The 141,817-nt window shown below is 38.4% G+C and overlaps 20 protein-coding genes across 20 annotated transcripts; 12 read left to right on the forward strand and 8 right to left on the reverse strand.

Annotated features, from left to right (window-relative positions):
* Window positions 1-1,095, forward strand: GCK72_000001 (uncharacterized protein; the record flags this gene model as incomplete). Its single annotated transcript, XM_053722215.1, has 2 exons — window positions 1-200; window positions 1,085-1,095. Coding segments are annotated over 2 exons (211 nt in total), but the record flags the coding sequence as incomplete, so codon positions are not given.
* Window positions 1,096-1,407: 312 nt separating this feature from the next.
* Window positions 1,408-4,077, forward strand: GCK72_000002 (uncharacterized protein; the record flags this gene model as incomplete). The annotated part of the gene is made up of 6 exons (XM_003100617.2): window positions 1,408-1,558; window positions 2,130-2,309; window positions 2,370-2,605; window positions 3,205-3,312; window positions 3,356-3,539; window positions 3,953-4,077. 6 exons carry the CDS (start codon window positions 1,408-1,410, stop codon window positions 4,075-4,077), a joined length of 984 nt encoding a protein of 327 aa, XP_003100665.2.
* A 2,920-nt stretch (window positions 4,078-6,997) lies between these two features.
* GCK72_000003 (uncharacterized protein) lies at window positions 6,998-18,220 on the forward strand (the record flags this gene model as incomplete). Its single annotated transcript, XM_053722216.1, has 8 exons — window positions 6,998-7,152; window positions 15,191-15,259; window positions 15,303-15,467; window positions 15,934-16,027; window positions 16,237-16,762; window positions 17,067-17,808; window positions 17,876-18,092; window positions 18,143-18,220. 8 exons carry the CDS (start codon window positions 6,998-7,000, stop codon window positions 18,218-18,220), a joined length of 2,046 nt encoding a protein of 681 aa, XP_053590861.1.
* Window positions 18,221-19,098: 878 nt separating this feature from the next.
* On the forward strand, window positions 19,099-21,266 carry GCK72_000004 (uncharacterized protein; the record flags this gene model as incomplete). Its single annotated transcript, XM_053722217.1, has 5 exons — window positions 19,099-19,332; window positions 19,386-19,898; window positions 20,417-20,564; window positions 20,611-20,993; window positions 21,039-21,266. The coding sequence occupies 5 exons, from the start codon at window positions 19,099-19,101 to the stop codon at window positions 21,264-21,266; spliced, it is 1,506 nt and encodes a 501-aa protein (XP_053590862.1).
* A 1,412-nt stretch (window positions 21,267-22,678) lies between these two features.
* On the forward strand, window positions 22,679-32,517 carry GCK72_000005 (uncharacterized protein; the record flags this gene model as incomplete). The annotated part of the gene is made up of 8 exons (XM_053722218.1): window positions 22,679-22,689; window positions 22,734-22,799; window positions 23,019-23,110; window positions 23,842-24,013; window positions 24,168-24,304; window positions 24,514-24,740; window positions 29,545-29,703; window positions 32,425-32,517. 8 exons carry the CDS (start codon window positions 22,679-22,681, stop codon window positions 32,515-32,517), a joined length of 957 nt encoding a protein of 318 aa, XP_053590863.1.
* A 14,166-nt stretch (window positions 32,518-46,683) lies between these two features.
* GCK72_000006 (uncharacterized protein) lies at window positions 46,684-47,743 on the reverse strand (the record flags this gene model as incomplete). The annotated part of the gene is made up of 2 exons (XM_053722219.1): window positions 46,684-47,036; window positions 47,617-47,743. 2 exons carry the CDS (start codon window positions 47,741-47,743, stop codon window positions 46,684-46,686), a joined length of 480 nt encoding a protein of 159 aa, XP_053590864.1.
* Window positions 47,744-49,955: 2,212 nt separating this feature from the next.
* Window positions 49,956-52,665, reverse strand: GCK72_000007 (uncharacterized protein; the record flags this gene model as incomplete). Its single annotated transcript, XM_003100596.2, has 9 exons — window positions 49,956-50,095; window positions 50,684-50,824; window positions 51,075-51,166; window positions 51,236-51,339; window positions 51,383-51,610; window positions 51,687-51,767; window positions 51,843-52,304; window positions 52,431-52,530; window positions 52,580-52,665. 9 exons carry the CDS (start codon window positions 52,663-52,665, stop codon window positions 49,956-49,958), a joined length of 1,434 nt encoding a protein of 477 aa, XP_003100644.2.
* Window positions 52,666-56,084: 3,419 nt separating this feature from the next.
* GCK72_000008 (uncharacterized protein) lies at window positions 56,085-57,471 on the forward strand (the record flags this gene model as incomplete). The annotated part of the gene is made up of 8 exons (XM_003100622.2): window positions 56,085-56,093; window positions 56,203-56,271; window positions 56,584-56,620; window positions 56,700-56,780; window positions 56,828-56,916; window positions 56,967-57,226; window positions 57,271-57,351; window positions 57,399-57,471. 8 exons carry the CDS (start codon window positions 56,085-56,087, stop codon window positions 57,469-57,471), a joined length of 699 nt encoding a protein of 232 aa, XP_003100670.2.
* A 120-nt stretch (window positions 57,472-57,591) lies between these two features.
* On the reverse strand, window positions 57,592-58,881 carry GCK72_000009 (uncharacterized protein; the record flags this gene model as incomplete). Its single annotated transcript, XM_003100632.2, has 6 exons — window positions 57,592-57,756; window positions 57,803-57,915; window positions 57,969-58,208; window positions 58,267-58,620; window positions 58,679-58,794; window positions 58,844-58,881. The coding sequence occupies 6 exons, from the start codon at window positions 58,879-58,881 to the stop codon at window positions 57,592-57,594; spliced, it is 1,026 nt and encodes a 341-aa protein (XP_003100680.2).
* Window positions 58,882-60,458: 1,577 nt separating this feature from the next.
* Window positions 60,459-67,527, forward strand: GCK72_000010 (uncharacterized protein; the record flags this gene model as incomplete). Its single annotated transcript, XM_053722220.1, has 20 exons — window positions 60,459-60,572; window positions 60,711-60,869; window positions 61,502-61,903; window positions 61,955-62,086; window positions 62,135-62,272; window positions 62,348-62,542; window positions 62,591-62,857; window positions 62,909-63,454; window positions 63,505-63,690; window positions 63,790-64,164; window positions 64,209-64,320; window positions 64,365-64,828; window positions 64,956-65,157; window positions 65,251-65,522; window positions 65,567-65,746; window positions 65,836-65,971; window positions 66,041-66,567; window positions 66,866-67,115; window positions 67,164-67,292; window positions 67,367-67,527. 20 exons carry the CDS (start codon window positions 60,459-60,461, stop codon window positions 67,525-67,527), a joined length of 4,947 nt encoding a protein of 1,648 aa, XP_053590865.1.
* Window positions 67,528-68,198: 671 nt separating this feature from the next.
* On the forward strand, window positions 68,199-69,077 carry GCK72_000011 (uncharacterized protein; the record flags this gene model as incomplete). Its single annotated transcript, XM_003100604.2, has 5 exons — window positions 68,199-68,245; window positions 68,289-68,398; window positions 68,453-68,569; window positions 68,688-68,890; window positions 68,940-69,077. 5 exons carry the CDS (start codon window positions 68,199-68,201, stop codon window positions 69,075-69,077), a joined length of 615 nt encoding a protein of 204 aa, XP_003100652.1.
* A 515-nt stretch (window positions 69,078-69,592) lies between these two features.
* GCK72_000012 (uncharacterized protein) lies at window positions 69,593-78,189 on the forward strand (the record flags this gene model as incomplete). The annotated part of the gene is made up of 31 exons (XM_003100634.2): window positions 69,593-69,630; window positions 69,984-70,090; window positions 70,187-70,588; window positions 70,637-70,767; window positions 70,847-71,087; window positions 71,478-71,644; window positions 71,688-71,886; window positions 71,935-71,988; window positions 72,048-72,253; window positions 72,352-72,607; window positions 72,651-72,707; window positions 72,753-72,829; window positions 72,895-73,002; window positions 73,051-73,174; window positions 73,217-73,362; window positions 73,422-73,535; window positions 73,581-73,746; window positions 73,791-73,847; window positions 74,386-74,592; window positions 74,637-74,693; window positions 75,004-75,101; window positions 75,151-75,258; window positions 75,307-75,409; window positions 75,453-75,509; window positions 75,565-75,740; window positions 76,322-76,484; window positions 76,533-76,726; window positions 76,776-76,865; window positions 76,914-77,073; window positions 77,121-77,218; window positions 78,016-78,189. 31 exons carry the CDS (start codon window positions 69,593-69,595, stop codon window positions 78,187-78,189), a joined length of 4,335 nt encoding a protein of 1,444 aa, XP_003100682.2.
* A 541-nt stretch (window positions 78,190-78,730) lies between these two features.
* Window positions 78,731-82,876, reverse strand: GCK72_000013 (uncharacterized protein; the record flags this gene model as incomplete). The annotated part of the gene is made up of 12 exons (XM_003100630.2): window positions 78,731-78,814; window positions 78,860-79,379; window positions 79,450-79,782; window positions 79,826-80,095; window positions 80,139-81,025; window positions 81,069-81,140; window positions 81,238-81,505; window positions 81,553-81,659; window positions 81,745-81,999; window positions 82,102-82,239; window positions 82,338-82,406; window positions 82,802-82,876. The coding sequence occupies 12 exons, from the start codon at window positions 82,874-82,876 to the stop codon at window positions 78,731-78,733; spliced, it is 3,078 nt and encodes a 1,025-aa protein (XP_003100678.2).
* Window positions 82,877-86,309: 3,433 nt separating this feature from the next.
* Window positions 86,310-89,741, forward strand: GCK72_000014 (uncharacterized protein; the record flags this gene model as incomplete). Its single annotated transcript, XM_003100612.2, has 10 exons — window positions 86,310-86,401; window positions 86,447-86,662; window positions 86,706-86,783; window positions 87,182-87,430; window positions 87,481-87,898; window positions 87,942-88,391; window positions 88,555-88,912; window positions 88,964-89,043; window positions 89,103-89,311; window positions 89,621-89,741. The coding sequence occupies 10 exons, from the start codon at window positions 86,310-86,312 to the stop codon at window positions 89,739-89,741; spliced, it is 2,271 nt and encodes a 756-aa protein (XP_003100660.2).
* A 10,055-nt stretch (window positions 89,742-99,796) lies between these two features.
* GCK72_000015 (uncharacterized protein) lies at window positions 99,797-100,128 on the reverse strand (the record flags this gene model as incomplete). Its single annotated transcript, XM_003100621.1, has 2 exons — window positions 99,797-99,969; window positions 100,059-100,128. The coding sequence occupies 2 exons, from the start codon at window positions 100,126-100,128 to the stop codon at window positions 99,797-99,799; spliced, it is 243 nt and encodes an 80-aa protein (XP_003100669.1).
* Window positions 100,129-112,246: 12,118 nt separating this feature from the next.
* Window positions 112,247-118,950, reverse strand: GCK72_000016 (uncharacterized protein; the record flags this gene model as incomplete). The annotated part of the gene is made up of 29 exons (XM_053722221.1): window positions 112,247-112,420; window positions 112,467-112,564; window positions 112,723-112,888; window positions 112,934-113,023; window positions 113,073-113,278; window positions 113,479-113,701; window positions 113,749-113,924; window positions 114,233-114,289; window positions 114,339-114,456; window positions 114,505-114,615; window positions 114,662-114,744; window positions 114,790-114,846; window positions 114,890-115,037; window positions 115,085-115,192; window positions 115,244-115,380; window positions 115,426-115,522; window positions 115,566-115,676; window positions 115,725-115,801; window positions 115,851-115,907; window positions 115,965-116,097; window positions 116,150-116,364; window positions 116,420-116,473; window positions 116,520-116,718; window positions 116,766-116,932; window positions 117,110-117,326; window positions 117,380-117,513; window positions 117,591-118,001; window positions 118,050-118,156; window positions 118,913-118,950. 29 exons carry the CDS (start codon window positions 118,948-118,950, stop codon window positions 112,247-112,249), a joined length of 3,969 nt encoding a protein of 1,322 aa, XP_053590866.1.
* Window positions 118,951-119,877: 927 nt separating this feature from the next.
* GCK72_000017 (uncharacterized protein) lies at window positions 119,878-120,638 on the reverse strand (the record flags this gene model as incomplete). Its single annotated transcript, XM_003100606.1, has 5 exons — window positions 119,878-119,918; window positions 119,967-120,062; window positions 120,109-120,218; window positions 120,293-120,424; window positions 120,484-120,638. 5 exons carry the CDS (start codon window positions 120,636-120,638, stop codon window positions 119,878-119,880), a joined length of 534 nt encoding a protein of 177 aa, XP_003100654.1.
* A 2,891-nt stretch (window positions 120,639-123,529) lies between these two features.
* GCK72_000018 (uncharacterized protein) lies at window positions 123,530-125,018 on the forward strand (the record flags this gene model as incomplete). Its single annotated transcript, XM_053722222.1, has 2 exons — window positions 123,530-123,593; window positions 124,693-125,018. The coding sequence occupies 2 exons, from the start codon at window positions 123,530-123,532 to the stop codon at window positions 125,016-125,018; spliced, it is 390 nt and encodes a 129-aa protein (XP_053590867.1).
* On the reverse strand, window positions 124,147-124,972 carry GCK72_000019 (uncharacterized protein; the record flags this gene model as incomplete). Its single annotated transcript, XM_003100588.2, has 2 exons — window positions 124,147-124,344; window positions 124,652-124,972. 2 exons carry the CDS (start codon window positions 124,970-124,972, stop codon window positions 124,147-124,149), a joined length of 519 nt encoding a protein of 172 aa, XP_003100636.2.
* A 5,650-nt stretch (window positions 125,019-130,668) lies between the features above and the next one.
* GCK72_000020 (uncharacterized protein) lies at window positions 130,669-132,472 on the forward strand (the record flags this gene model as incomplete). Its single annotated transcript, XM_053722223.1, has 7 exons — window positions 130,669-130,802; window positions 130,848-131,121; window positions 131,331-131,492; window positions 131,538-131,722; window positions 131,789-132,029; window positions 132,092-132,234; window positions 132,313-132,472. The coding sequence occupies 7 exons, from the start codon at window positions 130,669-130,671 to the stop codon at window positions 132,470-132,472; spliced, it is 1,299 nt and encodes a 432-aa protein (XP_053590868.1).
* Window positions 132,473-141,817: the final 9,345 nt, after the last annotated feature.

A 141,817-nucleotide genomic window follows, 5' to 3' on the forward strand; every position in this document is an offset into this window, starting at 1 on the left:
TCGTGAGGACGCCGAGTTAGCTCTCCAGAACATCTCAAACACTCGAATGGATGATCGTGTGATTCGTGCCGATTGGGATGCTGGCTTTGTTGAAGGACGTCAGTATGGAAGAGGAAAACACGGTGGACAAGTTCGTGACGAATACCGAAAAGACTATGATCCAGAGAGAGGAGGATACAATCGTGCTATCGCTCAAAAGAGTAAGAATTATTGGGAAAACAGGCGCCGAAGGCACGCCAGTGTTTTGGGCCAGATATCAATACAATCGAGGCAAAGCCATTGTTTTTATTATATCTTTTCAAAACTATAAAGATTGGAGTTTTTTTTGCTAAAGAATAATAAAAATCATGCTTGTCAAGGGCCGGGCCGGGCCGGGCTTTTTTTTCAAAACTTCAGGCCCGGCCCGAAGCCCGGCCCGGCCCGTCAGGACCGTCTTTTTGGAGGGAATTTGTTTTTCAATTTTTTTTTCCAAATTTGATTAAAGGTGTACTAAGATGAACTCAGGTGTTTCTTATAGAACCAGTCGGTTAACGCAGCCTAACGGCTGCTCAACCTCCTTTTCTACACCACCCTTCTAGGTGTTGAAAATTTGAAGAAATGAATTCATTTGAAGAAAGAAAATGTTATATAATTATTTCCCCCGTGAACTCCTATTTCCCTATTTCGGAAACGAAAGCCACTGTAAAGCTTGAAAACCACGTTTTTTCACCTAGTGACCTAGTCGAGACCTATTCTAACTAAAAAAAATAGACGGGCATCATTAAGAGAAAATTTCTGATATTTTGGTCCAACTTTGAAGAAAATCGGTTCAGTAGGAAGGGCGGTAGGATCGGCGACAGACACACAAACATACAGCCGTTTGCGTTTGTTAATAGTAAAGATAATATGAATGTCTATTTGTCTATTTGTCCGAATGAAAAATGAAAAATTGAAAAAAAATTGAAAATTTTTCTCAAAAATCCCATATCCCTGACAAGACGGGCCTGACGGGCCGGGCCCGGGCCGAAGCTTTTCAGGCCCGGCCCGTCATTTGACAAGTATGATAAAAAATGAAATATTTTCAAAAATATCTCTCACATTTCAGGCGAGCGTTAGCAATCTACTCTCCGTCTTCTATCATTTCCACCAAATCGATCTTCATCTTCTCTTCCTCTGCTTCTTTTCTCCCAAATCCTCGTCTCGAGAAGTCAATTCAATATAATTATTCTGTTTTAATGTTATTTTTACACTTTTTTCCAAAAAATTTATCTTAACTCCAAACTATTTTCATGATACACTTTTCATTTAATCCTTTTTTACTCTTCACGAATTACTCAAACATTTGACGGGTTGATTTCTCCTAACCATAATTCTCTAAATTCACTAACTCCCATATACTGCTCAAATTTTCCCCCATTTCAACGTCAGATGACCTCAATTCTCCGTAAAGTCGAATGGGTTCGGGTGGCTGGGAAGTGGACGAAAATGTCCGTAATGGGATCGGATATTTCAGATGAAATGTTGAAGATTCCATCTAAAAATCAAGGCGAGAATCGGGTGGTGATTCTCATGATTCCAGGTGATTTTTCAGAGTTTCAAGAAATTCGAGATGATACTGGCGTGCCTTTGGCGCGCTGCTAACGTTTTCTAGGTTGAATAAGCAGAGTGAAGCAGATTTATTTCAAAATTCCAATTTTCCGAATCAATTTCTTAATTCCCGTCTTACAAGTGCGGCTTACCGCAAACGTGATAGTATCGGCGAGAGACACAGATTAATTTTTCGCGCAGACTCGTATTTTCACCGATCTTGGCCTTTTATCCCTGTTTTTCATAATAAATTTCTATGAAAATGATGAAAATCAGCGAAAATAGGTCAAAAATGATAAAAGGTATGTGTGGGCTCGAAAAATACTCTCTCGTTTGCGACGGGGCGCTGTCCGGGTGAAATTTTTAAAATTTTAAGACCCTGAAAATCATTTCAAGTTTTTTTCTCAATAAATTCACAGTAAGACTACGTAAATTCGTCAATTTACTAGATTCATAGTTCAAAATGTCCCAAAAACTCTCTTTTCAAAAGTTATTGTCGAAAAAAAAAATTTCGGGAAAATAGCTCTTCTCGTCAAAACTTTTCCCAAATCAAATTCTTCTAGGAAACCCAGGAAACGAAGGGTTCTACGCTCATTTCGGACGAGAAGTGCTTCAGAATTTGATGAAACGAGACGAGGAAATCGAGCAGACGAAGAATCGATATTTATTCTATACAGTATCGAGTCTGAATCACGTTCGAATGCCAGACCACTTGAATTCGGACGGCGAACATCGGAATCATGGTGCGTTTCACGGTTGAAATGCTCAATTTCTAAAATTCTGAAATTCCATGCAATTTCCAGACCGAATCTCTCTCGAAGAACAAGTCTCCCACAAGCTTTCATTCGTGAAGGAGCACTTACCACGTGGGAAACAATTGTATATTCTCGGACATAGTATAGGATCGTATATGATGTTACGTATCCTTCCAGATGTTATCAAAGAAGGATTCCACGTGGAAAAAGCCGTCGGACTGTTCCCAACGATTGTCCATATGGCAACATCGCCGAATGGTCAGAAATTGCAGAGAACTTTAGCGGTATGCGCTAGTGAGAAATAAATGCAACAGTAACTTCCGGTAGAAATCATATTTGCAATATAAGACCTCAAAATACCAAAAATCGCTTCTCGTCGTGCAATTTTTCAGTACCCTCGTCTGCTCATGGATGTTCATTTTTCGATTTTATTCTTGAAATTTTTTGACAATATTTCTTTCATGTGCATGACGAGGAGAATTTCTATTAAAATGTACCGAAAAACGTTGAAATTTGGGAGCAGTTGTGTTCGATGGAGCCGGGCCGAGCAGGAGAAATTCTGATTTCGGCCCGGACCAGCCCGTTGCAACTCTGGTATATAAGCTCGCCGCAGTTCTTACAACTGCGCTCCGCCGTAATCCTCTTGAGAAATGTCTCTTTCTCTCTGAGTCTCTCAATTTCGCACACTATTTTCTTCGGTTTCGGTAGAGCGCGGTCGGAAGAAGCGTGGACGCAGAATAATTGAACAAAAATGGTTTTTTTTTGTCAAAAACCCGATTTCTTGAAAAATTCTGATCAGAGAGCGTCGAAATATTTCTTTAAAACGTTTTCTTCCACGACCCCCTTCCCCCCACTCTTTCTTATTCGAATCTCATCTTTCCAGACCCTAAACCATCACGATTGGCTGACAAAATCGATATGTTGGTGGGTAGACTATTTGCCTGCTGCCATCAAAAAGTTCCTCGTCGGTTTGAATCTTCGCCATCCGAATGTAGGATTTCAGACACTGAACAATTAAGAATTATTAATAACAGACTCCTCCGGAAATAGTGGACGCCGCTGTCGAACTGGTTCACATGGACGTTTTCAGGAATATTGTGCATATGTCGAATGATGAGTTGGATATTGTTTTGGATTTAGACGAAAGGCTTCTCAAGAATCAAGAAGTCGTTCACTTTTATTATGGACTCAAAGATGGATGGTGTCCTGTCGAACATGGTTTGTCAATAGAATATATTAACATTTGTAGCATACTTGCAAACCGGGCTGAAACGGCCCGGCGCGTAACTCGCTCAAAAGGCAAATGTTTGCTGAAAAATATACCAAAATGTTGATCTCGGCGAGTGGCTTACTGCGGGCCGGATTTAGGATCGTTAATGTGTCGCGGGCCGGGCTAGAATGGTTTTTTTTTAACCATTTTGGTGTCTATTGACACTCTTTTTCGCGCGTGGCGCATTAACAATCCGCCGTCCAGCCCGTAGTAAGTCACAGGTACAGAATTCGCCGAGATCTACATTTTGGTATGTTTTCCAGCCCATAACATAGCCTTTTGAGCGAGTTACGCGCCGACCCGGTTTGCAACTATGGTTTTGAGTTCAATTCCCCTCTAACACATTATCATTATTTTTCAGGACATTCGATGATAGAGCGACTTGGTGAGGCACAAGTAACTCTTGATGAGCACGATTGTGAGCACGCTTTCGTCATTTCTGAAGGAGACGTTATGGCGAAGAACATCGTTAAATATTTCGATTGAAATCATCCCTCGCCACTGTGATATTTTTTATTAGTTCGGCAATTTTTTTAGTGATAAAATTTCAGAATTTTAATGGCTCTATTTTTAATCTTCAATTTTTTGACCGAGAAAGCTGGTTTACTGTCACAGTCAGTAATCCTATGGCTTTCAAGAGAGACAAAACTTTCAGATATTCCATAAGACATTGACAAATATGGAAACTGTTGTACCTTTCTATCAATTTCCTATACTTTCGTCTGTCTGAAATTAAAAAAGGTTATACATTTCTCCCGCTCAATCATCATCTCATTTCCATTTATTTTTTACACCCCGAACGCGTTTCTCTTCTCTTTTCTATTATTTTCCGACCAATTTTCTCTTCTCCGTTCAAAAATGTCAACAACAACAAACAACTGGGCGGACTACGGACGGACCATTGGTCAAAACATCAAAATGTTGATGGTTGTGGAAGAAGAGAGAAAGAAGATTTTTAATTAGGAATTCCAGAAAGCAGGGAGATGTAATAATGTAGGCCGATATTTTTCAACGACCCGCAAGAGTCGCCGCCGTATGATCTACGACGCGCTCAATTTCTTTGCGCAAGTTCAGGGTACAGTTTAAATTCTAATTACACTGGTTTTGCGGGTAAACATTTTTATAAAGTTCTATTTACCTTTATACCATATTTGATATTTTTAAAGGTGTTTTTCAGTTTTTCATGCGAAAACACCAGTAATTATAATTAAAACTGAGCTTGCGAAATGAAATTGAGCGTAGATCACAAGGAGCGAATTTTGTAGGCCGATGAAAAATGACGGAACTTTTAATTGGTCTAGAAATCGAAGAATTTAGTTTTTTCCGATACTTTTCTGCCTTCTGATACAAAAACCACTGAAAAATGTTAGAAAATCATAATTTTCATACGAAATCCCAATTTTTCTCTTGTATTTTCAATAAGTCCCCGGATCCTTAGTATCAATTTCATCTAGTCTCTTCGTCCTCTTCATTCCTCCCAACTCTCTTGAATTTCGCGGTCCATTATCCTTGCACGAAGTGCAACTATCTTTTTGCTCGATCACTTCATTCTAATTACAAAAAGTGCGCGGAAAAAGAGGAGAATGGTCCAAGTGCACATGTCCTATGTCTCTCCTGAGTAGTGAAAATTCTTCCACTTTTTGGTCTCCCAAAATGGAGAAAAGGACACCAGAAAGCATGAATCACATGGATTTGTATTTAAAGGTGCGGAAATTTTCTGCTTTAGGAATCTGAACTTTTCGTGCTCATTGAATGTTTACTGAACCTATTTTTGGAGACAATTTTTCTTCTAGTCTGACCAGTTCTCCTAAGTAGGTCAAATTTCGGTTGTTTTTCAGTTGGACTCTCTATTCTTCCGTTCATTCCATTATTTTTCCTTGTTGGTCAACAATAAAAAACAGCAGTCGTCGTCGTCGTCGTCGTCGTTGAATAATAAAATGACTCACATTTTTTGCTTATTGTACTTCATTGTTATTTGGAAGAACGATGTTCGTTTCTATTTTAAGAACATTATGGCTGAAATTGTACTTTCTGTGTTTTTGCCGATAGAACTAGTATTTTTCTTTCAAGTAAAGTAGAAGGATAAGTTCAGTTTGGTTCACTTTTAGTGGATCTATATTTCTTCTTCTGTTAGAGCCCTTCTATGGACCAGAGAAGTTATTTTTCCCAGGAATCGATCAATTTCAGTGCCAATTAGTCACAGCCAGTCAACGACTGTAAAACCCTAGAGTGGTCCCTGTATAAAAAAAATAGCAGCTCCAAAAGAGAAGCATACGTTTTGATCTATGCACCCAACAAAATCTGTGACAATCCGTAACGCCAGGACATCCTTTGTCAATTCGTCGATTTCCTAGGCCAACATTAAATGTTCATAATATATCCTTCTCGAAAACACATAAGTCTTCTTTCTGTTTTCAGCTTCTAAACGTAAAAATTGTATAATCACTGTGGAATTTTCGGGTAGTTTTCACAACTTGCTTTTCAAGAACAATTTCTCAGAAGAGTGCTATCATTATAAGAAAAAAAGAATTTTACCGTAATCTTCCTTGTCAGAAATATTCATTGTTTTTCGTTTCGACATTTAGATCTTCCAATATAACAGTTGTACTTAAAGTCTCCTCTCACGTCCCGCCCATTCTCATTGTTCAGCTCTCCTGAGTATTCATGAAATTTCTTCCCAATTGTAAAGCTAATCTGAATAATGTGTATGTACTACTTCGTACAAGATGACCTCTTCAAAAGTGATGATGCTTTCGAACTTACTATTTCTACCATGTTTATGACTCACGTGGCGACTTCTTATCTAACCGATACAGAAAAAATATTTAACCCGCCACTAACATTTTGTCTCAATGTCACAAACAAGAAGTGATTTGATAGAGATAACACTGTCCTCCTTCTCTAACTCTTTGTGTCTCTCAATCTCTTCAATACTATTTCGTTTTCAACTGTCACATGTTGGCCAGTTTTTTGAACAAATTAGATGCGCCTTTAACACCCCCTGATAAGTGTTCTGGAATCGATAATACTGTGAAAGGTGGAATGGGCAGGAATAGTGAATCATTCAGAAACAACCTATGTGCCTTATTTGCTAATTGTTGTTATAGCGCGATATGTGAAAAGCTGCCTCTGTATGCCTATTAGTTGCCTCAAAAATCTTTTCTCATAACCGTCAATATTTCATGCCAGTAGTTCAACTAGTTTCAACCAATTCCGTTTCGATTCCTTGATTATTCCGATAAAAAGTAATGTTCCTGTTCCAGACATGTTTTTTTTTCTTTTGCCCATTCATTCCTATATATTACTCATTCCGGTCCCAAGTACCCCACTACTACTATTCTTTATAGTTTTCCTCACCTCATTCTTTGCCAAGCACTCATTTCCTATAGATTTCAGATCTCTCCAAATGGCATTTGCCGGTTTAGCAGATCTGCGTCTCTTCGACAACGTCTCACAATATATAAACGCGTTGGCCGGAGAGTTTTCACCCGACACCACTCATTTGCACGATCATAATTGCAAGTGTTCAATTGTTGATCGACTCTGGTGCGACTATTTTGGGTTGGTTTTAAGAGAAATGAATGGGGAATAGGGAGCCCGAGGGGATAATGGGTCTAGACTATATAGGGCGTATTGTGAGAGGAAAACAACAACTGTGTCAGCTTTCATTTAGAATTATATACTAACTTCTTTGTTGAAGTCTAGAGTTTTCTATCAATAGTGATAGATCTCAATGTCATCTAGAAGAAGTTTACATATGTACAAAGTTGCACACTTTCTAATTTTTATAATCTTGTCGATGAAAAAACATCAGTTTCCTCTGATCTACCTTTCTATTGTTAAGAAAACCAGACTTGTCAAAAATCGGGCCGGCCCGGGCCGGGCCTCGGGCCGGGCCGAGATTTTTCTTGATTTCAAAAAATGGGAACCCGTTTTTACCAAATTTTGTTTGAAATTTTTCGAAAAAATAGAGTAAAAATGCCTTAATTATCATACATATTCACATTTTTCCTAAAATTTCCAAAAAAAAAAATCAAAAACTCAACATGTTTCAAAAGAGCCTGGCCGGGCCGGGCCGGGCCGAGATTTTTCCTGAGTTTGGCCCGCCGGGCCGGGCCGGGCCAAAATTTTTCCTGATTTCGGCCCGGTCCGGCCCGGCCCGGCCCGTGACAAGTCTGAAGAAAACCGTATGCCAGTGTGGTCCCGCTTCCAAGAATTTCAAAACTTTGAAATAAATCAAAAAAAAACTACTCGAAAAGTCTAGACATTCCCTGTTATGTACTTGAGACTCCACAGAAGACAAAAAACCAAAATAAATCAAGAAGTTGAACTCAACCCATAAAAGTTTTAATCAAAAAAAATGTACAACTTGCTCGATACATCAATCTTGTGGGAGTTTTCATCAGACTTTTGCTCCCTTTTTGAGAAACTTTTTGCTCCCTTTTTTGGTCATAAGGTATAAAAGTAATCAGTTCAGATTTCTAGTCGATTTTTTACGTTTTACTATCATCTATATGGATATGCTTTCTTGTTTTTCAAACCTGTTTTATCATGATCATAACAAATTCTTTGAATTACTCCAAAATATTAGTCGACTCCCCAAAGAGTTGCTGTCTAGACAACACGTCTCGATGCTATAATCGTATGAATATCTTTTTCATTGTGCTCACCAGCTCTTACTTGTCTAATGCTAACTATAGTAATGAGTATAGTCATTGAACAATCGTTAGTCCTACAATGATTTTTCAGTACCGAAAATATTTTCAATTCAATGAAGAGAATATCGGTATACAGCTTGTTCAAGAGCTGTTCCTTCTATCCACTTGTTCTCACGATCTCTCTTGAAACTTCAAAAATTTCAATCAAATAAAAATCCAGCTTTTGTTGTCTCTAACCCGCTGATCTTCTAGTTTTCCCCTCTTTTTGTCAATTCGATTCCCTAACCGAATTTCTTGTCATTCAGAGTTCAAGTCTCAGGTTTTTCTCTCCCCATTATTCCATTCCGCTCATTTCCGCATGCTGCCGTTCACGTATTTGCGTCATATGCGCGGCGGAGAGCGGCGCCCATGTACTCTGTGTTTCGCGTGATTCGATGCTCTCTCGTCGATATATAGATCGACAGAAAACGGAGAAAACGATGAGGAAGAGGAGAAAGGTGTGGGAAAAGAGAGAGGAGACCGGAAAACCGGTCAAATAGAGAAGAGAAGAGAGAGAAGATGAAAGAGGAAGAAGGCTCTGGACAGTGCAGCAACTATGGCATAGACAAGAGGGCTCTCTTGTCAGGTGTAGTTTTTTTGCAATAACTGATCTTTGCAGGTTTTGTACACCGAGAATTTATAATTTTTCAAGTGTCTCACATTTGTTTCTAGAGTTTTCAAATTAACTTTTTCAAAAGTTCGTATCTCTACGATTCCTGATTTTCTACAGTTGCACAATTTTGAACACAGTTCTACTAAGTAACTTATTTATAAGTATTCATATCTCCGCATTCAATGAATCTCTGATTTTTGCTGTGAATTCCATAAATATTAGTATGAAGATGAACATACACTAATGGCCATAATTCTAACAACTTTGGCCATTTTCAGTTGAAAATGTCCAGGTTTGAGAGGGTGAAATGGTATCACTGATCGTCCCACTGTGTAAAATGTTTAATGGATTATACAGATCAAAAGCAGTGCTCCATTTTTGTAGTTGACAACTTTTTTGTACGAGCGCTTCCTAGCAAGTTACGTTTTGACACAGTAATTTCTCTCTCAGATCGACCAATTTCAGTGCGATTTTTGAGCTGTCCTTTTAAAATGACCATAACTCTGTATGGAGTGTACGTACAAAACAGTTGTCAACTACAAAAATGGAGCTCTACTTTTAATCTTCATGATCCATTATAAACTTTCAAGATGGGGCAATCAGCGGAACCGTAACACATTCTCAAAGTTGTAACTACTTAAAAAGGTCAAAGTTGTCAGAATTATGTTCATTACTGTATATTGAAAGGGTGTATAATACATATGTCCGCATATCCATATTGTAGAAATTACCAAAGATTTTCCGAACAATTCCTGTACACAACCGCGCTATACCGAAACGGAAAAGAACTGTGTCTTATTTTACATTGTACATTTCTTATCAAATACATACAAAAATTGAAAAACACGTGCCTGATATGGAACAGTGTTTTTCACAAGACTGTGTGGGTTGGACGAGACTGATTTCGATCAAAAAAGTTGTTCAATTTTTTGACAGCGATCATCCTTTGAAAAATCTAGCTCATTTTTTTCTCAAAAAGCCTTTTCGTTTTCAAAAAAGTCAACATGTGTTTCCTATTCGCTACCATGGTGATCTCTGCAGAAATTCTTTTTGAGCACTCCGTTTTGTCATGTTTTTTTTCTATTTTTGTGTCTTTAGTTGGTAAAATATGGATAAATATAGAAGCAAATGGTTCAGCGGGAAGAAACACCTTGCTCATCCTCTTTTTTTACCAAAAATTTCAATCAAATAAAAATCCAGCTTTTGTTGTCTCTAACCCGCTGATCTTCTAGTTTTCCCCTCTTTTTGTCAATTCGATTCCCTAACCGAATTTCTTGTCATTCAGAGTTCAAGTCTCAGGTTTTTCTCTCCCCATTATTCCATTCCGCTCATTTCCGCATGCTGCCGTTCACGTATTTGCGTCATATGCGCGGCGGAGAGCGGCGCCCATGTACTCTGTGTTTCGCGTGATTCGATGCTCTCTCGTCGATATATAGATCGACAGAAAACGGAGAAAACGATGAGGAAGAGGAGAAAGGTGTGGGAAAAGAGAGAGGAGACCGGAAAACCGGTCAAATAGAGAAGAGAAGAGAGAGAAGATGAAAGAGGAAGAAGGCTCTGGACAGTGCAGCAACTATGGCATAGACAAGAGGGCTCTCTTGTCAGGTGTAGTTTTTTTGCAATAACTGATCTTTGCAGGTTTTGTACACCGAGAATTTATAATTTTTCAAGTGTCTCACATTTGTTTCTAGAGTTTTCAAATTAACTTTTTCAAAAGTTCGTATCTCTACGATTCCTGATTTTCTACAGTTGCACAATTTTGAACACAGTTCTACTAAGTAACTTATTTATAAGTATTCATATCTCCGCATTCAATGAATCTCTGATTTTTGCTGTGAATTCCATAAATATTAGTATGAAGATGAACATACACTAATGGCCATAATTCTAACAACTTTGGCCATTTTCAGTTGAAAATGTCCAGGTTTGAGAGGGTGAAATGGTATCACTGATCGTCCCACTGTGTAAAATGTTTAATGGATTATACAGATCAAAAGCAGTGCTCCATTTTTGTAGTTGACAACTTTTTTGTACGAGCGCTTCCTAGCAAGTTACGTTTTGACACAGTAATTTCTCTCTCAGATCGACCAATTTCAGTGCGATTTTTGAGCTGTCCTTTTAAAATGACCATAACTCTGTATGGAGTGTACGTACAAAACAGTTGTCAACTACAAAAATGGAGCTCTACTTTTAATCTTCATGATCCATTATAAACTTTCAAGATGGGGCAATCAGCGGAACCGTAACACATTCTCAAAGTTGTAACTACTTAAAAAGGTCAAAGTTGTCAGAATTATGTTCATTACTGTATATTGAAAGGGTGTATAATACATATGTCCGCATATCCATATTGTAGAAATTACCAAAGATTTTCCGAACAATTCCTGTACACAACCGCGCTATACCGAAACGGAAAAGAACTGTGTCTTATTTTACATTGTACATTTCTTATCAAATACATACAAAAATTGAAAAACACGTGCCTGATATGGAACAGTGTTTTTCACAAGACTGTGTGGGTTGGACGAGACTGATTTCGATCAAAAAAGTTGTTCAATTTTTTGACAGCGATCATCCTTTGAAAAATCTAGCTCATTTTTTTCTCAAAAAGCCTTTTCGTTTTCAAAAAAGTCAACATGTGTTTCCTATTCGCTACCATGGTGATCTCTGCAGAAATTCTTTTTGAGCACTCCGTTTTGTCATGTTTTTTTTCTATTTTTGTGTCTTTAGTTGGTAAAATATGGATAAATATAGAAGCAAATGGTTCAGCGGGAAGAAACACCTTGCTCATCCTCTTTTTTTACCGTTCTTCTACTATCTCACATTCTCTCTATACATTCTATTTGACCTGCCACACCTAAAATGCAGACTTGCAAGATTCCGGGCCGGGCCGAGAAAGCTCCGGCCCGGCCCGGCCCGGTCGGCCCGGATTTGAATTTTTGAACTTTTTTCACTACAATTTTTTGTCCAAAAATTTATTTTCTGAAAATTTTTCATATTTTTCCTCAAGTATATTTTTCAAAAACCTTCGAAGCCTACAAAAAATTGTTTTTAAAAAATATTTTTCAAAAAAAATCGGGAAATTTTCGAAAAAAAAATTTGAATTTTTTTCAGTACTGAACTTCCGGGCCGACCGGGCCGGGCCGGGCCGGGCCCTGGAAATTTTCATTCCGGCCCGGCCCGGCCCGGCCCGGCCCGGCCCGTTGCAAGTCTGCTAAAATGTGATACATACATATACACACACATGTAGTCTTCTTCTTTCTCGCGCTCTCATATTTGCCATCGATATGTTGTTATTCTCCCTCCTCTCGATATTATTATTGTTATGAAAATAGTTTTGAAAAAGAGCAAACATATTTCCTTTTACTGCAATAACACCGCGGTAGTGAAAGTGGGCGGTGCTTAACATCTGTTAGTTAAAAAAGAGATACGTTGTTTGTCTTTTTGCTAACTTAAGAGTAAGAAATAGGTAAGAACCTATTTGGTTTCAATTTTTGGAGAGGAGTCTCTCTACTGTACAAACCGTAGTTTTGGTTGGACTAGACTCTACAATTATCGATAGGGCGGGTATTGGAATTTGATCTAATTTTAAGATCCTGCTGCGGATCAACTAGATACTAGACTTCCGAAGATTCTGTTAACTACTAGACACTTAAGAGAGAACTTCTGAACTTTTACACCAAGTGGTGATTTCTCGCCAAGAGATCTTTCTCTTTTTCTGTCAACAAGTTCTTCTTCTTCTCCTCATCCTTTTCTCTTCCCCTATCTCTCTAAAACTCTTATCTCTCTTACTCTCTTTTCTAATGACTCTGTTTTGTCAGTTGCACTGCCACATCCTTTCCGACTCCCTTCAGCCGTTTCAAATTGGCACAGATTTCTCTTTTCGCCACTTTGATCACTTTTGAAGGAAAACTTGCTCGCTAATCAAATATAAAGAGAAGGTTTTGGAAACTGTTTACTTGCTCTCATTTTGACCTTTTTGATCCGTTCGTCAAGTCACTTTTAAGTTTAGTTGGCAGTTGATTTTGTAGGTTTTGTAGTGTGGCTTTTTTGTTAAGGTAGTGGAAATTTAGTTCTTCGAATGGTTTATGGGTTACGGTGACGGGAATTTGCACAACTTCGAAGCGACCGCAAACAGTGTTCTTTTGAAATTTTTTGTTCAAAAATACTTAAATTTCCCGTTATTTCAATGTAACAAACCAAAAATTCCACAATTCTCGACTCAAAGAACCCACCACCCTTTTCTTGTCCTAAATTGCTCTCAAAAGTGCTCTTTAAAAGACTAATAGTGGGGGTTTCTCTCCATTTTCTTACCCGAATGAGTCAGCTGTAGAGATTCTAGAATCTTCGTCCTTGAACCTGTTTGTTAGCTTTCTTCTCTTCTCCAACGTCTTCTAACTGTCCAGATGACGTCAGACACTTTTTTCTTCATCTGATTTCATATTACACTATCGTCATCCGCTTCACTACCGGTGTTTGTTCTCGTAGTAATTCTTCCAAAATCTTATAGAAACTTCCGTTTCTTTCGTCGATTTTTTTTTCGTTTGAATTAAATTAATTTATTTAAAAAAAACTTTAGTTTCAAAAAGTGCTTTATTTCTACCGCCAAAACTTTTCTCATCCGTTTTTTATATTCCAATGGCTTCCTTCGTCTCTTTCCTGTTAACCATAAAGAAGAGGCGTCCTTTTCTTTCCCCCTGTCAATCCAATTCATACGGAAAGAGGAAAAGAACGAATAGAAAGTATAATTCACATCTTCTTCTTCTTCTTTTGCATATGTACATTCTATTAGCTGAGAGGACAAACATTCTTGATTTTATATTTTTTTTCCTGTTGTTATAATAGTTTCGGGACAAGTTTCGGACCAAAACATATATTTTAGTTTAAAATCATAGTATTTATCTGAAAGAAACAACAATGTTGTGAAAAGCCCTTTCTAGTCTATCTAATCCTATTAATACGGTTTAAACCGGCTAAAAAAGGAAAAATAATTCCTCATACATCCTATTTGTTGTCCGGTTTTCCTACTTCTTCATGTTTTTTTTCGTCTTCTTCCTCACACCTCCTCTTCATATTCTCTACAAAGAAATAACACTCTCTCTTTTTCCCACACCCTTAGACACTTCTTCTTACTTTTTTTCCGCTTTCTTCTTGTTTTGGTTAGTCAGTAAGAAAAAGTATTGAGACATTTTGCACTCTCTATAAATAGTCAATCAATCGATGTTTGTGTATTATTTATCGGAAAGTGAGGAATCACGTGTGAAATGAAATGTATAGGAGGACAAGGTCAAAATTGCATTTATTATTTATTTTTTGACCAACATTATCTGATTCGGTTGCTCCTTTCAAAGAGAAACCTTTTTCAACATTTTGTCTGATCTGTCTTATTTAAACAGCTGTGTGCTATGTCAGTACACGCTTGAATAACACCAAAGCCGATCATTTCATGACGGATTTCAAGTCAATTTTCTGTTTTTCCTCTCTCCGCTAGGAGTAACCTTGCACTATATAATGAACTTCTACTCATTTTCTATGTCCCCAGTGTCCTCACACAAATTAACTTTGTTAGAAAATTAATTAACTGGAAAGATCGGGGGGATTCCGAGAACACATGAGTAGAAGTCAAAGAAGAAGAGGTTAAGGTTAGTTGAGCGGAATGATTTTTGACTTTTGGATTCGTCTTCTTTGAGAGCAAAAGAAGAAGAAAAAGGGCAATTGTTCATTTTACGTACCGCCCGTCTTTCCCAGTTTTTGTGTGACTCGGGAGGAGCTTCTTAGAAAATTTGAATTTTCTGGTTTCTGTTTAACAGTAGAAAATAACTAGCTCCAGTGAAGTAGAACTTGAAAAATCGCTAAAAAGTGCAATGCACTAAAGCGTTTTGGGCGCGAAAATTTTTTTTGAAAATCCTTGGCCAAACTTTATTTTTTTCACAGTACAATTAAAGTTGTGATTTGCACATTCAAAATTTATAATCAGCGTTTCGCGACCCCCGAGAGATTCAAAAACGATCCTTGCAACATTCTTACTCTCTAATGAATTTTCTACTTATTTTTCTGCAATTTTAGTTACTTTTTTGTCAAAAACCCCTCGAAACTTTTTTTTTCTCAAAAACGCGCCATGGCCGCCATGGCCGAACTCGCCGCCAAAACTCTTCCACCGCAAAAAATTCACAATTTTCGCCTGAAAATAAATATTTTTCTACTGTTTAAAAACATTCCGGCTCTTCGTTTGTTATTTCTATTTCATTAAATAAATTTCTATAATAATTCTTTTATTTATTTATTTCAGAATGGGCACGTGCATCAGCCGTGAGGCACGCGCAAGGAGAAAAGAACGGAAAAGAAATAACAAACGATTGTGAGTAATTCTAAAGCTTCATTTTTCATAAAATATTTTGTAGACGGGAGGCTCGAAACGCATCATCACCACGTGATCATTATAACATATCAAATGGCGGAAGATATGGGCATAGAAGTCGATCAGAAGGTGGAAATGGAGATGTTCGAGACGATATAAAGGAATTGATTATTGAAACATTGGAAGTTATTCGCACGTTAGTCAATAAGTAAGCAATCGACGAGAAAAATCGGGAAAAATTAGAGTTTTTGAACAAAAAAGTTGATAAAATTAGTTGTATTCTATACCAGTTTAGTCTGAATTCCGTGTAATAAAAATAACGAAAATCGTGGGTTTTTCCATTCTTGACAAGGCCCAGATTCGAAAAAGAAACCAATTTCTTTGAAAATGTTTCAATTTTTCATCGAAAATGTGAAAATTTCCGATGATTTTCCAGAATTTCTTCAAGTTTTGAATGATAGTCGAAAATTTGACTTTTTCGCGAAAAAAAAATTCAAAAAATTCGGAAACGGTTGAAATGTTTCTTCGGGCCTTGACAAGTATGCGAAAATCGCGGTTTTTCTGTAATTTTTTGGAGATTTGACGAATGAAATCCGATTTTCTCACCAAAAGCCCTTTCCATCGTTCAAAATTGGTTAAATTTCACATTTCACACAAACATTCCCTATTTTCAGTGAACAAGAGCCGCCGCAATCATTACTCAAACTGAATTTTATTGCCGATGAGGAGAAAGGATGGATGCTGGTTGTGAAAGCGTTGATTTATACAGTAAGTACTCTATATCCAGGGATGTGCGGAACTAACAATTCCGGAACTAGGCAATTTTACGAATTATTCTTTTCGGAAATTCTGAAAATTTCGGAAACTCGGTTTTTCAAAATTTTCATAGTCAAAATCTAGAGTAAATATGGAGTAAAAACTAAAATATTCCTGTCCGTCTCCTCCTCTATTTCTCCGTTCTATATATTCAATTTCAGATCCCCGAAAACGATCCTCTCGGCCCTGCAGTAATATCATTATTCCTCGACGAATGTCCACTCCCCTCCAAAGAATCCGTTCAAACTCTTCTTAACTCTCTGGGTCTCTCAGATGATTTTGTTGAATCGAAGCATCTTCCTCCGTCATGGCACAAAAATATGTGTATTGTACTCGGATCGCTAGCCGAGAAAATGGCCGGAACTGCCGCAGTCACCATATTTAATAACAATATTCGTGGATATCTGATGAAAATGATTAGTTACGGACTGACATATTTCCCGCCGGCGTATGGAAAATCGCTGAAAGAAAAGAACACGCATAGTGTCAGAATGTTCGCTCTGTTGGCGTTGGAGAAGTTTGCTCAAACGAGGGAAAACCAGATAACAATCAGCAAAATGTTTTCGGATAATTCGGGTAGTCATCCACTGTTAAAAATGGAAGAATACTTGAAAAACGAGGATGTCGTGAGATATTGGAATGCGAAACAAGAGGGATTCTGTGCTCAATGGGCATTGGATAATATATGTAAGTTAGAAACGAAAACTGACTAAAACTTTGGAAAATTATTTATTAAAACGAAAAATCGCAGAAATTTGATATTATAACAGCAAAAAGCTTAAAATCTGCAAATTTCTAGATAATGATAACATCTCATTAGCTCAGCACAGTCCATGCAACAACGCTCCACCGAAGAAAAACGTTTCTTTTTTCCAGTGTCTCTCATTTTCGCATTCTTCGATTTCGGTAGAGCGCGGTTGTAAGAAGCGTGGCGTGCTTGAATTAGGGAACATTTCAACAAAAACCCAAAAAATTCTCTAATTCTTTCCAGTCATTCTCCCCAACCGCCCGTACTCTTACGAAACGTGTGAGACTTCTCAAATCAACGCAATGCTCAATCATGAAGACGTCAGTGAATATCTGAAAATCGGGCCAGATGGTCTCGAGGCGCGTTGCGATGTCTCCTCATTCGAATCGGTTCGGTGCACATTCGAAGTGATGGACGGTGTATGGTATTACGAGGCGACGGTCCTGACTTCCGGTGTGATGCAAATCGGTCTCGCCACGAAAAGATCTCGTTTCTTGAATCACGAGGGTTACGGTATTGGAGATGACGCCTCGTCGGTTGCATATGATGGATGTCGTCAACTGGTTTGGTATAATGCAAAAAGCCAGAAACACGAACATGACAACTGGCAACCAGGAGACGTTATAGGAGTTCTTCTCAATATTCCATCCGGAGAAGTGGTTTTCTTCTTGAATGGAATTCCATTGAGAGAACCGAATACCGAGTTTTTGAGTAACCGACAGCCTGCGGAAGGTGTCTTCGCTGCCGCCAGTTTCATGTCATTCCAACAGTGTCGATTCAACTTTGGAGCGAGTCGATTCAAATTCAATCCTGGAAGAACGTTCAGACATTTCAATGAATTCGGTCGACTCACCACTGCTCAGAGAACTATAATTCCGAGACGAGTCAGACTGGAGCAGTTGGAAAAAGAGCATATTCCTGATGATTATTGTACAATTTGTTTTGCGGCACCAGCGAGTACACAGTTGGAACCTTGCAATCATGAGTGAGTTTTGTCAAAAACTGTTTTGAGCGCGACAAGTTTCAATTATGTTAAAAATTATATATTTTAGTGGTTTCTGCTCTGACTGCTGTAACATGATGGATCACTGTCCGCTGTGCCGTACGCCAATTCAAGATCGAATTCAAAAATTCAACAATAACACAAAGTTCGATACTGTCAAATCACCATCGCACTCCTCGATTTCCGCTTTTCAGCGTGTGAACAGTCAGAGAAGAAGTATTCGAGCAACATCGGCGATAACCAATTCAAGTAGTGGAGGGGATACGGTATGGATGAATAAGTTCTCCGGCCGAAGTAACCTCTCCAACATTTTCAGACAATTCGCTCAACTCCGCCGAAAGATTCCAACTCAACATCGTCCTCTGCTATTGCCAGGCGGCATACTCAAGTTTAATATGTTCTCATGTAATATTCCTGCATCATGTTGTTCTATTTGCCCACTCACTGTGATCTACATTCCCTTGTTTAATCATTTTCTGGAACTTTCCCACCCCTCACCCGTGTACATTCTCTGATCCGGAGAGAAGGATATCTATAGTTTTCATTCATTTGTGATTAGAATTGCCAAACATGTTTTGCATATTAAATTGAGGTAAGACTGTCTAATTCAAGTGAAAGTCTAAATTCAAAGATTTCAACCCCATTCCTGACGGGTACAATGCTTCCCCTTTCATTTTCTATGAAAATATATTCAAAAGGTTGATTATTTTTCGCAATTTGTTTATTTTGTCTCTTGCTGTATTTTTGACTTTCTATTTCTCTTTCCCCCACCCCGATGACATTCTTCTTTCTGTTTGAAATTCAAAAATCATCACTTGTACATTTCTATATATTGAAATTTCTTGTTTTCTTTTATATTCTGGTTCTTTTCTGTATATTTTATGACTGAAAGCGCTGGGAATTATATGTAAATGAATGGTTTCTCAATGGTATTTTAAGAAATTCTAGTGAGAAGTTTGGAATTCCATAATTGAGTTGTTTTAGGAGATTTCATAAAAATAATTGCGAAATGTGTCATAATCAGAAAAAAATCGAGAGAGGGAAAAAGTAAATAACATGAACGAATAGATGAAGAATTGGAAATCGATTTACTTTTTTTTTCATATTTAAGTAAAATCGATACAAAGTTTTCATTAACAAAATAAAATATTTTCCGTTTCTAAAGATTTGAAGTGAACGGCAGTGAAGCGCAGTTGTAATACAAATGATCGGCTTTCGATTATATTTTTTCTAACATTTCTAAATAATTTTCAGTGTTTCCGGTGATATATAATGCCGCGTACATTCGAAGAAGAATGCGGATATATCAATCGTTTGACGGATTGCAAATTTCAAATCGTGAAAGGATTCGTTCCAAATATGAATGTTGAAGGACGATTTTATGTGAACAATCGATTGGAACAATTGATGTTCGATGAGTTGAAATTCTCTTGTGACGGACAAGGAATTGGTGGATTCCTTCCGGCTGTACGACAAATTGCCAACGTCGCCTCACTGCCTGGAATCGTTGGACATTCGGTAAGCACAAGAAATCTTTGAAAAAAAATTATTTTCTTCAGATCGGCCTTCCAGACATCCATTCCGGCTATGGTTTCTCCATCGGAAACATCGCCGCATTCGACGTCTCCAACCCAGAATCCGTTATCTCTCCTGGAGGTGTCGGTTTCGATATCAACTGTGGTGTACGTCTTCTACGAACAAACCTAATGGAAGAAGACGTGAAACCAGTAAAAGAGCAATTAACTCAATCATTATTCGATCATATTCCAGTAGGAGTTGGTTCTCGAGGAGCGATTCCAATGATGGCCTCGGATTTAGTGGAATGTTTAGAGATGGGGATGGATTGGACACTGCGAGAAGGGTATTCATGGGCTGAAGATAAAGAACATTGCGAAGAATACGGTCGAATGTTGCAAGCGGACGCGTCGAAGGTGTCTATGCGCGCGAAGAAACGTGGATTACCCCAGTTGGGTACACTTGGTGCTGGTAATCATTATGCAGAAGTACAAGTTGTCGATGAAATTTATGATAAACATGCTGCGAGTACGATGGGTATCGATCAAGAGGGACAGGTACTGTGAGGAGTCTGTCTGTGTTTCTGACAGTGAGGATGTCCATCGGATGGTATAGTAGTGTTAGGTCCAGAGCCTTAGGAGCCAAGGTCTTAGGCCTCGGGATATGGAGACCAGGGATGTGCGGAACTAAAAATTTTGGAAATTTTGGAAATCGGAACTTTTCCGAATCATTCTTTTCGTAAACTCGGTTTTTCAGGTTTTTCATAGTCAAAATCTGTAAAAATGCAGTAAAAATCAGACTTGTCAAAAATTGGGCCGGATTCAATGGTGGGTACCAATTTTTTAACCAAAATTTGTTGATATTTTTCGAAAAAAAAATAGATTAAAAATGCCAAAATTATGGCCCGTGACAAGTCTGGTAAAAACTGAAAATGTTGATAATTTTGACTCAGGTGTGACGTTTCGGCACCGTTTACGTTGGTTTTGGAGCAATTTCTTTTGATAGAAAAAAAAGAAAATAGAAAAATCTCTAGAAGCTTGAAGAAGACCCGTGTGACGCCTGAAAATCCTTCTAGGTGGTCGTAATGCTTCACTGCGGAAGTCGAGGTCTCGGTCACCAAGTCGCTACGGATTCACTTGTAGAAATGGAGAAAGCAATGGCTCGTGATGGTATTATGGTCAATGATAAGCAGTTGGCGTGTGCTAGAATCAATTCGACAGAAGGTTTCTTTTTGAGGATCTCTAAATAAACTCTGACGTTTTTTTTCAGGAAAAAACTATTTCGCTGGAATGGCAGCGGCAGCTAACTTCGCCTGGGTCAATCGGTCATGTATCACATTCTGTGTTCGAAACGCATTCCAGAAGACGTTCGGAATGTCGGCAGATGACATGGACATGCAAGTGATTTATGATGTATCACATAACGTTGCAAAGATGGAGGAGCATATGGTGGACGGGCGACCCAAGAAACTTTGTGTTCATCGGAAAGGAGCCACTCGTGCGTTTCCCGCTCATCACCCATTGATTCCAGTCGACTATCAGTTAATCGGGCAGCCTGTGTTAATTGGTGGAAGTATGGGAACATGTAGTTATGTCTTGACTGGAACTGAACAGGGAATGGTTGAGACTTTTGGCACCACTTGTCATGGAGCGGTGAGAATACCTATGCCGACTAGTATTTCTAATTTTTCTTCATAGGGTCGCGCCCTGTCTCGTGCAAAATCACGCCGCACAATCACTTGGGATTCAGTAATCGATGATCTCAAAAAGAAGGAAATTTCGATTCGAATCGCTTCACCCAAATTAATTATGGAAGAGGCGCCCGAGTCGTACAAGAATGTTACCGACGTTGTTGACACGTGTGATGCAGCTGGTATTAGCAAGAAGGCTGTCAAGCTGAGACCAATCGCAGTCATCAAGGGATAAATCGATAATTATATTCTTTTTCGTAGTTTTCCTTCTTAATTTATTGTGTTCCTGGATCAAATTATTGATCGTGTTCCGACATTTTTGACTGCCCGCGATTACTTTTACCCGCGAAAACCTTAGGCGCGACTTTTTCGTTTGTTTTTCTTTTGTTACCTTTATCATTCTCCCAGTTTTTTTCAATTCTTATTCTACCTGTGTTCCTTTTTCTCAATACTTTTCATCTGCTTTAATTTATGTTGTTGAGACTACAAATCTTGATAAAACTCCAGATAATTCTTCCGTCTCATCTAAAGCCGGATTTATTTGTAAGCTGGTAGACATTGACTGTGTTCCCATATTTTTTAGTTTTTTAAATGTCAAGTTTCGACGAGTTCTCTTTCAAAATCGATATATTTTCACGATTGCTCGAGTTTCCAAGTTTTAAACCCAGATTTCTGAATTTTCTCGCAATTTAAAGCTCTAAAACATGAATATGACTAGTTTTCTAGCTCAAAAATCAGCGAAATGTTATAATTTCTTAACTTTCAGACTCAAAACTCGTGGTAAAACACTGAAAAATTAAGTTTCCCATCGAAAACGCCGCGGAAAAGCGTAAAATCTCCGGAAAATAAACTGTGCGCACTGGCGGGATATCGGAGTGTCGTTGCTAGTTCTTTTTTCTCGATTTTACAGCTTTTTCAATCATTTTTCACGATTTACATCACTTTTTTTATAGTTTTTAGACTATCAGACGAGACTTTAAACGGAAAATGAATAAAATGATAAAAGAACTGGCACAATTCGGAGGTATTTAAGCTTTAAACTTGATTATTTCAGCTTTGTCACTGGTAATTAAACTTGTATAGCTTCTTCTGCAATTTCTGGTTATTTTCTGAAATAATAAAATAAGTTCCGAAAATGCGCCAAGTACTGCCGAAGCCAGGCGTCATTATTGTCGGTCAACTGGTCAAGGCGCATTTCTAGTGCTTGTGTACTTTTTCATCCAATTAAACTTTTCTGACCTCTTGACGACACTTTTCTTTCTTAATTTACCTTCTGAATTTTAAAATCTCACGTGAAATTGCCACGGATGTTTTAAAAATCCACGCTTTTCCGTTTTAAAGTGGATTTTTAGAATATTTTACTCCCATTTTCTCTAGACTCATAGTTAGAAAAAGGTTTCACAACTCAGTGTGAACTGGAATTCTGCAAAACTTCGAATTAGTAAATAATCCAACATATCCGTGAGTGAAATAATCCAAATCCCGCTTCTCGAACCCAATTTTTCCAGAATTAGTCTGAAAAAAGTCAATTTTATGAGCAAAACTCTCGATTGGTTCCATTATCTAGTCGATTTTCATTGTTTCTGGCTTTTATTGGTGGTTTTCATATCGGTTTTCGTGTTTTTCAGCAAGTTTTGGAGTGAGGATATGATACCAAAGTAGTGGAAATGTGTTTAGAAATTTAGAATAAAGACATTTTCAGATTTCGAAAGTTTTTCAAATCGAACAAGACTTGTAATGAAGAAGAAAGATCGAGAATTGAAAATAGGTAAACTGGTGAAAACTGTTTTTTTTCTAAATCACAAAGTATAACTTTCGAAATATTTTTTACGATATTTTTTATTGGATTCAAAAAAGAGCGCCAATCCTTCACCATGCCACTTCATTTGATCGAAACCAGATGCTTCCTTCCCATGTCTTTCTCTTCAATTTTCTTTCTCTCTTTTCAAATTTCAACAGCCAAATAAAATTTAAATGTTTTTTACAGAACCAACCAATATCAATTATCATCAATTATCAATCAGAACGGAGTCGATTGTAGAAGTGGTGCGAGAGGAATGGAGAAACGAAATATAGCTTGTGAGCATCTTTACGAACTCTTCAAACTTGTTGAATAGAACACGAAATACGAAAATCACCAAAATATGTTTTTTCTGCCAAGATAGTGGACGTTTTACTACCGGAATCAAAAAGTTCCGCCATTTTTCCACTGTCCGCAATAGATTTGCCATGATCTACTCTCTTTTCGCAAGTTCAGATCCAATTACAATATTTGAAAATTTCTATTTTTCTATCGAATTTGATATTTTGGTGCTATCTCGAAATAGCGGTTCGCCTAATCAGAAATTTATTAGAACTGACTCGGGAAGGTCGTAGATACAGTTTGGAGTTATTTGGCCTATATCATTGGAAAGCTGAGAAGACGATGATTTCAAATATATATTCAGCTTTTGCCCGCGAGACCTGGTATTCGAGAAAAACAAGGTCAGAGTTTTGAAAAAAGTCAAATTATTACCTTCCTGACTCGGGAAAACCTTTTTGCACTTTCCAGTTTTCGCGTTTTAAAAAGGTAATATCTATTTTACCAAACTTTGACCTTATTTTTCTTGAATACTAGACCTCCAGGGCAAAAATTAAATATATTTTTGAAATCAACGTTTTCTCAGGTTTCCAATAATATATTTAAGTAATATCTCCAAATTGACTGCATGACCTTCCATAGTAAACTTGCTAAAATTATGTGTCACAAAATGCAAAGAAAACAACACATTTTTTGACTAAAAAAATCTAATTCTTCTCATTTCTCTCAGTCAGTGGAATTCAACATGGACACTCGTTTATAGATGATAACGACGATGAACCGCCGCCACTAATGAGGAATTCCGATTCTCGACCAGCACCACATTGGTTGGATGGACCACGTGACAGTGCTGTACTACCGGATATCATTGCATCCACTTACAGTGATTATAGTGATGAAGCGTATGTTTTTGAGAGGAATACGAGAAAAATTGAATTTGAAAAACGGGAAGTAGTGCTGCCCGCTCTAAAAGGAGTTCATGAAATTCAGGATTCCTGATAGAAAGAATTTTTTTTTCTGATGGCAAGAAAGAAAAACAAAAATCCTCTTTTGCAGTGACTACGCAATGAAACAGATGCTTGCCATCCTGGAAACGTTGAATCCAGTCGAGGACAACAATATGGAACTATTTGGGAATTCACTCAAAGCCATCGAATTTCGGTTACCGTTCGATTTGATTCTCAATGAAGACAGTGAGTTGAAGAGATAAGCTTCCCCTATTCTGAATTGTCCAGAATCAAAACTGGAACGAAAAATATCTGTCAAATCTAATAATGATTGGGCAGTTCTGAATCAAGCGGTTCTGTTGATTCGGGCGATTTTTGATTTCTACTAATTTTCCCTAGAGGTTTAGCACCCCAGAAATATATAAATTATCCTCTAATATTCTCCAATTTTCTAGACAATCCTGATTGGCAAGCGATCCGTCAAAAGCTGCTCACCGACAGTATGAAACTGACGACATCATCTGAGTCATCGGATCGTCCTGGATTATCGAATGTTCAGATGTCTGCAGTGTTCGATGCGATTCCATTCCTCTTCGATGCGGTCGCGTGTAATCATGAATTGAAGAATTTTCAAAACACACTTTCGATGATTGTGTTGATTGCAATGACTGGAAATTCAATGGTGAGTGTCTCAGGAGAAACTAGGTTTCAGAGCAGAGAAAATTGAAGTCTAAAGAGCTAAAAGGCCCTTGTAGCAAGGGGAAACGTCGATTTAAAAACCTCGAGTCAAAAGAGTTTCTGGAAAATAAAGGGGTAATCACATGCTTTATCCCTTAAGGAAAACTCAGAATAACTAATGGTTAGCTTCGTAAAGTGAGAGTATGCAGAGACAACAGAGAAAGCTTTTCATAAAGATATAATGGAAATCTTGATGTCTTTCATCCGTATAGAACATGAAAATGACACGAGAAGGCGTGGAATCAGAAGGTGTTTCGTTGTCGTAGCAACGTACTAATGCTAAAGACCCTTGTCCTCCTTGTTCTGATTTGTAAGATTCTCTTTCATTGCTGTATCTAGAAGTGTGTGTTTCGTCAGGAATTTCATTCCACAAGTCCTCGAGTAATCTGGAATTGCTGTCTAGTTCCCTGTTTTCTGATTCATCAAGAATATCGTATTCTGTGTCGTTCCAATTACACTCAAAGTTTTCCTTTAATCATTCTCCATTTTTCTAAATTATCGGTCACACTCGCATTCAATTTCATGGACATGCCATCTCCTTTCATCATGACCCTTATCTTATCGGTTTCGTGTTCTCAACTTTTTTGTTTCTTCTCTTTGAAACGAAACTTTCGATTATTGTGACTTTCGATTTTTCATGTTTCGAAACAATCAAACTATCGTACTTCCCCTTCTTCTTCTTCTCCCTTCCCAATAAAGTGCGTTGAGCGCGCTGTGTCGTGGCGCCGCTCCTTGCCTCCTCCTCCCCACGCAAGTCGTTTTTTTTCATCCATCCATCGTTCTGCCCTCGTCTCTCTTCCTATCGGTTTTTTGTTCCTGCTGCCATCCAACACAACTGCAACAGCAACATCAACAAAAACGGGGCAAAAGAAGAGAAGCGAGAAAAAACTGGGGAACTTTGGTCTCAACTCAGTTTTTCACTCTCTCTCTCTCTCTCTCTGTTTCTCTCCAGTTCTTGTTCCATCCCCATTTCATTGCTTTTTTTGTGAAGCACACACACACATACACAAAGAGAGAAATATAAGTGACTGAAACAGATGGAATCAGTTTTTTTAATCCAAAATGTGAAGTGATCAGAAATCAATGCGGTTGACAAGGAGGTATTTGGGAGACGAGAAGATATGGGTTCGCGGATAAATTTACTCTGATTAATGAAAGAAAATCTGTTGGGGGAATGCTGAAGATGTTGAGAGGGGAGATATGGATTCAGTGGACACCTAGTATCTATAGAGCGGTATTGAAATACGGTAAATGCAGTCTTATCTGAAAGGAGCGTGATGGACCTGACAGTATGTTGTAGTCCAACACATATTTGCTGCAGATTCATAGATTCCAAGATAATCGAACAAGAGCTGTGCGAAGGAGGTACTCTCGACTCTAACAAGCTGGAATACACGATTCAAAAATGTATGTTCAAAAGTAACGTAGGTTCCAAGCGACGTTTAGATCCTTGAGAAACCAGAAACTTCGTGAATATCAGCTGATTGTATTCATCAATTATATTTTGAGTTCATCACGAATTGTGTTTTTGTTACATGATCTATCTTGCAAAGAATAAACAACAACTATGAATACTGTTGATCCTGAACATCACATCAATCTCTTGATTTTCTCTCCCATTTTTGTCTTTCTTCTCTCCGGCCGGAAGATAGTTTACCATCGGTAACCACCGATGATCATGATATCGAATTTCTTCCTTTTTTTCATCCTCTAAAACCAAAGTGAGCCGTCAATTGTTTACGAAACGAGTGTGTATGCGTTTTCGTGTGCCACCCTGGTTTAACTATTGTGTATATACCCTCCCTGAGTTGTTGTGAGTTCTCAGAAAGCGAAACCAGGCCTTATGACTTGGTCAGTAAGGACAACGCATGTCATAAATTCCAATAATTTAATGGAAGCTTCGCATGTTTTTCAATAGAAGTCTCTTCACTCATTAACAAGTAGTCTCGTGTGCTTCTATGCATACTACTAGAATAAAACAATTTATTAGATGGTCCCTGACACCCCCCTTGTTTGCTACTTTTTCATCTAAGAGAGGACGTAGGTGGGCGAGAAGGAGGAGAGCAACGTTCTAGACGCCGTTTTTTAGATAGAGAGTATAGAATAAATGTGTTTGCTTCGCTTTCTATTTATGAATAGGTCAACTATACGAAATTGAAAAATGAAATGGACTGGGAGGAGGAGGGAAGGATGAATTCATAAAGAAAAAAGACATGGAGCATTGAGAGCTGTGGATTACGGTAGGAAGAAAACTCAAACTACACGGAAGATGTGGTGAATGTGTTCCCTAGAAGTCTCAAATAATTATGATATGAGCACACCCATCTTATTCAAGACATTTCATCGTCAAAACTTCCGTTGTCCCTCTTGATTTTCTGGTCAAGTAAAGTATCCAACCGATTATTGGGAACTGTATGATTGCTGGCCTACCGTCCTTGGCGTCTCTTCAACAGTCTTTTTTCATAAAAATCTTTTTAATGGAAAACGTTCTCTGAAGGTCTTTTCTACCAGTCCGATGTCGAAAGACGTCGATTGACGCATCAGAATTGTTGTTTTTGTCATTTGGAGACAGTGAAGACAAAACTTCGCATTCGAAAAGTAAAGGACGACGCCCGAAAATCTTGATAAGAAGTGTACTTTCGAAACTCTCGCCAAGGTTATACACGCATGTGTTACACTGTTCAGACAACAACGTCCCTCCTTTCCAATCAGTGAAAGAATTCTGAATTTCGGCATGAATTGAGATGAACGTCACTGGGGTTTTCAATCCAAGCATAAACAGCAGGTGTAATCAGAATTTATACAAAGAAGGTTACGTATCTCAGAGAGAAGTAGTAGTCTCTTATCAGGATTATTTGTGTCGGCTATGTCACGCGCTGGAGAAGGGAAAGAGAACAATGGAATAGTTTTTTTTCGGAAATGATTTCTGTTTGAAACAGAAATGACGTTGTCTAAAATTGGTGTGTGGTAACGGAAAGACTGATGGATCTGAAATTAATGAGACTCCTTGGCATCGTGCGAACATTTATCAGATAGGAATCTAGCAGATCTTCTGTAGATCCGATACATGCCTACTACGCTAGTGTTTCCATCCAACCAAATCAAAATCAGATCAATATGACTACTGCAAGATTAATCATAAGCCTCGGTAGTCCCGGTCTCAAGGATCTTAATGACTACATCAATGATCTGCTGTTGACAAATACACATACGGTTTCCATATATGTTGTGTCTCAAGACCCCATTTTTTTCAATCTAGTTTTCTCTCTCTCACATTTCGATTTCGGTATTGGTTGCGCAAGTCTTTCGGAAGGAGGCGCCCCCTCTCTGTTTCTCCACGGAACGCGAGGTGATGATATCGGTTTGGTTTGGTATTGGCATGTCGGGGCGATTGCGTAATGTGTGAGACGACTGAGCGCCTCGCGGCGCCCTTCTCCTCTTGCCTCAGCATCATCCACATATACACAAAGAAATAGGAAGAAGGCAGTGCAAAAGTGAATTTTAGTCTAGCTGGTGTGTGTGCTCCGTTGTATAGGAGAACACAGAGCGTCTTGATTGTGGTTGAAAGTGCAAAGTGGGAGGTGAGATGCTCTGATGAAGAAGTGAAAGAGGCAAGCATGCGGAATGTGCGCTATACAATTATGAGTAAAAACTAGCTTTGCTGGAATGATAACCATGTACTGGTAGTATAACGTGCAAAAAGAAAGAAATGGTTTCCGAAAGTGTTTAGGAGAAAATCTATGCCAATCGACTTAGATGTACCTAGCTATCAGACTGATTTCAGCTATATCTTCTCTTTTATTTTCTCCTCATTGTCATCCTTCTGTGAAGCAATAACCCCAAGCCTTTTGCTATTCGACCTCGGACATTTTGAACGACCACCTGCGTCGTTTTTCTCTGTCGATTCTTGCCTTTCCATTCGACCACCGGCGTGGGTCCTCCTATTCACATTTCTCTCATTGTATGGGGTTTCTCACTGTAGTTAGTGTGTCTGTGTATACTGTTTGGTAGAGATCGCGCACACACGGCACACTGAAAAGTGACGGGAAATAGTGTATTGAGCCGCGAGAGTGGCAGAGGCGGCCGAAAGGACACTGACCCCAAAAACTGCGGGCGCCGATGATCGAAGGAGCGGTGAGGCCGCCGGAGGAGACGATGAGAAGAGGAGGGGGAGCGATCGTTTCGTTTTTCTGCCAAGGTTACGGGCGCCCCGCAATGCCACATACACACTCACTCACTCACAGAATAGATAGATAGTTGGGTTTTTGTTGGTTGGTTGGTTGTCTCTACGTCTCTTCGTACTGACTTAGGGCTCTGCTCCCCCTTTAGAAAGAGAACACATACAAACACGTCAGCACAATAAACATCGTGGTTTTTGGGAAGAAGAGAGGAAATGGAAAAAAAGTTAAAATGAGAATAAAGAGAGAGCGGTTTCAGAATGAGTAATGATGTGATGAGAAGGAAACTAGAAAATGTTTGGGAGTTAGAAAATCCATAAGAAAGACGTTGAAAATAATACGATAAGACCTAGGACCACCCGGTAGAATAAGTGATGTCTAGACCTCTTGGAACCTGAGAAATTGCTACTGATAGAGTTGTTGAATTCCATAAGTAGCGTCTCTTGCCACTAGATGTGCGGTTTTGCTAAAAGTCGAAGTGAAAATCTATATGAAAAACTGAAACAGAAAACACATAACTATAAAATGTATACTTTACGAACGCATTCAAAAAATTAAAGTTTTTTGCAGATCCGACGACAGAGCATAAATGCGATTCAAGCGCTTATGGAACGTTCGATGCTCAGCCAGGATTTCATGAGAGATGGCATCGTTCCGGGACTGTTTCATATTTATCAATCGGGTGTCGGCGCCTTCCAATCAAGCGATTTACGGATGGAGTGTGTTCAGGTGGGTCTTGGGATTCTGAATAAAAGCTCTCTTCTTCTCTCTCGTACCGTAGTAGAATAGACACATTAGTTTTTTCTGCCCGGGGACTTCTTCTCCCAATTGTAGATTGTTTTCCTACATTTCCGTTTTCCCTCTTTTCTTTTCATTCGAGGCCTTCTGCCGCACATCTTCTTCATGATATCATCATCTTCCTGACTGATGACGTGGTGGGGGGGGGGCTTCTGGGATGTTGCTATTGATGGTGGAAAATTGAATCAAGAAATGGGCTCAAATGAACTAGAATTCTGAACTTCTGTATGTTTTGATGCTGATTTGGGAGGCTCCCCGAGTTGGGATCACAACAGTTTCACAGAAATTTTGAAAACTTTTTCATCTGATAGTCAACTATCTCTTATAGTATTTGGTTTTTTAGTTCAGATGACGTTATATTTTCTTAGTTCCTTCTTACGATTTACTGAAAAGAATGCAGCTGGTTTTTTATTTCATTCTTCCCTCTGAACTCTCCACAAAACGAATGGAATTCTCCTCACACTATTCGATCGGTTCTCTTTTTTTGTTCACTTTTTTTCGCTCTTTTTTGTGAGTGTTATCTGTGAGTGCGCTTGAGTGTGCGGTGACGCCGACGAAGAAGAAGAGAAGAAAAAGGCTCCGCTGCCTTGCCTGCGCTTCATGACAACGGGCGACGACGACGGTGTCGATGGTGCCTCCGAAGGCAACCGGCGAGCGGCGGCGGCGGCGATGACGACGACGACGACGACGACAACGGCAGATAGATCAGCATAAGAAATAGTGTGGAGCCGACGACGAGGGCACGCGCCACAAAAAATTGGCATTTCGAAATGTGTCTCTCGAAATGCTGTGCTATTTCTTTTTCATCTGGCCTCCGGGGCCCGATGAGAAGCGAAAAGAAAAAGAGACACAAACAAGTAAAGAAGGAGACGAAATTGAAAAGAAAAAGAGAGAATATAACGCGAAAAATTGGCTGTGAGTGGAAAGAGGAACTCTCCGTGATGCACATGCTCTCTAACCATTACTCTCTCTTCCTTCTCTCTTGGGGTACACGTGGCCCCCTCCGCTCAAAATGGGCGGCGCTTGGAAAAGGGGCGCCAGCGCCTCTCCCTCTCTCTCCTGTCGATCGCACCGCTCGCTCGCTTCGCTCTGCTGCCAACCCCTGGAGGGGAGAAACTCCGCCCACTTTTAGTAGTGTTGTGTTGGTTGGCTTGGAATAGAGAGAACAGAGAAGGGGCGAGGACCCCGGCGGCCCCGTCTTCTTCTTCTTTCGTTTCTATTGGTGTGCCTGATGCTGGTGTGTTGTGTTGTGAGTGCATTTTTTGCGTGTGCGTGTATTTGTGTGTGTGCGCGGCGCCCTCCTCGTTGCTCCCCAGCTCTTCTTCTACTTTTTGCCTCGACAGAAGCAATAGAAGCAGTTGAAGCAACATTATGCCTCCGACCTCTACCTACTAGCAACTTGTCATTATTTCTTCGAATTGAGATGGGTTGTCTCCGCCGATGGGTGTGAGGATGCGTTTGGTAGGTCTAAGTAGAAGTAAGATGGCTGATCTCTTCAGAAAACTCATAGCATCATCAAACCATGACTATTCGTCGGTGAAACTGAAGTGATAAGTTCTCGTGACGTAACTATTCTCCGATATCCCTGCGTTGATCGAGTTGGTTTTCTAGTCTCCCCAAATTCTTGGATTGCAGTTGGCATGAACTCCGAGCTATAAGAGAAACGAGGAGACTGTAGCATAATGTTAGGCTTGTTCTGCTTTCCAGAATTACTGAGAGAGAGATTACAGTTATCGCTGATAGATCGATGCGTTGCTTCGTAGATTCACATGAACACAAATTCCGTTCTCAGTTTAGTTAGGTCAAACTATCCACTTGATCTCAAAACTAAATGTTTTGGAATGCACAAAAAATGATCAAAAAACCTTCCAGTTTAGACTATGCCAAAAATTCTCTTTATAGCTGGCGGTAATACTATAGGTTTACTCTCAAATTCTAACGATCGTGTATTTAAGAGCGCCAGAGACTTGTTAACAAATTCAGAATTTGAGGATCTAGACGTTCGCAAGAATAAAATTTTGGGATGAGTTGTGCAAATTTTTTGTCCCGCGGCTACGGTACTTTTTCAAAGTGAAGAACACACGTTTGCTGCTCTTGCTCTTCTCATCCAGAAAAGAGGCTCATTGCACAATTGAAGAAGTGACGAGTCCGAAACATGTCGATTTTGTGGAGAAACACCTCCTCGACGACGAGTTAGATCGACTTTTAGGAGTGTCGTCGTTGCAATTTTCGTCTTCTTTTTTTTTTCTCTCGCTCTCTCCGCCCATTTTTTGCTGCTTCGCAGTTGTGTGTGTGTGTTGCCAGTCGTCGTCTCTTCTCCTCACCCTCTCCGCCCCTCTGCCTCTGCTCCTCCACTTCTCTCTTTCCAATGGCGCCCGTCCGCCGTGCTCTCTGGTGGGCTCCTCTCGTCATTCTCTCGCCTCGCGTCGCGTTTTTTGTGCTTCTCATTTTCTCTTTCTCCCACGGCGCGACCTCCTCGGTTGGCTTGGAGAGTTGCAAAAAAAGGATAAAAACTAGATGCAAATTGAGAGAATGTGTTCTTAATGCGATCGCCAAAAAGCAGCGAGAGCTGTCAGGAGGATAGAAGGAATCTATGACGTAACCATTTTGGTTAGCTGTTTTATCAAATTAGATCATCATTATATCGTCTAGGCAACCACAACATTAGCGTACGCGATGAAGCTGCTGATTAATTGTACTGTGACTAGGGTGATTATGAGTCAAAGAAGTCTGCCTCCATCTTAGAGATCTGATCGTAGTCGAACTTTCTCACAGGTCGACTCCGTTTTTTTCTCCGCCATCATCGAGCGCCTCTTTTAGATCTGAATGTCGCTTTTGTGTGTTACACTTTATTATCAACAGCAGTTATTTTCTACTTGCCTCGTCTTTTCAGTGACATTCTCTTTTTTCTTTATTTTCGGTAATAACTGATAAGAATATTAGGTTCGTCATGTAGTACTGATAAACTTCATAAGCCGCGGCTCTGCACGTCCCGCTATTCCTACGCCATTATATTACTTGAAAAGTCACGCGACTCTCCGCCCATTTACGCCATATTGCTGTTTCCTCAGTCACCACTCACATATCTACCATATTCTACATACATACATATTCCATATTCTACATTATTCAATACAAACTATCTATACTACCCGTGTCTGTACCACCAAACACTCGAACGATGAAAGACATGGGTAGTGAGACGTCGGAGCCTCGTCGTATCACTATTCTGTTTTTCGCCGGTCTTGTGATATACCATGTGTCAGATTTACGAAAGATAAGGTGAGTTTTACACTGGTTTGAAGGTTACGGTGTGGAAAACTCTTGAGCTCCAATTCAAGGGGAAGGAAGGATGAAATTGTCTGAAAATGTTCAGAAAGAGGAATGCTGAACGAAATCTTCGAAAATGTCAGATTTCTACTACGTCGCAGAACTGATTGTAGATTTATCTGTTAAAAAGACATGAATCACCCTAGAGCAATACTACATGACTGCCGAGATAGGTGTTCGAACGCGTCTAGCTAACTATTAAACGATTGTCAACGGAAAAGTATTGAAAAATGCTGGAAACTGAAGTTTTTAAAAATTTAAGCGGAATCTCCATCAGAACATACCATATTCTGTTGAGTGCTACAGTAGGACACCCTGTGACATCATCAGCCTCTTTTGGAAAAAAAAAACTGAAAGAAAAAGGGACGACTGAAATGAAGCAAAGAAAAAAGCATCACTCATGTTGTTTTCTTCTGAATCGGGAAAAAAGGAAAAGCAGAAAGAAAGGGAATAGGGGGAACACTCGTCTTCTCTTTTTCTTTCCGTTTTTCTCGGTTTTCACACAAAATGAAAAAATATTCGTCTTCTTCTCCGTTTCATCAGATTGTCACCATATGCCACCTTTTCCGTTCGAACGAATGAACCTACCAAGATAGAAAAAAAACGAGAAAAGTCATAAACGGTTTTATGGGATCTCGGATCGGTCTGTGTGCTCTCTTCGTTTTTCTCCACAAAAGGTTTTCCTGAAATATATATTTACAACACATGGGATTAATATCAGCAGCTGTCTCAGTTGTTCAACACGTTGGAAAGTTTTATCAACAGTTGAAGACGTCTGGGAAAGCAGTTGAAGAAACGAAATCTAGAAAAACTGTGAAATATCGTCTTAAATCTAGCATTTCGGGAATCTACTGTCTTTTTGGAGTGTCATTGCGCTGACGTTGTCATCTCTATTTTTGTATCCCAACAAGGATATAAGAAAACCTTCTGATCTATGTGAACCTGTGACGTTCTCCTCACGAGGATCTTAAAAGTTGTAGAGTTAATAATATCCACAGCTACAAAAACCGTTTTCTGACATTGCTTCAACCACGAAACGCCCAGATATTCTGATGAAGGACGTCATCCGATCGCCCACACTTCTGGAAGGGAAACAATTGCAACTTGGAATTGTTACAATTTAATTCATCTTTTTTTGCAGAATTTCGTTCTTCCTTACTTCTTGCTCACAACATTCTCCTCTATTTCTTCTTTTGATCTCTTTTTCTCTTTGTTCGGTTATTGACCAATCAGACATTGAGACACCAATCTCTCACCCGATTGGAAGAAAACGAGAGAAACTTTTTTGAAGGAAAAGAGAGACAATTGAAAAAAATTGGAAAGAAAAAAAAACGATGACGCCCTTCTTCCTCTCTCTTTCTCATTTCTTACCGATTCGTCTAATGTTGCTGCCAAAGTGCACGGACAGCAGAAAAAAAATGGATGGGTGAGAGAAGAGTACTGCCATCCATTTTTCACTTGAGGAGTGGAAGAAGAAGACTGTAAAAAGGGGACAAAAGATAGAGAGAGGAGTTGACCAAACAAAGAGAAGTGAGACTTTTGTGATGTGAAAAATTGCAATTAGAACAAGGGAGAATTTGAAACAACACGAATCTGAATCGGCGAAATTTTGTGACAGAGAAAAGTGGGGAGTGGGTGAATTGAACACAGGAAAATTAGGTACACAGAGAATTGACAGCTGAAACTGTTTGGAAACAGACTATAAATCAGACTTAAGTCTCCGAAACGTTCAAAACGGAATTCTCGGTTACAGTCTCACTGAAACTGGCGGAATCTCTGAAAGATACTCTATGTACAATATCTCTGATTGAAAAATATATTGTCGAACCAGCTTTTGCTGATGTGTTTCTGACGCAGACTAATTTCAGTAGGACTTAGACATTTTGTTTGAAAATTGAGAAGATTCTCGTCATCTATCAGACACGAAACACACTCGATTGTGGCATTTCGATTTACGCCGGCTCTCTACCGTACTCTTAAAACGTTTTATGGAAAACTACGGTAGAGAGAGAGATCCATACCTCGCGAACTTTGAGCCAGCGGTCAACCACCGGCGAATTGGTAATATCTATCATCTCAAAACTAGTGTACCGGTCCACGCCACTTCTCGAAACTTGGAAACTAAACTAGCTCGGTGTTCACTCTGAATATCACAGTTCTGTTTTCTACAGTAAATTCCAAATTCCAAAAATTGAAAACGTCATTCTCGACGCTTTCAGATAAACGATTTGAAGATTTGAAAACACGAACAATCGTCATTCTTCCACATTCACGAGTTTCACCCGAGCGGGTTGTCACAGATCGTCAGATCACAAGCCTAGATTGCGTTTCATACCTTCCGGTGATACCGTACATTTTTCATTTTTGTTCAACTGATTTCCGATCTTCGTCACATGTTTCTTGATTTCCGTAACGGAACACTCATATCTTCCTCCTCTTCTTTTTTATTTCATTTATAATCTATCCGGTTCATCTAGATGTGTTTTCTTTTGATAATACTTCTAATTTGTGAATCAGACTTTGGCGATTACGAGACTGGTCTCATGATCAAATTGGAACATTGGTTTACAGTAAGAAGTACGACTTGGAGGTTTAAGAATTGCGGGGATCGGGGAAATTAAAGACTCGAATGATATTCGTGAGATTTGGGATTGTTTTGAAAATAATATATCAACGCATGACTTCTATTTTAATGAGTAACGGATCTCCATCTATCGTTCCGAATGTTGTTGAACAGCCTGACAGGGAAGAACGGGAATTGTGTGAATGAGATTAACGTCTTTCGAGTTTTTCGAAATCGTCAAATTCTATAACAACGGTACAGACCGGCAAGTAAAGCCCCCCGTAAGAATTGTTTTCTCAACGACATTGGGCCAGCTTTTCCAATATTTTATGGTTTGTCTACTGGACTAGCGATGATATGGGAAGACGCTAGAGGTGTTGGTAGACGTGAATCGACGTGTGAAGTTGGATTGCTGTTGTATGCTTAATCAGACTCATGAACAAACCAAAACAATGTTATGCCTTGGTCTTATCGAGTGTTTGAAAGACAAAATGTGAAATTTTGTCCTCTAAAACCACAAAAATAGATTTTTTCTGGTTTCGGATAACTGGCTTTTGAGTCAAAATTGCCATCTCAGAACTAATAGTCTAATCGATTTCTGGGAAATCTTGACACCCAAAGGCAGCTCGGCGAGTATAATGACTGTAATTTGAACATATTAAATGAGTTCAATTTTTTACAGAACACCACGGCTGAAGAACATTTTTCGTTTACAAGGAAACACCTATTGTGGTGCAGTTGAGTTGTCTGCTCCGTCGTTTTGCTTCGATAAACTGAACTACGATGAACCACGTCTAAAAACCGAAAAACTCTAATTCAACACCTATATCCTCAATTTTTTCTTCGCAAGACATGAACTCAAAAACTATAACTCATACGTGTTTTTTTGTGTGGAATTTCAGACTGTTTTAGGTCGAACTTTTCTTTTCGATGAGTTTAGGTCGACAAAAATTTCCCCTGATATTTCTGACCTTTTAATCATGTATTCTTTAACTGTAGATTTCGAATTGTCAGGCTACAGTTCTACGGTTTCTCTCCACTTCTGACAACTGCCCCCTAGATTTACGGACGGATTCTAAGGCTCACTCATCATCCGATTTCAAATTTTATCACATTATCCAATTCCCCCTCTTTTTTTTGAATCCCACATGTGTATCTGATCTATGCCAATCAATTTCTTGTCATTTAATGACTCTAAGTATCTATTAATCTATTAATCTGATTGGGTTGACACTTCATGAGAGCAATTGAACACCAATTGGATTGAGGGAGGATGTACGTTGATGCGAATAAGAGTAAACGTAATTACTGTCGAAAAAATAAAGTTTCGACAAGGATTTTCAAAAAAAATTTCGCGCGCTGAAACGCGCAAGCGCATAAACTTTTGGGCGGAGCTTAAACTGCAAGCTTAAATAAGCGGCGCGGTTCTAATTCTAGTTGTTTTTTTCCAAATTAAGAACCGCGCCGCTTGCAGTTTAAGCTCCGCCCAAAAGTTTATGCGCTTGCGCGTTTCAGCGCGCGAAATTTTTTTTGAAAATCCTTGTCGAAACTTTATTTTTTCGACAGTAGACGAGCAGTTGACAACAACATGACTGTTTTCCATCTCTTCCCACAGCAGGAGTCCCCCAATACTCGTAGTATTAGGAAGAACAAAGAAATGGAATAGGTGACGTATTTCTTTCTTTCTCACCAATGTAAATAGTTTGTTTTAGACGATGTAGTTGTGTCGGAAATGTTGAAAGGGAAACGAATTAGTCGTGGGAATATTCCTTTTCTGCGTTAATGTTGACATTATAAGTTTTCATCTATAAAGGAATTCATAAATTAATTTATCCGAACGTTGTAAGTTCCCACAATACTCCACTGCCGAAGGTCGATTTGTTACTCAGATAACATCTAGAAGATGCGGAACGTTCTGAAAAAGTTGGCACCCCTATGTCGTTCGGTTATTCCAGACAGTTTTGTTTTCCTCACTACAAAAATCTCCATTACTCAACCCCTTTCGATCTGTGTCATAGGTTCGGGTCGTCCGGTCCGTTCTCTTCTCTTAGAGATCCCATTCTGAAATCAGTGACAACTGTCGAAGAGTGTTTGGTCCCTCTGACGTTTACTCCCTTCATCCACTCGTTCGAAAAATTTCGTAATGGTTTGAAAACTGAGAAAAAAAAGAGATATCATCTTTACCTCTTTTCTCCGTTTTCCCTCATTTCCCATCTCTGTAGAGAGAAAGAGAATCTTTTAAGACTTCTCACATTTCCACACAGAAGAGAGGAATTTCGTTGTAGAGGTGCGAAAACGAGACGAAGAAATACCTCAACGGGGGGGGGGGGGGGGGGGGGGGTGTCCGACCTCGAAATGAATGAAAAACGAGGCCCGATTTTTGAATTTTTGGCGCCCTTTCCTTTCCTTTTTTCAACTTAAGCGGTAGATAAAGGAAATAATGAGAGAAAACGGAACAGTCGGACAGGTGCAGAACCAGAAACCCCCTCTTTATTTCTTTCGGTTAGAAGATTTTCTTTTTACGATGACAGAGGATATCCATCCCGTCCGAATCGAGCAGGTGTTCTATACACCGCCCGTCTGCTGCCTGTCGTCGACTGCTCCGTCGTCTCATATAAACGTATCTTACAATCGGCAACGCCAGCAGATGCGGCGATGAAAGAGAAAAGACATCTGTTCCTTGGGATTAGTGAAGGTTTTGTGGACGAGTCGAAGAGGAAAAACGCAGAAAGCAGTGAGACACAATGTTTCTAAGATTGTACACTGTATGATGTAACCAAATAATACACTGATCGTGCAAAAAGTGCATAGATGTGACGGAAGCGAGTTAATGTAGTCCTCAAATCGATAGTTGTCTCGAAAAAATCGTTGCTGGTATAGAATACTTCCAACACGGTTTCCTTTGTAGGCATAGCACTCTGAACATATTATTTTCAAAACGAATTCACAACATTTACCCACATTTGAATTCCCTCTGCTTATTCACATTAGTTGACCTGTTTTCAAAATGAGTATTGTCTCTTTGTATTCTGTTCTCAAATGTCAATGGCTCTTTTCCTTCTTCTCCATTCGGCTCCACATCAAAGAGAGACACGGAAACTCACACGTTTTTCCTCTTTTCTTTCTTCTTCTTCTTCCCCAAATTATTGGATACCTCAGCAAATCTGTGCGATGCTTAATGGAGAGAAAGAGCACACAAATCACGGAGACACCGCAGACGAAATGAGGCATCTGGCGAATATATCGTTGGCAAGTGGCCTCCCGCCAGATGGTGTGATGATAGTAACAAGGAGGGCCGTTTTGTGCTGAGAAGAAAATGAGGAAGAAGGCAACACATGGCGCCTTCGAGGAAGACAAAGAAGATAGTAACAGCTGCTGCTGCTTCTTTGTCCCCTTCTTCCACTTCTACAGCCTAGAGATGTCCTCGATTCTGTCACGATTTGAAAAGTAGTGATTAGTGCAGACGATTTCGATCCTAGTCATCCAGATATCCCATCTCTTGCTCTCAGTTATTGAGTATATTTGCTTCAATCCATGAGAAAAGTGATAAGGATGCGCGAGAAGGCAACAGGAACACGCACTTGAGTGTCCTCTGTCGGAGGGAGGAAAAGGCCGGTTTTAACATAGACAATAGACAGAGAGAGAGAGAAACAAAAAAGATCAAAAAGTAAAGAGAATGTTAATAGTGAATTGCTGAAAAATTACAAAATGTGTAGAATAAATTTCTTTGAGATGGTTACTTTTGGCACATGGCAATTAGTACCAAAAGCTGATTACGGTAGAAACCGACGATTATGGGAAGGTGACGTTTTTGGGATAGCTGGAAATGACAATGGCAACCGTCTCCATTTTAGATTTCAACCTCATACGCGAATTTTTCAAGAACTTATTTCTATATTCTCTATAGTCATCATGGTCTTTCTCCTTGTGAAAATTTATTTTCTACATTGGCCTTTTCGTTCTGATTTCTTTGTCACTCAACCAACTTATGACCCATTCGTTTCTGTCCAACCACCTTTTTTTTGGAAAATATAGAGTGCACACAACACGTTAAGACAAGAACTCATTCGTCGAAACGACACTTGTCCGGAGTTTTATGGACCTTTTCTTTTACATTGGCTGTCCTTTTCCACCCCCAACAAGAAAAAAAATGGGTATTTTATTGCGTCTTCACTCTTGCTCCAGTGAGCTCCCATACTCACAGAAGGAGACTCGTGAAAGACAAATTGCGCGGTCCCCGGATTTATATAGAAGAGGAAGAGAACACGGACCAATAGGACACATTCGCAAGACAAAAAAGAACAGCAGGAGTGGAATTGCTGACGGAGCTGCTGGCAGACGGATGGAATGGAGACAAGCCAAGTGGGGCCAGATGTGCTCTCTGTTCGTGTGTGAAGGGATATACATTAGAGAATCGGTGGTTGAATTCATTGAACGTCGTCGTCTTCGTCAATTGCGGAGAGAAGAGAAATGGTGGATACATAAATGGATAAATTGTTATGTTGGAAGAAGATTTGAAATGTGGTTTTTGCTTCGATTCATAGCCACAAGAAGCCAGTTAGAGTTTGATACATCGATTTTTTGGAGAACGGGCTGAAATTGGATACGAAAATAATGAAATACGATTCTTGGATTTCTAGAATCTTTCGAACGTCTGTAAGTTGTTCTATAAACACAAATCAACAGACAATGAATATTGTTCTCAATGCTGAACTATAGCAGCCTCCGCATGCTCGTAATATAATGATCCCTCTAGACGAGTCCAACTTTTTGGCAAGTTCGTCTGCAGTCTTGAAATTCGATACCCAAATGGAAGAACACGATTTAGAAGGCTAGTACCTTGACCGATGAATAGCCAGACTAAACTTCTCTTGTCTGATTCCATCGTCTTGCTATAACAATCGACACGAGAGACGTGTGATGTCAAGTGTGTGTACAAGACAACGATGATCCTAATTTCGTATCGTTCTAACCCCTTCCACTTTCCCATTGCAGTTCTCCCTTCTATTTTTTCTTCTCTTTTTCTTGTCGTTTTTGGATATTCACTTTGAATAACTCGCAGATAGGAAGGATATTTCATGCATATTTGAAGGGAATTGCGTGTGCGCGTGTGCCAAGCGCCACGGCTTTTTCGGTTAAAAGAAGAGAAAGGACCCTTCCTTTCTTCTCTTCGCTATTTCGGGTCCGAAGAAGAAAATACGCGGCAAAAAAAGAGAAGAGAAGAGACACAGATGATAGAATTGCGTGTCTCTCGGTGCAGCCTTTCCTTTTTTGACCAAGATTGGGCTCCGATGAGTTGTCGTCTCGCTAGTCGTCGCCGTTTTTTTTCAGAAAGAAGTTCGTCTTCTTTTTGCCATCTCCCCATGAATTAGGATCACCCTAGTGTTTGTGTGACTGATCCTCCTCGTTTTAGAATACTCTCTGGAAGTAGGCGGAGCCTAAACTCTGGAGCAATGAACGAGACAGTACAGATCATGAGAGATACTGAGAGAAACCTCCGTAGGGGTGGAGAGAAAGAAAGAAAAGAAGGGGGGTCCTCAAGACTCCGCCCAATTTCTCCATCCGCTCCGTCCGCTCTGTCTCTCTTCTCATACACCACACCCCTCTCCTCACCCGCCGGTCGCCGCCGCCCCGGGGTGGTTTCGTGTGGAGTGCGCCGTGTATTTGTGTATGTGTGTATGTGCCTGCGGAGAGGTCTGAAGGCTTGTCGCTTTTCGCAATGGGACGCATGGATGGAGAGAAGGGTCCCTTCACTCACTCACGTCTAACTTGTATAGGCCAGAGTGGTCCCTCCCTCGTTTCTTTCTCTTTCCCCTGGAACGAGCAGTCACATGCTTCTTCTTCTCCGGAGCAAGAGGGTCCCCTCTCCGTCCCTCTGGCACACACACATACATAGACATTCACTTGGTCCCTTCCATCTCTTCTCAGTCCCCCCACTTCTACCTTCTGCTATATATTTTTTTGGATGAATATTCCATACCATAGTATACGGAAAGCCCGTCAAAGTGGCTCGTGTTATGTTGAATCTTGAAGTAATCATATCACAGCCAGCTTTGATGTGCTTCCTGAAGTACTATCCTTTGTCACTTGTCATTCGAAACAGGTTGGTTTCTTCTTATGCAGAATCAGAGAAGCATTCAAATATTGAACCATTGGCACGAAACCTAGAATTAGCTGTGAAATTGAGACTCGTCTAGGTCGGATTGACTCAATTCCAGATTGATAGATATCAGATGTCGTACTGAAGCCCGGATGGGAGAACGGACGATTTCCAATTATTTCTGTGGCAAAAAGCAACTTCTTAAAGATTCTGAAGTTCAGTGCATTCTGCTATATCGTTACAAGACTACTCACATTCAGTTCAAGTCAACGATGCGTCTCCAGCAAATGCACTTTTAATCCGGAACTGAAGTCTTTGTAACTGGGAAATTGATTCTAATCTTGTGTGGAAAAGGAAGTCGTGAAGCGATGTTACACTCGATGTGTCCTCTTTTACTATATTCTGTCTGTAATTGTAAGACTAATGCATGACAATTCGCTTCACTCAATGCGGAAGGGTCTGAGGTAGATTTTAAGATGATCACTTCACCGAGTGACGCAAAAACTTTTGGATTATATTTTGTTGCCGAAACTTGCACTCTTAAACTACTAGTACACTGAACTAGCGGTGCTTCACGAAAAGAAGAAAATCCTTAAAAATTTCTGTGATAAACGTCGTCTTCGTGTGTTTCTTGATGGGATAAAAAGATTAATCCATTCTTACTGATATGACGGCATTGAGACACAAACGCACCCCTACAACGACGCTAAAAAGATGTTAAAACACGAAATTTTCAGAATATGGGGGGAGAGAAGAACTAAAAAGAAGAGAAAGAAGCCATAAAAGGGTACGAGGAGAGAAAGAGCTTTTTCAGGGTTTCGTCATTCATCATATTCATTGAATCCCCCATCAGAAAAAATTTGTAGATACATGTAGACGTGAAGTGTACTGAAAAAGTGCAGGAAATTGGGTTTTTTTCAGGCTCTCTGTCAAGTCATCTCCTATGATACAATTCATGACCGACGATGGATTTTCGACAATTTTCTGCCGCGGTTCAGTCAAATGCTCAAGGATCCAACAATGCACGTTAGGAAGGTAGGAGAGAGGATATTCAGATTTCAGATGAAAGAGTGAGGTTGGCGAACCGGAAATTCGAATCAATCATGAATTGCGAGGAATCTGAAATCAAAATAGTTAGAGAAGTGTGATGTTATAAGTGCAGTAAATGAGCAAAGAAGGGGAATTCAAATTTCAGAATGTATACGATTTTTAAGACTTTTAATAGCTATGGAAGCATACTTCGACCTGATTACTTGATCTAGAACTCATGACGAAATTTAGACGACGAAAATTGCAGTGGAAATATAACCAAGGCTGACGAGAATTTTAAACAGTTTCCACTAATAAATTCTGCAAAACCCGATTATCTGGAATCTGTTCATACTTTTACATACTTTGAGCTCCTAAACCAATTTCTGGAAATTTTAATCTCTTTATCTTTTGGCTAACAGCTAGATTAACTTTTGAATAAGCGAGAGAGCTAACCAACCGAATAAAATGAACATGAACTTTTTGGATTATTGATGCCTGGAGAAAATTTTCAAAATGTTCGGAAAACTTGTCTATTTCTCATATTTTTCAGTTTTACGGATTATGAAACCCTCAAAAAATACCAGCATTTTTATACTCAGAAACTAATGAAACTCACAAGATTAATACCTCAAAAAGTGCACTCACACCCCAATAATAACTCATTATAATCAGAACGACACTTGCTACTTGTAGGATACGAACTTGTAGGATACGCTTGATGCCAACTAAAAACACTCATTTTACTAACGAATCTCCGCTTTTTTGCAGAACAGAAATTCAAATGCCAATGCTAAATCTGGGGAACTATATATCTTACAGAGCGCACTGCACATTTTCGGAAACTTGGGAAACATGTTTGGACAGAAGTTCACCGAAGTGGTAGGGAGACTCCTTGAGTTCACTCTAAAACTGTTGCTCATTTTCAGTTTCTGGTCCCACATCTGATTACTTTATCTTGCGATATGACATGGGCGGTTCGGAAAGTGGCTTGTGAGGTATAGGTTCACAGAGACAGACCGACGGATATGCATAAATCAAAACTTTCAGATTTTCGTGAAGGTAGCTGAATGCGCGTCGAGTGATGTACGTGCGACAACTCTCTCGCCGCATTTTGTTCGCCTACTTAATGATCCGAATAAATGGGTCTCATTCATTGCCTATCAACAACTCGGTCCCTTCATTTCGCTGTTCGCCAATCCGGATATCACTGGAATTGACTATAAAAATGGACAGATTACTGTTCGCGAGATTTCAACAATTTCTGATGAAACAGAGATCAGTCCTCCGGATGTTCTCAGTGCGACGTTCTCTTCCGACTCGACGAATTCCGATGAGTATGGAGTGCTTCCTGAGAATACATGGCTTCCCGAAGCGGACTACAATGATGAATACGAGTATCAATTGGCGATGAACGAAACGACAGTTCAGAAGGAGACGATGGCAACGACGCCTGCAGCGAAGACAACCCCGAAAAGGGGAGAGAGAGTTATGGATAGGTATGTCTTAGAGTGATTATGTCGCTTATATCAAATGTCAACTCTTCAGCGTTATCTCCGGAATCAACAAAATGTTTGGCCCATTCGAACGTAACGCGCCGAAGACTAAAGATGTAGAGAAGATTGCTGCAACATTTTCAAGTCCCTCAAAACGGTCACCCTTATCGCTGCACAGTGCAGTCAGTTTGATGGATAAGTGGAGTAAGAGGAGTAATCCGAATAACCCACAGTAAGATTTGAACACAATTGTGAGATCACCAAAACTGTGATATTTCCAGACGGTTTCCGGTATTCGACTCTTCCTCATCATCGTCACCCAACTCTTCTTCCGAGCCCTCATCACCCAACAAACCGGATCCCAACATGATGTCTGCTGAGCAAGACAAAAAGGAGAACGGAGGAGGTGGAAGTGGAATTGCGGCAAAGTGCAATTCGACAGATGATTTAACAAAATTGGGATTGGAAGATGATGGTTCGTTTTGCATTTTGTTACTCGTCATTATTGACGACCAACGTAACATCTCTCATCCTAGACCCAATAGACACCCAAATTACCTAAAAACCGACGTGACGTATTTCTGTGAAATGTAGTAATGTTTAGATTCTCTCTTATGTTTGGTGGTGGTCTTGTTGCGTTTCCTTTTCTGATTTTTTCTAAACACATTTCATTCACCTTCCCGTTCAAATATTTCTCGTAAAATCTAGATTTTCCACTATCCTCCCTCTTTCTCTCTCCATCTCTCTTTACCATTAGCACACACATCACAACGGATTCTTTTGATTCAGTATCATCATCTGGAGCTCATGCCGCTGATGCTGATGCTGCTGCTGCTGACGGCGCGACATCATCTTCTGATTTGCCGCGGACGGCTAGCCCTCGTGGTCGTCGAATCGCGACGAACGCCTGGTCGAAATTAGACATCCGGCAGAAGTTGTTCCTCCGTAGACTAGGAGCACTTCCACCGACTTCTGTCACTTCTAAGAAGAAGGTGTTGAGTCCGAGACTATCACCGACCAGGTCATCGCCCAAATCGTTGTCGGCTAGAAAATTGGCGGCGCCATCTAAAGCGCCGACTATTTTTGATTTCGCGCCGCCACGGCAGATTAGTATATCTCCTGTTTCAAGTGTAGAACGATCAGATATGGATATCGACGAAGAAGGAGAGGATCAATTGAATACAATCGAGAGGAAGCAATGTATGTAGTCTCAAATCAACTCTATGTATTCAATGTTGTCAATTTTTGTGGCTTCTTTGTGCGTGTGTGTGTATCTCTTTGTATGCATGTTAGTACTCATTTTAAATGTTATGAGCAAATCCAATCTGAGATGGTGTAGCGCTAAAAATTAGTTTTAAAATGAGCAGAAGTTCACTGGATATTCTGAAAGTTCTGCAGTTAGGTATAACTCAGAGTTATCATTATTTTACAACTCCGACAATTCCTTAAACGTTATGATCCATGAAACCCTTCTCGAAATGTTTTTTTTCACTGATTATTTACCACGAATGACCGTATAGTTGCTTCCACATTCAGTGATTCTCTCTTATGTATATATTATGTGTCTAATTCTAACACTTTCATGTTGTTTGTCCCTGTTGCCTTGTTGATTTTCATTTTTTTGGTTTGCAGACACTAACTCACTAACATTTTGGATTTTCCTTGTATTTCTCATGCATTTCTATATCATTCATCATCTGCTTCAGGGCCAATAACATTTATTTTCCAATTTTCAGACATGGAGAATTCTCATTCCAAATTCCGACGACGTTTTGATGATGACGACGACAATGATTCAGATTCTGATGATGATTTTGATAAATCGTTCGTTGCCAACGAGGATGACGAATACGCAGATGACAACCCGTTGACGATAGAATGTCCAGTCAACACAGAATCTGTCTCAGCTGCTGACTCAACGAAACAAAAAGAGATGGTGTCGAATGAGTTCTCGTTGACGTATTGGTCATCAAACTATGCTATTTCGTACGTTACAAAATTCTCTTTAACAGCTTCGTAATATTTTCTAGTTGTCAAAAGCAATTCCAGAAGTTTGAAATGATTACTAATACACATGCATCTCTTATTAGACCCCTCTATCATCCAGAGAGAGGGACAGGTTTTCTCCCTCTCCTTATGCATTTCTTATTCACTTCGGTCGTCTTCTTGCAGGGCTATCGAGGATGAGCTCAAACCATTCGGATCGTCATCTTCTTTCACCAACTCACCAACTTCTAACAGTTATTTGGAGAGTCGTTTCGATGTGATGAAGTCACAGAGTCTCTCCCCGCGGCCACGTTCGCAATCATTCGGAGTTAATGGGTCACCGATTGCGTTGTCGCCGAGAAGGTATGTTTTTTGATAGTTTTATTTTAGAACAATTCCTCACCATTTTATAGTTCCAGAAAAGCAAACAGCACGTGCGAATCATCTTCCCCTCCAACAACAGCCCTGTTGGATGTGTCGAAAAGTGATGATTCGGTGGTTATGTTAAATACAGAAGAGAAAGAGCAACTCGGAATTCTTGATATTGACGAAATGAACATGTCGATCTCATCGAATTCATCGATACACGGGGAAGCCGCAATGACGGAAGACTCGGATATCAGTTTGACGTCACTCGAACAAGCAGCATTCCAACATGTTCCATCGGATCTTGTTGATTCATACATGAAAGTGATGGGGCCAATCGGCCATAATTCAAACAATGGCTCTGGTCCTGCTGGCATGGATCCATCCCTTTGTGCTGAAATTTATCGTCATTGTGCATTCAACTTCCCGGCGATCTGTTATACACTCGGACGTGCCGCGTGGCCACGCCTAAAGCTGGTATTCAGAAAGTTGGCGATGGATGAGCAGGCAAGAGTGAGACAGTCTATATCGTACTCGATTCACGCTGTAGCCAATATGTTGGGACAAGAGATTACTGATGAGGATTTGTTGCCAGTGTTCTATGATTTGAGGTAGCTAAACGGAAATTGTTTCAAAGCTAAAATACCTTCCCTGCTTTTCCAGAAACGATCAAAACCAAGATGTACGCAATGGAATATTACTGCATTTATACGAATTCGTGAAGTGTCTCTCAACGGAAAAGCGTGACGAAATGATCCTTTCCCTTCCACAATTCTTCCCGATTGGTGCTCAACCTGGAAATCAGACACATAATGGAGATTGGCGATCGAGATTCGAACTTATCTCGTAAGTTGATATATATTCAATAAAAAAGCCCATCAAGAAAAAGAACTGAATTCCAGACAACTCTCCAAGCTGTGCTCATTGTTCAGCATTCAAGATGTTAATCTCCACATGTCTGGAATTGCTCTCACCCTCGCTGATGATCGAGTTGCTGATGTTCGATGTGAAGCCGTGAAGCTGGTGTCCACCATTGTCGGCGCATTGGTTGCAGCCGAATGGGAAGAGATAAAAGTTAATCGGAATATTGATAGTGGACATATGGATGTGAAGAGTAAAAAGGAGAAGACTCAGAGTTTCTTATCCGAGCAATTCGTAGATGATATTGTTTCGAGTTTTGCGAAAACACAGAAGTGGACACGGAGGCAGACGTGAGTATTGAAACTTGGGACATATTTCAGGCAAATGAGATCGAAGATGATCTGGATACACGATAGAGCGAGAGAGAGAAAATCTATATCTACAGACTTTATTTCACACCAATATGAAAATTTGCAGATTCTGTTTTATCTGCGCGCAAATCCTCCGCGAGAAGCAATGCGATGGCATCCAATTCCGTTTCTTCTTCTCCGTTCCTCTTCAGCAACTCGTCACAGACAGTTTGTTATCTCTAGAACTCTTGCCAGGAATCAACGTCTTACTTCAGAAGTTCCCAATGTTCGTCTAGCCTCTTGTGAAGCGATGAGTGTCTGGCGGAAGACGCTGATTGCTGCAAGATCTCGTCAATCACCCGTCTCATCGCCGTCAGCCGAGTTTACCGCTTCAATCCGTCGTGACATTAATCTCGTTTCTGATATGATGGTGAAGTTGTCGAACGATTCGGACGTTGATTCTGCGTATTTGGCAAAGATATGCCAAGGATTAACTGATGATCAACAGCCGGTGGATGTGGAAGCAAGAACAACACGAATGAGAGAGCGAGAAGAGGCATACTTTGGAGATGTGATTCTAACAGACGCAGCTGGAAATACTGTTCGAATGGTTGGAAGTGTAGTCAAACAATTGGTATGTAATGAGATCTCTGTGCTTTGAAGAGTTTCAGAAGCTTGTTTTCAGATTAAACGTGGCCCAATTATTACACAAGAAGTGATTAATGTTCCAGTCGAAACCGCAAAAGAGGCGCCACTTCAGTCGATGGAGGAGTTTGACGATGAGATTCTGGTAATTCCTAGTCTAGCGCTCTCTCTCTCTAATGAAAGATAGGCGATATTACAGAACCAGGCTGAGAATATATCGACACCTCCAGAAATGTCAGTTGTCGTCGAACGAATCGCCCCGGCATCTGAAGAAAATGATCGAATGGAGGATGATCGAAATGAAGTTGATATGGAAATTGACGAGGAAAATGATGAACATCAAGTGACGGCAGTTGCTGTGGTGGAGGTATTGGAAAACAACAGGGCAGAAACGGAAGAGAAAAAAACGGAAGAAGTGGATGTTCCTATGGATCCAGCACCATCGGCACCAGAGGTACTGTAGCAAGGCAGTATCCTTATTTTTCCTAACTTCATTATACAGAGTCCAAAATCACCAAACGACGTACCATCTCCGTCATCCTCCTTCTCTTCTTCTCCTTCGACTCAATCGCCAACAGAATCAGAAGCCTAATCTCTCCTGTTTCATTGCAGTTTTTGGTGTTTAGTTTAGACAAGAATATTTTCCTCATTTCTTTCAATTTTCTTCCCCCTCACCCCTGTTACTCTCTTTTTCATATCTCCCCCCAAAATATTCCAATTTACCACATGTGGCCTTATCCTCCAACCTCTATTATCCTACATATGCTCACAATTAGACATTTTTCTATTTATTCGGTTCTTTCGATTAATTTTTTAATTAGATTTTCTATTAGGATTTTATGCGCTCATATAGACAAAGTGATCGCTGGTTCGATCAGGTTTTTCGTCTTTTTTCTAGGTTTCTTGTGTAATTTTCCTTTTTTATTTACTTCGCCCTTTTCCGGACGTATTGGACCAAATTAGGCGGTCCATTTCATGATATGTTTTATTAGAGTATCCCTATGTTTCCTTGAGAATTTTTTATTTATTATCCGATTCACCACCATTGAATATTCTTTTTTGTCTCTCTCCAATCACTCGGTTCATTCTTTTTCTGTTCCAAAAATTCACTTTTTTCTTCTAAAATGTGTTCCCTTCCGTCTTCACTCCCCCATTGACTTTTATAGACAACAAGTGCCTAATTTTCTCTTTTCCTCCTCTGATTTTTGTGGTATAATACATGTGAGTTCGTAAGTTCAGAGTATGTGATCCATTTGAATCAATGTTTTCAATTGATTTATTCATTCTTGTTACCAAGAGTGATTCCAAACTAATGAAAGTGTTTCAGGGTGGAAGAAATTGGCAAAAAGGGAAAGTGAAACAAAAAATATATTAGAAGTCGATAGATTTGGTGAAGTGTGCGATCATTTTATGTATCTGAAAATGGATTACTGTGGTTTCCCGTTTTCTCTCCCAACTCACTTAGACGCCCAATCGACTCGACCCGTATTCGTCAACTTGTTTGGTGACGTGGAATGATGATTATTCGTGTTGTTGGCACTGTATGAGTGATTATTGGCAGGCACCGTCTGTCTTGCTCCGAAGTTTGGGATGTAACCTGGAAGAAATGAAGAAGTTCGACGGAAATACTGATAGAGACGGAGAGAATGAGGAAAATGTGTAGAGAGACGAGAGGCGCAGAGGGTTTTCTCGCGCATACAAAAACGGTTAAAATATATCTCGGCGCGAAAAAACACTCTGTGTCTCTCGTCGATACTCTCTCGTTTACGATGGGGGTGCAGTTGTAAGAGGGGATGGACTGATCAATATTTTTATTCAGTTTTAGCTATTTATTTGGTTTGCATATCTATTTCATGTTTAAGGTGTTTTAAGGCGTTTTTAAGTCATCGGACTACTGTAATAGGGCTTGATTAATTTTCAAAAAGTCTCACGTATTCCCAATGGAACATATATTTTGTCGGATATCAGGGAAAAGTGAAAATCCTCTTGGAGGTGGGTCCAAAAATTAGGTTAAAGTTAATTACGTTAATTAGGATAAATCTGTTTGTTGCAGACTTTACGCCTTTTGCCCCTTTAATCATTGGATATTTAAAAACATGCCGCTCAAACAATAGGAACAGAACGAGAGTGAAAAATAGGAAAAAAGGGGGGAAAGAGTTTTAGAAGAGGGAACAAAACGACGAACCGTACGCATACTCGAACCTTGTCTGAACTGCCGTTCGACCCTCTTTCTTCGCACTGAATGATGTTGTTTTGGTTGTTCCGGTCAGTCCATTGTTGGTCATTATTTGATTCTGATGGGCAGATGTGTCTTTTGATACTTGACCTGAAAAATGAACGGAAATGAAAAAGAAATGGATAGAGCAGGTAGCAGATAGTGGTCAAAAAACGTTGCCCAAGACAAGCAGACGAATAAAGTCAAAAATAGAAACCATCAGGCTGAATTTATTTCTTCACTTTTACAATTTCACATCAAAATTACAGTAAGATAGCTGCAAACGTGCGTCCACACAATTTCAATCACTTTTTACCCAACATTTGCTTCAAACATTTTTTAGCTTTCAGTTTAACAGTACCGGGGACATATTTGCTTTTTGAGAGATAAATTTCCTTAGCTGTCGGTTTCGCTTCGTTGGTTTTCGCAGGAGCCAGTGGTTTAGTGTCGGATCTGGAAATTTATAGTTTAGGTACAAAACAATACTATTTCCTCGGTTTTTGAGTCTTAATATCAACTTACTTTTCAAATAGTGTATCCTTCAGTGGTAGATTCCGGTTTGCATGACGTTCGATGATTTTAGTTGGTTGTTGAGGGGACACATTTTCAGAACCAACGTATTCTTTCTGAAATAATTTTTCTCAATGAATTCACTTCAAAAAGACGTACCTTTGCCGCTTTTGCCGTCATCGCCTTTGTATCACTCTTGACAGACGCAGCACTCGTCTTTCTGATACTTCCAGGCGCCGGTTGACTCACAACCGGTGCTCCCAATTTCTCAGCAACTTGGAAATATTTGTAACGAAGACTTTGATTAGCGTTTGGTCGTTTCTCTGGGTTCCATAACATCATATCCATCATTAATTTCATTCCTTCTTTACTTATCGTGTTGACAACCTGCAAGGCAACATGGAATTACAGTTAATATTGATTTTTAGTTTTCAAAAAAACTGATAACTCGGACAATGCTCACCTGTTCCATAGGAGTAGCGACGACTTGTTGGAAACGGAAGTTCATAGCAGAGGCTAGTTGGTAACCTTCCGTCCACTCGTCCTAAAAACAGTTATATTAGGATTCTGTGTATTTTATCTTAAATCAATCACATCACTTTTTTTTAAATTTGCTCACCTTATTCGGCGTGCCTAGTATCGAAATAATCTTGAACAACTGATCCATTTCTGATGTACCCGGGAAAAGCGGTCGAAGCATATACAACTCTGCCATAATACATCCCAACGCCCAAATATCGATTGGTGAATTATAAGAAGTCGATCTGAGAAGAATTTCCGGCGCCCGGTACCATCTTGTCGACACGTAATCGGTATACGGAGGTTTTGAACGAATCTCTCTGGCTAGCCCGAAATCCGCAATTTTGACGAGCTCAGTTCCGTTGCACATTATATTCTCTGGTTTCATGTCTCGATGGAAGAATCCATTTTTGTGCATGAATGACAGTCCTTGCAGAACTTGATAGATTATGTTACGGATTACTGATTCAGGAAAATATCGGTCACGATCTTTCATCAGTTCGTACAGGTTTTCTTGCATAAACTCGAAAACGAAATAGAGAATGTCGTTTTCACGGATCACCTGAAAACGTTTTTTGTTACTTTTCCCAACTTTTTTTTTCAAAAATCCAACTTTTCCACTATACTAATAGTTATAATATTAAATTGAAACACAAGTCCAACCTAATCAAATCCAATTGTACCTTACCTCTCTTAACTTAATAATATTTGGATGATTGAGTTTTTTCAATGACTTCACTTCTCGTAGACTCATAGCCTCCTCCCAACTGTAGAACTTCTTTTTCATTCTGAAGATATCTTGATATTACGATACTAAATAATCTATGTCAGACTAACCTTTTAATTGCAACTCTGTCTCCCGTATCAATTTTTTTGGCCAACATTACTTCTCCAAACGTTCCATCACCTAACCGTTTTGTCATCAGATATCTGTAAAAAATAACATATTTTCTAGTCCAGCATCCACAATAATAACAATCATCTTATCACGTGAGCTGCTATGTATGAGTGTTCCCGGAAATGAGAAAAAAAACGAATGTATGTCTAGATATTGCGGAATATTCGGAGAACTATAGTAGAGGATGTGGGGGAATGTATAGATTGAAAAAATTAAAGTTTAGGTTTGGTCTCTCATTTTTGTCGACAAATTATCCTACAGAAAATCGAATTGAGGTTGCACTATAAAGACCAGGAACCATTTTATACACTTTTCACCTGGCGTGTACTAAGTGGATCAAACTTTCACCTGGGAATCAGTACATAGATAACTAGTAACTAAAAAACCATATACAGACAAAACATATTAAGAACTTACCGATCAGCAAGTTTCACGGCTGATGACATCTCTTCTTTCTCGAATTTCTTGGTATTCTAATTTTGGAGACCCGTTTTCAGCTGAAAAAACACCGAATAAATTTCAGGAGGAAACCCGGGAAAAATAAGGAAAAAACAGGAGATATTTCTAAAGAACCAGGAACAGTTATTGAACGGATAGAGGCATTGAGGAGGAAAATGTGGTGGTCGGAATAGAAAAAGAGAGAAGAGAAGCTGAACGAGTAGAAGTGGAGAAGCGAGGAGTTGTCGATGGAGAAGAAGAAGAAGAGGCGACGAGTCTTTCGTGTCTATGGTAACCAAGCAGGCGGGAAAGAGGGAGGGGGCTCCGCTAGAAATGAAGGGAAGAATGATGAAGCAGTTGGAGAGAGAGAAGGAGAATGTAGTGGTAAGTAGATTTGACTTTGAAACGAGGGAATGAAGAGGTAATTAGGAAGAAGGTGGTCAGAAGTATTTTAAGGCTTTGTTGCAATTACCCGGATCCCTCAGAATCAAAGTTAATTTTTAAATTTATGTCTTTTTATTTGGATTAAATAAAACCGGTATGTTACAGTAAGATGTCAGGAAACCTTCAAACAGTTTAAATGCAGAAAACGAGCTTGTTTTCAACGTACTCGTTCCTCTCTCTATCTCTTCCTCGCTCCAAAAATAAAGCTCAGATTGAGCCCCACAGGTGAGCACATGTCCAAGTTGGTGCCCTTTCACGGAGTAATTAAAAGTAAGAGAGACTAAGGATACGAGGGGAAAAAGAGAAGATGAAGGTGAGTTGAGAGGAAGAAGTAAGAGAAAAAAGGATGACAGGTTGTCTCTTTTACTTGTTTTCGATATTCACATATGTGAGAGGGAGAAAAAGAGGAACAGCTTCGAGATATGAATGGAATTGTAGGCGACGAAAACACTATGAGTAATCCAATCGGAAAATAGTAATGTGGGTGGTCAATTAGTCAAGCTTTAAAAATAACTTGTGATTTTCCTGAAAGTATTATATTTTCTTTAAAAGGGATGTAAAAAAAAAGAAAATCTGCGTTCGGGGGGAATCGAACCCCCGTCGAATGCTTGGAAGGCATCCATGCTGACCATTACACCACGAACGCGACGGGGAAGAAATAAGAAGAAGAAAGAAACATGATTTCTTTTATGATTTCCTTATATCGCTTCTCCGTCCACTATGTCGTACAGAAGACAATGCATAAATTCGTTTATGTGTTATAACTATGCGAAAAATCGGGAGGCGTCCCTCTATTCTCTCTCACTTCTTCCATGCAGATTTGCCGCGTTCGTGGTGTCACAGGTGAACCGCGATGGATCCTATATGTGAAAGTGTGCATATAGCGTCCTATATGTGTCCCCAAATGAAACGTGGACCGCGCGTGTGGCGTATATGTGCTGTCGTCTTTTCCTTGTACTGGCCGCGCGTGCATCCATATAGTATCCATATACGTTCCATATATGGTCCATATTTGAGCCTAGCGGCCGGCCGCCGCAACGACGCTCCGGAATTACACGTGGGCGTGTTGTTTACCGTAAATCTACGCGACATTATTTTTTATAAGTCCGGGCCCATTTTCTCCGTTTCTCGAAGTTTTTCAGCGAATTTCTTAATTGTTTTTGCTGAAAACAGATAATGGCAAACTTCAAAAGTAAAAATAAAAAATTTAAATTTGCGGAAATTTATTTTTTCAATAGAAAACTTGTCGTTTTCTCAAGTAACTTTGGGATATACTTTATGTTGAGAAGTTCGATACTTGTGTTTTTCTTTACTTCGGTATGATAAGAAATCATATTTTTCAGGTGGATTTAAAGGTAAGAAAATAAGCAGTTGTCATACCGAAGTAAAGTCAAAATACAAGACTTCGAATTTCATCGGCGGGTTTTTTTTTCAGAGTTCAAAGAAAAGCTTGAGCATAAATGACTGTTTATAACCGCCAATCTAATTTTTTATTTTTATATGAAATCCTGTGTGGTTTTCAATTTTTCACGAAATATTGCTATTATCTGTTAAAAAATGAAGAACTTTGAGAAAAAACGGAGAAAATGTACAAGTCCGAGAAATGGAAAGTGAACAAGTTGGAAAAAGGAAAAGTAAAACAACATTATAGCATTACATAACAATCACAACAATGAATTAGGCCTTTCTAGTGTTTCATACAGAATAATCAACCAAATACGGTTGGTAGAATTAATGCTGATGTGCTATCCATATACGATCCATATGCGCCACACGCTTTTCGGCCGACCGCGCGTGGATCCATATGGACACATATAGGACACAACCCTGATTCTTTCTAGCTGCATATACGCCACCGCGCGATCACATATAGGATCCATCGCGGTTCACCTGTGGTAATGGTCAGCATGGATGCCTTCCAAGCATTCGACGGGGGTTCGATTCCCCCCGAACGCAGATTGACTTTTGTCTTTTGGAAATTTCAAAGTAAACTGGGTTTCTCCAATCAATTTTATTCATCAATTTTGAAGACCATTCTTATATAGAAAACGCGTGTGGGCGCTGTCTGTGGATTTGTCTGTCCCTCTTTCAGGATGGCCGCAGTTTATTTTTATTACCAAAAATACAAATTATCATCAAAAATGTTATCACGTGAACTCGAGTGGTGTAGCCGCGAGAAAATGCGCCGAAGGCGCGTCAGCCCAACCAGGTAAATTCAGTTTCTATCTCTTGCTTTCCGTGGAAACAGTTGGTCAGTCTCACCGAATATCAGAAATCTTCCAAAATTAATATTTATTGGTTTTTTACAACGAAAAAGTACAAGTTCAGTCATCAAATCTTTGTGTTCACATCTTTCATCTTGTTTCACTTCCGCATTACATGTCCTCTAAACAACTGACATCTGACCAAGATGTCTCTCGTGAAGTTTCATCTTGACATTTCTTGTTTCTCAATCTTCTTTTCTGTCATTTTTTAAAACTTTTCTTTTTTTGTGACATGTTTTAATTAATTATTTTATCTTTTTCAGAGTCTTCCAAGAAGACTAGCCAACAGTTGTTCAAAATGATGGGAGTAAGTTTCCTATTCCAATCGAAAATAATGATTTTGGAAAACTATTCAAAAAGTTTGCTGTTTGCAAAAAAAAACTTTTAGTTTCATAAATTAGTGTCAAATTTTAAAGGTGAATGTAACTGGAGAAATCGGAGACATGTTGACTATGTGCACACCGGAGAACGATATGGTCATGACGGTGAGTACTCCACCAGACAATGATGCGAGGGGTATGCAAAAACGCTCCATGGTCAAACAAACAAATATTTTCATTCACGTTGAATATGGGAAACGCGAAAATTTTGTGGAAATTGAAAATGTTCCCAATCCAAAAACAGAACTTGTTGTTTATCATTCTGTTCTACGAAGAATTTTTCAAAAACCGGCTCTCATCGTTATTTGCAGATTTTCTTTGCCCCCTAAACCTCTTTTCTGGACAAACACCGTCAGTTCGGCTTGTGCTGTTTTTATTTCTGAATCTCATTTTTATTTCTATTTTTTCTTTTTTCAGTACACGCCAATGACAAAAAAGAACGTGGTTGTTACGGGTAAGTAAATTTCCATTTGTTTTCTTTTTAAAACCTTTTTTGGAAAAGTGAAAATACTACACAGGGTTTACTTATACAGGTTTTGGTCCATTTCGTGGTTTCGAAGAAGAGAACCCATCATCTTTAATTATAGATGAACTGAAAGCAACTGGAATTGATGGTAATATTTTTTAAAATTTCTTATTTTAAAAGCTCATTCGTTTTCAGGTGTCAACCTCGAACTTCATAAAATCACAGTAGCCTATGAAGACGTTAGCAAGCGGGTTCCGGAACTTTGGAATGAGCACAATCCTGATGTACGTGTGAGACGTCTTAGCAACCCCCACTCAAATCATATTTTCTCTAGCTAGTAATCCATCTCGGAGCTCATCCTGTCCCAAAAACCATCAAGTACGAACAACAAGCGTTTTCTGACGGTTACTGTAGTAACGACGTGAATGGATGCACTCCAGAAGGCAACCGTACCACTTGTGCCAGTCAGGATCAAATTTTGAAATCTTGTATCAATTGTGATGAGCTCGCCAGGAATGTTACCGAGATTTGTGGTTTGGATGGAGAGACAAAGCATGGAGGATTATGTGTGAAGAAGTCGGAAGACCCGGGGAGGTAAGGGAACTTGAAATAATGAGAGACTATCAGATATATTTAAGATACCTCTGTGGCTTTTCCTACTTCTTGTCTCTCCACCAGGATTGCTCAAAGTCCCTCTTCATTCACGTGCCCGCTTTTGAGTGAGTTCAATAAAATGACAACTTTTTGACACATTTGACAAATTCAGAGGAGAATGTACGAAAGAAGCTGTTGCCGAAGTAATCCGCGAGACCATCAAGTCAATTTTGGGAATTTTCTAGAATAATTGAAAACCAGTATGTGATAAGTAATTTTGGGTATTAAAAATTTTCAAAATATTATTTTAGTAACAACCTAATACGGTTTTATTAAATAACCCAAATCAACAACAATAAATTCTTCTAATGCTTCTTCTGGTTGCATTTGTCAAAATGCTGGGTCCAAAACTCGAATGCCTTTCTTGGCATCTCATAGTTTGCCATTTCTCTGATGTGTTGCTTGCGGAATAAGTGGTGAATGGCGTGTGATGGACAGGCCGGGAGAATGTTACATATATGGCAGCGGATCTGATTAGATATGTGTAGGGATAAAGAGATCAAAATGAAAGAGTACCTTTTTGGAGTCAGTTTGTTTCAGAAAATCGAAGTGTTCGTCATCCGATGCCTTCCAATCTTTCATAGGGAATGCTGATTTTAGCTTTTTCATCTCATCGACGACGTCGTCACCTAAGGAAAACAATATTTTCAAATGATGAGATAGACAATCATTCTATACAAACCGGTAATCATATCCCCCTTCTTTGATTTTTTCTTTGGAACGTAGAACAAAGGGAATTTTGGTTCGGATTGTTCTGACTCAGTATCCGACGTTTGTTTGATTCTGTCCAATTTATTTGGATAAGTGACTCGATTCCAAATTGACGATTTCTGTGCTACTGGAATCGATTTAGCCAATCTATCTAACCGTTGTTTCCAGAGTGCTGATTTTAGCTTTTTCATCTCATCGACGACGTCGTCACCTAAGAAAAAATGTTTTCAAATTATGAGATAGACAGTGATATAGTATTCTATACTAACCGGTAATCATATCCCCCTTCTTTGATTTGTTTGGAACGCACAACTTTGGTTCGAATTGTTCTGCCTCCGTATCCGACGTTTGTTCGACGTCTGACGTCCGACGGACTTTGTCCGATTGATTTGGATAAGTGACTTGATTCCGAATCGATGATTTCTTTGATACTGGAATCGTTTTAGCTGGTCTATGGTAAACTTGAATCCGTTGTTCAGTCTTTTTGTCATTTGGGAGAGCTGAGTTTTGGCTGCTGGCAAAAGACGTTTTGGGTGTGCTGTTTTCCTTGTTCTCCACAGAGGAGAAGAAACGTGGGACTCTTCTGAATGGGTATTCCTCCTCATACGTTTTGACCAAGGTACCTGAAACAAGAGGATTGTATTGGAGTGAAATTTAGTACATAATTAGATCGAAACTCACCAACTGTATACGTCTCACACGATCCGTTTCCTCCAATTTCGAAAATCCGAATTTTGTCATCTGACTCGACTAGTCCACGCGCATACCAAGATTCCAGATCATCTAGGAGAATGTATCTGAAATTTAGTTTTGTTTCAAATATTGATCAAACTTGGCTGAGCTCACCCATCATTGTGTTTGTAGATAGCCTTGCCTGAAACCATCGCTGCTAGTTGTTGTGAAATCTGAAAACAGGAATATTCGCTGATTTTTTTAGGATGCCAGTAGAAAGACAAACTGAAATCAAACGGATCAAATAGAAAATAAAAGAGATAAAACTTATCAAAAGGGAAAATATATATGTATAACAAAAAGGAAAGGAAGGTATAATTCAAAAACAAAAAGAGGAAGAGGCAAATCAAAAAGCGACGATAAAAGAGTAGTAGCAACAAAATCAAGAAAAAATTGACCTGTTTGTTTAGACACAAAAATCTCTGTTCCTTCGCGGTAAGTAATACTCGAAAAAAGAACAAAACACAAATTTTGATCTACCCTCACAAAAATACAATTTGAAGAAAGGTCAACAATTTTGAAGGGAGGCGCGAAAACCATATTACTCCTCAAATAAGAATATTCCGCGAGAAGTCGACATTTTTCTCGATTTTCCAAAGATGGGCCCATTTTGGGGGCCATGAGTTAGTTGCAGATACGGCAGTGTGTCTTATCTTATCATTTGGGCTCTCCTTAACACAAATGTTCAACAAATGGAGCTTATCATAAACTATTTAGATGTAATGAATTTGTCGTTTCCAATTCAGCCGTTGAAGGACGCGGCTGCTTTTGAAAATTGTGACGTTCACGGCCAACTTCTCCTAGAGTTCTGTCAACCGTGGTTTTTCAATCTATCAGAATTAATTGTTTTTTCAGTAAAAAATTGTTCCATGTCACGGTTTCCCATTTTCTAAAATAGACAACTGCAGGTCTAAAACTTTATTTCTTTAACTTTTAGCCTAAAGCCATAGGTCGGGAATTTTTCGAATTATTCTGAGTGTATTGTCTACCAATTCAATGCAAAAAATCCTGGTTTCAGAAGTATTTCAAGTCAAAATGGCAATTTCATTTTTGATATCATAAATATCTATAATTTTTTAATTTCTCCATATTTTCGTTTTGACCTCAAATAATGTCTGAAACCAGTATTTTTACAAAAGAAATGCAGTTGTAAACCTGCAATTTTCTCAAAATTTTTGTTTTATGTGAGTAGATCAAAAATTTCCTTGCAGTTCTTTTGGACAGCGTGAATGTCTAATGAGTTTTGATGATTCGTGGTGTATTTTCTCGATCAATAACCCCAGTGTTCTGTTCTCTTTGGACACCATTTTTTGCTTAACATCTGCCAACATCATCTACCTTCTTCCCCTTCTTCTGTTCTTTTTCCCTCCGTCCTCTTCTTCTGCGGCCCCAACGTGTAATGGTGCTAATGGCCCTACCTCCCTTTCTCTTGCCAGCACAGCACAGGACACCGCGTGTTTTATTTCATGCATCTGCGTCTCTTCATATTGTTTTGCGTAAAGTCTACTCTCTATCTATTTCCTTTCTGCCGATAAAAACGTTCTGTTGAATATTTGACACTCACTCGTTGGCTTTTTCTTTGATAGGAGTGAGCAAGTGAGTCAATTGATTTTAACGAATTCGCAGCTATTTTTCTTTTCTAATTTTACACATTCATAGCTTTTTCTTCTTCCGTTTTTCTTCTTACCAACGGTCATCATTTCGTTTTCTTTTCAGGCACACCCAAACAATGTCGGTGTCACAACTTCGTCATGGATACCTCAAGTTTGAGTTTCCTGAATCGATGAAAACTCAAAAAGATATGGAGGAAATCATTGAGACAATAATAGAACAATTTGAGCCGGTAAGTATTTTTAAAAATGAAAAAAAAACACTCCAAAATTTCCTGTCATGTCGTACATCTATGCTTAATTTCGAATTTAAATGTTCTGAAAATTGTAGAAAGCATACTACTAAAATTAATTTAATTGCATGTTTTCAGTCACTCGAAGACTCGAACATCCGAATCCTGAAGCGACATCCGACACAGATCGTTGAGGAACAGGACTGCGATTGCTTTTTTGAAGTGAATTTTGAAGTTGTTAGTGAGCAGTTCGACTTCAAGCTCATTGATGCAATGAATGAATTTATGAAAAAATTGGTAAGGTCTTATTGCATTTGAGCATTAAAAAAGTGACATGACTTTTTATGAATAGTTAATTTTGAGTGTTATATCGCGTGGGCACCCCGTGTCCGTCGTATTGATTCTTTATGAAAACATATACAGTGCCAAAAAAAAATATGTCATACTTTATCTCTTTCAGTTGAAAATGACCAACTTTGAGAGTGTGTCATGGTAAAGCTAACTGTCCCACAAAATAAATTTTTATGAAATGAAACAGACCAAGAGTAAATTTTCATTTTTGTAGTTGGCAATTTTTTATAAGGGCACATCCTAAGAAGTAATCAATTGTCAAAGCAATTTTTTGCAATCAATAGTTCCCATTTTTCAATGCGAGATTTTTGAGATGTTTACAATGACTGCCATAAACTTCTTAGGATGCTTCCGTTCAAAAAAGTTGCCAACTACAAAAATGAAGCTCTACTTGTAATCTATACATTCTAGAATTAATCGATATTGTGATACCATTAGTGAGACCATCACACACTCTTAAAGAAGAACATTTTCAACTGAAAACAACAAGTGCCGCATTCTTTATGGCCAATACTGTATTCAGTACATTCTAGTGGCACACTAACTCTGATTAAATTTTAGATTTTTTCTTCTTTCAGACTCCAGTAGCAGCTTATAAACGTCCAACGATCGTCGCCCACAGCTCTGATTTCTGGATATCTGACCTGAGGTTATCAGCGAAAGATATTCCATTGAATGCGATTCATTTTGGAAATATCCAAGGAAACAGATTCCTCAACCATTATGAAGTGTCGTTCTGGAATGAAACAAAACGGTTTAAAAACGGTCCAGCTGGTGATCCATTATACAAGATTTTCGCAAACTTTGAGTTTGATAAGAATGATATTCTAATGGTTCAATTTCAATGCACACAAATGGAAGAGGATCGGACAACGAGTGGAAGTGATTCAAGTGACAAGGAGAATAAGAATAAATGCAATAAGAATGAGAACAAAAACCAGAAAAAAAAGATAGAGAGAACGGTCAACTATCAAGTTACGGTAAGTACAATACGTTTTATACATTTCAAACATTCGGTCGATTGTTTTCAGGTTCGTCGAGATTCCATTCGTCGTATTATAGTGGACCCGTATGCAAAAGATGATTACGGCGAACGTGTTCGGATTCATTTCGATGTAAACTGCCCTCCTCTGATAAGAAAAGCAATACTAGATAAGAAGATGGTAAGAACTTGTGCTTCACAAGAAATAAACCTCATTTTTTTAATTTAGTACAACCAAAATCCCCACTACGTACCATTCTATAAGCGATGGAAGACAATCAAACATGTATGGGAAGATCATGGGTATGCGGAAGAAGCAGCAATATCGGATAGTCCAGTTTTTAGTCTGGATTTCAAGCATCCTCAGGTAACCAAACAGTTTGGAATCTGAGAATTATCTTTTGTGTGTCTTAATGTAATTATATTAGATTTTACTTTGCAGTTTGCCGAAATCTACAGTGTCCTCGCACGTCTTCGTGCTCGTACCAAAGTATCCATTGAATTTGCAAGTCTTCCATCAGTCAATGTCCCTATATGCCGTCGAGAAATGTATCATAGATGGACGATATCCGGATACGGAATAATTCGATCGCCGACCGACCCAACAGTACCAATTTTCAGAGACTTTTGTGCGGAGGTGAGTATCTATCATTTTCCAAAACCAAACACAATCAATATATTTCAGATTTTCCCGGTGAAATACCAAATCGTCGATAATCGAGAAATTGATATAAACGAGGAACGTAAATTTGCTATCACTTATTTAATTGAATGTCTAATATCCCGCGGTGCAGTTGTCAAAGACCAAATACTTTTGGATGAGGGACAGTGGAGTAATTTCCTAGAAATCATCATCCACTACTATAAGATTGATGATAAGTTGTGTGAAGCTGCGTTAGAAGATTTGATTCATATGGTTGATGGAAGGAAGAGAATCGGATCAATTTTGAAGGTAAACAAGCGAATCTACCTGAGGCACCTTCAACTGTTATAATTTTTGCAGTGCTTCGATAAAATCTGCCAAAAACGTCAGCAAATGAATCTGGTGAATGGACTAACCGAAAACGAGATTCGCGACGGCTTTCAACGCGTCCGAAAGATAGTGTTCACTCCAACTCGTGTCATTTACATTGCTCCAGAAACCATCATGGGTAATCGAGTGCTGCGGAGATTTGACAAAGACGGCACTCGAGTGATTCGTGTTACTTTCCGTGATGATTCCAATGGTCGATTGAGAGCAAGCACAACCGGAGAGGAATTAATCGATAAAACTGCAATGAAATTCTTCAGCGAGGGAGTGAAAGTTGCTAATCGAGATTATGGTTTCCTGGGGTGCTCGAATTCACAGATGAGAGACAATGGCGCATATTTTATGGAGAAATCAACGTTCGGTCAACGACAGCGATTATTGAAGAATAATCCAAATGCAAATCTTATTGGTTTTCAGCCAAAGATTTTAGAGGTCCGGAGACATCTAGGGAGGTTTGAGACAATCGAAAATGTTCCAAAGATGATGGCCAGATTGGGACAATGCTTTACACAAAGTAGAGTGAGTTTTGCTAGGAAAACTAGTAACAACAAACAAAACCCCGTTTTCAGCTCACCGGAGTTGAACTTGAACGATCGGATTACTGTACAACATTTGACTACGAAGGCGCCAAAACCAAACCGATAGTCGGTAAATGTTACACATATTCGGATGGTGTTGGGATTATGAGTTACGGTTTTGCTCAACGTCTTGCAAGATCCATGAATTTTGGGATCTCGGTGCCCAGCTGTCTTCAGGTAAGTTCTAGACACGTTTTTGCGGTTTTGCAGGTTTTGTAAAGTTAAAAAATTTCGAAGAAAATTTCAAAAAAGAATAATACACCTAGACAATTTCAGATCCGCTTTCGTGGAATGAAAGGAGTCATCGCCATCGACCCCTTCTATGACGAAGTTAGTGAATGGGCTCAAGCCAACGGAATCCAATCATATGATGTTCCAAACCTAGATTTGAAATGTCAATTCCGCCCATCTCAAATCAAGTTCCCAGCTAAATCAATCCCAGGTGATCAAATCGAGATGGTCAAATTCTCGTCGCCAGTTCTAGTCGCACTCAACAAACCATTTATCAACATATTGGACCAAGTCTCTGAAATGCAATCGATCGAATGTCATCGAAGAGTTACTGGTAGAATTGAGGAATTGATGGATCGGCAGATTGTCTCGTTTGCTAAACAGATGAATGATGAATTGTATTGCAGAAATAAGTTGAAAGTAAGTCACTGTTAAGTTGGAACACTAAACATACCTTATTTCAGGAATTCCCACGCCGTATCGATATTGACTTCTTGAAGAGAATGTGGGGATTCACTTTATGCAATGAACCATTCTTCCGATCCCTCATCAAAGCTTCCATAAAATTTTCTATTAGTGAGTATCATCTTTGACATCTTTTCCTAATTTTGAATTTTCAGCCAAACAGTTACGCAAGGAGCAAATCCAAATTCCCAAAGAGCTCGGTCGTTCGATGCTCGGTATTGTCGACGAAACAGGACGCCTTCAATACGGTCAAATATTTGTACAATACACCAGAAACTCGAATGAAAAACTCCCGCCAAGATCCAATATGCAACACATGAAAGTGCAGGGATCTCAAGTAGTTACGGGTACCGTACTCCTCACCAAAAATCCATGTATCGTCACTGGAGACGTCCGAATATTTGAAGCCGTTGATATACCGGAACTTCATCATTTGTGTGATGTAGTGGTGTTCCCACAACACGGACCACGTCCACACCCGGATGAAATGGCTGGATCGGATTTGGATGGAGACGAATATTCGGTGATTTGGGACCAACAACTGCTTCTTGATAAAAATGAAGCACCATTTGATTTCACTGTAGAGAAGAAGGAGATGCCGTATGATAGGGAAATGATTGTGAGTTTTTCGATATTCAAAGAATTGTGAAATCTCGAATTTATGATGATAATAATGACAAATTTCTTAAATTGAAAAGAGAGAAACCTACAAAGATTGCAAAAAATACAATTTTCCTAATTTTCAGGATCAACTAATGCACGAGTTCTACGTCAAATATCTGAAACTAGATTCCGTTGGAACCATCTCAAACAACCATCTCCACAACTCGGATCAATACGGACTGAATTCTCGAGTTTGTATGGATTTGGCAAAGAAGAATTGCCAAGCTGTGGACTTCACTAAGTCTGGAGAACCGCCAGCACCATTGACAAAGAAATGGGCAAGAGGTGAGTCGCTTGTGTAAGGGCATTTTACCAATCACGGAAAACTATTGACTACACATGTTTGGTGGTTTTCAGTTCCAAAGTATACATTTTCAGACCCAGAAACTGGCGAAGCGGTGCCTCCTGAACTTGCAGAGAGAGTTCCAGACTATCACGTTGGAAACGACAATGCTCCAGTGTACGTTACCCCCAGACTATGTGGACGTCTATTCCGTGAATTCCAAGCAATCGATGACGTCATCAGAATTTCCGAGGAGAGGGAAGAACAATACGAGATTGAAATTGACGAGAGCATCAAAATGGAAGGGTACGAGAATTATTTGACATGTGCAGAGAAGGAGTTGGCTAATTATAATGGACAATTAAGAGTGAGTGTAGAAACTGTTTCAAACAAACGGAAATCTGTTTACAGTCTATCATGGAAACTTATGGTATTCAATCGGAAGGAGAAATTATGTCCGGGTGTATTCTTGAGATGAGAAATCGAATCTCGGATAAGGATCAAGATGACATGTCATTTTTCAACACAAACCAAATGATTGAGACACGGATGACAAGTTTGGTGTGCGAATTTAGAAAGAGGTTCTTTGAGGTGAGAAAAACATACCAGAAAGCTTAAAAATGATATATGTTATTTAAAATCGGTTACAGTATCCGCATAAAACTTATTATTCGTTTCAGGAATTCGGTGGCTATCTTGCGGTGTGTACCCAATTGCCCAACACCTTCGACGCAAACAATTCGTTGACTTATAGATGTGAAATGCCATCTGAGTTGATGATGCAAAAGGCTACTGCGTGGTACAGAGCTTGTTACAGTAAGTTTCATTTTTCTACCATCTTGTTTATTTTTGGCACTAGACAAAAACAAGATTTCCAATTTTCAGAATTTGCCCAAAAGTCACGTGAAACTCGCAAGCTCTCGTTTGGCTGGATTGCCTATGATGTGCTCGCTAAGGTTAAAGAGCATCATTTGCTGAAAAGCGAAGAAGTCCACATTAACAGTTCGAATCCAATGCTCAAATTTTTGGAGCAACACCGAAAACAATATCTTATCGATAACCATGAGGAGTTTGAAGCATTTAGATCAATGGATCAATTTGTGCAAGATGAGAATTCAGGAAAAGCGATTAGAATAGTCACAATGTATACGACACGATTGCCTGGATTGGATACCGTTCTATTCATGTTGATGAAATGGGGAGAATCGCTGAAGTTGTTTGAGGATCAACCATTCAAGAGACATCATTTCTTTTTACTCTTCATTCTATTTCTGACCAGACAATTGAAATCGGCTGATGGGTTCACAAAGGAATCGTTTTTCGAGAAAATCGATGTGAATTCAGAGGAATCAGATGACTCAGAGGAGGAAGATGAGCAGAATGTATTGACAGAAGAGAGGAAATCGCATTTGGTGAGTTTTTCATTTCTAAATTACAGACTTGCAACGGGACGGTCGGCCCGGAAGTTTAGTACTGAAACAAGCTTTTCTTTTCGAAAAATTTCTGGTTTCTTTTTGGAAAAAAACTTCTTAAGGCGGATTTTTTGTAGGTTTCAAATATTTTAAAGAAATATACTTGAGAAAAATTATGAGCATTTTCAAAAAAAATTTAGTTTAAAAACATTGTAGTTTAAAAATTCAAATTCGGACCGAATCAGAATTTTCAAGTCCTAAATTATAACTCTAAATCCATATCATGATTATTTTCTAGATGATAAAATTCCTGGAATACTTGGCATCACGAAACTTCCGAAAACTTCCGAATCTCTCCTTCCGATCACTTGACTTCTCGGCGATTTTCATGCGAGGCGAATGGCAACCATTCCACGCAGCGGCCATCAAAACTTACTACAATATACTGTTCACTCTGAGATTTGAAGAACTCCCAATCTCTACTGATCCAGAAATCACGTTTCAATCGATGATTCGTGAGTGTGACCCGTATGTGATTGAGTTGCCAGGTAAGAAGATTCAAGACCCAACCATTCGGACTAAACTCCATTTTTCAGATCTGCCAGATAGGTTAGAAGATATCACTGCTATGATGGCAACGAATTCTGGTTGTGACACGGTTAGCATGAGACGACAATCGAATAAAGGCAAAAAGGAAGACAAAGACGATATGACAGACGGCCGCAGTAAGTGTATTTCTGTTGTTATATGAGATTTGAGAAGTTTTTTCAATTGATGTCATCAAATTTCATGTTTCCAGTTCGCTACCTAGTCACCGCTCGCGGAACTCTTGAAAATCTCCAACGACTGAAAAAACTCGTCTCTGTCACAATTCCCCTCAAATCTCATCTCGGTGGAGCAGACGTTGCAAAGCAGATGGCCTATCTCTGTTTCCGGCAGATTATGGTTGGCTTCGAATAAGTATTTTGTTGGTGTTGTTTTTTCCAATAACTATAATTTTGCCAAGAAAAATACGGGAGATTATTCTTGTCAACATTTTTCTCCAAACTTTTTTTTTCTTTTCAAATGTAAAAAAAATTCATGTACTTTAAAAATCTTGTATTTTAATAATGAATCTTGTTCACAACAGTATAATTTTATAGTACAATGCAAACAAAAATCGTAGGGTTTAGGAACCAGTAGACTGAGGTTGGAAATATCATAGCGTTAATTAGCTCAGGGTCGTTTCTGATTGAGAATACTTCTAGAAGAGCCGTCTCCACATAAAAGCAGATGTGTATTTGGGATGAGAGATAGCGATCTATGTATTAGGAGCAGTGGGCGGAGGGGTCACTAGATGCTTGACTTGCACTTTCCAATAGAAGGGTGGGCAGGTGACTTGATGAGGCTATATACATATGGATTACAGACCCCAACTAATTTGTCTGCGTCTCGTTCTCTCGCTTCCCAGGGGGAATATTCAAATGATCAGACTCGGTGCGATACGCGTTGCCTCGCAACGCAAGTATTTCGAAAAATTAATTTATCAAAGAGCGTTTTTCTTTTTGAAGTAATGTTCCTCTTAGAATAAGATTTCTCATTTTCTTCTTTAATACAAAAGTGTATAATAATATTTCAAAACTTTCAGAAAAATGGAAAAGCAGATCACCGCAGATGCCACTTTCAAGTATAAAGATGGGTCAGTTTCAAAATTGATAATTTCATTATCAATTTTATTACAGATATATCCTTCCAGAAGACTTGGAATCTTGGTTTACACATGGTTTCATTCATCCGGAGGATGAAGTTCACATCTTTGAAAAAGACAAATCATGTGTGATTTTCACAGTTCGTGAGTTTTGACATACCCAAATCAATACATTCAAAAAATCATCAATCGTTACAGAACAACTGCTCCAACAACTAAAAAACTCATCTTCAAGGAATAACGCTTCCAATTTTCAACAAATCCCACTTCTTCCTGACTGCTATGAAGATCAATTCTCGGAGGATGTGACTACAGGTAAGGTTTAATGTATATCAAGGTAAGCAGATGCTCATTTTCTTCAGTTCACACAGACAAACGTTCAGCATAAAAAAACTAAATGAAATTTAAAAAAAAGTAAATTTTTTGTTTTCAGACGAGCACGAACTGGACAAAATGTTATCAGAACTTTATAGTCTCGTGAAGTCAATCGATAAAAGTTTCATGAATAATGAAAGCAAATTCCAATCAGTTTTCAATAAAACCTGTTTTGGATGCTCATCACCTAAAAGTCAAGTTATCTTAACAACTAAATTGGATGTTTTCCAGCATATCTTTAGTGAAGATCACCTTGACTTTGTAAGTTTTGTTAATTGTTAAGATATACTGATTAGATAATAAATTGCAGCTCTCGGGGTTCGGCTTCTCTAAGGCTGACTTCGACCAATGGAAGATTACACTAGAGGAACTAAAAAAAGGAAACCAGGAGATATTTGACTTATTTATGCTTCAAATCACTGGTGCACCACCACCAATGACACCCTAAACATTTTCAACGGAGTCTTCTCAATTACTGAATACTGTATTTTTCTTGAATTCACATGGTAACTGCTATTCCAAAGTTACAACATCTCTTTAAATTTCTATCTCTTTATCAGTTGTAATCATTTTAAATTTTGCTTATTTATTTCAAATTCATAAGTGGTGTGAGTCCTCCTTCAAATAAATAAATCAATTAATGACCAGTCTATGTTATGTTGTTTACTCTCTCTCTCTTTCTCTCTCTTTCTCTCTCCTTCTCTCTCTCTCCCCGAAGAGAATTAGACAGTCAGAACCCAGCCGCACGCCGACCGCTTTGCTTCCGTAGGAACTTAAGACTGAGGAATGAGTGTTTTTCAATCATAAGATACGACACGTGGAACTGATTTAACCGGATTCATTATTCTAGAATACATTGAGTTTTTTCGTTGTTTTTTTAAACAAGTGAAAAGCTTGTTGCACTCGTTAATTTTTTATTGCAAATGAAAGAAACAAGTATAATTTCAGGAAAACTTGGGAAAGATGTCATCGGAACAGTGCTTATTCAAATATAAAGATGGGTGGGTTTCTTGTGATTGATTTCTGAAATAAAAATAAATTTTTTCTAAAAAAAGGTTTGAATATAAACCTTCGATTTCATACAAAAAATAGGGCGTCAATTTTTGAGAAATTTTATGCCAATTTTTGAATAACGTTTGTAATATATGTTTTATAACATGCATCTGTCCGGAAAAAGAATAAATTTCTTACCTTCGAACTGTAAAATTATAAGTTAGATGCAAAACTGCTCCACCGGAAAACATACCGAAAAAAATGTTGACCTTATTTCATAATCAGAAACAGGAAAATTATCTGGAGACCAACAAATGTTATAAATAGAGCGCTTATTGGAAGAAACAAGTAGTATTTCTAGGTACATTCTTCTCGAAGACTTGGAGTCTTGGTATGGACAGGGATTTATCACACCAGAGGACAGGATTCAGATTTTTGAAGGATCCACATCTGTTAACTATAAAATCAGTGAGTAAAATTGATCAAGACCACAAAAAATAATGGTTAAAAACAACCTTCAAAATCACAAGTTTATGAATTATCGATTTATAACCATGAATTTAGGTGCTCTGGTAGAGCTATACGGTAAACGGTCACCATTCCGGAGAATACCAAAAAGGATGGAGCATGATCCCTTGGCTGAATATTCTTCTTCTGAGGATGAACAAGATGATCAAGATTATCCTAACGATTACGATTGCACGCACATAGAAGGATCGTCTACCCCGCCTCCTGCACCGCAAGATCCGTCACCACAAAAAAAAATGGGCGGGGCGTTTGGAGCTAAACGGATCGCGTGCCAAGAACAGTCTCCGATCAATAAGGAAAATCCAGTTGATCTAATTGTAGAGGCTGATAGACCTTCAATGTCAGTTCAAACCAGAATAATGGAAAATTCAAAATTTATTTTTCGAGATTACGCGCTGTACAATGTGGATATCGAAAATGAGGGGGATAAGATTACAGGTATCATACATATCTAGACAATTTGACCATAAAATTAGATTGGTTCAGGCCACGAGGTGATAACTGAAATGCGAAGGCTAAAAAGCATGATTGATTTGAGTAAATGGACCATTTCTAAGATTTGTTTTTTCAAGTTCCTTCATCGGAAAAATAATAGGAACAACAGGAAGCCAAGTGTGGTGAGTATTTTTTTGGAATAACTATTGAGAGAGGGGAAATAAAAAAAGACTTTTATTTTAAACAATGAACATCTTTCAGCCGATATGTCGCCTCTGCAATTATACGCCCTTTAGTGGTCTCCTTTTTTTGAGTCACATGTTTCGAGAAGATCATATCCAAATGTTGTCTCAGCATATGGTACCAAAAGAATCGTTCCAGTACTGGGAATCACTTTTTGAAAAGTGTCAGAAACAATGCGTTCTGGATGAACCTTTCGATTTCAATGAGGAAAAGAAAGAAGAGGAGATTCTAGATCAAGAAAAGATTGGACCTTGTAAAAGTGAGTTTATGTAAGAGGAAAAAGATAAAAGAAAATAAAACCGACACTAAGAGAAACCTCGAGGAAGAGAGAGATACTTTTATAAAAAATGAGTTACTTTATTTTTGTAGTTGACATATTTTTGATAGCTGTCCAGGGTTTTGAGATATGGAGGTCCAAGTTTTTTGCGCTGGTCGAGGAGGAGAGAGAGAGAAAGTGTTTTCAGTTTTTAAAGCGCTTATCCTTATATCATGAGAAGCTATCAAAACATTTTCAACGGCAATGAATAAGATCTAAACCTGATCTGTCTACATTTTTAACAATTTTAATAAGGGGTAAAGCGTAGGCACAGTCAGAACCTTCACCGAACGTAATTTTCGTAATTTTAAAAGTCTACAGATAACTTTTCAGCTGTTTCCCTCTACACCACCATCCCATTATTCTCTTCCAACACAAGCACCGATTTACCAAAACTAGATTCTTCTACTATATCCATACTTCTCTACCTAACATCTCAATGGCAATGGCGGGAAGAAAATAACTTCTTGGCAAAGTTGTACAAGTCAGTGAATATCCCGGTCAGTTTTCCATTATATACATTCCCTAATTGGTTCCGTTCAGCAATATTGCAAAGTGTGTGAAGAAGATCTGGAATGGCACGAAACAAGGTTCACAAGACATATCATGTCCGAGAATCATCTCAGTGGGCTAACAGGAATATCACAGAAAGAACTGAACTTTTGGGTCAATATTTTGACCTTGGAAGTTGTGCTAAAAGGTTTCAATAACAGACATAAAACAAGGATTCTGGAGTACAGAAGTGAGCCAAAAATGTAAAAAAAAATTTTATAGCAATATCTGTATTCAGATCAACGCCCAATTCCTCTTTTTGATTTCAAAGTGGAAACAACCATTCTAGAAGGTAAGGAATATGAAACAACTTCTCCAAACAACTTCTCCATTCTCAATTTTCATTTTCAGAAAACCTTCGTTCCACTAAAATGGTAGAGCTAAGAACTCTCTTCGATTCTATAAACAAGAAGCTATTGGTTGACCCAGAACCTGGTATACGTAGCTGGCCGATTCATCAAGGAGTTGCATGTTTTGCATGTGATCTACCAAAAAGTTTCTTCAAAACCGAGTTGGACTTAGTGCTGCACCTTTTCACTGAGAAACATTTGAATTATGTGAGTTAAAAAAAGGTTCTCAGTAAACTTCGAGATACTGATTTCAAATTTCTCTTTAAACTAATAAATTTTGATGGAGGTGATCCCAAAAATTGCAGCTACTAAAATTCGGTTTCTCCGAGAAGGCGTTTCTTTGGTGGAAAAAATTCTTCGACAATATTCTGAGTAGCCCTGGCGGAAGAGATCCCATTTACTCTTTTGTACGACGCACGTCATCTCTGCAGATGTCGGATAGTCCTCTACAAGATTTCGTCGCGGTACCAACGGTTTTACCATTGGCTGTACCACCGGCTGTACCATCGCCTTTACAAACTGCAGAACAGTCTATAACGCAAGAACAGAATGTATTCGATAGTGAGTCGATTTGAAATTTTTTTCCATGAAATCTTTTTTATAGGTTTGCCACGAATTCCATTACTTAGTTTTCCACCGAAGGAAGCTCTGAAAGCAAATCGTAAGTCTGAGATGTGATGCTGAATGATTGAACTACAAGTTTCAGAACAAACTTTCATAATGAGCATGAGAGAAATAGTGTCGGCTTTGACGATGTATGGAAAAGAAGTGGCTGACAGGAATGTAAGTTAATCTTTAAAAAACTCAAGCGCTTTATCCTACCAAAGTTGATCTGCGAACCTTTTCAGTTTGTAAACTGGAAGTGTGCGTACTGTAGCTCAGAAGAGCAACGTGTGATACTGTCATCAGAACTAGAAGCGTTCAACCATATCGCTTCACAGAAACATCTCGAAAAGGTAATCATAAAGATTCTTCAACAAGATCCGTATCAGTATTTTTCTCAGATGAAATTTACTGCTTCCATCGATGACTTGCAACACTGGAAGGAATGGGCTATTGCGACCAATCCAGTGATTAAAATAGAAGCTCAAGCACCAGATTCGGAAGAAGCATCAGGCCCTCTTCCAAGTGAGCATTTTGCCTACTATTAAAACTACAAAACTGTTCCAGATGTTCCACGTGTACCCATGCTAGATAAAGTCCCACCAGGTGCGGAATGTGTGACAGAAAAAAGACAGTTCTACGGTTATCTCATGAAATACAAGGGCAAATTCCAATATTGTGACGCTAAAGTATTGGAAAAGGGTAGAGCAATGGTAATATAATTTAAACATTGTTGTTAAAAATTTCGTTCAAAATGACTTTAAAATTTCAGCAAGTCAACTGGAAATGCACGTTTTGTACAATCCGTCACTCCACACTTCATATTCAGTTCTCAGATATGATGTCCGCTTTTCTTCATATTGTTACATCTAAACACTGGAGGAAGGTGAGAAATACAGACACTCGGATATAAATACAATCAGTTATTCAGATGGGCTGCAAAGCATCTATTAAAGATCTGAACTATTGGGTAAATTGGGCGGTATCCGTTCTCAAGCGTAATGAAACAATATCAACTGTTTCTTTAAATAAGTCTTTAAACGAGTCTTTTAATACAACTGGAAAAGAAGAGAGCAACGTTGCATGCCCAGGAAAAAGTGAGTTCTCGACCTACAAGTGGTTATGAACGAAAGTTTTTCAGATAGTCCACGTGTCGCAATGATAGATGAAATGCCAGAAAATGAAGATGTTGTTTCAAGTAAGTATATACTAACAGTTCAGGTACCCATTAATCGCCAAATACTTACAGTACCGGCCAAAAATATATAATATTTTGCCTTTTTCAGTTGAAAAAATTAAAACAATTTCACACACAAAGTAAATTTTTATTGGACCATAGAAGTCAAAAGTAGAGCTCCGTTTTTGTAGTTATCAATTTTTGTACGGGCACTTCCTGGACAGTGATAGCAATTTCAAGCGGACAGCTCAAAAATGTTTTTGCACTGAAATGGGTCGATTTAAGGGAGGAATAACTTTTCAAGATATACCTTGCTAGGGGGCGTCCGTACAAAAAAGTTGGCAACTACAAAAATGGAGTTTTATTCTTGGTCTGTTTGATCCATAAAAAGTTATTTTGTGAGACTGTTAGTTTTACTATGACACACTCTCAAAGTTGAGCATTTTCCCCTGAAAAGGCTAAACATGATATATTTTTGGCCGATACTGTATTACTATCTAAACTGTTACAGAAAATTAAAAAGACTTCTCGAGAAGCTTTTGACTATAAGATGATTTAGGTAATCTGACTGACAATGCAATTGTGGAATGTGTGACAGAAAACAGAATGTTCTACGGTTGTCTACCATCTATTGAAGATCAGAATTATTGGAAGAATTGGAAGGAATCCGTTCTCAAGCGGAATGAAACAACAACAACTGCGTCTTTAAATAACCCTCTAAATAAAACTGAAAAAGAAGAGAGCAACGTTGCATGCCCAGGAAAAAGTGAGTTCTCGACCTACAAGTGGTTATGAACGAAGGTTTTCCAGATAGCCCACGTGTTGCAATGATAGATAAAATGCCAGAAAATGAAGATGCTGTTTCAAGTAAGTAGATACTAACAGTTCAGGTACCTAAAAATGACCGAACACCTATTACTATCTTAACTGATTTAGAAAATAAAAAAAGGTTGTCAAGAAGCTTTTGGTAACAAGATGATTTAGGTAATCTGGATGACAATGCAATTTTGTTTCAAAAATATTCCAATATCGCTTAAACAATTAAAGGCAATATTTTGACTGCTTTATCACTCAATATCGTATTAATTAACTGTTACTTGGAACAATCGGTGCTCTACTATCTTTCATTAGTACTCTACTACCAGTTAACTAACCAAGGAATAATCTTATTTTTCAGAAGAAACGTTCAATAGAATTCTCGATGAAGCTCGAAAAAAATTCAAAAAAGGAGGAAAGCAAAAAAATAGAGCAGTTTCAAGAAATAAAAAAAACTACGTAATTCTTATTTCAATGTTTTTTTTAAAGTTTTATAAAATAATTTCAGGCCACCCACTGGGTCTGTTCATTTTGCTGTACACCTTCGAAAACTGTGACACTGGGTAATGAAATGGATGCATTCCTTCATATTGCCAAAGGAGTGCATCGGGAGAACGTAACTCAAATTCTAGATAACTAAGAAACACACTTTTCTTAAATTCAGATGCAATACACAGCATGCCTATCAGATCTACTGTACTGGAAGACATGGGTAGACGAATTGCATGTCAAACTGGAAAAGGAAACACCGTTGCCAATTAAACTCGGTTAGTTACTTTCATAGTGTTTTATGGGAATCTCAAGTTTCAGATCCTCCACGGGTACCACTTCTAGATAAACCGTTAGATACTGATTCGAAATTGTCAGGTAAGTCAACAACTTCTATATTTCATTTCGATTAAAACTAGGTAACCAGTTTCAGAAAGTGACTTCCTGACTCGATACAATGCAATCAGACTTCGAATTCCCCACTTGAAATCTTGCATAGTTACTGAGCAAAAAGTGAATTATACCTGTAAACATTGTCCAGGCACTAACGAAATTACCACTATTCATGAACTCATAGAACACGTATTCGACGGAAGACATCATTCATACGTGAGTTGAAACTTAAAGGAGGACTGAAGATATTTTTCAGATTATGATACAGATTATGATAGAATCATTAAAATTCGCGGAGAACGTATTGGGCGTGTTTTTAGGGACCAAAATTTGAGTGTCTGGGGCGTCATTGACGTGTTTGTAAATCTGAAGTTTTAAAAAAATCCTAACCTGGCGCATCTTTGGCGCAATTTTTAGAAATGAAATTGAATAAATTTATGAGTCTGGCGCACCTTTGACGCGAAATGCTTATTTTTGACGCTAAAAAATCGTAAAAATCGTTCTAAACGCTACGATTCCCGTTCTCCTGACTCAAAATAAGCCTAGGAAAATTTGTTAGAAAAAGTGAAAAGACGAGGAAAATTGAAGCAAAAAAAAACTTGTCCGAGAGGACTGCAGACTCAAAATGAGCCAGTGCATGCACTGGCTCATTTTGAGTCAGAAGAACGATGGTTGAAGCGATTTTTAGCATATGCGTCAATGATGAAAGTTTCTTAAAATTATCGGAATCTGCTATAAGAAATATGACTTCACTCCTCCTTCAAGTCTTCATCGAAATTTCACTGAACTTATTTCAGATTCAATTCTCAGCTACACTTTCGGACTTTACATTCTACGAAAATCTTATCGAAATTGCAAATCCGAATGTAAGCGAGGCACAAGGTAAGGAATGTTTAATTGCTCAAAAGCCTGTCGCACCACCATCAACAGTACCTTCAATAGGAACAGTGAAAACAACTCGTAAGTTATTACAGTAGCCAGTAACAAAATCTCAACTGATTTCTGCAGCCATCTCAGTGGTGAACCCAGTGCGCACTACCACCGTAATTCCCGACTGCGAGTTACCGCTATTCTGTCCGTTACCTTCAACTAGAAAGCCATCTGATTCTACATGTCCGGGACCTACAAACCGGCAGATTGAGTTTGTCAGCAAAACTAAACTCAGGGAGTTCATTCCACATATTCCATTTTTTACGGAACCGGTATGATTGATTCAGACTAGAGAATCCTACGTTCAAAATACTTATTTAGACACGATGTGGTCTCTGCGATGTGAATATGTCACAGTGGGCATTACTGCATGTCACTAGTCACGTATTTTCAGTTGGACATTTGAATAAGGTTTGTCATCCAATGGAGTAGACTCATTATCAGAATACTATTTTCAAGTTTAAAAGCAATGGCGTTATATTCTATCAAGAAGATTTCGAGTGGTGGATTACAAAGTTAAACTCGGCGACAGTGTTGCGTGTCCCATCGAGTCCCTCTCAATTGACTAATTATTATTTGGGTGGACTGAAACAAATCAGTACTCTCGCTACAGCACAAGGTGAGGAGATAGATAATTTGAGCTAACTAACATATGAAGATTTTCAGACTTCTCATGTTTGACATCGGCGGAAATAGAACTGTTTGCTAATATTGACAAAACAAAACTAACAGTTCCAAAGACGACGGCTAGCATAATGATTAAGGTAATCTAAAAAAGGAAAACTGCTAGTTTTTTATCAAAAATATGCCGAAACTCCGTTTAGGGAAGAAATGTGAATTGATAGCTACCGACAGCCTAAAATCTCAACTGAAAAGGTTAAGAAGATTACAGTAATCCTCATCTAAGTTAGAAAAGAAATTTTCAACAAAGGAAAAAAATCAAACTCGGGGAAACGCGCACCGCCGCACAACGGCACGGCCTCCAGCGGAGGCCCTCTCAATGCACTGTGCACAGTACTTTGAAAGGGCCTCTGCAGGAGGCCGTTGCAACGGTTGGCAAAAAAGACGTGGATTGGCTGAGTGGCAAGGATGTTAATTTGTCGTATCAATCAATAAAAAACCGCAACGCGACTCGATAAAATTCAAATCTGTCTATTTCTGACCTTTCGCCATGCACTGCTGTGTATTAGCACTCCTAATCCCTCTTCCCACCGCAAACGAGAGAGACACAGAGTGTTTTTTTCGAGCCAAGAAACGAGAATTTTCAGTTTTTGATCTACAAAATGTTAATTTAGAAAATAGCAAGAATAGATCAAAAACTTTAAAAAATGAATTGCAAAAGTGGGAGGAGCCTCTAACTTATTCAGTTTCTAAAATAAACTCCAAATTCATTAGAAGGGTTACAAAAGTCATGCAAAAAAGAACTACACTTTTCAGGGTAGTAATAAACAGGATGAATGAGGCAAAACCGTGGCGTTGTATGTCCAATGAGCTGATGATAATTAGTTTTCGCTAAAAACTCTCTTATTAAAACTAAACTAATTTCTTATCTTGATTTCAGTTCGGTTGCTGCGTCTACTGCAATATTTGGTTCCTAAAACCAACAGATGCCATTCATCATTTCATTTCTGACTACCATTTCGCTAATGTCAAAAAGCATCATTCGGTGAAGCGAACAGAAGTGGATGAGATTCTGGAGATCGTGAAAACTTGTCAAAAGGATTCATTGAAGTGAGTTCTTCGATGCATCCCTTTGATTCCAGATTCTTGTTTTCAGGTGCATCATCATGTAGACGTCGGGTGTTCGTCAGAATGTCTTCATTAATTTCTTCCTATTGGGTGATTCGGTTGGCCAGTGGATTCCCGGAACTGTCCCATTATATTCATTTTCTTTCTGAATATCCACCTACTACCTTCCGTTAACTACTGAAAATGCTGAAAAAGTTATTAACACAAAAAATGACTCAGCAATTTCCAGGAATCTACATTATTAGATGTTTACTTGAATTGTCGTTACAGCAAAATTAAAAAATAAATACTCACTCAGACTGGGAAATTGAACAGAGAAATGTTCCAAGTGTGCTCTAGTGATAACTATCAATAGAGCACAATTGAACCATATTAGGGAGGGTTGGAGTAGAGAGTAGAGACACGATGGAGACAGGAAGAAAACGGAGAGAGAGAGACAGATCGATAGAAGATAGATCAATATAAATTAGACAACATGATTGAATTAAGGAGGTTAAGGAAGAGGGTTAAATTATCAGGAAAAGTAACTAAAATTCGTCAGCTGCGAGAGTGAATTGATCGGCGAGCTCAGTCGGCTTCGTTTGCCATTTTCCCCATCCAGCGGATTCGAGCTGAAACAAATTCAATTATAGCGCGAAAGGAGTAAAAACCGTTACCTTTTGATATAAGACTTTCTTCTCATACTGATACGAGCTCGCGTGCTCCTTCGCTTTCGAGTAGTCCACAATCGATTTATCAGGAATCGGAAGTTGTCGATAAGCCTCGAAGATAGCCGCTTTACACACCTTCGATGGTGATCCTTTCTGCGTTCTTCCCGTATTCATATCCAATGCTTCGATATCCATGAATCCGCGAGCCCAAACATGTGCAACTGATTGTTGACATCTGATGTCAACTGGAATGCTCTCCACAGCAATGTCTCTATCGTTCTCTTGTGGTCCCAAACGATTGTAGAGCGCGAATTTGAGAGACTCGTCGTTAGTTGAATAAGACGATCCGAAAAAGATATCAGTGATGAAGACAGGTTCCATTATATTCGAAAGGAGAGCGCCCTGAACTCCGAGTGTGTTCCATTTGAAAATCTTATCCGCAGTGCATTGGATACGGAGCGTTTTGGTGGCTCTGATCTCATCGAGAGATAAAAGTTCTGGTGGACTGGCAGCAAGACTCATTGGTCTGAAATTAATGAATTGTATGATTTTCCATAAAAAATGTTCCAGTTTCAAACTGAAACCAATTAACTTACGTGAGAATAGCAAGGGACTTCACAGCTGCGTCATCGGTTGAATGGAAGCAATTTGGTGAATAGTTACAATACAAAGCCAATTTCATATTCGATCTCATGGCGAAACGTCCATCTTCTCGTCTTTCGAATATCGCAGATTCTGATCCTTCTGTCATTGCAGCCAGCTCATAGAGGAAATTACGACAAAGTGCACGACGAGCGAGAACAATTGGATCCAAATGAAGTATCGACGTTCCATTCGCACCATTCAGAGTATCCGGCTCAACAACAAATTTCGGAGATGAGCCAATAGCCAAGAGACGCTTCGCTTCCAAATGATTATATATTATGAAGCTGAAAAATAGGTGTAAAGGTTTGTTTCTAAACAGATTGTTACCAAGCAGTCTGAGTACTGGGGGTTATTGAGTACTCATTGCACATCTTATGATATTCTCTTTTGAAAAACTCGGCAATCGTCTTGCAAAATGGTGAGACTTTCGATTCGGCTATCGCACGATTGCTGAGAGCCAACGGATAGCAGGCATTTGGGTCGAAGTCGATATTGAATTTCTTTTTTAGCGCCATCATTGCAGCTGCATTCTTGGCGATCTTCTTCGAACGGCCACTTCCGGTGTAACGATCATTTTCGTCAATGACACAGTCGCAGCTGAAAATAATGAGATAGATTTTTTTTAAACACCTCGACTTACTAAAAGTCCTGAGCAGAACTTCCAGCAACCTGTGGCACATTTTCCTTGAACTCATACGCAATTTTAGTTCTCTGCTTGGTCTGCTTATTAAGCATCGCATGAAGAACTGCACAGGGCCCCTGCGCATTGACATTTTCACTCTTGCAACAAGTATTTGGATCGATTTCGAAGTAATTTCTGAGCATCTCACTTGCAGCATGCTCCTTGGCAAGTGGTTTCGATTGGACTGAATCTGATTTGGTTTGGAATGTTTGTCCGCCTTCACTGTGATCAACAATCGAGCATTTCCCCATAAAATACATACGTCCATCTCCGATTGGACGATCTTCGGCCGGCTCACACTCTACTGTAACAGTACAATTGAGAACGGAGCATATGGTATAAAGACATTGAAGAATATTCATATCAGATCCGAGACGATTCGTTGCGTGACGGCGTGCAACTGTGGTTATATCCTTGTGCGAGACTCCGAAAAGATCTTGAAGAGCCTCCCGAATGACCATATCCTTCACAACTGCACGATTCACACCAGTCTTCGTGTACTCTTTTCCTTGCTCCACAAATTTCAGCGTTACTTTCTGCTGGACATCGGGCTTGCGAACCTTCTTCTCAGCCACTGGCTTCTTCTCGGTAGCTGGCTGATTAGCATCTGATTGTTCAGCTTCCACAGCTGGCTGGTTCTCCGTAACCTCCTCAGTCGGCTCCGCCTTTACCACCTCAGTCTCCATTGGCTCATGTTTGACTTCTGGAGCTTTTGGCTCCTCCTCCTCTTGGGATCTTGGGGGCTCGAAGGAATATTCAAATACGGGAGTGTAGGTTTCCTTTGACTCGCCAATCATTTTTTGCAAGAAGTCGAGCAGTGAGAGAGCTGATTCTACTGGGGAAAGCTGAAAAATATTCGATTGGATAAGGTTATTTCGATATAATTACCTTCGGCTTCTTTGCAGCAGCTGAATTTCCAGATCCCTTCTTTTGCGCTGGTTGATTCATCATCTCGTCGGCCTGAAGTGACTATTATGGGATATTTGATGAATGTTGAGATAATAAAAAGTTATTTCCTCACAAAACATTGTCCAAATCTTCCTAAAACTCCACCTACATTTCTCTTATTCGGTGTTCCATTCCCTCCAGAAGCGACCGGACCGGCAGCACCGCCAGCGTTCTGCGGCTTAACCGGAACCGCTTTGGCAGTGACACCCTCCTCGAATGGAGTCACGTGGAGATCCGGACGGAGCTCACGAACAACGATTTCAGCACACTTCTGCTTCGCCGCTTTCTTGTTGGCCGACTCCATCTGGAATTGACGTCCATCGACTGTTAGAGTGCAACGGTAACGCTTTGGAACAGCGTTCTCCACTTCGGTGAACCTGGAAATAGAGAAGTTTGAGTGAAGTTAATTGTCACGATTACTCACTCCTCGCTAACACTCTTGAACACCTCGTGGAGTACCATCGCCGGTGTCTTTCCAGTCGTGTCGAATTTCTTGGGACCCAACGAGTTCTTTTGTTGTTGCTTGTTTTGCTGTAAATGAGGAATTTATTCTAGAGGAAGAAGACGAAAAGGGGGGAAGAAACAACTGGACTTTTAAAGAAAAATGAATGCGCACCCTCCAGTTTGGTTTATTATTTTGATTGAATGAGCCGCCCTTCGATGGAAATGTGCGGAGAACGGGGTTGACACCCATCATGTTTTGTGATGACATCGGTTGTACCCATTCTTGCGATAGAAAACTTCCACTTCCAGCCGCTGGACCGCCACGACCACCTCCCACGCTTCCACTATTGAATGCACCAAAATGAGGAGTGTTGCGATGCGCTCCTACTGGTTTTGGGGCATTACCGTTTCCGCCTTGGCCGTACTTCTGCAGAGACAATGGTTTTAATGGGTTAGGGCAGCTCTATTTTGCAAGCAGTTTTATGGAGGGAATTTTCGAGAAGTTTCGCAAATACTTGTATATATATACCTTTTGCTGCTGAAACTGTGGCTTCTGTTGTTGTTGCATGAAAGTCGACAACGGATTCAAAGCGGCATACGTTTGTTGGGCCTGTTGTTGAGCCTGTTGCTGTTGTTGCTGTTGTGGGCTTACGTATTGTGGATACTGCTGAAACTATGGGACGATTTAAAAGAAAATTTCTTTTGAATATTGATGTTTCTTCGTTCGAATACACGCGATCCTCCAGGATTTTCTTGAAAACTTACTCCACTAGTCGCCTGAGATGCCGCCGACGCCGGTTGAGACCATTGACTCGCCCATCCATAGTGGTTGGTCTGAAATGAGAGAAATTTATCAAAATCCTCAATAGAAACTAAGTCGGAGAGTAATTTTTGGGGGTTAGTTTCATTGAAAGCTCGTTTTACAAAAGTTTTACAAAAAGATTCAGTCCTGGATGACTTTTTGACGAAAAACAAAACTTTTTGCATATAATTCCAGGAATGGACCTCCAGGAGTACAATCAATCGAGATAATGGATATTTCTGAAGTTCGAACAAGCTCAATTGATGCTTTTAATCAGTTTTTGTGCTTATTCGTACTGGATTTTCATAAATACAAAAAATCAAAGCACACGATTAATACGAAAACGCGAAAAACTCCTTGGGGTTCTTTCTTTCGTAATTTTTCTTGTTTCGAGTACCCTCAAAAAGTTTTTGTGACGTTAACGTACTGGATCGTTGGTTGGATCGGCGCCAGAGCCATAGCTATCACCATAATTGAAGTTGTAGTTTAGATGTGGATCCATTTTTCGGGGGATTTTTCAATTTTACCTGCAGAACAAAAAGTGAGGATTAGCAATTGTGTAAAGAGAATATCAGAGAAATTAGGTGGCACTCGTAATCATTTTTCATTGAAATTTCTTCAAAAATCGATAAAAATTATACGAAAACGATGAAAACAACGAGCCCCACCCAATGGTTCGTTCACACAATCAATAATCTGGAAATCATTATTCGATGCGGCATTCTAGAGATTTCGAACCAGATAATGACGAGTAACACGGAAAAATAAAAACAAGAATCGATAAAAGCAACTGGGAATTTCTCAATCGATTTTATTCAGGCAAATCAAGGAAATAGGAGCAAATAGGGGGTAGAAATAGATTCGATACATTCTAATCTTCAGAAAATCTGAAAAACACAAAGAAAACCAGGTGAAAATCACGAAAATCTCTTCCAAAAAACTTTAGCCCAAAATCATCGGATTTTCTCCATTTTATCAAGATTTTCTGAGAGATTTATAGGTTTTCGGGGGTGAAAATGACAAAAATCGATTCGAGAAGTATTCTAAACCACGGAAATCATCCAAAAAGCACGAATTTCTGATGAGAATGAGCAGATGAACGCGTCCGAAATTGAAAAGTCGATGCGAACGCCGTGCGTTCGGTGGAGCGCGTTTGCATTGTTTTGAAGATATTCAATTTCCGTTCCACGTTGCCATGACTTCTGGAGCGAAATTCTTCACTATTTCGTGAATTCTGGTGATTTTCATTATAAAATTCATATTTTTCAACAATAAATGAGCAAGAAAACACCAAGAACTTGTTAGTAATGTGGAAAAACCACATTTTTACAATGAAATTTAGTTTTCATTTTTTTTAACTTGCTTGTTTTAAAAGTTCAAATACCTATTTAACAGCTTTGGCTTATTTAAAAAGACAAAGTGCTGGATAATTCAAATTCTGCAGCGAAAAATAATGTCAATTTGTGTCCAATTCAACTTAAATTGATAATTATATCTTATTTTGGTTCAACGTTTGCTTTAAAAACAAAAAAAAAACATCGAACTTATCAAAAAATTGATCAAGGGTTGAGTTTCTCACTGTAAAAATGTGAAAAAGTGCAGTTGCTGTCATTTTTTGATAAGAAACGAATAAATGTTTGATAATTGGTCAAAAGATTAATCAGTTCAAAATAAGATTCTTTCGTTAAACATTGTAATATTTATCTCAATTTTTATTTTGTGCTCTATAAATCTTCTCTCCAAATTTTCAGTATTATCCCCATCAAAGCAACCTTTCCATACAACAAACACCGCTTCAGTTCCCTCCAACATTTCTGTTTTTATTTACGTTCCGCAGTGTTACACAAATATTGCGAAATTTATGAAAAGAAATATATGTCCACGTTGCCTTGGTCCCTCCCTCTCTATTTATTGAGAATACATTTTCATTACTTGACTGTTCAATGCCATTTTGTTGTTGCTCGATAGAGCCGGTAAGAAAAGTGATTCCACCACGAATTTCAGTCATTTTTCGCTAATATTTTTTATTTCAATGTGTATTTTTCTCCGATTCTTCTCTTCCTGTAGATTTTAAACTATTTTTTTAATTTTCAGGGTTCATCTCAAATGTCTTGGTTTCGGAAGCCAGCTTCAAACGACTTCAGTTCACATAATGGTCTCGTTTCGTTTCTTTTGTTGCGAAAACTATTAAAATTGAAATACAGCATGGCTTTAATTACTAACATTACTATTATAACATGAACACGATTTCGGACAAAAAGTAAAATTTGAAGAATTTTTGCTAACTAGAAGTGAGATTAGTTGTTCGTCTTGATTTTCGATCATTCTCCCAGAAATTCGCTAAAGTTTTTGAATTTCACAGCTTAATCCGCTCTTTGTGATCTACTACGCGCCCATTTTCTTTTCGCATCTATTTCAGTTCTCATTAAAGTTTTTCGCGGGAAAAAACCTGTTTTTGATCATTGAAAGTATAATTTTCAAATTTTTTACCCGCGAAAAATTCTCACTTTAAAAAAAATTCGCTCCAAACTCCATAAAAGTTCACACATCACGACATAAAAGCTTTTTTTCTAAACTCTCCTCTGCTATTCCCATCTTCCATCATCATCATTTTCATCTCCGTTTTCCTCTTTTCAAACCGCTTCGCTTCTTTTTTTAGGTCTCTCCCTCCGTACTCCATCCCAAAACTCTTCTATTTTTCTTCCGTGCCCAAACGTTGTGTATTTGCATCGATTCTCCCCGTCTGCTCCATCTTTTTTCCCTTCAGAATAGGGAAAAGCCTTTGCTCCGAAGAAGAAGAAGAAGTAGAAGACGTCCAACGTCTTCGTCTTTTTTGTCTTCTTCTTCTTCGTGCATGTATGTATATGTTAGCATCTTCCTCCCCTCTTCACGGCGTCTTCTTTTTTTCTTCACTTTTCCCATTTCCGTTTCTCTTTTTTGCTGCCAATGCTGTTTACTTTTTCCCGTTTCCCACGAAGAACGGAAACTAATCAGGCCAAGGAGTAATCGGATTAATCAAGGATTAAGCTGGATAACAACACATTATTTAGTTCAGCAGCATGGAGAGCATGATTTCTTCAAAAAAAGCTAGATTTTCGCTCTGTTGTTATCAGATTAAACGCCTCAACACCCGTATATATTCCCATGAAAGCACACACATAAGCCAATGTTCTTTTCTTTCACCGAGCTAGCTTTTCCTTCAACTTTCGTCAAAAGTTGTCCTATTTATTAGTTTTTGTGAAAATTTCCGCATTGAAAATTCCGGCTTTTTTTCAAATTTTCAAAAGACATTAATCTAGTTTTCCCTCGCTGTGTTCTTCAATTCTTCATTTTTTCGAATATCGCGCACTTCAAAATGCATGCTAGTAATCGGATCTTTTTTCTCTTCTCGCTCCAAAAACGGCCTCCTAACAACTCTCCTTCAATTCTTCAGTCCTTTCTCCCGCAACCACTTCCATCTATCGTTTTTCTGCCTGCTCGACTCGACCCAGTCCAATTTCAGTGTGTTATAGGGTGTGTGTGTGGACATGTCCCCCCAATTGAATTTCCTTGTCGGTCGGGGCTTTGGTTGTGTCCCCGTCCAATCAGTCAGTGAAAAGTTGGAAATGGAGCGCAGAAATTATAGGGGGAGGATAGGAGAGATAGATGAGGATACTTGCGTGATTCACTTCTTGGAATGAAGTGCATTTGCGAACTTTTTAATTGAAAAGCAAGCTTTTTCGGTCCGTCATCACGGTGCCGTTGTCCTAAAACCTGCAACTAGCCTATCATTTCCTCCCCCCCCACTGTTAAATAACCCTTCCCATCCAAATCTTTCCCCCGTCGTTCTCATTTCCAACTCTCTTCAATTTTCAGACCCCCCAACAGTTCCACCACGAGAAGTGAGAGCACCACTTCCATCAGCCTCATCACCCTATATTGCTGTCTCCGAGAAAATGTTTCGTGTTCGAAAGGCGCCGTCCGAGGAGCACACATTGGCAAATTACGCATACGTGAATCGATCGGATTTCGATGCAACACATATAAAGTGAGTCTCGATTGTCTTAAATTGTCATTTCTCATAAATTTTCAGACATGTTTGCGTCAACACAGGCCCCGCACGTCACTACATTTTCTCTATCAAAAATGATCCGACAATCAAGCCTGGAGAAATCGCATTCGGTGTACCGCACAGAAGATGGGCGGTTCTATCGTTGGACCAAGAGATTCGTGTCACCCCGTTCAGTTTTCCAACATCCGACTACATTGGATCGATTGTTCTCTCTGCTGATTTCAACAATAAGAAAAAGTTGGCTTTGTTTGACTGAAATCGTTGAAAATCCTAATTTCAGCGTCACATCCGAGCCACTGAATGCTGATTTGATGGCCAGAGAGTTCTCGATGCAATTCAGTGGACAAGCATTCACGAAGTAAGGGCTTGGCAAACATCTCAGACTCATAATGCCAAAAAAGCGAATTTGCGAAACAAAATTCCATAGTTGTCAAGGCCCGGCCCGAAGGTCCGGGTAAATTGGAGTCAAAGTTAAAAATTCAAATTTTGGGGCCCAGGCCTTGACAAGTATGCAGAATTCCGAAAATCTAGAATTCAACATGAAAAATCATAATAGAATTTGCCTCTTATCATCGAAATTCACAAAATTTGACTTTCTGGAAACAAACAAACAAATCTCTTCGATTTCTGGAGCATTTTCTGTATAAAAGCTGTAACATTAGTGAAAATAGCTGAAAATTCAGTCAGATTTTCGGATATCGGGAAGAACAGACACATATAAACCACCACAGATTATTAACTAATGCTTTCTTACAGAGATATGCAGATGGCGTTCCGTTTCGAGGACAAAGAGAAGAATAAGACTCACACGTTGTCGTTAGTTGTGAAAACAATCGAACAACTCGATTTGATGAAAGCAGCGGCGGCATCAAACGGAGAAGGAGCGCCAGCTGATAGTTCGGCGAAACCGAAGCATATTGATGCTGGACAACTTATGGCGAATTCGGTGATTGTGTTTGATAAGGAGGAGGGATCGATGCTCAGTTTGATTGGAAAGAGCAAAGGGTACAGAAAGCAGAGAAAGAGGTAAAAACTAATACAATTTTCATTTCCAGAAAGTCCGCCTACCGATCGATTATCAATCCGAACTGGAACTTCGCTGAAATGGGTATCGGAGGTCTCGACAAAGAGTTCTCCAACATCTTCCGTCGTGCGTTCGCTTCTCGTGTCTTCCCACCAGAATTCATCGAACAATTGGGAATGAAACACGTTCGTGGTATCCTTCTCTACGGACCACCGGGTACCGGAAAGACTCTAATGGCGAGACAAATCGGAAAGATGCTGAATGCTCGTGAACCGAAAATTGTGAATGGACCGCAGATTTTGGATAAATATGTCGGAGAGTCCGAGTCAAACGTCCGCAAACTGTTCGCAGACGCTGAAGAGGAGTGGAGACGGTGTGGTGCGAATTCTGGACTTCATATTATCATTTTCGATGAGATTGATGCGATTTGCAAGCAGAGAGGATCTATGGTACGGTTTCGTTTTTAGATAACTAATTTTCCTCGATATTCAGGCGGGAAGTTCATCAGTCCATGACACCGTCGTCAACCAACTTCTTTCCAAGATGGATGGTGTTGAACAACTCAACAACATTCTTGTAATCGGAATGACCAATCGTCGTGACATGATCGACGAGGCTCTCCTTCGACCAGGTCGTCTTGAAGTGCAGATGGAAGTCTCACTCCCTGATGAGTTTGGACGTCTTCAAATCCTTCGAATCCACACCGCCCGTATGCGTGAATACAACAAAATGGACCCGAAAGTCGACTTGGAGGATTTGTCGAAGCGAACGAAGAACTTCTCGGGAGCTGAGTTGGAAGGATTGGTTCGTGCCGCCCAATCGAGTGCAATGAATCGATTGGTGAAGGCTGGTGGGAAAGCTCAAGCCGATCCAGACGCAATCGAGAAGCTCGTCATTAATGGCGGAGATTTTGATTATGCACTCGAGAACGACGTTAAACCGGTAATTTTTGAGAATTTCAGACATTGAGATGAGACGAAATTGCAAGCTGATATTAAAAATCGAGTCCCGGAGCTAAAATTGTAGAATAAGGTGTCTATATCACTACAATGTCTGAAACTCTGTTAGACTCACTATAAAATATGTGAATTTTGATTAATTTCAGGCATTCGGACGCTCTGATGAATCCCTTAACCGTTTCCTGACTCGTGGAATGATTGTGTGGGGACCAGAAGTCACTCGAATCATCGACGAGGGAAGTCTTCTCGCCGATACCGTCAAAAATCCAGAGAACAGTGGATTCCGATCGGCCGTCCTCGCTGGAGCCCCAAAAACAGGAAAAACGTCGCTTGCTGCTCAAATTGCAAAGAGCTCTGATTTCCCGTTCGTCAAAGTGATATCTCCGGAGGACACTGTCGGATTCTCGGAGTCTGCTAAATGTATGTCGTTGAAGAAGGCGTTCGAGGATGCGAAGAGATCGAAACTCAGTGTTTTATTGATTGATAACTTGGAGAGATTGATTGGTACGTGATTTTTTGAGAGGAAGGAATTGAAATGGATATGATTCATTTCAGATTACCACCCGGTCGGTCCAAGATACTCGAATCTGGTTATCCAGGCTCTTCTCGTTCTTCTCAATGCTCACCCCCCGCCGGTTAGTAGATTTTTCAAAATTTTAATTATTTTCACACCTGAAACCTCTTCTATTTATAGGGTCACCGCCTGCTTGTTATCGCCACCTCATCGGATCGCTCCTTCCTTCGTGATATGGGACTGATGGATGTGTTCGGCGCAGTCATCGACATTCCAAAACTCTCAACAGCGGACCAAATGATGAATGTGATTCAAGAAAGCAATATTTATACGGACGATCAACTTCCTCAAATTGAGCACAAGTTGCGACAATTGGTGGAGGGAAGAAAGTGAGTTTTTATCTCATTTTTTAATGGGAAATGTGTTAACAACTAGTTTAGTGCTAATCTAAAAAAGTAAAGATACCTGTTCCTCACTCAATCGCTCATTTGTTCAGTGCAAAAATAACAGCTTTTCCTTCCCGAAACCATTCTTTGAATTATTTGATCCCCCTATCTTATCCAAACTTATTCCAATCGCTTTGATTGGTTCCGTTTTCACCTCAAATTCCTCCTGATCTTTACCTTCACTTCTTTATTAAATAAGTTGGTAGAGATAATCCTCTAGAAAATACCAAAAATATTCACTCCTTTTTGCAGATTCGGTGTCGGTATCAAGCATCTACTGGAACTAATCGAATCGGCTCGTCAATGTGAAGCCGATTATCGTGTGTCGACACTTCTCTCAATGATTGAGAACATTGCTCTAAATCTTTTCTAAATTAGACAATTTTCCCTCCCTCGATTACCCCATTTTTGTGTGATAATCAATGGATCTCTCTCTTTCTCTCTCCGTATTTATTTATTTATTCATTCAAATCACCTTTCTCTCCTGGAACTTTAACTTTTGTCCTTTTTGTCCCCGTTTACCAGTCTCTTCATATTCGCTTATGTAATTTAAGTTAATTTATTCTTTTCCCCCATTGAATCAAAAGCTAGAATTATGTTATATAATATCCCAATCTAGCCCCCTGTTCCTATTTGTGTGTAGCAATAAATGTGGATGTGTTTTACTACGCCACAAGCTCCACTCTACTACTATCCCTCCTTAGATAAGCTTTAGGAGGGATTTGAGAAAGCGGATCAGATCAAAATGATCCGCTTTTCACATTTTGCAGGGCACCACCGGGTGCAACGACTTCTGCTCTTCATTTTTCATCCCCCGGTGTTCGCTCCCTTCTCTCTATGATTCCCTTTAACAAATCTGCACACCATCTCCTCATACACCCTCTTACGTCACATTAATTGTACTTTTTAACCTGGCACCCCCACGTACACACACTGTTGTGACGTCACGGTCCCTCCACCATCCAAAGGGCAAACGGGCGGGTCGCGCACATATGGCCATGAACAAATGGACCGATAGAGAGAGGGGGAAGGACGATTGTGCGCCAATTTTTCGAAACGATACGAAACTAATGGCTGGTGTCACCAACCTTCTGGCGCGGTGCCAATGAGGGTACCTCTTTTTTGCAAAAAAGAATGAGTCATGTCTAGGAGACAAAGGACAAAAAAAGTGCAAACGACCTACTAGTTAGTGGTGAATGGGAAACAGATGGAGCATGACGCAATTTGAGAGCTATTTGACTGTCGTTTTTTGAAGGCCGCAGATACACTTGGGTTACGGTAGTTTTGCACTTTGACAGGGGCGGGGAGTTTTGATTCGATGGAACGTTGGGGTGACTTCTCGGAGATTGATGAAGTCAGGATACTGTAGCTCTTCGATTGAAGGGACATCTGGACACACAGAAACACAGGAGTAAAGACTGTAAGGCACAAAATCTCTGGGTCATGGAAAGCCCATCGTAAAATTAGAGCGAAATTCAAAAAATTGTATTTTTCCTTTTTCAATGATTTTGATTTTGATTTTCTGTGCGAAGTTTCATAGAAAATAGCAAGAAAAATGAAAAAAAGTCAAACGCGATTTAGCTGAGCGAACTCAACTAAATAGCAGCCTTTGGCTTCAAATATGATCCTGTGCGGTCTCCCGAAAGTTCCGGAAAGTTCTGGAATATTTTTTGACATACTTCCACAAAACGAACAAATTTCGAGGAAACAGCAGGTCTACAACTTAGGTTGATAAAAGAGACCTGCAGAATCAAAAATTGTCACTTCGACCTGAAATATTATCTGAAATCAATATTTTGGCGCTCTGAATTGTTTCGATTTGAAAACTGAAATTCGCCCTCATTTCAGTAAAAGTTAAAATATGTAGTTCTCGACCTGCAATTTTTTCAGAATTATTGTTTTGGGAAGGTATATCGATTATTTCTTTGTAGTTCTTACTCGGAGGCTAGGAAAACATGCATTTTTCTTTTTTTTTAGTTGAAAATGTCCAAGAGGGTGTCATGGTATCACTGATTGTCTCTCAAAGTAAAATTTTAATTTTAGAGCTCAGTTTTGTAGTGGCAACTTTATTTTACAATTACTTGATAAAAGATTATAGTTATTTAAAGAGGACAGCTTAAAATTCGAATCGTTCCGTTTGAGACACTTTTTAGTCTATATATAACTTTCTAGGGAGTACCCGTACAGAAAAGTTGTCAACTACAAAAGTTGAGCTCTTCGTTTGATTTATAGAAGTTTTTTAATTGCGGGACAATCATGACACCCTCTAAAAGACAATGTCAAACCAAATTATGTTTTAGCCGGTAATCTATCAATACCTTCATCAGCTACCCAGAAATGACCAAATTGATCTACCCAATCAATATTCGAATGTGAACTTCCTTGGAACTCTCTTCAGGTTTCGTGAGTCTGTTATTTTCTTCCAAGATTCATATCTGGAAATTTGCAAAATTATAAAAAAAGAGAATTTTTGTCTAGATTTTCGCGTTTTCCCTTATTGAAAGTGGATTTTCTCGGTTTTTCCTGGGGAACTAGTTTTGTAGAAAGTATTTGTATATTTGTAAAGTACAATAACTACTTTTTAATATCTCGAAAACCATTCGGTACAGTCTGGACTTTATACACGTATTCTATATAGTTTGGCCAACCCCGTGCAAATCATCTGCACCTGTTTTCTCAAGACAATTTGGTCGCTGGTATTGGACACTTGATCAGCCACCTAATTAATTTGTTTTCCGATATGATTTTTAGTGTCTAGAAAAAATGGGGAGATCAAAAAGTTACTGTATGTGATATCATTCAAAATACATATATTTTCAGTCAAACAAGATCCACCTCCTTGTGCGTGACACTTCTTTTTTCTTAACATATTTTTTCAACCCCTTACAATTTTTTCTTTAAATTTAAATTTTTTCTAACCTTTTTCTCGTTTTTCATATTTTCTAGCTTCTTCCCTTTACTAGACAAACAGCAACTTTAATGAGACTTTTTTTCAAGTTCCGGGTGGACTCACATTATAATGGTTGGTGGTCACAGAGGAAAAAGGGAAAAACAAAAAATAAAAGTGCACTTTTTTGAATAGAAATAAGTGAGTAATGTGAGCATGAGAGATTAAACGTCATTCATTGGTCAGATGGTCCGGAATAGGTTTATTTTTTAATATATTCTTGTGATGTATCTCTTGTTTTTGTTTAGTCATCGTTGTCATATGGTCCGATGTGATTTCTAAAAAAATAGATTTTTGTTGTAACGTAGCAGCTTAGAGTCTGCAGATAACTTTGCATATAGAAAAAGTTATTCTGAGCTTGTAAAGCGCCACAAGTTGAAATAACTGTAATCCCTGGACTCACTAGAAAATATTTGAGTTCTCATAGCTGGCTTCACAGAAATTGAAAACTTTTTTGCACCTCTGGTTGTAATGGGTTATGTACCCTAGATTTTGTGCAGACGGTTGATAAACAAAGATTTAATTAGGACCTTGCTTCAGTTCATACAAAGACACTCGTTTTCTTATTTCAAAAGACTATCTTTTCCAAAATTACTGGAAATTACTTGATTAGAATAAAGGGTACACCTGTAATCCGAAACATTTGTATTTAGTTTGAATCTGAGCCCTCACAAATCTTTCCAAATGTATAGTTCCGAGCCAAGTCAATTTCTCTGAAATTTCTGCAAATTGCACTCACTTTCCCATCCCCTATTTATTTCAATTTTCTTTTTGCATCCCTCCAACCTGTTCCTCATGTTCCCACCGTTTGCCTATATTTTTTAAAACCAGTTTCCCATCTCTTTCTCGAAATGATGACTCACTCATGTCATGACAATTCGGCGATTGAAAAAGAAGAGACATAGTTAGTAGTATTACCACTTCCGTAGCCCCCTTACTCTCAAATAGAAATTTATTTTAAAATTAGTACAAGGTCTCTCTCTCTCCTACTTTTTTATTTCGAAACATTTCAAAAGTTGTGGTACCAAGAGAAATTCTCATCATTCCATTGTTTGATTAACTTTTCTCTAGCATTAAGACATGGGAATCTGTACTATGGAATGTATCTCGAATTTGTGAGAATTTCGTAAGTTTTAGTGATGCTTTCCTAGAGGTTATGGTCTTTCATTTGTTTGAACTTCTTGCGGTTTTGTGTTTGTCTTTTTGATATTTCATGGTCTGGTGGTCAGAACAGTTGGCAAACAAATATGGGTTGGCAGAATTGAGGTTGCGTAACGTCTGGTAAAGTTGAACCAATAAAATAACGGAGAACAGAGGAAAACATTTGGATTTAGTGCCTAACAGACACTGAGGCGTCGTTACCAGCCAATACTTCATCCCTTTCAGTTGAAACTGTCCAACTTTTCAGAACGTATCCGGGAATGTCCGATAACTTCAATTTTTGTGGAGTATACAGATCAGAGGTAAAGCTCAGTTTTTGTAGTTTATAACTTTTCGGTACTGGCAGTCCCCAGCTAAAAATCCCAGTATTTTGTTTTTCAAAACAAACCACATTAACCTGAAAATAAAACAGTTTAGTACAAAGAATACGGTTGACCGTCATGCAATTTGGGACATCTAGTTGAACGACATCTGAATTTCCCTCAATTCTCATTTCTATATTCAAATCTTTTCATTATCTTTCTCCCTTGACTACACCAGCCCATCTAGTTTTCTCAGTCTAAAAACCAAAACCTAAGTCAACAACAATATCTAAAAACAGAACTCTCTAGACGCGCGACTTTTACTCTCGTTTCGTCAAGAACATCCACCGTTTCTTCGATTTTCCGGTCCGACGAATTTGCTTGTTTTTGGTATTAATTAATCGAAGAATTAGAAACCCGAAGCGTGATAATTCAAAAGAAGACAACTGAGAATATTTGCAAAACTATAGAACACGGTTCGATTCATAAATCACTGGACAACGGCAGGACTTGCGAGATACATTACAGAGGCTACAATAATATTTCAGAAATACGGACATCTGGACGAACAAACACACATACATCCTTATTTTTATGTGAACGCTCTTGATCGTTTGATTTTTCATCCCAACCTTGTGCTCCGTTTCGATCCGATTACATCATCATCTTCTAGACTAGACGAACATCAAAAATAGCTGTTTTATCCGGGATTTTTGTCTGAAATCGTATAGTAACCAAAAATTGTGTTTGTAATCTACAATCCGAACGTTTTATATCGTTGAATTTTGAAAAAAAGGATTATTTTTGAATAAAATCACGTCTAGAAGGTTCTTGGAACAAGACACACGGAGTCAGAAGATTGTGGAAGTGAGAAAAGTGCATATATCCGAATGATCTTTCTTTGGTTTCAAAAACCTAGAAACGGAGAACAAATGACGTGATATTCGAAAAAAAAAGACGGAGGAACAGTTAAAACTGTGAAGAACGTTGTATCTTAACACCTTCATATTTTGAAACCAGAAGGGATATTCGAAAGTTTTCTACAAAAATGAAGAATGTCTTCTGTTTTATTGGACCTATGAAAATTCGAAATAATGGTGAACTTACTAGGGAAGATCATGCAGTCAGTTTGAAGTTATGATACGTGGCATATATCATTGGAAAGCTGAGAAAGCACCAATTCCAAATATTTATTTAGTCTGGTATTCGAGAAAAAAACAAGGCTTAAGGTCTGAAAAAAAGCCAAAGTTTTTGAAATTTTACTTGCGATTTTTACGTTTTAAAACGGAAAAAATGCTCTATTTTACCTTGTTTTTCTCAAATACCAGACCTCGAGGGCAAAAACTAATTATATATTTGGAATTCTCAGCTGTCCAATGATTTAGGTTACGCCTCATAACTTTAAACTGACTCCAGGACCTTCCCTTATCTGTAAAAAGCCTTCTAACTCACATTTATCAAGATTTAGCGCAACAACCGCATTGGAATCGAAACTTCATTTTCTTTATTACCTGATAATCATGTGGAGTTAAAAATAGTTTACTTTCACACAACCAGAAAATGACCACTCATACCGAAACCGTTCATTCGACCAAAACACGAATTGCCCAGTTTGAACTATCACTGATAGTCTTTGTCGAACTCATGTCGAATTAACTTAATTTCATACTGTTTACAAATGAAAGTGACGAATTCAGAGTGAAACCCTGGATGGTTTCTTGTCCACCGTATTATTATTCGTCTCAATCATGTGCACGGATCTCTGTATTTTTGAGCTTTTAAAAATCTTATACTCATAGCCTCATTCTTTAATTTTTCGAGAAATTTCCCTTTTTCCTTTTTCTAAATCTTTAGCAGTTTCCTTCTTATCACTTTTATTTAGCGTCTTTTTGAAACAAATTTCATGATAAAAATATTGTTTACTATCGAAAATAGTACCGTTTGAAACACATTCCTTTGTTTCTCCTGAACCACCTCATGATCAGATCAGAAGACCATGTACTTCATGGAATAGTACAACAACGACGTCATTTGTACAAACCCGGAGCTTTCCCTTATCACACAATAGTGCATCTTCTTGCGATGTACTACTACTACGGCGCCACCCTTCAGGAAAACATAAAACGTCTTTGATTTCCTTTCCGAAAAATTACGAAATTTTCTGCATACTAGCAGTCATCTAACATTGCCACCATCTGTGTTAAGTGAAGGTACACTTGTACTTTCTCACTCCCAAAAAACCCATAAATTTTCTCTGTGGGTGGCCATCTTCCATCAAATTCTACCGGAGGAGTATTTCCTGTTTGAACAAAGGAAAAGAGAATTCCCGCTAATATGAAGATGCGCGGGGTCTCTTCCTCCGTTCACGGTGATTTATTATTCGTTCATCCGTTCATTAATTTGAGGGCGGGGAATCGAAAAAACAATTCATCGTTGGGAAAGGAAAGGTAGAGAGAAGGTTACGGTAGCTTGGTTGCTAGGGAAGGTGAGCTCAGCTCTTCGTCACCATGAGTATGAATCTGTGATAGAGTTATGAACCAGTACACGTATATTTCAGACTAGAACAGTTTGAAAGCCCACCCAGACCGCTTATGCCTAAATATGTTTACCAACTAATAAGTGTGATTTCAAGAGATCGAGATTCAGTAGCAGAGGCCAACGCTACCGTATCCCAACAGGAACTTCCGCCCTAACATCTAAAAAACAGGAACCTGTGTCCTCTTCTTCCATTTTCTCCCATTTGACAATTCCCCCTCCTTTCCCACTACTCATTTTCTCAGTTTACATTCCCCTGTCATTTTTTTTAACTTCACGGTCACACGCGCCATTTCCCTCGTTGACTATCTGACAATGTCATCTTTGAGGTTTTTGAACTTTTCATCACTTCCCTTCTTCATTTTTTGTGAAGATTGAGCAGAAATGATGCTTCCGTTCGAAAGGGGCGGGACTTATTGTCTGGAATTTCGGAACCTTCTAGAACCTTCAGATGTAGCCTTAATCCATTAGAATGAGAGCGAAGATTTATTATTAACATATATCAAATCATCTGATCTACCTCATCGTAGTACCAGAGATAATGCTATACGAAACGAACGGAACTGATTAATTTTTTTGATAAGAAGAAGGACTATTGTGTTTGATTTGCATCATCGGGGAGAAGGATAGCGACGAAATGGAAATGTGGACCCCCGTGTGAGGAAATGGGGAGGTCAAATGGAAAACGAATGGGGAACCCGGGAAAGTGAGAGAAGAAAATGGAGCCATGATGCAATTGGAAGAATTAAATGATTCTGAAATCTCTTAAAAGAGTGAATCACTTTAAGAATATTGGTCAAGGATACTTGTTGGACTCATTAAAAGTAGTTCCAATTTATTTAGTACAGCCTCTAGAATCCCAAAAGTGTTTTATCAGGTTTTTGAAACTTCAAAAACAAATCTGTGTCATTTGATAACTCAAGTTGAAGTGATAGCTCGTGGTCTGAATGTAATGCTTCTAGGCTGTTAAAGTTGGAAAAAAATGCAATTGGTTTGTTTGGGCTTTTAGTGCAATGTTCGGAAATGTGTTAAGATGAAGAAACGTTGTAGTTGTTTGAACATCAGAAATAAATGTGACATATCTTAGAAAATCCGACACTGTTAAAGTTTAATATACATCTGTGACCCCAAGATAGCTCTCGCCACGATATATCCCCAGTTGGATCCCTTTCAGCGAGCGTGGGCTTGCAATCAAATAATTTCTGGACCCTTTTCTAGACCCCTTCATTTGTTCGAGTTTCCTCTTCGTTACCCCTAGTTGCCCCCAATTCTGATTTCTCCTCCTCTTTTGTGACATGTTACTCAATTCCTTCCAGAGAAATTGTACTCATTCGACGAGCTCTTCTGATTTGCCAGTATCCGTGACGTCTACATGTCTCCTTCGTTTTTTTCCATTCCAATCGGTGAGAAAAAAACAAAAAGAAGAAACCACCACCACGTGCGCTTTCTTCTTCTTCTACATCTTCACGTCTTCTGGTTTTTTTCGTTTCTCTGAAGACTCTTCGTCTTTCCCCGTATTTCTGATGTTTTTTCCTCACGTGTTCACACTGTACTTGTTTTTCGAAATAATTGAAACCGGTTAAAGACACAAGTTTCAAGTGTGATTGCTTCCTGAATTCAACACATGGTACTACTGTAGAGGGGGAAAGACTTGGCACGAGGCCAGGTAGATCGTTTTTCCGCCCGCCGAACAAAACGAAAACACAAAAACGGAGAGAAAGAGAAAGAAGGGAAGTGAGACACCGTTGATTAAACTCCGGTTGCTGTTCTGGTGTTTTGATTGTTGTGAACCAGTTGTTCGGGGACCCCCATTCAGAAAAATTTCGTCAAGACAGATGATCAGATCATGTATCAAAACGTGATAATTTCTATAACGGTCATACCCTTCTTATCAATTTTAGTTTTGGTTCTCACCCCCTTTTACACTTCAAAAATGAAAAACACAAAAAATTGACGAATTGCAACATTTTACGTTTTCTCTACCGACTGCCTGACCTACTGATAAAGAAACTTTCTGGCAAGATGCCAAGTGGGAAGAAGAAAGACACACTAGGGGGGCATGTGTAGAATGGTGTACAAATATACGTTAAGATGAACAACTTGGGTGGGTTACTGGGTTACGGTAGATAATTTTGAAGGTGAAACACTACAAGAAGTTGAACATGCCATCTCAGTTCACAGATATTTCCTCATCTTGATCCGTGCCTCTTGACCACCTGGTATATCTCTAAATGCTTACGGGAACACCCCGCTGCGATAAACCCCGGAAGATTAGTAGTTTTTATTTTGGAAGCACCGGCTTATTGAGACTAAGAAAGGATTACTGTTCTTTATTGGGTTGCAGGGTATAAAACAGACTATCAAACTTTTCCTAAAAAATCTAAATAGCACTCTAAATTATTGACGAAACGACACCTCAAACTTGGGTAATTAAGCCATTTATTTAGAAGGAAAGAAATATAAAAAAGCTTTTGGAAAACGAACAGCGTCATATTGGATCTCAGAAAGATTATTGTGGGATAACAGAAAGATTGGTTGGGTTTAGAGAAAATGAATGGCTTGGGTTCAATTATTTCCTTTTTAAATTTTTTTTCTCCGTCGAGTTGTCTGAAAATATGAGTGTTCAAAGTCCCAGATCATTCTGATTACCCTGAATCTCAAGCATATCATAGTCACACACCCATGAAGCCTAGTCAATGTCAAAAGCCCCGAGTGTTCAGAACGAAAATTCAACTATAGTCAAAAGACACATCAGATTTTCCCACTGTTCCAAATGACTGCTTTCATAACCTATACGAAAAACAATTCGGAACATTGAAAACAACATGTAGGCTCTTTGCACTTTTATTTCCATTTTCTTCCGCCCCAGAAGAATTGAGTCATTTCCTTCTATTCGGAACCCCCATGAGAAGATGATGTCATGATAAAATCATCTGATCAACATCTCCGGATGAAAACGAAAAACATGATGATTACTATATAGTAGTAGAAGGAGAGGGGATAATTGGCCAAGGTCACTTTTTCCCTCTTCCTTCAAGTCCCTCAATTTTGTGTTGTACTTTTATCATAAAACTTTTTATTAACGAAAAAACAAATTTGATTATGAAAAAATATTAATTTATATAATATAATAGAACTCTGATAAATTTCCGATGGGTGAGCAATAAAGGATAAATATTATTGATGGGTTTTTAAAGTATGGTGGGTTGTGAAGAATGAAAGGATCCAGGGGTAGACAGAGATGACACCGAATTGTAAGCAAGTGGGGGAAGGAGATGAAAAAAGATTATGTCATTTTGGTGGGGAAGGCGAAAGAATTCAGATGAGAAGGAACGGAGGGTGAGATCCTGGAAAACCGCAAGGAAACGAAAGACCGATTGTGGTTGTTTAGAAAAAAGTAAAGAGATAAGGTTGAGAGCAGGCAAATATATGCAGATAATGGAGAGTATCCATAGGCAAAATGATGATGATTAGACGGGATGCTTAGAGAAGGTCGTTCAAGACAGAGAATCTTTTGAGTCGATCCAATCGATTCGTTTTTGACGCCTTCTTGTGATGATGGTGATGGTGATGCTTGGGGAATTCGACAACCTCGTAGACTTTGTCGATGGCAAGAGCATCCGACGATTCCTCATCAAATAGTTTGTAATCGATGTCTGTAAGTAAGGATATTTGTAAAAGGTTACAAAGAGACAACTATAGAGAAATAGAAAACTAGACTAACTTAGTGAGGAGATATACTCACCTTTATAACCCGGCCTGGCCAGACATGAGAGGATGGATACCAAGAAGAGGGCAACGAACAGGAGCTTCATGATTTCTTTGGGAGATGAGGGGATAGGAGTGCTGTTCGGGCTGAAGTCTGAGAGTTCGAATGATGTTGGTGGTGCCAGAAGAGAATGGATCAGAGGTTGAAGCCACGCCCCCCTCCTCGAGGTTCAGCCCCCTTAGGACGATGGCAAGGAGCGGGGAGGCGGGGCCGAACAGAGAACGGGGCGTAAGATTGAGAGAGAGCGAGAGAAACAGAGAATGCGTTCGGAAGAAGAAGAAGATAAAGAGGGGCGGAGGAAGGCTTAAGGGATAGATAGCAAAAGAAACATGATGGGAAAATGATAAGTTTTCGGAAATATTGAAAAATGAAAAACAACGTGATACACTAAAAGAAAAGAAGAGACATCGTCTTGACCTACCTCACGAAAGTAGTAAATGTCGATATCAAAACAAGGAGAGACCAAATACTATCTTTATTTGATAAGATTAACTTACTATCTATCTGCTTATGTGATTTATCGAACTAGAGAAAAATATTATCGGAAAATGTTGCACTTTTCACGACAAGCAAGTGAAAGGGCGATGAAGTGAAAGTGACCGAAAATTCAGGAGAAAAACGTAAAATACGGAGAAAATGATTGGAAAGTGAAAACTTTCTCAATGCCTACTATCACTGATAACAGTTTCAATTTTGCAGGACGATAGGCAATTGGGCGGAGTCGTCCCGGAAAATCGGTTTTTCGCTGACCGTGTTCTCGAATTGTTTACGCATTCCCTCGGGTCTTCCGACTTACTACGTGATACCACTAATTTCACAGATAACAATCTTTTTACACAAAAATAGTGACTACTTGCCAGTTCTTTTCGGAGAAAGGAACTGCGAGCGGTGTTGCGGTTTCTTTCTCCTGGCATTCTTTTTTGATGATTTTTGGAAGCTTGGCTAGTCTTGGAAGTTGGCTAGTCTGTTTGTCAGCATTACCAGAAATAAGAGTGCTTTCTGTAGTAAGTATATCCGTCTGTAGTTCTGTATTTCCAAATGTCCACTTCATTCTAGTTTCAGTGTATCCACTCCAAAAGCCGTCTGGATTTTGAAATATTTTATGTCCTAGAGACTCAAAAAACCATCGTCATTGTTATTGTTCTCATAAAAACAGCAAGGTCAAAAAGCTTATGGCCCCCAGCTCTGATGTTTGGATGTGCTCAGCACAAGAAATAGGCGTAAGCTGTGTGATCACGGAAAAAAGCGAAGAAAACCACGGGTATTCAATGATCAGAATAGAATTGAGCTAGTTGAGCGTGGTTAGATTTGGCTAAAAAGTTAAGGTTATCTTTGACTTATTCCTTGATTTAGAATGGACTTATCTCTTGTAGAATTTGACCAAGATTTGGTTGAATAGTAGAAGAAATCAACAAGGACTACATTAGAAAGGACTACATCTTTTTAATACTGAAAATCTGTATTTTAGGTTATACTGTATCTGTCTAATCCGGATAGGATTAATTTTTCTGTTCACTGTTGTGCATATATGTGTTAATTGAGCGTGTTTTAACTTTCTTGTTCTCTCAATCTCCCCCAACACTCCAAACCCAAACGCCATAATGTGTCCTTAAACCAATTTCCTTAACCCTCTCGCCTTTATTTCCGACCTCCTATACAGTAGGTCATTACTCTCTTTTCTGCCTACATTTCTCAAATCTTCTCGAAATTTCGAAAAGGGTTGAAACGGCCACCCAGGAGAAAAAAACGAAGGGCGAACAAATGAAGAGACAAGGTAATAAAAAGATGTGTAACCTTGCTGGCGCGAAATTTGAGTCATGACTAAGCAGTACAGTTTTTTTTGTTCAATTTCGCGCGCCAGAGGTCTTCTAGTAACACATTTCTCTCTCTCCATTCCACACACCTTCCTTCCCTTTGCCTCATCATTTCAATTCCCTACGCCAAGGGCAACGGTTCGCACCAGGCCGTGGCACGGTGCCAAGGATGAAATCGAAAAGATGAGATGACACGGTCGGTTTTTTGGTAGAGGAGGAGACATTGAGAGAGGGTGCCAAAAAAACGAAAAAAAACAGGTAGCCGGCCAGCACCTCAAAGTACGGCAATGGGTGGGAAAAAAAGGGAAAACTAGAAAAGATGGAGGGCTATTATGTCGGAGATGTTTACAGTTGTAGTAAGGTTTGGTGTAGCCTCCTCCTTTAGCTTTGGAGGACAGGTTGCCATGGGTATTGTAGGTTTTGAGGCCATGTATGGAAAAGACAACGTCCAGAGAGGCTAGATTTGTAAGAGAATGGTATGATAGCTCCACCTAAATACAGAGAGGCTCGATTTCAACTCTATAAACTCTTCAAAATTGAATGTAACCGTTCTTTTGCAAATTTCAAGCCAGATTCGTTAGATCTTTGGTACAAAGTCCAAAATTTGTTGATCCAGTTTGTAACTTTGCTCTTCAAGGAACATAAGATGTGTCAAATCGTATAGTAGAGTCTGCCTGGCTAGATAAGTAAAATAATTCGTTTTTTCTATCCACATGAGAGAAAGTACAAATCAAAAGGTTTCCCCTTGTCTAGCCCACATGTCTAGATGTCATAAATCAGAATTGAATAGAAGAAGTACGACTCAAAAAACATAAAACTATTATTTTCTTTATTAAAAAATTGATAATTTCGAAAAAATTCGGAAATTACGAGAGTAGTATGTAGTATGTCAATATTGACATTTGTTTTCATCCACCAAAGCTTTTATTTGAGTCATTTTCTGATTTCTCAGGTGGTGGTAATGATATATAGGTATTCGGCACGTGGAGTCATTAGAACGATAAGAACGTTTGAGAGATGGCAAAATGAGAGCCTGGGGAAGAATTCCCTTTTAAGAGAGTTCATTGTTTAGCCCGGCATTGAGTTTAAGTGCAACTAAGTCGGTTTTGACTCCACTAGGCCCTTTTGGTTCACTTGTATATGCTTGGCCATTCCGTTAAAAGTCAGATTCGCGGTTTTATTGTGCATCTTCTTAATTAATTAATGTATTTACTTCAAGGGATAAGAGACTATAAGATACAAAGAAGACTTGAAACATATCCCTCACGAGATAGCCTCTTATAGATTTAAACTGAGTAAAAAATTTGGTGCCATGCCTAGTCACCCTGTTTCCTGGCTTTTTCGTTCTGAAAACAGCATATCTTTAATAATCACCTTTGTCAGTTCAAAAATGTACCAGGTGCCTCTACCTTACGTTTAGACGTTGAGGATAAACATATAATCGGCTCAAAACTCTACGTAAATGTTTCTCTTCTAGAATTAGTTCCCCTATTTCCGGTATTTCTTTAACATGTCGAGGAATCGGGAGTTCGTTCTCAAAAATGAGACAAATAGGAAAAAGGATTAGTGGTTTGGGATGTGGAAAGTCGAATCAGTTGACATATTTTATTTATTCTTTTAATGGAAGAGATTTGAAAAAAGAAACTTATGAATAGATTGATGGTTTTATGAATATATCAATAGGAATTGAGATAAACTGAAAGCATAACGTCAAACTGGTATAATTTGAGAGTTGTGAGCAAGATTATGGGGATTGGAAGATGGAAGGCATTAGACTCGCACACGTAAGAAACATTTACATATATTGAAATAGATAAACAAATAGAATAATTATATTTGTAGTCTAATCTTACTGTATTCAAAATAAACTTGATATAAAAGGAACTGCAGGTAACTTCACCAAGAAGTACTAAATTTCCAAAAGAGACAATGTTGCAAAAGCTGCAAAATGTCGTAAAAAGTGAATGCTCAACTAAAAAAACAACCTTTTAAAAAAATGGAATGCCTGCTAACGACACATTGTTGCAAGAAAAGTAGAAGTACTTTTTGTTCCCCACGCAGTTCAAAACGGAAATAATCTACAAAAAGTGACGTTGGCTTTTCTTTTTTCAAAAGGGGGCTTCTTGAACTCTTTTCTCGACACCTCTATTTTAAAGAGACAGCGAAAATAGAATACGAGTTCGTGTTTTTTGGTTTGTGAAGTTTTTTCTTATTTTCGAAATATATTTTTAAGCAGAAAAACAAGATTACTGTAGTATTACGGAGGGTGTGAACCAAGTGAAAAATGCAATCATTATAAGTCATATGTGAGCGGGGGAAACGTACGAATGGGCTGGCTTATTACTTTCAGATAAACTTTTCGAAAGCTTTTTTAAGTTGAGAGCTCTTCTTTTTTCAGTCATTATTTTTTGTTAGGCTGTTAATCCAATAACAACTTCTACAAATTGAAAATGAGACAGTTTTGCATAGAGTCTGCTATTCTAAGTCAGTCAATATGGGGTCGCCAATCCATTTGCCGCCAATTATGAACAGTTTTTCTGCTTTTTTCAGAATAATGTTGTTGAAAATATTTCAATTCCATTGTTTCATTACTAGAACTCTTCAACCACATGGCACACCACATTTCCTTCACGTGTTCCCGATTCATTGGTCCATTCCCTTCCAGGAATTCCCTCCGTTATCACTGTTCACCTCTTCCTTTTGCGGCAATGCTTTATCAGTGACACCCATCTGACCTATGTGTTGTTGATGTAGTAAATACACCACTGAAAAATAAGGGAGGGGGCACTTGCACTTTTATAGATTGCCATGAAAAAAATGTGCATTTTTTGCAGAAGTCGGAATTATTAGTATGCTAATTTTTTTTTGATCAGCAGTTCTGCTCCAGACGGCGTAAACAACATGAGTAATCCGGTTTTTTTGGGAAATGGGAAATGTGGTAAATTGGTCGTTGGAAAAATGACTATAAAATTAGTTAGAAAAAAGGGGTGCTTGCTTTGTGTACATGTGTATCCAGATGTCTGCAATTTAAAATATAGGTCTATGATGCAAGTACTATACCAATTAGGTCGAGTGCCCTGAACATGTAACTTCAGATGTTCCAAAAAAAACAATTTCTTGTTTTTTTATGCGACCTCGGTATACACAAATTGTTTTCAAGTACACACATTTTATAGTTACAAAAAACGACCCAATTTCCGAAACTAAGGTCAGAAGACCAGGGAGGTCGGAAAAATTGCAATGCCAAGACCTTATTACTGAAAAGGTCTAACTCCATCATAAGTTTGTTCCATTAAGACGAGGGACGAGAAAAAAGTGTTCTAGTTCATCATTTGAACTTCCTTAGTGACATCACTAGAAAGATCTATTTCAGAAATTACGAGCGTTTTCGAGTTTCAAACAAATTAAGCCCACAAGACTACGAACTTGAGACGTATGTATTACACAAGTGATAAACACAAATAAACTTTAATCCTGAAGTTTGATTCTTTTCTAAATAAGGGGGAAATTACGAGCCCTAATGGGATATGTTGGAAGACGTCGACATTGACGACGTGTGAAAGAAATTTATTTGTGAACACGTTCTGAGTTCTGGGGGAACAAGAAACTGAATGAAAATCAGAGAAGCATAAGGTTTCAAAAAATAGATTCTGTAATATTTCATGAGCTTTCATCATGGATACACAATGAAGAGCGGAAATCAGGATAAGGATAGACATACCGTAAAACCTCTATTAGACGTGTCTCAGAAAAGCCTATTTAACGCGGTATATATTTTTTCTCAAAGGAGATATCAAAAAGATGCCAACTGACAAAATTTACCTGAATGCTTATAAAATATTTTTTCAGTTGGAAAAATTGATAGCTTTCAGTTGAGATATCTTGCCACTGGGGACACTTTTGTTACTTTCTTGTAAAAGTTAGCATGTGTCCCTTTTGTTAAGTTCATCATGTATGATATTATAAATAAACAAGCTAACAGTATGGTCAGGAAGCTCCAAGGAAGCATTTACAAGTAAATTATAACTACTAATAGTATAAAATGATGATGACATTAAGATGATGAAAGTAGAGACATATCCTTCTTTTTATCCAGAAGCAAGCACATATATAAATTCGACCTTTTCTTCATCAATCTCGTGACGACTCTCGGGTTCTCTCTTCCCAGTACACACACGCGTAATCGGGTTGTTTACTAAACAACTCCCATCTTTCAAAACATACACTTTTTCCTCTATTGGAGGGTTGCACTAGTAGTAGTGCACAATGCCACACACGCACAAAAAACTTAATTAAATTTTTTCGGAGGGTGGCTGGGGGAGCGCTGCTCCAAAAGCTGCAAGTGGAATAAAACGTATAGTCGAGTGGTCTTCCACTACTAAAAGGACACGGAACTACTTGTTTTTCTGGTCTTCTCTTTTTTTGGGAGAGTGAAGTCATTTTTTCATTTTCTTGGTTGGCGACCCACTTTTTCCACACACATTCTCCCATACACACGTGATGGGTGAGGCAATTATGTATAACTGAGTCAAGTATTTTCGGTGAAGCTTTTTTTGGTCAGGAGACGGGGGTGACGTGGCAGATGACGTTCGTGGGTCCCAGACGGCCAAATTGTGAAGTTGCATTGCTTTACATAAAACTGGGGTCTAAGAAATAACAACTTCTAGAGAATACCGTTGTTAGAAATAAATTGAATCGAAACACAGTGCTTTTTTTGCAATTATTTGTCTGTAATAAGAAGAATTCAACAAATTAAGCTGAATTTTGTCTCTAGACAATTTTCAATAGCTCCCACACTCCCGGCTTTCCTGTCTACTCATTTTAATTTCCTTCCTCCCACAAACACTCGGTTCTCTGATTTTCCTAAAATATACATCTACCCTATAGGGCCGTTGACCTTTTAATCAAATTTTCCAATTTCAGCCTTCATTCATGATGACGTGGCATCGCGACTACTAGTTTTAATGAATTAGCTGCAACCACCGCAAGACAAGAGCATATTCGATTAAATGATGGCGATCTTGACGTAGAAATCGGGGGCGTATTATCTTTTATTTTGGGATCCATGGTCGAAGTAGTTAGAACGAGTACAGCCATGTATCCTCAATGAGCATTGACTCAGGGAAGAAAAGAAGACAAACCAATTCTGTTTGGAAACATATAGAAACATCTACTGATTCCTTAAGACCCCTCATGAGGTTGACGATGACGTTAGTTTTGCCTCCAGGATTTTTAGATGGATATACCGGAATCGAAGAAATGAATTGTGATCAATGCGGAGGAATGCATCTCATATAGATCGGATAAAGTTGAGAATGATGACGAGAGATATTGAAACAAACGGGAAAACATTGAAATCCGCTGAAGATTCTGATTTTGGAAAGACAGAAACTAGAGAGAAACATTGGAAAACAGAATGGAAGCTCATTAAACTCAAAACTGTTTGAAAACCCACTGCAGAGGGTTTGATAATCCACCAAGTGTGCAGAGAACAGATCGACTAAGAAAGTAAGTAAGTAAAAAAGGTTTAAAAACTGTTTGTACTCAGTTTCCGTATTCTGTTGAAAAAACGGAAAATAACCAACACAGAACCCACATTCGCAATCCTGGATCACCTGGAAACCTATTCAGACAAGGCGTTTCGTAGACCACCAACAGCATTTTCGTTCTCTGTTTACTTTTTGAAAATCAGAAGCACTCATTTGTATCAGTTGATTTTCAAGGATCACATCACCAATAAGCAGAAAGATATACCAAGTTGTTTGGTTTTTGAGATTTTTCAAATGGAAATGGTAGGTAAGAATAGTTGAAAACAGGATAATAGGGCGAAAATCGTACGCATGAAGCTGTGACGAGTGTGTTGATATCCTTGGGAAAGAAGCTTGATTTTTGGTTTGATTTTAAATATAAAAAATTATAGAAAAAATCAACACTGGCTCAAAGAGTAGGGGCTCACTAGGGAGTGTTCCAGACGTAACTCGGTTTTTTAAATTGACTCATATTGTATTAAGTACTCCTCAACATGCTGATTTCAAATATGTAACCCAGTTTTGTAGAACGCTTCATTAAACCGAGATATATGCATTTTAAGTCATTTCCAGTACAAATGTTGCTTTTTTCGAGTGACTCAAAGTCAATTTTAGACTCAATTTTTTAAAAATTTTCTCTGCAACACGTGTATTTACAAGTTAAAAAAATCCTCATTCTCCTATAGTACCGGTTGTCAGGTAACTATCAAGTTTTCAAACATCACACATATATTACTCCCACTCATTGAGACACTTCGTTTTTATTTCTTTTTCCAGAAATCATAACAAATCATATGTTTCCGTGATGTTTAAAGTCCCAAAACGTAGAAGATTCGACAAAAGTGTGAAAGTATTATAGGACTTTAATGTGGTCTGTTGGCGGGGTTATGACAAGGAATCGGAGACTTTGAAAACAAGCTTAGAATCAGGTGAATAGGTTTTTGGATCAAGGAATTTTCTCATATTGAGTCGTGGTTTCTGATTTTTCCAAATGGAATAAGGAAGAAAAGTGCTCTTAAAAATTTATGAATGAGACTGGAATTCTCGAAAGCATTTGGGTGAACTCATTGAGGAGATTCGATAAAAATAGTGATAAACTACAAAACTGAAATTCATTTTTGACCTACATGCATCACACATTTAAATACTACTGCACGGTTCAGTCCCCGAAAATTGTTTTGATCTACCACCAAAAAACAAAATTTTTGAGAAATACGCAGACTACAACGTAGCTTTAATTATTAATAATCAATACATCGTGACATACTTTCAAAGGTAGTAGTTTTCTCCATCTGAAAATTCCTTAGCAAGAAGAACCTTCAGGGAAAGTCAAAAACAAGCCTATCATTCCCTGTGATAAATGTACTTGCAGAGAAGGGCACGTTAACTAAAAAAACAAAATTTCAAAAAGAACCTTGACCATCCGCTCTGATCATGATATCTTCTTATTACACCAATTCGAAGAAAAGTATAAAAATTGTTTTCAAGTTCTTTCCTCTATCAACTTGTTATGATTCTATCATTTTGGTAGTATGTCTGTCCTTGACATGGATCTTCTTTTAACTGATCAATGACTTTTTTTCGTCTTGTTCTGACTTTTTTTTGAAATATAGTACAGTATTCTTTGATTAATGATGTTTGTGAGTATTTGATCGACTAAATTTTGGTTATGAGTATTGGTGAGTGACCAAGAAAACATGGACTGTTAGGAAATAGGACCCTACGGTTATGAGGGACTTACTATTAGGAAAGAATTTTGCTAATTAACTAATTTTGACAAGGACCGGCAAAACTTTTCACTCGGTCCGACGGCTCGTCAAATGACAAGTATAAGATTTACATCATTGTTTAAATAATAAGTGTTTTATCTGGGTAGCCCACTTTTGAAACTTTAGAAAAGTTGTCATACGATGTGTCTGTATGTTTTCTTTTGATTGAGTTGGTAGCCCACTTTTTGTTTTTGAAAAAACTCCGACGAAACCAAAAATCTTTGAATTCCTCCAAAATTCAACACCCACAGAATCATCACAGTTCTAATATGTATATTTTGTCTGGAAAACGAAAAACAAACACATTTCTAGTGTTTTAGATATTAAAAATGGAACAGAATACATTTGATGTTTCTTTTCTTATCCGTTCCTCCTGATTTCTTATTACTTTTTATTTTTATTTTTTATATTTCCCTCTTTGCGATTATCCAACTTTCTTTTCATCATTTCAACATGTTCCAAGAGGGATCATGGTTTATCATAGATTAGAGAACTCCACAAAGGATTAGCCAGAAAACAGAACAAATAAGAAGTGATAGGAAATTAGAAAAATATAAAAGAAATTAGGTATTTATTTATTTACCAGAAGATTTGGAATTGCGAACGCTTTCAGATTGATTAGATTTGTATCAATTGAAAAAATGTATTTATGGTTTTGGAAGATCATAATTTAAGGAAAATGAGAGTTACAGGGGGTTGAAGTAGAAATTATTGGAGATGCCTAGACAAAGTAACTATTTCTAGAGATTATTTCAATATACAGAAAATAAAGTTGAAAAGTTATAGTCATAATGTGTTTTAACTTGATTTATCACGTCCGTTTTTAATTCATACAACCCAAGTACCCAAATCAACCAAATCATCTCCGATTTCAGTTTTTCCCAAAATTTGTTCAATCCAATAAAGATGTTGCCAATGTCATCATCATTTACAGTGATCAGACTATCATGTCATATTTTCCATCCTTAAGAATCTTCTTGATCACGGACACCCGCATTTATTCCTTATCTTATCTCCTTATCATTCATCCAATTACTTTTTTCATTTACCCCCCCCCCCCCCAAATCCATGCCAGACCAATTCAGCCTTTCCGATGGCACGACCACTTTTTCCAGAAGTTTTCCACTGGATTGTTACGTAACGATTGCGGCATATGTTGAGAGAAAAAGATAGCTTCTTCTTCTTTTTTTCTGAAAAAAGTTTGACGCAGCTGGACGCAACTGGCAGGAGACACATGCTTCTATCTTCCCATCATACATCATCCGTTCACTTTTTTTGAATAGTTTCGCTGAGGAGATTCTTCGAAAACGAAGAAATTTTTCTGATGGATAAGAAGTCATGAGCTTCTTCCTGGATTCTGAGGATTGAGAGGAATGTGAAAACATATAGATAACATAATAGAGGTTTTAAACTGCAAGAAAACATAGAAAAAAGCAAGAGAAAGAGAATGCATCGTTGGGGACAAAGGATATTGGAATGCACTGGGGATCAAAAAAAATGAAAAATCAGGAAATATTTATTTGACTTGAAGAGGGATGTTCCATGTTTCTGATTCTCCGATATTTGTAAATTTTAGCTGTTGGTCTCATCAGTTCATAAAAGAAATCAATAACCCTTTTACGTGAACTCACAAAAAAACAGCGCCAGAGGTGCGACAGCTCTTGATCAAAAGAAAACTATGAAATTTGTAATTGCGAGATTACGATCATTAATCACTAATCAGTTTCACTATTCTTTTTTGTGTCTGTAAGGAAACAATCAGCGAAAGTGAATCGTATTATTCATATTACTACAATCATAGTAATATAGTAAGTGAAAAGCAAAAAACGTGCCTTGTTAAAGACTACACTTGACAACGAGACACAGATATATCCCTTTCATATTAACTAGTTGATACGAGACAATGTCTAGCCTTCTACGTAATAGAAGATCATTTGAAATGTATCATCACGGCGGCAGAAAGGTGGAAGAAGGGGGTGACAAACACATGAATCTCCTAATTTTCCGGATCCCGCACAGGTTGTGAATACAATGGCAATTTGTCAATTAGTGGGTAATTGGGTGTGCGGAGAGAAAAAATCGAGTTTTTTCTTATTCTCGACTTGGCTTTTTATAGTATTAACCCGGTTTTTTGTTCTCGGATCAGTGCGTCTTAGCTTCACAGGTGTTCCATTAAAAGACCGCCATGATAAATTGATAAGCGTTTTTGGAAAGAAGTGATGATGCGAGATGAGATTAGCTAAAGATCATTTGAACAGGAACGATATATAATTGAATGAGACATTTGGGGGACCGTATTGAGTACTGCTAGGATATATAAGTGTTATACGAGAGATGATAAGTTAGAGTTAATTTTTCTACAAAAAAGAAGCTCAGGATCAATTGACAACAATTTGACATTGTCTTGGATAAAATATTTTTTTTATAATACGCAAAGTAATTCTACAAACAAGGAGCATCCAGATATGTTGCTTCAAAGCGTTATAATTTAGTTTTTTTGATGTCAGTCAACATATGAAACTTTAAACTCTTTTGAGTCAACTGGTTTTTTTGATAAATGAATGTACTCACCAATCTCTTGAGCATTTAAACAATTGTTATTTCCTTTCCACTCTTCACATTTTATCATTTTTCTATGCAAATTCACGCATCCGTTTTATTACAAACTCCATCTGTGTGTCCTGTTCTCACCACCTCGAGAATTCCCGTCTTATCATTATCAGATCACATACGACGTCTACAAAATGTTGCCCTTTTAAAGCGAAACCTGTTCAATCGTTCTTGTCTCGAAACTTGTTCATTGTCTTCCCGTCCTCTTTGAACTTTAAAAGAACTTCCCGGAACTTTCTGTCTTGTAAACTTTATTTCTACAAAAACCAATATGAAAAAATGTCAGAAAATATTTCCGAATCCCAGCCAATCCAAACGTTCAGCTCACAACCAAATCAGTTGTGTATTCAAAAAGTGGAAAGCACAGCAGTATGACTGCTCCCTCACATGATAGAGCATCTGGAAATCAACAATTTAGACTAACTTTTTTTTTACAAAATGACTCACTTCTTAGAATCTTTTTGGTTGTTTTTTACAATATCCAAAATGCTATTGACCTGTCTCTGGTCATAAGAGCAGTGGCCCTTTACTTTTGCGAAATGTTGATCGGAGAGAAAGTGATGGATAGCATCCAAAGGTTTTAAGAACCAAAGATTACAGTGGACACAGCAGCCGAACTGAAAAAAAGATGTGATCGCTATTGATATATCAATGACTCGTTACCTTTATCATTATTCCCACCATAGTATTAGGATTTTCTAGTTTACTCTCAGCGACGTTGGCAATCCATGCTTGTTCCGTCTCGGTCAAATGAATTGAATCTGAAAAAATAATTTTCATTATGTATTCAACAAAAGTTTCATTATGTATAAACAGAAAATATGTTTTAAATTTACATTTGACACTTCGAGCACGCTTCAGATATCGAAAGCTTGCCTCACTATAGAAAGCTAACATTGGCATTCCCTCTGAGTCTTACCTCCCAAAGACTGCATAGAATAACGGGTCACTTTCTTCAAACCACCCAAGTAACAATTCGTAGGCTGAGACGGAGTATAAGGAACACGTAGAAAAGTTGTTTGGTTCAATTTATTTATCCACCATTCAAAGTCTTCTGTATAAAACGCAGATCCACTAGATTTCAACTGGAATTAAAAATTGCGAACTATTAAAAGCTTCGTCAATCTAACCTGGTTCAAATGATCCACAGAAAATGCGTGAGTGGCGACTTGTATCAATGACCAGTTAGACATAACCACGTTACAGACACTGCATTTTGTCTGAAAATTATTTGTTTATTGGAATACTTGAAGCGTGATCAAAAAATACCGGTGTCGCAAACATTTGCATGTGTGGTGTGTACTCTCGGACAGTAGTTTTCCTGATAAACTCGATTTGTCGATTTGTGGGTCCAGGACACGTTGAATCCTTAGAGGTTCTATTGAATGGTTTCAAACAAAACAGTGGATATGTGCAGGCACGGATTGCAGATTCTACAGATGTGGTTGCACAAACTGGATTGACTACTGATATTGCTGAAAGATTATAAATATCAGTCATGACTCAAATTATGCCGCCATGCATTAATATTAACTTTTTTTGCTATGAAGTTTTAGCTATATAGTATCAAATTTACTTGGCATGCTAGTAAGAGCATGTTTTTAAATTGTTTTGATGCACTCTATCACAAGCCCAAATTACTAATTTCCCGTACTCGGTTACCAAAATAACTCACGGAGCGTTTTCGTCGACGATACAGGTGGTCTTGCAGTAATTGTTGTTGTCACAGACGGTGCAGGTCTCGGGGATGGTCTGCTAATTTTCGGTGTCGCATCATTTGCAAAACTCATCATACATTGAGCGTGAACCACTTCTACTGGTGGGGTGACATTGCTTGGCATAGTTTTAATCAGATCATCGAAATACTCAAAGTCAGAAGGTAAACCCAAACAGTGAATCTGAAATTTAAAAATATAAGTTGGAAGAATACACCAAGAAAACTTACATATGAGAAATGTCTCCCGTCGAAAACATGTAACATCACTTCATAGATTGTAAACATTTTCGGACCACCTGGGCAATAATAACAAGTACAGTCCACTTTCTGATCAGTGGCTTTGTTGGATTTCAGAGATCGGAGTTTGGTTTGGATTGCATTGTATCGAGTTAAATAGACAGATTCTGAAATTAAAAAAGAATTAATAAAAACAGAATAGATTATATGAGGAACTAAATCTTAAACCTTGGTTGTCTAGGTAAAAAAGCGTAGCTGTAAACAAAATACCCGGAAAGAATACATACAATTTAGGAATTGGATTTCCCAGGTTCCCAAAAAGGTTATAAAGAAAAATGGAACAAAAAGTGTTGACTCCTCTCTTGTTTAACACCACCCATGGCACTGTAACGCTTACTGGGCAAGTTATCGAGACATCTGGACGCATTAAAACACTACAATCAAATAATGCTCATAGTCCATTAAAAAAACATACGTGTCATACTGTAATCTAAGTTGCGTGGTTTATCCAGAAGTGGGATTCGGGGATTATCTGAAAACCGGAATCCAAGTTAAGTGGAGCAGGTCTAGCCTGAACTCACTTGTTTTCACTTCCGTTGGTTTTTGTACCGGAACACTTCCTACTACATGTTTAGCGTATAACTTGTCAACCCATGTCTTCCAGTACTCCAGATCTGATAGACATGCGGTGTATTGCATCTGAAATAAGTTTTTTGGTTTCAAGTACTTTGAATGTTTGTAAAATACCTTTTCCCGGTGACTTTCTTTAACAATATGACAAAATGCGTCCAGTTGATTGCTCAACGAGAATTTTTTTGTGCTCGTACTGCAGAATGAGCAGTTCCAGTGGGTAACTACCTAAAACAATATAAATGCTAGAGTATGTGAATGAACAAGAACTTACTGAAGCCCTATCAATTAACATTGCTTTTCCACCACTTTTGAACTTTCGTTGACACTCGTTGAGCATTTCATTGAATTTTTCTTCTAAAAGTACAAATTTTTTTTGTTTAATTCAGTAATTGAACTTACTTGAAACAGCCACTGCTCCTTTCGGCATGTCATCAATCAATGCCGCACGTGGGTTATCTTAAACTTTTCGAATGCATAGAGATTGAATATAATGACTCACTTTGAAGTAGCAATTGTGCTCCAACTTTTTTGGGAGGTTCTTTGAATGTTGCAGGTATTTTTTGCGGCATTGTATAGCTTGGGGAAAATATTGCTTTCACCCAATCAGTCCAATAGGCCAGATCTTCCTTCGTTGTTTTGCTACCCATCTTAAAATAGAATATTGTTTGTGCTTTCAATTATCCGAATGTCTCACATTTTTCCAATGCTGGGGTAGAAGAATGTGATAGTAGGCGTACAGTTTATATGAGAAAAACGTTGCAACTCCTGGCTCTCTACAAAACGTGCATCTCCAATTGATTTTCTTAAAAATTTAAAAATTAAACACTTGGCAATAAAATAAAAGTTCTGATACCATAGCCTTTGCTCTCTCCAAATATTTTCCTTCGAACTTGTCTCTATATTTCATGAGATGTAATAATAATTCCTTATTTAACGGGATGAATTTCGCGTTTGGCGAAATCCGGTCTAGCATAGGGACTCGTGGCACGTCTGAAATCGGGTCAGTTAGAATCTTCTGCAGAGGAAATAGCTTACTTGACGGAATAACGGTTTTTTCATTTATAACAGAATTAATATCGATAACCTGCTTCTTCCAGTAATTCAAATCGTCCAAAGCACCAACGAATTTCATCTGGAAGCAATTATTAATTGAAGCTTCGGCTTTTTTTTATTACTTTTTCCAAATGCTTCTGTGACACAATATGTTGGAAAGCTTCGAGTTCCGTTCTCAATATTATGCTTGGTTGCTTTTTAGAACAACAGTATGCACATTTCCAGTTGACGATCTAAAATGTTAGAAAAACGATTAGTGAATGTTCTAATTACCCAGTTACTTTATTCGTCGCAATTCCTTTTCCTGAGCTTTTTAGGGAAGATACCATAGTTCGAATGCTCAAAACGAATTCTTGCTCTGAAAACTTTTTAGCTGAATTTAAAGCTCGACTCAACAAAAAACTTACGGGTTGATTTCTTAGCGCCATCGAGTGGAAAATCTAATAGCGGAACACGTGGAATATCTGAATAAATGTGCCGTAATTGCATTGAAAAATTAGAAACTTAAACATTTCACTCACTCCCAGATATATTTTTGGTTGGAGGATCTTGAGCAGCAGTAGGTTGCTGGGATGGAATACTAACGGTTGGGAAAACACTCAAAAATTTCTTCCACCAGAGGAACGCTTTTTCAGAAAAACCAATGACTCGAAGCTAGAATGATTGAAAAATAGAAAGAAAACCAATCTTTCATCTTGCAACTCACATAATTCAAATGTTTCTCCGTAAAGAGGTGATCCACTAAGTGCAACTGTGTTTTGAAGTGGTTTCTCGGTAGATCACATGCAAAACAAGCGATATCTTGATTTAGTGAGTTGCCTGATGCGTCAAGCATTCCAGATACCGACTCGTTCGCTCTTTTTCTATCTATTTTATTAAAAATAGTTTCTAATTCTTTAATTCTAGAAGCTCGCATTCTTTCTGAAATTCAGTTTTTAGCATTCTGAATCAACAGGATCCCACAAGAAATACCAACCTTCTAGAAGAGGCGATTCTAGTTTGAAATCGATTAATGGGATTGGACGGGGATCTGAAAATCAATAAAGTTGAATGCATATTGGTGATTTTTAACATACTTCTAAATTCCAATATTCTCGTTCTATCCGTATGACGGAGCTTGGTTTCTTTACCTTCCAAGGTCAAAATATTTACCCAGAAGTTTAGTTCTTTCCGAGATATTCCTGTTAAGCCACTGAGATGTTTTTCGGATATTATATGTTTTGTGAACCGTGTCTTGTGCCATTCTACCTCTTCTTGACAAACATCACAAAATGTCTGAATGGATGAAGAAAGTTTAAACAAATTCGAGAAAAGGAAGTTACCGGAATCGTTACTGATTTGTAATATTTAGGCAAATAGGTTTGGTCTTCTCGCCATTGCCAGTCAGCTGCTAGGGATAATAGTGTAGACACAATAGATGGATCGAGCTTTGGAATATCAGTGCTCACGTCAGATGAGAATAATGGAATGGTGGGGAAGAAATCCGCAGCTGAAAAAACCAAAAATTGAACAAAAAACGTATTGAAAGTTTCGATCAAGAACTATAAGAATCTAAAAATTCAAGACACTGCTATTTTATAGTAAGTGAAGTTCGTTTTTAGATAAACTAGTGAGTTCCCAAAATATGATAGTTTTGTACAATGTTTAATTTCTCGCACACTCTTACTTGGTTTTCCTTTCATAAATGTTGATTTAGTTTCCGTAGGCTCATAACCCCTGCCGGAAGCTTGTTGTTTATACTGATCAAAGTGATCCTCCCAAAATTGGAATGAACTTTTTGATATCATGTACTTAGACAAAGCTTGAATGTGATCTTCATTGAACAAATGTTTCAGGAACAAATGACCACTGAAGGGTGTGTAATTGCAGAGACGACAGATTGCCTGAAATTTGAAAGCTTCAGTTTTCAGCCTTATCTCAGACAAGGATAACTTACAACAGAAGGTTTCAGGCCGGTTCTCCGGTAGTTTTTACGGTGAAGGAAAACGAAATAGTCAAAATCTCCTTTGGGATACTCATTGAGAGGAGCCAATTCTTTCAGTTTTCTCATTTCATCAATTACATCGTTACCTGCAAAGAAAGGAAATGGTTTCATTGATTAATAAATAATTTACTGTTATAAAAAAATAGCTTATGTAATATCTTACCAGTAATTTTTTGATCATCATCTGGCTCATCGTCCACATTATACAACGGATAGTCTCGGTACTGCCAATTCGAATCTTCCATTATTTTATTCTGAGGCGGTCGTGGGGGTCTATCAATGGCTTCTGAAGAAAATGATGGGTTCCGCTGAGTGACTTCTTTGGGAGCTGAAACAGAATTCGCCCCGTGTTTAGCACCAAATGCACCGCCCAATTTCTTGGGTGGAAATGAATTCTGGATGATAGGGGAAGGTGCCCGAGGTGGCGGCATGAGAGGGCTAGTGGATGGAGAAACATCCTTATCATTTTCTTCTCGCACATCTCCACTAGACGAGCATGCAACCAGTGGGTCTACTCCGTTTTTCGGTATCCTTCGGAATGGGAACCGATCGCCGTAGAGCATCATCAAGGCGCCTAGGAATTGAGTTGTTCAAAAACGAGAGCATGATGTGATGAACTCACTGATTTTATAGTTCACTGATACCGTTCCCTGGAAAATCTGGATTCTATCCTGTGCAGTGACAAAGCCATGGGAGTACCAAGATTCCAAGTCTTCCAAGAGGATATACCTAAAAAAATATTTTAAATGCCTTAGATCTGACGCGCTCTACTGATAAACGCGAGTGTAAAGGTTACGGTAGGCTTTTGGGACAGTGCCAAAGCAAACTTTCGCGCACTCGACGTTCAAATTTTTACAAAAACTTCTCTTTTCTCAGGATCTCTTTTTGTTTACTCATTTACAGGAGGAGAGAACTCAACAAAAAAAATTGGCTCAATGTTCGGTTAGTAATTGCTCTGTGGGCCCCGAACTCATAACCAGACGCGCATGGGTAAAGCCGCAACCGACTGAGCTACCCACCCGAGAGCGCGGCCGCCAGCTAGGCGTTGTAATAAACGAGGGTGCCCTCTCATTAGTCAATCACAATTTCGATCACAATTTTTTTGCGTTTCAACTTTCTTTAATTTAGAATTTTGAGGCTTTTTTACAATTCAAACCATTCCAAATCTTCTTAAAAATTATAACTTTTAAAGTAACTTTTTTGAGATTGTTTTCCGTTTTAACTTGTTTTGTTCAACACTCTCTTTCTAAAATTATTCTCTAACTGATAAAAACGGTCTGTTTGTTTATTCGATAGAAACCTTTTCGTAATACAAAAAATTACAGTTTGAGCTATTTTTCTTGCTGAACAAAAACCTTTATCTGGAAGTCTAAAGACTTATATCTGAAAATCTAAAGTTGTTTTTCTCTCCAAAAAACAAAAATGTATATAGTTTTTATATTAAAACTTTTCATTTCTTTCTCCATAATTCAAAAAAGAACCCACCCATCCTTGTATTTGAATAAACAATCATTCGCTGTCATTCATCCAGTAGACGTTCTACCCAAGTTCCCACTGAAATACGAAATTATTTTTGCAACTGAATTTTCTATTTGTAAATAAAAGATAATAAGTACGAGGCTAATCAAAGAACATTCCAGTCTCCAAAAAAGAACGATCGATTCAACTATTTCCCTATTTCACGTGTATTTATACTGAGCAATATTCACTGCTAGTGGGAATTCTGTGTCGACGAGGGCAACGCGGCCCGCGCGCGTTTCGTTTGTTGTCCTGAGTCTCTCCAATGGTGAGGCAAAAGAGGAAAACTGTTGCCAGAAAAAAAAACACGAACGGAATAGGTTTTTAGAGGGTAAGGTCATCGACACAACCATAATCCGCCTTGAGAGGAGAAACGCAGGAATACCTTCTATAACTGTTGAAACTAGTTTTAAAAATTCACAGTCATAAAGAATTGAGAAAGTGAGGAATTGAGAAATTGAAAACTTATACTGCGAGTGTTTCTAATTTCAAAATGTTTCTGGACACAAAATAAATTTGTAGACATGCAATTTTCTCAAAAATTTCCTTGCAGTTTTTTACGGGTACTAAGAGATCGTGCAATGTGCAATAAGTTAAAATTAATTACAAAAATTTCAAAAATGAACTGTCGAAAAAAGTTCTAGCCGAGAATTACGCGTTCTGCTTACAAACCGTAAATTATAAAATTTCGTCGCAAAAAGTTGGCAAAACTACAGTAAGAGTCGTCTTATAAAGAATTGAAGCGAACAGTATTAAAACGAAAAAGTGTGGCAAATCAGAACAAACACTTCCTACATTGCGATTGACACACTATGGGAACAGTGGGCTTCTTTCACATTTGTACAAGTAAAAAACACTTTTTGTAAAAAATAGGTCTAACCATTTATTTTTCGAGCAAACAAAGGTTTGAGATCATTTTTTGAGTTTATTTATCACTGTATGGCCGCCAAAACAAGTTTTTCCTTATGTACATCTGAAAAAATCTTTGTTTGCTTTTTTTCAAAACTATTTAAAACATTACCAGTGGGAGTTTTTCCTTCTCTTTTCGTTCTAAGGTTTAATGTGAGTGCAACCGGACATTCTCTGGGCGGATTATTTTCATCATGCAAGTCTTTCACTGAAAAACAATTGTCATTGTTAAAAAATGTTAATATCCAGATTACCATGTACTGTAACTGACGATCTAAACATTCCATGGGAAGTGTATGCAACAAGAACGATCAGTAACATTACTATGAGCACAACATAGCATTTAGCCAAATTGAAGATGTATCTGGAAGTGCATTTCTTTTGAACAAATTAGTTTTGATAATATGACATTTCTCAGACTAAAAAAACCACGCTCACCCTTTCGGTTTTACAATAAAAGCAAGAATAGGCCGTAAGTAGTGGGAACGATCAATATCGGTGGTACCGTTTGAATACCGCACTCCAATCACTCGATATTGAATAGGAACGTTGATATGATCTTCTTCTTCGCTGGAATTAAAAAATATATATACATAGACTACAAAATTTCTGAGCGTTGAAAAACTCACTTTTTCGGCACCGTCGCAAAATATTTTTTCATCGTTTGCCACGTGTCCAAACTTGTTACGTTGAAATCTTGTGGCCAATGTTTTTTCGATCTTCTTGTATTGACTGTTGAAAATTGAAAGATGGCGATGAACAACAAGAATGACAATAGATTCATCTTCGTATTTTGTGATGGAAGTGATGAGAAAAGAAAAATGAATATTTTAAAATTTAAAATTTAACTAATGGGTATGGAAAGAACACGTGGAAGTTTTATGTTTCTGGAAATGTTGGGAAAGGTCACGGAATTTACTGGTTTCAAGTTTCTTATTCATTCGAATAGTTACTTTCCAAGCTGTCGCGCTTTAGGCGCGCTCCGAAAACATTCGTCTTCACTCAAAATCCCGTTCATCGGTTTTTCGAACCGCAGATTTCAATTCTTCCCATAAAAACATAAGCATATGCTTCCCTTCTTCACACTTTTTTATTGTCAGAATATGAGTGCAGGTCGGATATAGTCTCAAAATGTGAACCGCAAAGTTAATTATTATGAGATAATAATACCAGAAATTCAAACGAGCGCGCAGAAAAAAACCATTTTGAAGAGTTGAGATTTTCGCTACAAATAAGTTCATGCGATCTCAATAATCCCTTGTGGCAAAACTCATTTGAACCTCACCGCCAATAGTTCCTCCCTGCCTACAAAAGAAATGGTATTAAGTAATCCTGTTTGATGTATGCACCTGCGAGATCTCTTAGGGGTTAGGGGTTTAAACTATATATCCAACAAATATACTTTGGTGAGCAAATATTCAAGTTGGATGAGAACATAAGAATATGAAGTTGTGTACCGTATCGCAATTTTAATTTTTGCTTTTGAAATACTCATATCATTTTTTTGATCTTTTTGTATTTGAAGACTTTTCGATCACAGTTTTCAAAAAAAAATATTTCGTTAAACTTGCAGTAACTGGTTATCACACCCAAACCTTGTGATTCCTTTTCTAATTTCTCACTGGAAAACCTATATCTGCTGTTCTATCTCTTTCTTTTTTCTTCACACCATCGTCCACCGATATAATTACTTATGGTTGTCCTGGACACGCGTAACTTGTCCCCTTTTTTTCGTCTGTCCCGGACATGTTGCCTTATGTCCAATGTCTCAAGAGAGGCGGTGACCCACTGGGACAGGTGCTCAGAGTAATTGAGAAGAGAGAGGGGGCAGACAGAGAGATCAAACACAGGGAGAGATGGCAATTAATCACAATGAATGCATGATGTGAACCAGAAACAGATTGGGTGCTTATTTTAGGAAAGAATAACAGGAAGTCGGATGGTCAATAGGGGACCAGAGAAAATTCAAACGGTTTTTACGAAACGTTCAAAAATATGATAAATTCAAATAAAAATTGTTTATCCTGATTTTCCCATAATGTGAACTTTGTAGAGGGCAATAAAAAACAGGTTTCGGAAATGACAAATTTTTTCAACTTGTGCTCAAATGGTAGGTATTCAGCCACTCTATCAGACTGTAGTTGCAGAAATTGAGAAAAATTCGAAACAAAAACAAAAGAGCAGATAAACAGTGTTTTCAGTGCAAAAAATAAGTTTGCATTTTTATAATTTGCAGATGCGCTCTAATTGGAACACCGTGTAGAGTAGGTAGATCAAATCTTGTGCTTTATTTTTTTAGACACACATTGGGTGATATTAAATGAGCATTAAATTCGTTCGCATTTCCGCGGGATGATCATGTATTAGAATCAGGTCAAATACCATATTTTTGAGATTTGTGGGTCTGAAAAGAACTGTAAACGTATTAGAACAATTTTTTCAGCTGCGTGACAATTTCTAACAGGTGATTTTAGGGATAATTTCCTAGTTTTAGTCAGTTTATCGTCTGTAAAATATTTAACTCAATAAGCTTACAAGCTAGTGTCTAGCATTTTGTCAATATTTTAAATTTCGAAAACAACTTCATATCATATTGCTACAAATCAATTCTGGGTCGTCACTCGGTGACTGATTCAATATTTCCAGATTATCAAAAACCCATCTATAATATTTCCCATGTCTTGGCCTTTCTATTCTCATTGACATCAAAACACGCCGTCACCTTATGCCGTCTCTTTTGCCCCTTATTCCTTCCCTTTTATTTGTTTTTTTTTTCATGGAAAAAAGGTCACATAGGCATGACATTACATCATCCATAGAAACCTACCTCGTCTCGAGGAAAATCGAGAAGAGAAATTGTTTTCTCGTTTTCCTCTAATGATGTAATAATTACACTCTTTTGACATCCTTAAGTGGTTTATTACATCTAATTGGCATTGTTTTGTTTTTTCGGAGAAAAAATTCCAGCGTGATGAACCGGGAGCAGCCAGAGAGAGCGGAAACACAAAAAAAAACAAAAGTTGTCTTGGTATCGAAAAGAGTTCTATGTCATAGAGAGTAGATTCTGTAATTTTAAGATAATTTTTTCTTTTTAAAACTCAAAAGAAATAAATTCGACATCTTGCGATTTGGCATGCTAATTCCATCCCACGTGGCAGATCATAATTCATTCCTCTCTCCTCTCCCCCAACTGACTCCAAAATGACCAATAAAGAATAATAGAGAGGGGCTCTCGTTTTGTTTGCATTTTGCACATCTGTTCTTATACTAGTGCACATAAGAGTGTCTCCTCTGACGAAGGAAATGAATACATTTAAATTTTGGAGAAATATATTTGAATTTGGATCAAATTTGTGTTGTAAAAATCAAACTACATTTCTATTTCGATAGCTGGCGATGCTTCAATAGCGGTGAGCTTTATAATAGCCGTTAATACTTTTGAATTCTTCAAATCAACAATATGGCCGTCATACTCGAAATTTTATCAAAATTCAAAATCAATTTTCTTATCATTGCCTTCACCTCTTAAAATTCCACTTCCTTGGCGTCTTATTTCTCAGACTACAAACTAGACCTTCTGACCGGAGCCCCTTTACACCTTTCGGCATGCCAACTGACTCCTGACACCCCACACAAAAAAATGGGGTCCAAAGTGTATGTGTGTTTCTCGACCCAATGACATCATCGGCCCGTCCAAAATATTACAATGAATTGAGTTCACGTGATTATCAGCATACAGGTGATTAGAATAATAAGGTTTGTTCTCTTTGTCGTCTCGAAGTCTGTAAGGATCGTATTAATTCTGATTTTTTTCAAAAAAAAATCGTGAAGACCGACCGAAAATCTTGAAGGAACGCAGTCAATAAAAAAGCAAAAAGCCTGGAAAAAATCCCATTCCCAAAGATTGATGAATGTTCTTTTTCTCTCCATCGTCAATCAAAAACGAAAAAAAAACCAATTTTTGTTTCCCGATTCTTTTTATTATTTTTTAGTTTAAGAGAATTGAGAGAAGCAGAGAAAAAAAGAAAAAATACATAAGGCAAGTGGCACAGAAATTTTTTTGTGATGATTGATTGATGAAAGAGTTTTCGGGATTTTTTTGTTGCGGGAGATTTTGAGAAGAAGGAAAATACATAATAGAAAAGTGGATAAGTTTGCATGAGAATTTACAGAAAATTTTACATAAAATGGTCTAGGAAGGAGAAGAAATTACAGATCTAGACACACTAAACGAAATATACAAAATAAAGTTTCTCTGTTGAGACCAGCTCAATTGGGGTTGAAGTTTTTTTTTAAGCTTCAGTGAGTTGAAGATCGGAGACTCGGTGAGTTTTACGATCGTTGCTCTTTCCAGAAGACTTCTTCGATCGTTGGGATTGGGTATTGAGGCGGCGAATTGAATTGGATGAGTTCGAGACGCCAGAATGGGTCGAACCATGAGTAGTCTTAGTGGTTCGCACGTCTTTTCCAGATTTTGGATCGGCAAACATCTGGAAAACGAAAAAAATAGTAAAATGACTAAGAGCGGTTTCCATTTTTCACAAATATCTATTGCGTACTCTTCCCTTTAAACTGCAAAATCCAAAAAAGCTATCTAATTGCAAAATCAATCCCAGTCTTGTCTATACCCTATGACGTCATATCTGTCACAATAATCTAATCCGCAAACGAAAACCCCTGGACCAAATATAGAGCTATTGACAGTCGGCTGGATTTGGTACAGTAGTCCGGGATGTGTGAAAAATGGGATAGAAATGAAAAGCTAGTTTCTACTTATTCAACTATTTCTAAACTTACCACTGACTCCAAATGATTCCTAAAAGCGGTCTTTGCTTTAGCCAAATTCAGTTTCTCTCGTCGCTTGATCGCTTCGAGTTCCGGTCGTCCCAACGTGGTCCCCGTCTCGATTTCATCGTCCATCGTCATCTCATCCATCTCCATAATCTCGGGATTCTCGACGATGGCGAAGGTGTCATCCCCGTCTTCTGGATGCGTGAAGTTCACCCATCCATCCTCATCAATGTTCTCGTTTTGTGTTTGTGTGACTGATGGCGCATCTTCTGAATCCTCAGTGGTGGTTGAGGTGAAATTGAAGGCGTCGAAGATTGCACGGAACATGTTTTCGAGTGATGAGGTTGGACAAGCTGAAATAAAAAATAATTGAATACCAAGAAGGCGAGAAAACTAAAATGATAAAAGTAGTCCGAAACATCAAACCAAGTGAATGGCGAAGAAGCACATACACTTCAGAGAACGGACGAAAGGAAAAGTGGGCGTGGTCACTCCCCGCGGGTGACTAGAGAGTATGGAGACGCAGAAACCTTGAGGGAATCATGTGGTCTTAGCCCTCATGACCTACACTCGGTTTCTCTTTTTTTCGAGGAGAGAGATACTGTAGCGGGGGCTAGAGACGCAGAGAGTGAGAGACACAGAGTCTGGTTTGTTTCTTCTTTTCCGAAGCAAAGAGAGGAACAGCCCCGTCTTTGCCCATTATGAACAACCACTATTGTTTGAAGAAACAGAGGAAGCGCGTAACTATCTCCTATATTACCATATTTTGAATGTCCAAATAGAAGAATGAGAATATTTTGTTTTGTTTTGGGGAGAGGAGTCTAGGTGTCTGCTCAGTGAGCCCCTCTGGAGCAGAAGACCAGGCGTCATGACGGGGATAAACAAGACTATAAACCAGAGAGCACGAACGAGTTGTTGAAAAGTAAAGCGATTCAGGACTAGTTGGTGTAAACTGGTGGCTTGGAAGCTAGCTAAATTTTTATCGAGAAACGAGATTTTCGCAGTTTTCTTAAATCAGGTGAAAAACTGCGATAGCTGTAAAAGTATAAAGTTTGCCGTCGAAAGATTTCAAATTTATTTCTTTTTGAACAAAGTATTCTAGAATAACTAACAAATAATTCCTCAAAAAATACAAAAGAAATAAAAAAGCAAGCTCATGGGAAGAAGTTTGAATTCATTTTTTTCAGAACAGGTAATCCGTTTTTACATTCATCGCTTGCTCTCAAAAATCAGCTGCTTCCGGCAGGAACCGAACCAGGGTCTCTCAAATTGATAACCTGCGACACAACCGTTGCGCCACAGAGGACAACGGGGAGAGCGGCTCCTTTGAGGTAAGGTTTCGGATGAGGAGGCGGAGCGGAGAGGTTCGAGGGAAGCAGCTTAAAATTTAATTTCAGCTGTAAAATTTGAAAATGCGTTTCACAATCTTTATCACAGTTTCAGCTTCCTAATCATACTATAGAGAGTTTGAAGAAGAAAGCTGAAAACTCAGTTGTCTTTATCCTCCCGAAAACTAATATCCCTAACAATAGCATTCTGAAAACCAGCTTCCCGCAATCCGAGGGAAAATAAGTGATCAGATCTACTAGAGATCAATTGGTTTGTGTTTTTCGTGCTCGCCGTCCAATCTTTCGAGAAGAAGAGGAGGGGAGAAAAAATCAACAAGGAAAAACAACAGGGAGAAGTAGTGAATGCAGTAATGTAACATATGGTACTTGACAAGGGGAAAAGAAAAAAATGAAAGAGAAGAATGATAGAGAAACTAAAGTATAGGAAACCTCCTATCTTTATTCCGGCAAGAAACATCTAGTCTAGAATTCAGCCTGAATCAGCCATTTCCTATTTCGTTAAGTCACTACCTCATTAGTCTTCTTGGTTTTTCTAGCTAGATTTTCCAAAAACCAAAATCCGTCTCAGTTCCGCCTCTTTAAATTGTTTCTTTAAAAAGACCGGAAACTAAACTATAGGGTGAGTTAGTAGGCTGCGAAACGTTGTACTTGTTCCGATTTAGATGTCTAATGAGACTAACGGGGAAGAAAGTCGTATGACTCTGGATGTGACTTAAATATTCCATATATACTAGTGGAAAAGGAAACAAAGGGTTTGGCAGAAGAAAGAAAGGAAATTGGAAAATTTATTTGGAGTAATGGAGGTTTCCAATCTATTCTAGTACGTTTTATATGAAATTTCGTATTGGAGGGATTTTGAAATATTGCATTCGTTTTTGTAACCAGTCGGTTAACGCAGCCTAACGGCTGCTCAACCTCTTTTTCTACACCACCCGTGTTGAAAATTTGAAGAAATGAATTCATTTGAAGAATGAAAATGTTCTATAATTATTTCCCCCGTGAACTCCTATTTCCCTATTTCGGAAACAAAAGCCACTGAAAGGCTTGAAAACCACTTTTTTTTACCTAGTGACCTAGTCGAGACCTATACTAACTAAAAAAATAGACGGGCATCATTAAGAGAAAATTTCTGATCTTTCGGTCCAAATTTGAAGAAAATCGGTTCAGTAGGAAGGGCGGTAGGATCGGCGACAGACACACAAACATACAGCCGTTTGCGTTTGTTAATAGTAAAGATATGTTTACAAAAAAGGTATTGGTCTGAATGATAAGAAGGAAAATTTGAAAAATAAAAAATAAGCGGATGTATGAACTGTGGACATCCGGATAGGCAGATGTAAAGAAAGAAATTCAATACCGTAAAGAACAGTTCAGCATACACAGATAAGATCTGAGAAAGAAAATTCGACGAGGCAAAACACAGATGGTAAACAGGAAACGTCATTTTGATACAGTTTTGAATTTACAAAAAATTCAAACATCAGAAAATTTGTTGTGATTTTTTGATGAGTTAATGTTTTGAACGAAATTTTGGAACTTTCAGAGTTCTTTTTCCGAAAATGTCTAATTTTTGATTATACTTCAAATTCAATCAAAAGCTAGTTATGCATTTGAAAATTGGTTTTTTTAGTTTGCTATTACAATTGTAAAATAGAGTTTTTTTTTAAATTCATTATCTACATACAAAAATGGGTCTCTCAATTTAATTACCCCGAAAAAGCACATAACAACTGTAACTAATCTAAAATGTGACACCATATTCTCTCATCCACACCTCATTATTACAATGCTCAGGATATTACATCATTTTTCGTCAGTCTCTTGCCAATCTGGTTGTGTACCATGGGAAAATCCGGAACTGCTTTTTTTGTTGGAAATCAAATGCTCACAGTTCCAATGTCAATCTTCAAAAGCAGCTAACGGACCTGCGAAACTCAAATCTCAAAGAAGTGACCACATGAAAAGCATCAGATTGCACCCAAACCCGTTCTCCAATTACTCTTTTCGCCCGTTCGTGTTCTTTTGTCTTTTGCCCTCCAAAAACTCTCTCTATTCCCCCTCTTTTTGTATCCATCCATATCTATTATTATTAGTGTTTGTTTTCTTTCCATCCTCTGTCTTTTTCAATGAAACATTGCTCTCGGGAGGTGCTAAGAACACACAGGCGTTCTTGACCCGTCCATCGTTTTGTCGGGGGTCGTATGACGTCATTCGAACATCTTTTATATCTCGAGTGGTGGAGGGGTGAGGATTACCCAAGAGTCGGAAAGAGGAAGAAGGATTAAATGGATTGAACGGGTTATGACGTGACGTAAGATGGGAGAATCGTGTTGATGAAATATTGTGAGACATCTGGACAAACAGACGTTACTGGGAGACGATATCAAGAAAAACTGCCTGTAATATGACCGAGAGATGGTCGAAAAGAAACAATTCATTTAAGTGATAAAATGATGACTGACCTAAACAGAAGTGACAAAAATACAATGAATCGTCATTATAAGCTACTCATTTTAGTAATTCAGATTCGAACCGATCAGAGAGATAATCATTAAATTTTCCATTTTAAAAGTTCTGAAAAAATAGAAAATAATCCAGGTTTCAGGTATTATTTCAGGTCAAAATGTCAAAATGTCAATTTTCATTTTTATTTCGTAAATGTCTATTGGATTTCTTCATTTTTCAACATTATCAAACAAGGCTATAGACCTGCAATTCTCTCAAAAATGAAGTTTTATGACGGTAGACCAAAAATTCCCTTGCAGTTCTTTCTCGAAGGATGAGAGACCGTGGAGTGGTCCCATGAGATTGAATGGTCTAATTTGTTATAAATTCCGCGGGATGGTCTCATAGTTGATATAGATCAAATACAGTATTTTCGAGCTTGGTCGGTCTGAAAAAACAGAAAACCCTCTTAAAACAATGTTTGATCATTTTGATAGTTTCTGTAAACCCGTTAAAATATAGAAAAATGTGTTCAAGAATTTTCCATCTTGATGATTATCCCTGGTTGAAAGCAATTAATGGAAACTAGCAGGTTTTGACAGCTCAAATATAATTTTAAAGTCCCATTTTGCCAAATTTTGGTGTTTTGAAATCAAAAATATAGAATTTTCAGTTTTGGCAACGTTTTATCAATGTCGCAACCTCTTATGCCTGTAAATATGTGAAAGATAAATTCAAATCAGGCCAATCAAACTCCCACCGGGCCCCCTCTTTCTCTTAACATGGTCCGTTCTTCTTCCCCAACAAAAATAGTAATTTTTACTATACAAATATTACACCTGCCACTCATTTTGCACTACTACTGGTTGTGCAATACCTTCTAACCTATTACGAATAAGTAATGAGCCTAAATAAAATTTTCGAAGAAAAGGTGTATAGTAGAAATGGAATGAAACCAGATATGAGGTGGCTACTCAGGCCTTATCCCTTATTTTAGTCTTGACCGCCACACTCAGAAATTAATTTTGATCAAACAATAGAAATTGTACGAATTGCTAACAATCTCGTTGTACAAGTCTATACGAATCGGTAATTATTGATAGTATAATAGTGTATCCGATTGCCAAGGGGCGTGTTCAAAAACTTGGACCACCAAACACTTACTTTTTTCATTCCGCTTCATTTATTTTGAGTAGCCAGTGTCCAGTGTCTACTCACCCACACTTGTTCCGCATTCCAGAACTTTCTTTCTTAGAGGATCTATTTTGAAAATATTATATTTTCTTCAGTTTGTCAGTCATTATCGCTTTAACACAGTTTTGACAAGTTTGACGCACAACCTTGCCCACGAACATTCTTTAAAAATCCAATCAATCCTATCACCCATGCTTCTGGTATCCTTTACTCCTATCTCAAAACATGGCGCTATGCCAAGTCTCTTTCCTCTTTCTCAAAAAACGCTTACCTTCCTGAATAATGACGGACCTCCTTGTCCTCCTCCCCTATTTCTTCATGAAAGAAATTTCCCTTCAAGGAAGAAGAAGAGAGACGGGTCCAAAATGTTTCTATGGAGACAACCTTACAACCTTTTGAAGAGTCCGTCGCCGCGAAATAGTAGGAGAGACTGAGAGACGCAGCGAGAATGCTTCTGACCCCCCAAGCTTCTAGGTGGGGGTCCGCAATTATTACTTCTTTTGGAAAGTTTCACAACTTTTTGCTTATTTGCTTTTTTGGAAATCTAAATTCTAAATTCTTGAGAAACTACTATGGAATAAGAGGTCCCAATTTCTTAATCCTGTTTAGATTTATATTCTCCCACTTCCACAAGAAATGAAATGCAAACCCATAATTGGAGGGGTTTCCGGCAAATCTAGGCACCTGCTCTCTTGAAAGGAGGCTAAACTATGAGGAGAAAGAAATTTCAATGTCTAAGATGCAGTGTTCCTTTTCTATTTTCTTATACTATTTTCTTTTAAAACTTAGAATTTTTTATGTTAATAATCAAATCTGCAAACGCTCACACGAATGCAAATGTTAGTCTTTAAAACGAGACATTCCAAAAATGTCTACCAAATTTTGAACAATTCTGATATTTTCTGCCGATAGTGTTCAATTAGTGCTCATTATCTTCCTCTGACATTCAGCACGAGTAAATACTGACGCTCTCGTTTTTTCTAACCGTTAATTTACTTTTACCTTTTTCTTTTTACTAAACTTTTAATTTCCAGAATGTTGATCCGCCGTCTGTTCGGTGGACTCTTTTTCCTCTTTCTTCTCTGCTCTTGTATTGCTCTTTTTGTCCTTCACAGTCTATACTTCATATTTCGGACAGCTTCGCAAACTGAGAAGACCGAAACTAAAACGTGAGTTTTCATTTGTAAAACAATTCAATGAGCTTCAATTTCCAGTGTCCACGATGACCAACTATTCATTCCTGCCCTCATCATCTGTAATCGTATGCCGTTTTCCCAAGATGGTCTCAACAATGTTAATGTGAACCTCCGTCAAGATTCCGCACTCCGTTATCTTCTAGAATGGACTAACCCTTCACTCCGAGAAGCAGCGGACTACACAGCCCCAGCTGCAGATTTTATGAATCAAGGACAGAATACTGTACTACAATACATTACCCAATCAACTCGGAATCAAACAATCCAGAATATGCAATATCAGTGTCAATCAGTTATTAACTCTTGTAGTTATCAAGGAATTCAGTTGTCCTCTTTTGATTGTTGTCGGAATTTACTCTCATTGATTCCTAGTACGAATGGGTTGTGCTGGGTTTGGCGAGATTCAACAATGTGGCAAAATTCAACGGGGATAAATAGACAATTTTCTATCACATTCCAGGTATATAATTCATTCATTTCTAATTTATGCTAGCTATGCAGATGACCCGAAACTCCTGGTTCTCCACCTATGTCCCCACTCATCCCGGAGTTGATGTATATCTCCGAGAAGATGGAAGTGATGTCATGAGAATGGCCACCGAATTAGAGAACCCCATAAGACTAATGGACAAGAGAGGTGTCAGACTCCAAATGAAGAAAACGGTAAGTTTTTTGTAAAATTCAAAAACAGGTTCATTTGGTTTTCAGAAAAAAGCAGACATCCGTCGAACATCTTGTGGCTACGCATTAGGAGATGCCCGTAGAAGTGATGAGCACGCTTTTAAGCATAATGACACAAATTATTTGATGTGCAATATGATGCTGGTCATGAGATACTGTACTTGTCACCCATTGATGGCCGAGCTTTTGCATTATGATCCCGCTGCGTATAGGTAAGAATCTTGACGAGATAATTTAACACGAAAAAGAAAAATACAGTAGGATAAATAAAAATTCAGAGACTTCCTTCTCCGTGTCAGTCAAACCAATGTATGCAGCGTAGACGCATATGACAACTGTGCTCGTCGTTACATTGACCTAACTCGTGTTGAAAATTGGGATGAGGATATTCCAAAAGATCTTCCCGGTTATGATGACGCCAAAAAGTGTCGGAATGATAATCATAGAAGTTGTTTGATCACCTCGTACCCCGGAACTATTGAAGGCTATGATCTACCGGAAGAGTATAGAACAACGCAGGTAAGACATTTGTTTGTCAGAGAGTAGGTCTGAGTATCTTCATGTTTATTTTTGCCATTTAGGACTACGTCTCCCGCCTAGTTCTCGAGTACTCCACAATGAGAACCACAGAGATTCTGGTATCAAAGGATCCAAATATTTATGAATTGTTGAGCTTTATTGGATATAATATGGCTTTGTGGTTTACAGTTGGACATATTTTGTGGTAAGTTCATAACTTGGGGTTTTTCAAAAAGTTATCAATTACAAAAATGTAGACTAACACAAACTCCTTTCGTTCTAGGTCCATGTTCTGGTATGCAACTGGACTGTGTTGCCCGAAACGTCATTCCAACCGAATCGTTCCGGAAATTCGTCGAAAGCGTAGCGTTTCTTCACCGGAGCCTATTGTAGTAGAGCATCGGCCAAGTCAATCCGAGGAGCCGGGAGCTGGAGATACATAGGTTGAAAGAACTTGTAAATTGATATTTTTGTATTTTCTGAATTTATTCTATTTAATGTTAGTCAAAAACCCCCTATTTTTAGGAGAGAATTTGAAAGTTTGATCTTGTTGGCTGATAACAGGCAAATAACTTTCTCTAATTACCTTCAAATTATTTTTAATCTACATCTTGACACCTAATTACGCTCGTTCACAGGGTTACCCCTTGTCTTTCATTCCAATTTTCAAGATTCTCAATTCTTCAGCTCATTGTCAATATCCCGTGTTTTCTTCCTGTAACCGATTTTCTAGTAATTTTTTTTGTTTATATCCCTTTATTTTTCTCTAATTTCCGTCTCTTTTACCAACACTCCGGTTTTCTCAGAGTCTTCCCATTACACATAAAAATGAGCAAATAAAAACATCATTTTCCCTCATTTTCATGATCCTCCATGTCGAACGGAGAGCAAACATTGGGTTGGTGGAAATCATGTGAATTTCAACTGAGCATGACGTGGACATTCGGACACACAGACGTGTACGGATTCATAAAATTTTCGGATAACCGAATACATATATGAAATTCCCGTGCAACCTTGATACCCTTCTCATGTGAAATTCTCATGATAGGAAGTGCTTAGGAAGTTGATGTGTGGTGAAGGTAGGTCAAGCAGAGGCGTCCAATAACAAAAATAACAAGAAAAAGGGTTCATGGTCCTCGTCCGCAGCTGCAGAACCGGTTAGGTTGCTGATGTAACATTTGATAAGTGTTTGTGGCAGCTGACAAGAATATAATACAAAAGTTTAGTTATCCTGTTTCTTAGACAGCTTCGTTATTTTTTATGATAAACCAATAAGATGTTGTAAACAAGAGTAGAGATACAACCAAGGCTACACAGAACAAACCAACAAGAATGATTCACCCAATGTACCGAAGTTAAAGAAATCCAAAAAACGTATGCAAACCATATAATCTGACATTGTAACACTAATTTGGGTGTCCGTCCAATCAGACAAACCCAAATAAGATCTGATTCCTCTAGATCAAAAAGCTCTTCTTTTTTTTCTTTTTTCGTTTTAAATCTAATCCAAGGTTATCCTTCTGAAGATTTGCCTAATCCTAAAAATAACAACACATGTTATTTAAGCATATCTATTTCTAGAATCTTTTCACGCTTTAGTAGAATGTGTACTCTTTTTTCTTTCTAGACGCTTCTTTTTTTTTAAGAATGTTGGTATAAACAGATTTATGTGACTTCTAGAAAACTAGTGGCTAGTGACGGCTAAAGTAAAGAAAACAACAAAAAGAGCAGAAGACCTTGGTGAGGAGGAAACATTTATTATATGTCTGTAGCTAGGTCTGTTAACTAGGTGTCCAAGGATTTTGTACCTGTCTAGAATCGTAGTGTTAATTTTTCTTCAATTTCTGTGAAATACCGGAATGTTTGGAACGCCACACTGATATTTCTTAGTTTTTGTTCAGTCATGCCACAAGGTATAGTGTCTGTCTTCAAATTTTTTCGTACCTTTTATTATTTTTAGCATTTTAAACTTCCCCTTCTTTAACTTCCGTCTCTTTCACAGACTACAACTGCCACATTTTGTTCAGAATAACAGCTGAAAACAACAAAACAAAAAGAAAACAATTATGTAGGAGAGAAAACTCGCGTTCTTCAGTTTGTGAGCTGAACAAGAGCAAGCCGTTCACGTGAGTTGACACGAGCAAGTATTTGTGATGAAAATAGAAAAAAGAGCTCAACTTACAAGGGAACCTTTTAAGTGGGACCTAATGCCAGCAAAAACGACCTATACAGGTCGAAAGAGGATGTTTGAAAACCTATAAATCAACTTTCAAAAGTTGCTTACGTGACCTGTAAGTGGCTGAAATCTCGACCTGAAAATTGGCCAATTTTACCATTGATTTGCTGTATCTCCTACCACGTTTGTAAAGACTACGGCGGCAGTATAAAAACATGTTCCAGTGGCGCAGGTGGTTAGAGCCTAGGAGGAGAAAAGTTTTGCCCTGGTTCGACCCCTGCACCATTTTTTCTTTTTTTTGTTGATTTTTACTGCATTTTTTCTGTGATTTTTTGGAATCTATCATATAAGTTTTTTGTACCACCACCAACGTGATTCCCTTCTGAATCCATTTCAATTGATGATTATGAGAAATTTCTGTCAGTTGACAGATGAAAGTGCTGAAATTTATGATTTATGATAGATTCCAAAAAATCACAGAAAAAATGCAGGAAAAATCAACAAAAAAAAGAAAAAATGGTGCAGGGGTCGAACCAGGGCAAAACTTTTCTCCTCCTAGGCTCTAACCACCTGCGCCACTGGAACATGTTTTTATACTGCCGCCGTAGTCTTTACAAACGTGGTAGGAGATACAGCAAATCAATGGTAAAATTGGCCAATTTTCAGGTCGAGATTTCAGCCACTTACAGGTCACGTAAGCAACTTTTGAAAGTTGATTTATAGGTTTTCAAACATCCTCTTTCGACATGTATAGGTCGTTTTTGCTGGCATTAGGTCCCACTTAAAAGGTTCCCTTGTTAGAGAGACGGAAGTGCCGTATCTAGATAAAATAATGTGAACATTCGGAATCTTCCGATGAGGCTTAATTTGAAAATCGTGTACCCCAAACTAGGATATTCGGTTAGAGAAAAATACACAACAATGTTTTAATTTCTGACACAAAAATTGATAAATTAATAGGTTGACCCCTAGAAGGTCAAAAGCTCATTTACCGTAAATACTGTATTATAACGGCATGCCGTTATATTTTTCAACCTGCTCCCAGAGAAATTTTGTGGTTTCAGAAACTTATTAAAATTTACCGGAAAAACTTTTTTGGGAGTTCTATCGGCTGATCAAGAAGTTACTAATCACGCTGCTTCTAATCAGAACCAAAAAAAAAACACCGGGATGATCACATTCATGACTACTAAGCATAGATGGGGTGCCGTTATAATACAGGTGCCGTTCTATTACAGGTGCCGTTATAATACAGTATTTACGGTAACTTTGAGATCATGAAACGAGACTCATGACGTCTCTCCATACATATTCATGAATAGTTGATTATTTATCCATGTTTTTGCAAGAGTTGTTCTTCACATGATGGTTACGCTCTTCTTCATGTTAACAGCAAAGAACTTGTGGAAACTTGATAGCTATATCTTCTTCTCACAATCGAGTTGTTGTTGGCACACAGTTAGTGAGCACAGGGTAATCTTCACTGATTGTTGTCAGAGGGTACGAAAAATGAGGGACAGCGTGGGTTGCTTGGTGCAAAAAGCTGAAAAGTAGGTATTGTTATTGGATATAGATACTAGGGTTCAAATTACTTATCAATTTTCTAAATGTCTAGTTCTTGTGAGTTATTCAGATAAAACCAAATTTTCTGCTTTTTCCTGTCTCCTCACATTAACATCCCTTAGCTTTCAGTGAAGCCCAAACGACTCAAAAAATTTAATAGCTTTGTTGCATCAGCTGTTCATTCAGTGCTGCCCAGTGATTGAATCTGTCCACAGATTGAAAAACGAAGCCAATTTTTGAGGGCAATGTCCAATGTGCAAGGAATGCTCAGACTAGGAACAATTTGTTGTTAAACCTTATCATTGCGTCAATTGTCAGAGAGCACAGGGAACAAAAAGTTACAAAGTTATTTGATGAAATAGGTCGATTGGTAGACCAGATTGTCGGCGTTGAGGGATGCTATTGATAAAATGAATCAATGTGCATAGTTCTCGACCCATGTTGACAAACATAGAGCAAAATGTCCTCAGTACAAAGGAAATCACGAAAAATATAGCACATGTTTGTCTGGAAGTTTATCTAAAAGTATAAATTTGTAGTTTGTCAATCCCTCCAGTTCATTTATATTCAGGTTAACCGATCACAGTTCGAAAATAGATACATAGACATGTTCACATGCGATGACGAATTTAATATATGCTATTTTCCCAGACTGTCTATTATTTGACCCTACACGATCCAGAGTCCCTAAGAAATAAAAAATCAACGTAACATATCATACACCACATGTGTTATTTTATTTCAGTGAACTTTCGGGGCATGTTGACACAGTTTATCAATGGAGCGATGTCAGAAAGAGAGAATAACAAAAAGTGAGGAGAGGTAATCATTGGTTGGTTAATTTTTCTCTGTGTCAGTTTTTTGCAGCAAAGAAAAAATAAGAGTAAAAGACAGAGAAATAGAGAATTAAAAATTGGAGAAGGAAATGATCTTTGAAGATCAAAACGTGAAAAACATGTGTTAATTTTTGAAGAGGAGGTTGAAAAATCGGTGTTTATAGTTCTTGATGTCTTGAAACAATCCGTAATTGACCGTCACCTGACAAATTTTACCGGAAAATGTATTTTTATCAAACTTTCGGTATGTGTGTTCTAATTCTGAATATTTAATGATCTCGGGTATCCAAAATTCCGAATTTCTAGATATATACTTGTAAACTTGCTAGTCCTGGTTGTTTATCTGCCAGTGTTTTCATGTATCCGAATGTTGGAGTCCAGACAGCCAATGTTTTTCTAACTTACAGTATAATTCCTGACTTTTCAAAAATCCTATGGTAAGACAAATTTTAAAGCAAACCAAAAAACTAATATCAGCCGAAAATCGAACATTAAAAAACTGATGATCGGGATTTCCTCGCAGGATCTCATGCAATTTTGTCTGATACAACTGCTCGGACACATTTTGTTTTTATAATTCTAGGTCAGGATGGATTATCGAGCAATATGTTTGAATATCTGAAAATAAATTACTTCCGGAACATATTTTCTTTTCAAAAAGCTTCCCATTCCTTGAGAAGTTCAAAATTTTCAGAGGAACACTTTCGAATGACTCATTTTCCACTAGACTAGCTTATTACTTTCTGTTTTGATTCCTTTTTCTTCCCTTCAATTCATGAATTTGTCAGACGTACACACAATCCGCTGTTCCAAAGATCTTTCATTTGTTCCCTGTCTTCTTCAGGAGACTAATCCCTGATGATGACGTTCATCCAACTTCTTCTATCCCAGAAATCTCATCTTGCTTGCAGAAAAAAAGGAAGATAAATTTTGAGCCCACTCCCTTGAGTGTTCACATGAAAATTGTGCTCCCTTTCATGATTCAGAAGCAGAGAACACAAGAAACTTGAGATATCTTCTAGTTTCGTTTTGTTGCTGAGCAAATGAGTGATCTTTTGATTGTTATTTGTTACGGGAGGCAAGAAAGAGAAAGGTGGGGTGATTTTTGACAAGGTTATGACGGATTGATGATGAGCATTGTTAAACCAGTAAGAAATAGGTTATGAGGAGGAGGAGGACAAATAGACAACTCGATTGACAGATATGATCCGTAGCTAGAATAATTGGAGCTACATATTTACACTAATTAAGAAAGTGTACGGGAGCTCACAGACATTTCAAAAAATTAAAACAAGATTTTTTCAAGGAAGAAATTTTTCGCAATATAGGTTATTGACTCAGAAAATTCTCAGGATTTCCTGTCACTTTCCATCCTCCTCAAAACGCCTCCACAAGCTCAAAGTCTAAACCTGAAGGATGAGAAAAAGAACGATCTAAAGGTCGCTAGACAACAGACTGTTATTTTTGTGCCAATCATAGGAACAATAAGAACAAAATGTTACATATGTATGTAGCATGACTCAAGATGCTCTGGCTGTGAGAGGGCAATGTGCATGGTACAATGTTTGTTGTTGTTGGGTGCATTTTGTCAGCTTTTTGGTAGAGTCTATCGATTCTGGGTTCCCACAGGCGCGCTACTTCCTTTTTGTCAGTGAATGAAAGATTTGCGCGGGAATCAAATCTTCTGGAGCTCTAGGATTCCTCCTGTTCAAAAATTAAAATCTGTCTTGACCAAAATGTCAGATAATTTCAAGTGATGTCTGTTTTAAGCAAAATATACTGTTGTTAGCGTCACGTTGCAGTGTATGTAACATGTGTCAATGACATTGCTTGAAATAGTCTATAATTCCTTTTCATGGAAAGGTAAATATAGAGCAAAATAATCGGAGAGTATGAACTTTGTTTCTTAAGAGGGGTGAGTTACTAACGGGGAAAACATAGTTTGGTTTAGAACTTTAAAATAATTTTAATGTTTCGAAATTGAATTAATTCAACTGAATGAGGAAATCTTAGTTCTTGTCTGCAAGAAGTGTTACCGTAAAACCCGTAATAGAGGCGGACCTAGCGGTACCTGATCGCAGCGGTATATCTCGTTTCCAAAAGCAAATATCAAAAAGCTGCTAACTGGCAAAATAACGCTTAATATTTATAGAATATTTTTTCAGTTGAAAAAATTTTCATAGCTTTAAATACAGCCGAGGCAGGTTGCTCCAAAAACTTGATTGCGGGTGCGCATCTATTACAGGTTTCACGGTAAGCTCCAAATGCCTGTTTATCTATCTGTTTATCCATATGGATCATCTACTCCAGGGACCATGCAATATCTTTCATTTACTTCTCCAATTTCCGGTCCATAGTTCTTCCTTCTATCCCATAAGCCTCCCATCTTCTCCAGTTCTTCAGTCATCCTCCTGTTCACATGCTGTCCACATGAATTCTTGCCTCTCTCTTTTTTTCTGAGCGCAGCTTCATCCCCCATCCTCCTCCTCTTTCTTCTTCCTTTTTCTCTGCGCAAACCTCCGGATGCTCCGCCCACTTTTTTCTTTCTCTCAGTGTCGCTATTCATTCAAACCAAATCATGATTTAAACAGGTTGGTTGAGAACGAACGGTCATTTTTCATATTTTGTGATCCGCATTTAGTTTTGTGGCCAAAAATCTGATTCTACCATTTTTATACATCAATCTATCATACTCTTATCAGTAATGATCAGTTGACGTCAACTCAGTTAAGAAATTTTTTGACATTTTCCCCCATTCATTTTCTCTGAAAATTTTGGTGATAACAGCAAGTCTGCACTTTTCAGCTATATTTTCCCAGTTTTTATTTTTTAGTAAATGAAAATCACTGAAATTCTTCCCAGAATGACTCAAATATGTTTTTTTAGAATATTTACCAATTTCATCAAATATTCTTCATATTTTCCCACTCATAATTGTTTTCTTTGGCTTTTGATCCATTCCAACTATTTTCAGTTCAATTTTTGTATTTTTCCAGAATCCTCTACCTCAAAAACCAAAAATTTTCAAAAATAACCTGTTTATACATGTCTATAACATTACTAACCAAAAATCATTCCCCTATTGTCCTGGTCCTTTTCTTTTGGTCTTTTCTAGAGAAACTGCCAGAAATGTTATTTTTATGAACATGTCTAACTTTAAGGCTTAGGCATTGTGTCCCAAATAATTGCAATGTGCTGAAATTAGACTTTGCAGCCTATTTTTTCTGTTAACTCTCCAATTCCGCGAAACTACTACTTATCAGTGATGAAATTGACGTGTTGAACCCAGGTCCAACACGTCTCTTATCACTAAACTACAGTAACCTATCAATTTCCACACCTGTCATCATCTCCCTATTTTTGACGTCTTCTTCTCTTCTTGTCAACCGTTCAACCTGATCATTCACGCCTTCTCGCCTTTGTCCATACATGTCAATGTTGTTGGCCAGTGCTGCGGAACCCCACAACACGCCATTTCTTCTATTTTTTTCTGTCAAAAAATAGGAAAGTTCCGTTCATGTCATGTTGATTAGTGTCTGTTTTATCATTTTGTATCTTTTCTGTTTCCAGTTCAAACCATCATCTTTTTTCTTTCGTCTTTTCACCTTTGTGTACTTAACACAAGAACTTTCGAACTTTTTGAGAGACTGTGTGAATCCGAGAGAGTGTTTGAGAAGCAGAGAGGACTAACCAAACCACATCGAACGAGCACACACCCATTGAGGTAGAGGATCGGCGGTGGGAGGTCCTTGAACTTGCGGACACTATTTTGAAATACCCATGGTTTGTCTTTGGTTGCTTACTAATCAACTAGCAAGCTTGTAATCATTGAAAACCTATTCAACTAAATTAAAAATTGCCAAAAAACGGTTGTCACACCTATTTAGATGAGGAATATCTAAACTATCCATTAAGTACTTTTTAACATCAAACAGTTCCGCCTATGTAGAAATAGAATAAACCTATTCGAAATCCCTTTGAAATATGACCGCTAGCCCTCTTTACATTGAAACATTGGTTATTTCGCGAAGTATGTTGCTGTTTGTTCCCCTTCGTTCAGTTGTCCTTGCTAACTGGTCAAACTATATGCAGACAGGTCTGAGTCTGAGTGAATATATCTCTCCATAATCATATATCAGTTTTACTACAAAAAAAACGCTAGACTGTTATTGTGTTTCTAACTAGCTATAATTTCCGTCCTCTGTTTTTTGTTTTTTTTAATATTGTATAGTAGTGAGCAGCTGGAAAATTGGAAATTGAAATTAGAGCATCATAACACACGGGAGTCTTATTATCCCTTCGCCCATGGCGGGCCGCCCTGGGACGAGGTGTTGGTCTTGTTGCGACTACCGTATTTTTACAACTTTTATGAGTAAAGTACGGTAGAGAGCCGTCGTAAATGGAAATTCCGAGAGTTCAGCCACCGGTGAATGGGTAATAATATTTCAGATCTCTTTTCTTGTCGTCACTGTCTAACATTGGTGAATCTCTAAGGAGTTCAATACATAGGAAAAATATCTTCCAGCCAATCTGCCTATAGTGGTCACTCCATGAATTTTCAATTCCGTCTGCCCACCGCGACCACCCCTCTCCCACCCTATTCTCTCACACTCCTCCCAACACTCTCACACTGTTGAATCGAAAAAGAGGTCGGCATCTACACATGTGACTGTTTTTTCAATCTTTCTCTAGTTGTCTCTCGAAATGTATCAACTTTCGTAAAAATCAAAACAGTTCTTCTTCGTCGTTTTCTTCTAGTTTGGACTGGTTCTCCAATTTCAGAGAGGGGGCGAAAACAGCTGATCTCGTGGTGGTGGTGGAGAAATCATAAACAATGGAAGAGAGAAAACAATATAGTATAAATTTTCGGAATGGAGGTGGTGTCTAGCATATTAATCATGTGGTAGTGGCTCCTAGAGAACATTCTTCTGGAAAAAATGGGCGGAGCTTGACCACAGATTAGGTAGGTCAACAAAGTGTTAGCAATATTTAAGCTTTGTACGAGTGACTTCCGGTGACACTTCTAGAAAACCGCAATAGTTCGAATTCTCAAATCCTTCGCAGGGTTTAGTCTCAGCCTTCAGCAGGGCTTACTCCAAAGTAGGTCTCACTAGAGCTTAAAAGTGGGAGGAGCCAGATTTCTTTGGTTAGATGCTGAAAATCTGCCAGAGCTTTCTCAGCATTCTCAAGGACCCATTGTTTCAGACCTT

The sequence above is a fragment of the Caenorhabditis remanei genome, chromosome I (assembly GCF_010183535.1).
Source record: "Caenorhabditis remanei strain PX506 chromosome I, whole genome shotgun sequence".
In the NCBI taxonomy this organism is placed as follows: Eukaryota; Metazoa; Nematoda; class Chromadorea; order Rhabditida; family Rhabditidae; genus Caenorhabditis; species Caenorhabditis remanei.